Source organism: Aulonocara sp. 'chitande type north' Nkhata Bay, linkage group LG17, assembly GCF_057382095.1.
Source record: "Aulonocara sp. 'chitande type north' Nkhata Bay isolate Kocher_YH1m ecotype deep benthic linkage group LG17, A_spYH_male_GT1.1, whole genome shotgun sequence".
NCBI classification, from domain to species: Eukaryota; Metazoa; Chordata; class Actinopteri; order Cichliformes; family Cichlidae; genus Aulonocara; species Aulonocara sp. 'chitande type north' Nkhata Bay.
Window position 1 is genome coordinate 19,972,517 of NC_141360.1, and position 140,554 is coordinate 20,113,070.

At 40.9% G+C, this 140,554-nt stretch overlaps 10 protein-coding genes and 2 long non-coding RNA genes across 24 annotated transcripts; 4 read left to right on the plus strand and 8 right to left on the minus strand.

Moving 5' to 3' along the window:
• Positions 1-830: 830 nt before the first annotated feature.
• Positions 831-19,498, plus strand: LOC147309995 (CD9 antigen-like). Of its 2 annotated transcripts, none has more exons than XM_086270456.1 (8): positions 831-1,061; positions 12,688-12,790; positions 16,654-16,751; positions 17,362-17,436; positions 17,524-17,625; positions 17,736-17,825; positions 18,061-18,144; positions 18,885-19,498. In XM_086270456.1, the coding sequence occupies exons 1-8, from the start codon at positions 993-995 to the stop codon at positions 18,948-18,950; spliced, it is 687 nt and encodes a 228-aa protein (XP_086126582.1). In that variant the 5' UTR covers positions 831-992; the 3' UTR covers positions 18,951-19,498. The 2 variants fall into 2 exon arrangements, with proteins under 2 accessions (XP_086126582.1, XP_086126583.1); XM_086270457.1 differs by lacking the exon at positions 831-1,061 and adding an exon at positions 4,720-4,877.
• An 845-nt stretch (positions 19,499-20,343) lies between these two features.
• Positions 20,344-28,061, minus strand: cwf19l1 (CWF19 like cell cycle control factor 1). Of its 2 annotated transcripts, none has more exons than XM_086270430.1 (14): positions 27,692-28,061; positions 25,957-26,041; positions 24,852-24,936; positions 24,545-24,646; positions 24,247-24,461; positions 24,045-24,160; positions 23,764-23,848; positions 23,231-23,383; positions 22,961-23,105; positions 22,780-22,859; positions 22,475-22,684; positions 21,685-21,804; positions 21,496-21,593; positions 20,344-20,840 (listed from the first exon to the last, which is right to left on the minus strand). In XM_086270430.1, exons 1-14 carry the CDS (start codon positions 27,712-27,714, stop codon positions 20,696-20,698), a joined length of 1,662 nt encoding a protein of 553 aa, XP_086126556.1. In that variant the 5' UTR covers positions 27,715-28,061; the 3' UTR covers positions 20,344-20,695. The 2 variants fall into 2 exon arrangements, with proteins under 2 accessions (XP_086126556.1, XP_086126555.1); XM_086270429.1 differs by having other exon boundaries at positions 22,961-23,108.
• Positions 28,062-30,012: 1,951 nt separating this feature from the next.
• On the plus strand, positions 30,013-38,158 carry dmtf1 (cyclin D binding myb-like transcription factor 1). Of its 2 annotated transcripts, none has more exons than XM_086270424.1 (17): positions 30,013-30,113; positions 31,978-32,093; positions 33,026-33,160; positions 33,497-33,582; positions 33,805-33,916; positions 34,431-34,507; positions 34,590-34,747; positions 34,829-34,861; positions 34,948-35,057; positions 35,142-35,370; positions 35,448-35,599; positions 35,708-35,899; positions 36,170-36,252; positions 36,325-36,483; positions 36,558-36,779; positions 37,105-37,210; positions 37,667-38,158. In XM_086270424.1, the coding sequence occupies exons 2-17, from the start codon at positions 31,985-31,987 to the stop codon at positions 37,699-37,701; spliced, it is 1,998 nt and encodes a 665-aa protein (XP_086126550.1). In that variant the 5' UTR covers positions 30,013-30,113; positions 31,978-31,984; the 3' UTR covers positions 37,702-38,158. The 2 variants fall into 2 exon arrangements, with proteins under 2 accessions (XP_086126550.1, XP_086126551.1); XM_086270425.1 differs by lacking the exon at positions 30,013-30,113 and adding an exon at positions 30,127-30,336.
• Positions 31,291-32,509, minus strand: LOC147309998 (uncharacterized). The gene is made up of 2 exons (XR_015125908.1): positions 31,921-32,509; positions 31,291-31,738 (listed from the first exon to the last, which is right to left on the minus strand). It is a non-coding gene; the product is annotated as an uncharacterized LOC147309998 (long non-coding RNA).
• tmem243b (transmembrane protein 243, mitochondrial b) lies at positions 36,899-45,674 on the minus strand. 6 transcript variants are annotated; one of them, XM_086270469.1, is made up of 6 exons: positions 45,520-45,658; positions 44,875-44,971; positions 41,966-42,139; positions 41,689-41,739; positions 40,509-40,613; positions 36,899-40,425 (listed from the first exon to the last, which is right to left on the minus strand). In XM_086270469.1, the coding sequence occupies exons 3-6, from the start codon at positions 42,041-42,043 to the stop codon at positions 40,306-40,308; spliced, it is 354 nt and encodes a 117-aa protein (XP_086126595.1). In that variant the 5' UTR covers positions 42,044-42,139; positions 44,875-44,971; positions 45,520-45,658; the 3' UTR covers positions 36,899-40,305. The 6 variants fall into 6 exon arrangements, with proteins under 6 accessions (XP_086126595.1, XP_086126590.1, XP_086126594.1 ...); XM_086270464.1 differs by having other exon boundaries at positions 41,966-42,237; XM_086270468.1 differs by lacking the exon at positions 44,875-44,971 and having other exon boundaries at positions 45,520-45,674.
• Positions 45,675-49,712: 4,038 nt separating this feature from the next.
• dclre1c (DNA cross-link repair 1C, PSO2 homolog (S. cerevisiae)) lies at positions 49,713-56,021 on the plus strand. 2 transcript variants are annotated; one of them, XM_086269531.1, is made up of 15 exons: positions 49,713-50,233; positions 50,325-50,376; positions 50,695-50,779; positions 50,877-50,936; positions 51,063-51,118; positions 51,783-51,884; positions 52,051-52,123; positions 52,413-52,553; positions 52,897-52,998; positions 53,219-53,355; positions 53,439-53,493; positions 53,929-54,017; positions 54,180-54,277; positions 54,530-54,604; positions 54,838-56,021. In XM_086269531.1, the coding sequence occupies exons 1-15, from the start codon at positions 50,125-50,127 to the stop codon at positions 55,458-55,460; spliced, it is 1,857 nt and encodes a 618-aa protein (XP_086125657.1). In that variant the 5' UTR covers positions 49,713-50,124; the 3' UTR covers positions 55,461-56,021. The 2 variants fall into 2 exon arrangements, with proteins under 2 accessions (XP_086125657.1, XP_086125656.1); XM_086269530.1 differs by having other exon boundaries at positions 49,714-50,233; positions 54,835-56,021.
• Positions 56,022-57,126: 1,105 nt separating this feature from the next.
• LOC147310001 (overexpressed in colon carcinoma 1 protein-like) lies at positions 57,127-66,504 on the minus strand. Of its 3 annotated transcripts, XR_015125861.1 has the most exons (7): positions 66,359-66,504; positions 64,137-64,161; positions 63,984-64,019; positions 63,695-63,771; positions 62,882-62,959; positions 61,791-61,883; positions 57,127-60,094 (listed from the first exon to the last, which is right to left on the minus strand). XR_015125861.1 is itself a non-coding variant. In XM_086270039.1 (6 exons), the coding sequence occupies exons 1-5, from the start codon at positions 66,426-66,428 to the stop codon at positions 61,834-61,836; spliced, it is 258 nt and encodes an 85-aa protein (XP_086126165.1). In that variant the 5' UTR covers positions 66,429-66,504; the 3' UTR covers positions 57,127-60,094; positions 61,791-61,833. The 3 variants fall into 3 exon arrangements, 2 of the variants coding, with proteins under 2 accessions (XP_086126165.1, XP_086126166.1); XM_086270039.1 differs by lacking the exon at positions 62,882-62,959; XM_086270040.1 differs by lacking the exons at positions 61,791-61,883; positions 62,882-62,959.
• A 5,459-nt stretch (positions 66,505-71,963) lies between these two features.
• On the minus strand, positions 71,964-74,023 carry LOC147310002 (uncharacterized). The gene is made up of 4 exons (XR_015125887.1): positions 73,914-74,023; positions 73,424-73,505; positions 72,782-72,938; positions 71,964-72,546 (listed from the first exon to the last, which is right to left on the minus strand). It is a non-coding gene; the product is annotated as an uncharacterized LOC147310002 (long non-coding RNA).
• A 2,552-nt stretch (positions 74,024-76,575) lies between these two features.
• LOC147310003 (uncharacterized) lies at positions 76,576-80,259 on the plus strand. The gene is made up of 5 exons (XM_086268274.1): positions 76,576-76,779; positions 78,296-78,476; positions 78,660-78,810; positions 78,956-79,272; positions 79,481-80,259. The coding sequence occupies exons 1-5, from the start codon at positions 76,576-76,578 to the stop codon at positions 79,834-79,836; spliced, it is 1,209 nt and encodes a 402-aa protein (XP_086124400.1). The 3' UTR covers positions 79,837-80,259.
• A 776-nt stretch (positions 80,260-81,035) lies between these two features.
• Positions 81,036-110,689, minus strand: LOC147310004 (carboxypeptidase M-like). 2 transcript variants are annotated; one of them, XM_086269330.1, is made up of 10 exons: positions 110,589-110,689; positions 109,263-109,442; positions 104,183-104,280; positions 92,868-93,040; positions 88,905-89,001; positions 88,727-88,832; positions 87,485-87,655; positions 84,959-85,111; positions 84,726-84,874; positions 81,036-84,465 (listed from the first exon to the last, which is right to left on the minus strand). In XM_086269330.1, the coding sequence occupies exons 2-10, from the start codon at positions 109,426-109,428 to the stop codon at positions 84,196-84,198; spliced, it is 1,383 nt and encodes a 460-aa protein (XP_086125456.1). In that variant the 5' UTR covers positions 109,429-109,442; positions 110,589-110,689; the 3' UTR covers positions 81,036-84,195. The 2 variants fall into 2 exon arrangements, with proteins under 2 accessions (XP_086125456.1, XP_086125455.1); XM_086269329.1 differs by having other exon boundaries at positions 88,727-89,001.
• Positions 110,690-114,911: 4,222 nt separating this feature from the next.
• LOC147310005 (nuclear factor 7, ovary-like) lies at positions 114,912-124,339 on the minus strand. The gene is made up of 2 exons (XM_086269819.1): positions 124,235-124,339; positions 114,912-119,670 (listed from the first exon to the last, which is right to left on the minus strand). The coding sequence occupies exon 2, from the start codon at positions 119,659-119,661 to the stop codon at positions 117,985-117,987; it is 1,677 nt and encodes a 558-aa protein (XP_086125945.1). The 5' UTR covers positions 119,662-119,670; positions 124,235-124,339; the 3' UTR covers positions 114,912-117,984.
• Positions 124,340-134,988: 10,649 nt separating this feature from the next.
• LOC147310006 (nuclear factor 7, brain-like) lies at positions 134,989-139,891 on the minus strand. The gene has a single exon (XM_086269274.1). The coding sequence runs from the start codon at positions 139,889-139,891 to the stop codon at positions 138,215-138,217; it is 1,677 nt and encodes a 558-aa protein (XP_086125400.1). The 3' UTR covers positions 134,989-138,214.
• Positions 139,892-140,554: the final 663 nt, after the last annotated feature.

Here is a 140,554-nt window from a genome sequence, read left to right on the forward strand (position 1 = left end):
CGGATGATCTGCCTCCATCTCCTCCTATCCCAGCATCCTTCTTCTGCCCGGCAGTTCTATCTTCATCATCCTTCCTCCAGTATGTCTTCTCTCCCTCGTCTGCATATGTGCAAACCATCTCAGGCTCTCTGACTCCAAGCTGTCCCCCTGTCCTCCACTTGCTTCCAGTGAATATCTGAACATGTTCAGCTTGGCCTCCAAACCAACATCACAGCAGAGGGTTAAGGTTTAATTAATAACTACTAGTTAGCACCTCCACCCTGCCAGCAATCTCTTCTTCTTGTGCACTCTGTTGCTTTGGATGGTGACTTTCATTCCTCTTCTCTGCAGAGCATCCTTCCACTTCTCCAGGTTCTCCTCCACCTGCTCCTTACTCCGGCTGCAGATCAAAGTTTCATCTGCATCTGTATTCTCTAGATGTTTGCAGATCTCCAGTAAATTGCCCAAATTGCTCAGAAATGTAAATTTTTACAGTTGCAGCATTAACAGACACCCCAGAGTAGCTTTTCGAAAGGCAAGTGTAAACAGACTCACACGGCTTACAGTCAAACATTTGAATGTTTGAACTCTGATTCTGATTTTGATTTTAATAAATATGAGAGAGCACAGTGTTTATTTCTGACTGTGGTATTTCAGTTTCTGAGGCTGTTCTCTGTAGATTTGACGGAAACGGGATTTTTGTTAGACTTGTGGTTTCGTTTTTAATAAATCTGGAGAATTGTTTTATTCAGAAGTTTGATGTTCGGTCCTGTGATGAACAAAAGTCCAAACAAAAGACAAAGACGTACAGAGATCTCTCTCTCTCTCTGTGGGTGTCGAGCAGTCGATGGTCTGTTTCCTCCCAGCAGCAGCTGATCTGATCGGAGGCTGTCTGAGCAGAGCCGAGCAAACGGCGACAGGTCGACAGCAGGAACCACGAACATCACTGAGCGAGAAATAGGAGATAATTTCAAGACTGAATTAGTCCAAACACGGCTGAACACTCCGCAGGGATGACGGCTCTAACTAGCTGGGAGCTGTGCGTAAAGTACGCGCTCTTCATCTTCAACTTCGTCTTCTGGGTAAGTTTAAACACGCGGGATGAAATATTTAAAGCTCCAGCCGCCCGTGTTTATTCATTTGCGCACAGAAATAAGTCTTCATCTCTCAAATTTGAGCCTGGAAAGATGAAAATGTATTTTTGTGTGATGTGGTTTGTGTTTAACAGAGATGAACCGAGGAGCGTTTTGTTTTGATTTAGCCTATGGCATTTTGAACACTAGTGTGTTTTGTTTAAAGTCGTTCCGGTTTGTGTGTGCTCTTTTATATGAAGCTGATAATATTAATTTTGTGTTTGTGTAACTATCCACTAAAACCGCACTTCGCATTTTTCTGTTTTCTTGTTTCTGACATTCTGGGATGCTGTTGCAGCAGCTGTAGACAGCTGACAAATTAAAGGAAAACCCCACGGAAAGCGTCAATAAAGTGCAGACACACGACAAACCACCGGAACAGCTTCGGTGTTCCTCAGAGTACTAAACAGCCTGCTAGTTGATGGTGTTCATTTCTGGTGACTTTAAAGTTTCGTTGGTTTTGCAGTAGTTCAGAAATCCAGTAGGGGGCGTAGATGAGCCTAACACGTCATTCAAAGACAGAGCGGTTGCCTAATCAGTGCTTTCACCTCCTACTCAGGTGTCCTGTGCAGCGAGGAAGCTTAAGGCAGTCTGAAGGATGGCTCCTTAAAAGTCTGAATGATTTCTCAGGGCAGAGGTCAAAGGGTCGAAGGGCCAGCCTCGGGTCCACACCTCCACCTCAGGAATGTAAAACACTCCTTTACATGTTAAAAGTCCTGATGTACATTTTAAATTCATCCATCAGTTCAAAGAAATAACTTCTTTTTTATTATTAAAATGAAAAAACTCTCACAAATCTTATCGTTTTTTAAAACGTATTTTTACTACCACACTACAAACTCATATTGAAAATGAAAAAAGAAAAGGTTAAAAATCTGAAATAAATCAACCATCCATCAACCATCTTCTAATCTAGCTATCCATCTCAGGGTCTGAAAAGCAGGGTACACCCTGGACTATATGAACTGAGTTAAAGGGAATCAAATGTCTGATTTGTTCCATATGGGACATTAAAGTGGAATATTAAGTGCTTCCTTATTGACTCTGGTAAGCTATTGTTGATAAGCTTCATATCATTCAGCACAGGACAGATGGGGATTATTTTGAACTGTGAATCATCCAAAGCTCCTCTGATGGAGTCTACGAATAAAAACATGGAGCTGAAAATGAGCAGAACAAATCTTTTTAAGGATTAAATTATTTGTACCAGTTTTTTTCACTCATTTATGTCGAGCTGCTCACTCACTTTCTCTGATGAATGATCGAGTTCAGTCAAGCCATCAGAGTTTGAGCTCAACGAACAACAGCAGCTTATCACTAAAGACATCCTTAGAGAGAACGAGAGTGACGAACAAAAGACAGGCGGGGAGAGATAACGGAGGCCGACAACAAAGCCGGCGTTGTTGGTTTCACTGGGTCCACTGGGAGCCGATGCAGCGTTGAGTTACTGCAGCAAACAATGAGTCTCCCAAGAGGTGTGAGGATACACCTGTGGAGTTTTGGTTTGTGATTCCTCTGAAACAGCTCGTCTTTTTTTTAATTTATCTGTTTTTAAAGCCAAACGCAGGAGTATGGAGGTAAAACTGACAGCATGAGTCCAGCTGTGCAGCACAGAGGTTAAACTGGAAGAGTGTTTTTATCTTAAAAACAGCACTCAACATGTTTGTTTCTCTTTGTTTCTTTTCAATCAAAGAGCATACTTTTAAAATGCTTTATTCCAATTAGAATCAGTTACGGCTAAGCAAGTCCCAGAAACTGCAGTCCTCTAGCATCCACTGGAGGCCCTATAGAGTGAGGCAGTTTCCACAGACTCCAGTATTAAACTGCCCAACTTATCTGAGATCCCCATGTTGGCATTATTCCTGCATTGCAATAACGTGATTAAACTGCTGTGATATTATAGCTTTGAAATGTGAGGGACGAGAGAAAGAAGTGCCTTTGTTTACATAAACCTCTTCTGAAACAAACGCTAAGCATTTCAAGTGTTTCCTTTATTGATTTATATAATATAATAAATATATTATCAAGTTGGGTTTTTTGGGGGGTTTTTTGTTACTCATGTTGGTTTGCTAGAGATAGTTTTTAATAGCATGAGCCAAATTCTGGGCTAATTGTAATTGAACGCTGAGACAATGTGATTGGTTAGCTGCAGCGTCACCAACATTATTGTGATGATATAGTAGGATGACCAACTGTCCTCTTTTTTTGCACACGCTGACTTCTAAAAGCTTATATGACATATTTTTATTTCACCATTCATTAACCGCACAGAGAAGGCATAGTTTAAATATGTTAATGTTTTCTTTAAGCAAACTGTATTATTAAAGTTCTTTGTGACTGGCGCAAGTGTCCTCTTTTTTGGAAATCAAAATATGGTCGCTCTATGATATAGGGTTAACTTTAATGAGGCTTTGCAGACACTTGATGTTAACTTGGACACCTCGAGTCAAACGGACTTAGAGACCACGTGTCATGAGGGGAAACTGGGTTCCCTGACCAGTGGTTGCTGAGAATGTGATTGTTAAAGCTTCGGTTACACAGACCTAGAGACCAGTCAGTGACAACCACCCTGGCAGCCACCTGTTGCTTGGGAAAATTAAGTATTCCCCAACCTGTTGCCAAAAACCTTGTGGTTGCTTTGGAAGTTTGCATGTAGATTTCCTCTCCAGCTACTCTCTGAGCTGTAGTGAGACAGTGAAAAAAGGATTTCCCTTCAAATTAAAGGTTGTCCCCTTTGTAACACATTGGCTGCAGCGCTCAGACACAGCTTTTACTTTGAAGGCGAATCTTGTCCATTTCCAATTTTCCAACCTTTACTGCTTTAACTGCTTTAGTAGTTTAGAGTAATTGCAGACAAACTGCAGACAACCAAAGAAACCAGAAGGAGGTTTTTGGTGCAGCAGCTTCTTTAGAGAGAGGCAGAAACCTCCAGGAACTACTGCCACATTATTTCCCTAGCAACCGGCGGTTGTATCATGTCCAAATTGGCAGACTGCTCTTGAACAGTATTTGCATGATGTCACCTAAAAAAAAAAGCAGAAATAAACATGTTTACAGCCTCTGTGCTCTCTATGGATGGTTTAAACCTTTCTATGAATTGTACTGTGGGTAATAATTCATCCCCATGGAAAACTGACATTAGTGGTGTGGCCACTTTGATTTAAAGGCTGTTATTGAAGCCACATAAATGAAAGATAATCAAACTTTAAACTGAATCATTTGATATAAATCTTTGTTCTTCACACAGGAAGCAGATTTTCTCTCAGCCTCAAGTCTAGCAGCCAATCAAACTGGGAAACACAGTGTCGATTAACATTTATGAGCCACATGTGAGGTATATGAAGGTTTTTAATTAATGGTGGTCCACAGTGAGTTAGGAGTTGACATCTTGTTTCATAAAGGAAGTGTTAAAGGAGGTAATACAAGAAGTACTGAGGCACCTTTCATGAGTATTTAGAAAAGTCAAGAGGTGTTAAATGCCTTCACCTGTGTTAGACAAGCTGGGTTATGCAGCACACATCCGATTGGATGTGTGCCCCTCTAGCTCCTCCCTCAGCCAGGTGAGTGCTCAGCAGGGTGTGGCTCACAACAAAAGCTGCCTCTCTCTGTCACCTGTCTTCATTCTCCTTCTCCTCCTCACTGTGTGACACTCACGGCGCTTTTTCTTCCATTTTTCTGCGTAAGAAGATATAAACAGATCCGAGCACCATGAAGAGACAACAGTGCATCAAGTACCTGGTGTTTATCTTCAACTTTCTCTTCTGGGTACGTAGCCTGGTTTAGTGAGTGGACTGAAGTGGTTTGGTTGCTTTGGATTATGCTGCTTTGTTTGATGGTTTCTGTGACTAGATCAGATTTCAGGAAAGACTCACAATCTAAAACACAGGCAGAGTTTATGTTTGGCTGGAGCCACAAAATCTTTAATAATCTGACTATTTTTGATGTTTTGGGAGCTTCAAACCTCTAAAACCATCATTAAATTTGTGCTTTTGTCATCGAGGCTCTTTGAAAGAATCAAAGTGGCCTCACGCAAACCCACGTAGCACTTCCTTCTGGGGAGTTTCAGCTCACAAATCTTTGCTTTTAATTCGCTTCCAGTCTTTATTTTATGTCCCACACTAATCTCTGTAAATGCTGCAGTTTGTTGCTTCTGCAAACTAAATCATCAGTGCTGTGACAGTTTATCAACCTCACAGTCCATCACAAGACTGTCGAGAAGTTCTGGTGCCTTTGAAATGGTCACATGGCTTGTGAATTGTGGTCAGATGGATGGATGAGTGATTGATGACTCACTGTTGCAGGAGCTTAAGGAATTTTCTAGATGGAATTTCCTAAAAATGTTCCCCTTTATGGTCAGGTAGATGGTCAGGTGGAACTGACATGGAATGACATGGCACATCTGAGTTTTGACATATTTGCTAAAACTGATTCAAAAGTTAATGCAGTTTAAGGCGAAGGAATGAAGATGGGCAGGAGACCGAAGAATGTCATTTCCTTGACTGCAGACAGATGGACATGCTTGGAAAACGTGCAGAGCGACTCAAAATGAAAGAGCAAGATAAACGAGTGGCTAATTTGCTCAAGAACTGCAGTGACTGTAGGGCAGCATGAAATTACAGCCTGACTTGGTGGTTTGGTGCAGTGCATGCAGCATGCAGGACAGAACAAAGAGAACTGGCCGGGTAGCTTTGAGCCACTTTTATGTTAAGGTGACGTCACACACATACAGGTGAGAGAGTGAATGATCCCCAAGCCTCCTGATTCATCTCCAGGATGAGGGATTTTACAGAAATTACAGAATCAAGTCTAAAAATCACAGATTTTAAACAGACTGTGAATAAATGGCATTAACTATTTTAAGCAAAACTGCTTGCAAAGAAACAGTTCTCAAACTGTGGGTTGTGGACCACGAGGTGGGAAATATACAGGGACGGTAACAGAAGCTTCAACCACTACAGTTCAACTGGAATGCTTTTTAAATGGTTTTGATAAATGCAAATAAAAACCGGTTAGACATGAGGTAAAACCCGAGGTGTAAGTCTGACCTACTAAGTTTAAACGGTGTATATATTAAGAAAAGACATGATTTGCATATGACTCAGGTGTGCTGAAGCTGCGCTGCTAGGATGTCAGGTCATTATTTTACAATGTGCACCTGTCAGAAATTTATGCCAGCACTGATGAGAGGACTGGAGTGAGTGATAAACTTCCAGGCGACTGGAAAATGTGTATCTGTGTCTCTGCAGTGCGTCACCTCCGGCTGTTAAATGGTCTTTTGTCCTGTAGGACTCCATCTCATTGGTGGACCACCCTGCCCTCTAATTTAAGTTCGTCTATTGGCCCCCTCCTCCAAACACAAACGTGAGATTAGACTGATTTTACATTGAGTCGGCCTCGAGTGTTTCTGATTATTAACCTGAAGAAGTTTCCCACAGTGTGAAGAGCTGTAGGTTCAACAGCACCACTAATTTTTTTTTTTTTATCACACCTGGAATCAGTTTTGCTTCACCTGTCCTCACAAGCAGTTACAGTTACACTTCACCAGACTCCATTCACAAAAACTGCAGTTTTATTTTCCAAAACATGGGAGAAATTCTACTTTTGATTTGCTGTTAGGTGGTACCAGCCTGTGCATCGCCAGAACTCCCAAACTAACCTCGTCATGGTTATTGTTGTTTCTGCATGGCTAATAGTGCTGCAGAGCAGCTCTGTGGTTAATGAGAGCCAACATGAACCTCAGGGGAAAATGCTGTTTTCATCTCCTCCACACACAACAGTCGAGTCCCTAGAGTGTTTGTGGTTCACTAATACCAACATCCCCAGCATTCAGGATGCCAGACGTCCTTTCCTTTCTTTTTTCTATATCCCTTTTTTTTTTCTTTCTTTTTTTATTGTTACAAATTAATGACAAATGTTTATTTGGGTTAATTCATGTTAAATATTCTGCAAATGTTGGTAATGGTGCACTAGACAAGCGTGAGAGCGATGTGAGAAGGCTTCTCACATGAACTCTGCTATTGTTCATAACCAGCGATTTTCACTTTACTTTACTGAAACTGAAGTGGACTGTGCGTGCCCTACATGAAGCCGTATGATTTGTAAGATCATTCTTCTAAACTTGGCTGAAAATTGAGTTTACTCCCTCAGATTAGTGTCTAGGAGGCTCATGGTTCGTGATAAAGTTGCCACCTGCAGTTATGAAAGCTGAAACTACCCACAGAGACTAAAATAGTTTTCATAGCTGCCTGTAAACATGATTTTTTTTTTTTTTTTTTTAAAAAGTAAAGCGGGATGTTGTAACCTGAGTGTAGACAGGGATCGACTCAAGTGGACAAGAGGAACTGCAGTTAATGGTAGCGCATTGATGATGTCTCAATATTCATATACAGATACTGGAATTTAAATCTATTGATCTGTGAAGAGATTCATTTGAATATCTGCTGACTAGTCTGGACAATATACTATATATAATTAGATAGGGATGATTAAATGAAGAATGAGTGGAAAGTTATCCATCATACATTAACTAATACTTGCATTCAAACAGTAGCAGGTAAGATGTGGTACTTTAGTCAAAGGAGCTTGCAAAGAAAAGCGTCTGGACTTCTTTAAGTTGCTTGAAGACGTTTCACCTCTCATCCGAGAAGCTTCTTCAGTTCTAAGGTCAAATGGTGGAGAGTCCCAGATATAAACCTAGTGGGAGTGACCCCGCACAGAGGGACAAAAGGACCCCCTGATGATCCTCTAATCGCCTGAGCCAAGGTGTGAAACGTCTTCAAGTAACTTAAAGAAGTCCAGACGCTTTTCTTTGCAAGCTCCTTTGACTACGATGACCTGGATGACTGAGAACCTTCACAGACATGTGGTACTTTACTTTCACAACATGATGGGGTCATTTCTGACTTCTGCTGTCTATGACGGATATTTTAAAATGCTCTATTTTCATGTTAACATGGACTCCTGCTATTCTAGCCCTGTTTATTGCAACGCAGTGTAGAGATGAAGTGGAAAGTTGTGTTGAGGCTGAGTGACACTAGTGAAAGGTGCAGAGGCTTAAACCTCCATTCTTTACAGAGCGAGTGGTTGGATCAGACAACGACTGCAAGGCAAATAAAGCAAACTGATCCTGCGTTCTTTAAGCTCGAGGCTACGTTTGGAAAGATTTACTGATGATGATCATAAGGTGTGCCTGGCTGACTTAACGCTGACAAACCAGCGATGGGATGATGTCACATGCTGACAGTTACAGGTGTGGCTCTGATTGCTGGAAGATTTCTACTTTCAGTTTACTCACATTGAGGTCACACTAAGTCGAGCAGCCCAAGGCGTTATATAAAATGACCCTCCTTATGATGTTTCAGGCAAGTCTGTGCATCCCAGTTTGGATGACTGACTTACAGGTTAATCTGACATGGAGCCTGAAACGCACAGTTGTGTGATAAAAGTGAATGAAAGCAATGGTGTTTGCTTTTAGAGGTGTATGAATTATGCAGCTGATGCCTCTAATTCTCCTACATGTTTACAGCCTGATGCTGTTTTAGTCTCTGTAGGGAGTTTATCTTGCAATTGACTACAGGCCTCGCCTACGAGTATTCATCTTCATGTTTTATCTGTTGGAGCATTTATTTGATAACCTGGCACTACAGTGTTCACAGTACAGTACAGCCAGTCAACTTGTGCTGCGGGTTTAATGAACGTCTAGTATTTTACAGAAAACAATGGCGTGATGATCCTCCAACTCAGTTGGGAATTTACAGCTGTGCTTCAGCATGTTAGCTAATACTTTTTAATGAATTAAATATTTGCTACTTGAAACATTTTAACAGATTGTTATTTAACTCTAACCCTCTGTTGCCTCTAACGCCCATATTAAAGTGTTTCTTTGTTAAGGATTCTGGTTAACAACAATAAAAGGATGGTACACTAGCTAATGCTAGCATACAAAACTAACAATGAAAGGGAATTTTTCCCAATGACATTAAAAAACAAGGTAAGCTGCTACGCTCGTTGTCATATTATTTGTATGCCTTGGTGAGCTAACGCTGGCTAGAAAAATAAAGCTGTCCAACAGGGTAGAATTGTCAGACAGAAGTAATTTAAAATTTTGAGTTGATATCTCAATTTTTTTTTCTTATTTTATTTCTGCATTTAAATTAAACATAACATGCTTATACAAATCAACCGAGAACAATTACTGTCTTTAACATTTGTGAACTTATAAGCATGAAAGGAGAAAAAAAAAAGAGAAAAAAAGAAAAAGACCTTCAACTTTCAAAACCTTCCTATTCATTTGCCACTTAAATTTTTTAAGCAGCTTGATTCATTGATTCACTCATTCATTTGGGCAGGAAAACCCCCTTGGATATCCATGGCTCATCTTCAAAAAAACACTTCCTGCGGGGGGTTAGGTCTCCCTGTGTTTAGACATTATTATTGGGCAGCAAATTCAAGAGCTCTATTGTACTGGCAGTGGGGTTCGCCTATTGATTATTGTCATGACAAGCTTCCGATCTGGCTCCAGGTAGAGGCAACAACAGTATCTGAAGCCTCATTACCGGTCTTATTGTTTTCTAACACGGGTTCTTGTAATAATTCGCTCAGTCGTAATTTTGTTGTTAAACACTCCTTAAAGATATTAAGTCAAATGAGGAAATCTCTCAAACTACCTGATTTTTCAGTAGGAATGCCAATAATACATAACTACGTGTTTAAACCAGGTAAAATGGATAGGGTGTTTTTAGAATGGGGGGGAAAGGGATTGAAATACATTGAGGACTTGTATACAGATGACAAATTTATGTCCTTCCTTCAACTTCAAGAAAAGTTTCAGTTACCTCAATCACATTTTTTTCGTTATCTTCAAATAAGGAATTTTGTTCAACAAAACTTTTCAGACTTTCCACTGAAGCCACGAAGTTATACATACTTTGATATAATTCGGAAAGCAAATTTTAAACATTTGATATCTCAGTTTGTTAAGTGCTTTACAATCCCAGTTGATTCCGACCGAATTAGGAAAACATGGGCTGAAGACCTCGGGGTCTCTCTGTCTGAAGAGCAATGATCAAATTGTTTGTCCAATATTCAGAAAGGCTCAATAAATGCCAGATATAAACTAATCCAGTTTAAAGTCATTCATAGACTACACTTTTCTAAACTCAAACTTAACCGGATCTATAATTCTGTATCTCCCTTATGTGACAGATGTAAAGTTGGTGAAGGTTCCCTTGCACATTTATTTTGGCATTGCCCTGTTTTGAATGCTTTTTGGAGCCAGATTTTTATGTGGTTTTCAAACCAATTTAGGAAAAAAATACCACGTGATGGTACATTGGCTATACTTGGATCATTTGCATCAGTCGAATCGTTTTCCTTTTCACAAAAACAGATAATTACAATGGGTATGCTGGCTGCAAAGAAACTTATTCTTTTACAGTGGCGGTCTTCTTCGGCCCCGTGTTTTAACAGGTGGCTTAATGAGATGGTGTCTGTGGCCAGGGTGGAGCAGATAAGATTTGATAGAAAGGGGAAACTGGCGAGTTTTTGTATGATTTGGCAACCATTTCTAGAATTCCTAAAAGAATAACTGATCATAACTTATGCCTCACACTCCACGTGAATTATTATTATTTATTTATTTTTTAGTCTATTTCACTCTTTATTTAGTTAATATTGTTATAAATGTTTTTTTTGTTTTTTTTATCTCAAAATTTTAATTTGCCAAGTATTTTGGAATTGTATTTGGAGTTATATTTGAGTTAGTCAAACTTTCAAGAGAGAATTCAAGACCTTGATTTACAGATAGCACCCCCACCCCAAAAAACCAAAATCCTGAATCATGGTCAGCAGACCGTAGGAGGAACCAGACGGAGGACATGTTGGGGCAAAGTGTTGCCATTCGGCCTGAATGCTTTATGGTGTGCTTCATATACTCCCTGTTGCACAACAACAGACGTCAGCGTCATGCTGCAGGACATTATGGGAGTTATTTGGGTGGCAACAAAGAGTTGATGTAAACTGTTTTGTGGTTGCTGAGGTGATTCTGAGTCATGGTAGTGGGTAATTACTGTTTGAGACAAAGTATGGCTGTCATTTATTTATCTGTGGATGCCTTCATATCTAAGTCTCCGTTGTGCAGAGGCTCCACATGTACTGAAGTCATGTTTCCTGGATGGCTCCTCTGTGATTGGGTTGGTCTGGATTCAGGAGAATAAGCCGGGCAGCAAGTCGAACTTCATTCCTCAAACGTTAGCCTCATGTTCACCTTCAATGAAAGGGATTCTTATTCATCCACACTAACACTTTGATTTGAATATGAAACCATTGCATTCCATACTAGCTGCACATAGTTTTGCAACAGTGAAGCATCACATCATCATACCTTACAAAAGCCAGTTCTTTCATTTTGCTCTGAGCAGCTGTTTTTGAACACCTGTCTAAATGACTGTGATGGGTCCATAAGTTCAGGGATGAGTTCATGGTCTCCGTAGTTTTCTGTGTTTTTTTTTTTTTTTAACACAACCTCAGTTGTAAATCACTGCAAAGCAGGATTAATCTGGTTATTGTCTAAGGTAGGATGCTTTATACTCGATCAGCTGCCACTGTGTGGGTGTCCACCTCTTCATGTCTCTGCATGTTGTTTAACCCCCAATCTCTAAATAACGTTCACATCAAATACTCTCCTTGTTCCTGCACGTCTCAGATTATCGTGCTGTTATAGTCTGGTTCTTATGAGTTAACTCAGATGTTTAGGATAAAGTTGCCTCTGATGTACTGTACACTGCAGCATCTTTTCCTTTGTTCTTTTGTTGTGTGCTTTATTTTTTTCTACGGTCATTGTTCGAGTATACAGTGTAATGACAGTGGAGTGCTGTGAGGCAGGTCCAGGTGAGCCCTGTGGTTTCAGTCAGGTGATACTTCTCAAATCCAGCCTCATTCGGGCTTTTCACTTCTTCTCTCTGTATCTAACTGGTAATGTGTTGCCTGTGTCTTAGACCCCCGGAATTATCGACCCGCGCCTACAGCTGTTGTTGGATTTGATGAAAGTGTCTGTTAATGCGACAGACTTGAGCTGTATGTGCCTTCATTATTTTAAGAGTGGATAATAACTCAATAACAATTTGAAAAAGTGCTCCGGTGGTGCTGGCTCTGTTAACTTACCTTGTTGTGAGCACAGTGTTCTTCCAAACATCAGGAACAAGGTCACACGTGCTGCAATGCCTGCTTTAGAAGCATTTCTGCAGGTTCAGACCACAGACATGGACATAGCTTCTGCTTGTATGAAAAATGAAGTCTGCGTCAAACTGCCTTTACAGCTGCATTGGGGGTTTTTTATGCCCACCAGGGGGCGACCCTTGCGGTTGGATAAAAGTGTAGAGGCTCAGTTTCTCTCTGACTTCAGTCCTTTTCTTGGCTCAGTTGCTAGTTCTGTATCTTTTTGCTTAACATGAGTTTCTCTGTGGTTTATCTGTAAATGAGGACAAATGTGCAAAATGACACTAGTATTTGAATATAGTCTCACGGAGAGAACATTAAACCTCCTTCAGAGACAGTAAACATGTTTTTCGTCTTGCAGCTGGCAGGAACCGGCGTGCTCGCTGTGGGACTCTGGCTGCGTTTTGACTCCAGGACGGCAGGACTGTTCGAAGGGGAGGAGTCGCCCTCTGTCTTCTTTACGGGTAAGGCCCCTGCTGGTTAAACCCTGGATGCAAAACACTTACATGGAAACAAAAGACCATGAAGGAGAATAACCTTGAGGATGGCAAGAACCCTTTATAGAGCACAGGTGAAGCATCTTAATCGCAGCAGCTTCACTTTTACATTTTTGGATATCTCACAACCATAAACCACAAAATAACAAAAAGAACATACAAAGATTCAAACTGCACAGAAAGACGGGGAAATGATCAGCTCCTCCTCCACTATCATGGTCTTTGAACCTGCCATGGAGTGATGGTGGTGGGTGTTGTTGTAATTACAGCTGACGTGTCTGTAGTGTAGCTTTGACGCACATTATGAGTCTGTTCGTTTTATCATGCTGTCCTATCAATGTAAAGTCTGACACTGCTCATTTCACTCCAACCAGCAGAAACCGTGCCGAATAATCTGCAGCTGAAAATAGTCCCCAGTAACCACTTCGTCCTGTTTATTAACAACCACAGCGTTGTTTCTAGAATGAAATCTTTATATTTGTGGAGGAAGTCATAATTTCAAATTAAATGCACTACAGCTGCATTTAGCTCTGTCGGGCTCTGGACGTGGATATAACCTGACCTCAGAGAGGCGGGGCACTCGGAGGGCAGCTGAGGCCAAAGTTGGTCCACAGCGAGGCGGCTCGTCCAACCCAGCAGATCCCTCCACACATAGCGCTCATTCTTCCCGGCGCACAGGGACTCCTTTGTTCTCAGACTTCTGTATTCCCGGAGGAACTGTCCCACCCTCCCGTCTTTGTGCGTTGCATCCATCAAACTGATAAGAGAAGTGGGCAGAGAGGAGACGGAGGACGGGCCTGACATGACAAACATCTTAATAACGGCTTTGGAGGAGTATTTGTGTGTGTGGCTCATGCGCTCACTGTTGTTGTTATCCGACAGCCTGTTTATGATTCATCCTCATGAAGTCACCGTTGAAGTGTCGAATCATCGCTCTAAATCACCCTGCAGCTGATTCCCACTCACCAGATCGTGACTGAAGGTGTTTTTGATAAATAACTCCTCATTAAAAACAGCTTCTGGTGCCTCTCAGGCCTTCGTGTCTGTTCGAATCAGAGCGGCAGCAGCCCTATGAGCCAGAATGCAAATCACTGATGTACATTTACATTTTTAAAAGGCTTGAGCAGGTAAATCAGGGCTGATTTCCAATCGGCCTTCCACATGCACTTGTACACTCACTGACACTTTATTAGAAACAAAGCATGGGTTCTGTTAGAGTTGATGCTTTTGAGATTGTCATTTGTGCTAAGATATATAGACGTGGACAAAATTGTTGGTACTCTTTGGTCAATGAAAGAGAAACTCACAATGGTCACAGAAGTAACTTTAATCTGATAAAAGTAATAATAAATTAAAACCAATGAAAGTCAGACATTGCTTTTCAACAATGCTTCAATTGAATTATTAAAAAAAATGAATGCATGAAACTGGTCTGGAAAAAATTATGGTACCCCTAGAAAAGAATGAAAATAATGTGACCAAAGGGACATGTTAATCCAAGGTGTATACAATCTTGTAATCAGTCAGTGGTCCTATATATGGGACTCCAGGTAGTCACTGTGTTTGGTGACATGGTGTGTACCACACTCAACATGGACCAGAGAAAGCGAAGGAAAGAGTTGTCTCAGGAGATTAGAAATAAAATCATAGACAAGCATGTTAAAGGTAAAGGCTATAAGACCATCTCCAAGCAGCTAGATGTTCCTGTGACTACAGTTTAGGGCTGGGTATTGTCACTGATTTCTAAAATCGATTCGATTCCGATTCACAAGGTCCCGAATCGATTCTATTTGCCTCAGTCAGAAATATTAAAATTCTGATCACGTATCAAATATCCATATTTTTATATCCATAAAAAGAAAGCTGACACTTGAGACTTTATCAAAGGTGTAAGCATCACAGCAGATGCCTTTGTGTCAAAGTAACTGAGGATAAAACAGAAAAACATGAAGGTGATTTTCCTGGCCTGGGATTTTATAGCAGATAACCTTAAAAATATTCTGCAGTAGATCAAAAACAAAAGAAAGTCATTAGTCAACATATGAACATTACCTGATGCTGCTGAAGTGAAGCAAAGTTACAGAGGTTTTATTAGAGACACAGCTAAGCATTTTGCAATTTTGCATAATTTTAAAAAGTTTAAATTATCGTTATCCAAGCTAGAATTGATTTTAATTGATAAATCAATAATCAAAACCCAACCCTACTACAGTTGCACATGTTATTCAGAATTTAAGATCCATGGGACTGTAGCCAACCTCCCTGGACATGGCCGCAGGAGGAAAATTGATGACAGATCAAAGAGACGGATAATCCGAAAGGTAACAAAAGAGCCCAGAAAGACTTTTAAAGAGATCCAAGCTGAACTTCATGCTCAAGGAACATCGGTGTCAGATTGCACCATGCGTCGTTGTTTGAGCCAACGTGGACTCCATGGGAGACAACCAAGGAAGACCCCATTGTTGAAAACAAATCATAAAAAAGCCAGACTGGAATAAGCCAAACTACATGTTGACAAGCCACAAAGCTTCTGGGAGAATGTCCTGTGGACAGATAAGACAAAATTTGAACTTTTTGTCAAGGCACATCAGCTCTATGTTCACAGACAGAAAAATGAAGCATATCTAGAAGAGAACACTGTCCCTACTGTGAAACATGGAGGAGGCTTTGTTATGTTCTGGGGCTGCATCTGGTACAGAGTGTCTTGAATCTGTGCAGGGTGCAATGAAATCTCAAGACTATCAAGGATTATAGAGAGAAATGTGCTGGCCAGTGTCAGAAAGCTTGGTCTCGGTCACAGTCATGGGTCTTGCAACAGGACAATGACCCAAAACACACAGCTAAAAACACCCAAGAATGGCTAAGAGGAAAACATTGGACTATTTTAAAGTGGCCTTCTATGAGCTCTGACCTCCAATCCTATTGAGCATCTTTGGAAGGAGCTGAAACATGCTGTCTAGAAAAGGCGCCCTTCAAACCGGAAACAACTGGAGCAGTTTGCTCATGAGGAGTGGACCATAATACCTCCTGAGTGGTGCAGAAGTCTCATTGACAGTTACAGGAATCGTAACGAAAGGTTGTGCAACAAAATATTAATTTGTGGGTACCATCATTTTTGTCCAGGCCTGTTCCATGCATTTATTTTTTTTAAATAATTCTATTGAAGCATGGTTGAAATGCAATGTCTGACTTTCATTGGTTAACATTTATAGAATTTTTATTTATTATTACTTTTGTCTGTGACCATTGAGTTTTTCTTTCATTGACCGAAGGGTACCAACAATTTCTTTATGTGCTGATAAAATGTTTCTCGTTATTAGGTTTCATGCTTCTACGATGGAGTGAGCAGCCTCGTCACTTCTGCTTTTTACACGTTAGTCCGTTGAAAGGTCGCAAACTGTACGGGGTGTGACTGGTTGATAAGAAGTCCTGCCTTGTATGGTATGGCGAGGGGCCACACACACACAGACAGACACACTCGCTCAGATACGCTTGCATTACACTGTCACATGGATAACTGAACCTGTTCTTAATCCTTTAATTTTTTTAAAATCTGTGTCAACAACAAACCTAAGAATGGAGCATCAAGTTCTAATGTTAAACTGTTGAATTGAACATCAGAGTGAATTGCATCCCATTTAACAAAACAAAAAAATGTTTTGTTAAATGTTTTGAACAGTGTGGTGCTGATATCACTGAGGTTGAGATTATGTGCATAAATTTTAATTTAATCGTGTCTCCTTTGTTTGTAACTGGCCTTGGGAACTTAAAGGCACAGGTGACCCCCAGAATGCTTGTTTCCTCTGGCCCATCTGAATGTTTTGTTGCAGGCGTGTACATCCTGATCGCAGCAGGGGCTCTGATGATGGTGGTGGGTTTCCTGGGATGCTGCGGAGCCATCAAAGAGTCTCCTTGCATGTTGGGACTGGTGAGTGATTTCTTTTGTGTTTTAGTTCTCCACATTACATTAAAGACGGGTGACTTTGCTGTGAATCATGAATTCATGCTCAGATTTTTCAGTTGGCACATTTCAGAGATGTTTGGGCTGTAATCACACCGATCACCAGGAAAGACTCCTCAATTTCACCACAAGCGTGTTGGCTGCTGCAGCTCCGGTGTGATGTGACTGTTGGTGGCGATTCGCTGTTATGTTTTTACAAAATGTTTTTGTCCTGCGATTGAAATGGTCATATGAAATTGGTGGATGTGATCACATCCACCAATTTCAATCTACTCTGAGCCGTCATTTTAAATATTAAATGGCTTTAGTTTTAACTTACATTTCAGGTCATCTCTTCCTTAGTCATCTGTTATTTGAGCTCTGTGCACAGAAAAGGTGAACAGCAGAGCTGGTGCACAACAACTTAAAGTGTTGATGTTATGTTCACCACACATAAATCTATGGTTTTTTACCACTGGTTGAGGAAACTTTGGACAAAAGTGACAGATAAAAGTAAAAACCCACTCAGTTTCCTTTCAGGACTGATAACCAAACAAAATCATGTCTACACTCCAAATCTTCTTGTTTTCCGGTTTAGTTCTTCTTCTTCCTGCTTCTCATCTTCGCTGCAGAAGTGGCTGCCGGGATCTGGGGTCTTTCCAACAGCGACCGGGTAACTAACTCTCCCCTTCTGTCTCTCGCATGTATGCACACATTCTTTGTTGATTGACAGGAGTGTTAACTTTGTCTGTGTCTTCAGGTGGTGGAGGACATCACAGAGTTTTATAAACAGACTTACGCCAACTACAAGGACACCAAACAACCAGCGCTGAAGGAGACCCTCCGCCTCATCCACTTTGGAGTGAGAACACACACCTGGACACCTTTTATGCAACTTGTTTCCTTATTTTGAAACAGAACAGATGACTGCCTAACCTGTGTGGGCTATTCTCCCCCCCCCCCCCTTTGCAGCTCGACTGCTGCGGTCCAACAGGAACGGTGATCGATGCTGCCAGAGATATCTGCCCCAAGCAGGAGGGGCTGGAGATCCTCGTCACCAAGGTAAGGCAGACTGCAACAAAAGGGAGATGACCTCTCATGTCACATCATGTAAATTTTTACTTAAACATTTTAAGATCTAAGAGATTTGTACTAAAAAGTGCTACAGCTAACATTTTTCTCTAGGGTATTCTGGCTTTGTAGAAATCAAGCTCAGATTTGCATCAGACATTTGGTTTAAAATAAGATGTGGAGCTCACACCTGTTTTTGCTTCACGGTCCTGCTTCCCTCCTGCAGAGCTGTCCCGCTGCTATTGACGAGGTGTTTAACAACAAGCTGCACATCATTGGTGGAGTTGGCATCGGCATTGGAGTCATTATGGTGAGTCTGCCACTAATGCACATGTACTGAAACCTTAAGTAAAGCTATCATATGGTTGTTAAATTGGCACAAAGCCTAGAATGTGTCAGGTTTAGAAATGGTTTAGAAAAAGCCAAGTGTCTCATTGTTCTAGTAGTGGGTCTGGCTCGTGATTTATTTATTAAAAACAAAGCCAATTCACAAATGTTGTAAACCTGGCCCCAGTAGGGGCGACATCTGTGGTTGCAAAGACACTTTCATATGTGTAGAAATCTATGAAAAACGACATTACTACTTACTTCATATATGACATCAATAAACACTTTACTGGTGAGTTTATGGCTCAGTCATGAGTACAGAATGCTAAATATGAAGTCTGATGATGACTAGCTATGATTTTTATTGGCTAGCTACCAAACTGTGTGGTAGTTTCACACTAACTAGACATTCTACTTGGTTTGGCCCCTGAAATTTGACTGGCCTGCCCTGATGCCACCAAAGAAATCAATCCCCAAGGACTATTTTCTTTCATAGAAGAACAAGAAAAATATTAAATATTTACATTCAAGAAGGTGGAATTGGTAATATTTTTTTTTTTCAGGGTTGGTCCATTTTTATCATAGAAAATATTTAAAATGAACTTATCAAGATTATGAAACTTTAAATAACCAAAATACAAAATTATGGAAACTTTGACACTTTTGTAAACAGTGTGGTTTATTTCTTAATGCCACATTCCTGTGTCCTGTGACTCTCTGCAGATCTTCGGGATGATCTTCAGCATGATGCTCTGCTGTGCCATTAAAAGGTCTAGGGACTATGTGTAAAAACCCATGAAACGCCGTCCACCTTTAACTCTGCTGCTGCTTCAAATCATTTAAGAAAGAATAACAACATTTGTCCCTCTGTGTGCTGCTTGGGTCCGTACAGGATGGCTTCGTCGACCTGTGAGAGTATGGCTCCTTTTCAATGACGCCTCTTTAATTCCTCCACTCTGTGGGGTCTGCAGCGAGTTATTTATACCCAAAGTAACCTGATAAGTGATAACTGATACAATCTTTTAAATCAAAAACCTACTTTTCATAATAGGACAGGTTTGAGCATATGCAGGTGAAAGGAGACTTTTGCGACTCTGCTGCCCCCTGGTGGACGCCCCATTTTCTTTAAATCCTTTCCTTTAAGTTATGTTTACAAAATCTGCTAAACGTTTGAGCTAACAGGGTTTTTGCAGCTAAATGAATGTTAATGACCCATGTTTTGTTTTAAAGCTGCGTATTAAAAGCTTTGATTATTTTTTATTTTATAAGTTTTATGCAAATGATTTAATGATTGCAGTTCATGTCTTTAAGATGTCAAATAAATGAACTAAAACAAAGATTTGTCTTAAATGGAGTGCTTGCTGTGAGTGCTAAAGGGGTACAATACAGTCAAATGTACAAATGTTAGGAAAACATTTAATGCAATTTTAACATACTCTAAAAAATTAAAAATGAGCTTAATGGGTTATTCAATTTTTATTTATTTGTAATATAAGGTTTGGCTAACACTTGTGTACAATTGAATAAAAAATTACATTAAAAAAAATAACGAATAAAACTATCTGGACTTGAATTTTTGTATTTCTGTAGGGGCAATGCACAGTGGGAGGTGTGTTAAACTACATGGTAATACTGAAAATGTGACCATCAATCCAAAATTACATTTTAAATTTGATTATATTTACAAAAAAGAGGCATTAAAAGTAACTTTACCCATATGTGTGGTAGAAATAAAATATTTCTGAGCTGGTTCATAATTTTAAATATTTCATCAATCTCAAGATTTCTGCTCTTTTGTCAATTTTTTTTTTTTTTTTTCTCCCCTGGGGGGGGGGGGGGGGGGAAACCCAAACTACACTACAGATTGTTTTCGAAAACCATAACACGCGTGTTTATAAACGGGTGGCAACAAAAGGTTACTATTCACATTTTAGACGCTAGAAATCATTTTTTTTTTTTTTTTTTTTTTTTTTTTTCCTTTCCCAAACACCAATAAAAACAGACAGCCCAGCAGTGAGGTTTACAGTTATACTCCCATTTCCTCACTGTGACTATTAAAAAGAAATACACGCTTTGTAAAACAATCTGATTTAAAAAAAAAAAAAAAAAAAAAAAAAAAATTGTTTGAGATATGATGCAAATTTTTACTGAGCATTACACCAGAGAATTGAACCCAGTTAGCTTAGCATAAAGACTGGTCACAGCTTTATCCAAAGGTAACAACATCAACTAATGCTAACACACGGTACAAATGAGATGTTAATTAGTATCCAGTCTCCGTACCAAGTTAAACTTTTAACTCTATGCAATCTCATTCTACCTGAAACAGTGGATTGATATAGTTAAGATGACAGTGAATGTCATAAAAGTAGAAACAAAAGCAAGAAGACATTGTATTAAAAATGCTGTTTGACTCAATTTTCATGTTCAGGATAGATGAAGAGGAATGCATCATACCAACAACTGTCCTCACAATGCATTGCATCATCCATGGTCCCCACAAAGCAAACTGTACAAGTACGTGTGTGTGTAAATTATTCATCCCAGGTGAAGTCATATGGCTGGAAGTCATCTCTCAGCTGTTTGCAGCTCTCCTCCTCCTCCTCTTTGCTTTGTTTACACTCTTTCCAGTCGGCTCGAGTCGGGATGTTTAGCACCGCCTCACTGGCCAGAACCTCCCTACGCACGCACACAAAAACCCCCACACCGTTACTCTGTGACACTGACATTATTCTCCCACAGTGCAATTCTGACCTCCCATCAAGTTTTTTTCCCTAAAATTTCATGACTGACATTTTGGAAACAGCAATTTGTCATTTTTAGATCAGTGCATATTTATGTGAACAAAACACATTAACAGTGTGCAGAATTATTGGTAATAATTATTTACCAATATTACTGAATAACATGAGACTAAAAAATAATTTTCTGCAAACCAAAGCATCTTTTCCCTGACTTAAACAGGTTTGTAGGTATGTTTGTGTATACATAATGGGTAAGTCCTGACTGTCCAGCTCTCTGGAGCCCCCTGTGGAGGCTTTTGTTTTTACACTTTCTGATATAACGTAATTTTTCTGATGACGTTTTGATAATTCTGTTATTTTATAGAGAACACAGGTATAAACAGAATGACCTGCTTTCTCTTTTTATTTTAATAATCTAATCCAAATGTGATTAAAAACGCATCTGGACAACATTTGCATTTATACATAACATTTCATAAGAAACAGTTTTATTTTAGCTTTAAAAGATGACACTGACAGTGCTGAAATTTTGAGGCTCTTCTTTATATTTACAGGCAAACAAAGGGTGTTTAATGGGGACTGATGCTCACCTTCCAAACTGCAGAGGAAAATGTTTTTGAATGCGGTAGAAGAGCTTCTCCCCCGAGTCCAACTCTACATAGAAATATGGAGTCCCTGGAGGAGCAATCTGAACACACACGTTTAATTCAGCTTTTCAAATAGATGTTAAAAATCCCAGAATAGCCAAACCACTGTACTCCAGGTGTGTTTACGGGTACCTGCTTGAGGTCAGTGTGTTCAGGAATCTCCATCATCTCCATCTGTTGCTCCTGAGCCTGGACCATGAACGCCTCCTTGATGTCCTCTGTGGCACAGCGGTTCAACGGCACCGGCACAACCTGAATGACAATAATAACAAGAAGATGATAAATAAAGTGATCAGCAAATGTGGCAGTAAATAAAAAATCATTTTACGTTTCTCTTCCTGCGCTTGGATCACAGGAATCACACTCTAAATAAAGATACAAGGAGTTTAAACGTGCTAATTTATTGCCCAGGTGTGACTTACTTTGTGAATAACTGGCTTCTTGTATGTCAGCAATAGCAGACTTAAAAAAATATTTATCTAATTCTACGCTCAATCTCAAATTATTTTAGCAGCTTTGCATAAAGTGCACAAGTTTACCACATCTTTGTTGACCTTTTTGTTTTAGTTTGTGTTACTTCATCATTTATTACAGTGAAATATCTTGTGTACCTCCATAATCAAATTTAAAATACAAAAGCAAAAAACAATTTATTAAAAAATAGAATTATGAAGCTTTAGCTAGTTATTTTAGATTAAAAGTGGCACAAATGAAACGCTCAACTTTTATCATTCTTTTCTTCTCAAATTTTGAAACGATAAAACCAAATATGTAAAATTTTGCACTCTAAAGTGAAAAATATGACTTTTTACACTTCTACACACTGCATCTGTCAAAATTAGAAAATATTCACCCTACAGTATCATTAAAAACAATACGAATAACACTGAATTAAAACATGTTTTCTTGGTCGTGTTTCTACCTGCAGCTGCAGATGCTGGCTCCTGTAGTTCCTCTCAAACAGCACACAGCGCTCTCCTTTGCTCTTGTAGAACTTCCTCAGGGCTGACTTGTACTTCTCCATCTCCTCCACCACCTCCGAGCTCAAGTCCACCACCGACTGGTAGTGTCCGATGGGGAGGATCAGCACATGGCGAGGAGTCAAACCGCCTTTGGCCAGCGCGAGGTAACACTGCAGAACAAATCATCCTCACTCGGCTCTAACGCTTTTACGTGAAGTCTCGAAGGAGCTTCTGTGATGTAGATTTATGAACAGCATGAACTCACGTGTGTTCCTATGCTGATGACGAGGTGCTTCTCCACCTGAGGGCTGGCCAGACAGAACCAGCATGGACCCGAGGGCTGAGCTGCACACAGAAAAACAAATTATCTGTGTAACCTCACAAAACCACACTAACTAATGAGTTCTTTCTTAAACCAGATATAAACAGAGTGTGGCTGGACTCACGGTGCCGGCGGGGCTGCTTGGGCTGCCCCTGATGATGCTGCTGGTCTCGCCCTCGCCCATCTCCATCAGAGTGCCTCTTCCTGCCGTGGCCCCGAAAGCCTCCACCCTGCTTCTTGCTCAGGTCGAAGAAGTACTGATTGGCTGGCTCCTGGCACACATATAACAACATTTTGTACTTTAAAACCTCAAATACACATTCAAAGGTGATTTAGATAAGAGTCGAGGTGAATTCTAGTGACTATGAATCTCCACAGAGGACTCCAAACAAACCTCCTCCTCTGTGGCGCTGAAGGCCGTCTTTTGTGTGTCCATCTTGTCTTTCGTGGGGCATCTGTACGGGTTTTCTGTGACGTCTTGCGGTTGCTTCACAAGCTCTGCGGGGTCCATGGTCTTCATGGGGATTATGTTGAAGGCGTACAGATACTGCAGACAGAAGGTTTTCACTTGTCATGACACATCTGGAGAATTTTTCACAGCAGGAACCTTTTAGCACAGATCTGCTCTGTTACCTGCATTTCCTGCAGGAGAACCAGGGTCTAAATTAGAGTTTTAAAATAACAGGGAGAGTCTAAATTTAGTTCAGCTGAATTGGCTATTAGGGCTTCCTGTTTGCACTGGAAACATTGGTCAGTGAAGAAAACTTTAACTTCTCTGTGGTTTCTAAGCATTTTTTAAGGACTTTATTAATCACAGATTTTGATGTTTTCCTAACTTTTAAGAAAATCTTGACACAAAGTTTTAATAAATGCAGCTATGCACATAATCTCCATGTAACTGATTCTTTGTCTTGCAGGGAAACGCACCTTCTTCTTGGCGGGGTTGTTGACGGCCGCCAGAGCAATGAAGCGGCTGACGTGTTGAGCATTTTCTTGAAGAACAATGTGATTCCTGCCGATAGACACAGTGAAAGATGGGAGTAACATAAAACAAGAACCAAACAGTTGCTTCGAATCAATCTGACTTCTGCCAGGGGGGTCACCCCCTACTGGCCAATCAAAATAATGCAGGTTTAAGGCTCTTTGATATCCAGAAGAAATTAATTAACAGGGTCATCAGTGAGCTCCCTCACCACTCTGCAGCTTACCTGTATGGGAGTCTTTCATAGTGAGCGCCCTCTAGTGCTGCAAAGTGGTATCGTGGTTTCAGTTTGTCTGCGAGGCTGGCTATCGAGTTGCTTCCACAAAGTTTTGTGTTCACTTCCTGCCGAACAGAGTTCAGAAGAATCCATTCAGCATCTCGTGGGGTCAGAGGCAGTAAAATTAAAGCAGCATAGACATCTTCATTACCGGGTTGTTTGCGTAGTGCCACACTCCTCGGGGCCACTGCGATGTCAGCAGGATGTCAACACCTTTAAATTTCGAGCTGCTGGTCAGAGGAGTCATGAGGGCCACCAGATCTTTGGAGGTGAAGCAATGAGCCGGCGCTGGTTCCTGCCGGGCTTCCTGACCGCTGACATAGGCGATCTGCAGTCCCGACACGCCGGTAAACACACCACGCCGGCCTGTAACGCACAGATGAGAGCACTGTGTCACATTTTGGTTTCATGTTTTTATTAAAAGGTCATGAATATGTGTGATCGCTTACCGAGATATGTGATGTTTTCAGCAAGCTCACAGCCATCGGCGTTTGGGAAATTCTTTACCGTTTCCTGGCTTGCTGCTCCGAGGATGTAAGTGTGGATGGGAGCTGAGGAGGCGCAGAGAAAAAAAAAAAAAAAAAAAAAGAGGCTTTTGAGTTTCCTCAGAAAAAGCCAAAAAACATGCTTGCTTTCAGCATGAACATAGGAGGCGCTGTTGAGTTCTTATGCAATGCTATTAATGTAACAGCGCCCCCTGTGGTCAAAAGCAACAATAAAGATGAGCATCTGCCCAGATGTTCCAGATTTTTTCACCTTTCTTGGCTCCGGTTTTGTACAGCTGCCACTCGGCTTCAGCTTCCGGCGTCGTTCCAAAAAACTCTCCAACACACAGCAGCAACTGGTGGAAAACAGATGTGAAAATCACCACAACTTAAAGATGATTACAGGTGTTTTAATATGATAACTTAACACACAGTTCTATACAATGATCTACCAGGTCAATGAAGGTAACAAGAAAACATTTAAGGGGATGGATGGGGGAAAACTTAGATGGAAAAAAAAAGAATAAAAAGTTTTATGAGAAACAAAATGAGATATTTACCAGAAAAAGTCTGTAAGGACAAGTCTATAAACAAGTGTGTGTTGAAAATAAATAAACCGGTTGATTTAGAAGAAAAAACGCAAAATTGCCAGAAAAAAAGAGAAACAGCTGACAAATTCATGTAAAAGCAACTGACAAACTTACAGAGGAAAACTGGTAAAAGAATAGAAAATGGCAAATTTCTAAGAAAAAGCTTACTGTAAAAAAGGCAAGTCTATGTGGAAAAAGGAAAAACTAATTATGATAAAAATGTAATAAATTAAAATAATTTTAAAAAAAGAAAAACATCCATCCATCCATTCACTTCCGCTTATCCTTTTTAGGGTCGCGGGGGGCGCTGGAGCCTATCTCAGCTGTCATAGGGCGAGAGGCGGGGTACAACCTGGACAGGTCGCCAGTCTGTCGCAAGGCTAACACACAGGGACAAACAACCATTCGCACTCACATTCACTCACATTCATTCACACATTCACACCTAGTGACAATTTGGGTTATCCAATTAACCTATCCCCACAAGCTGCATGTCTTTGGACGGTGGGAGGAAGCCGGAGTACCCGGAGGGAACCCACGCAGACACGGGGAGAACATGCAAACTCCACACAGAAAGACCCCGGCCTGATGGTGGAATTGAACTCAGGACCTTCTTGCTGTGCGGCAACAGTGCTAACCACCGTGCCACCGTGCTAAAATCACAGCTAGTATAACAAGAAAAAACTGTCAAATTTACATTTAAAAAAAACTAAACAGATATAAAACCCCACAAATCATTTAAAAAAAATTAAATGATAACTGGATAATGTGACGCATCTGACTCACATCAAACTGCCCAGTCTTCTTCTGGATGGCCTGGACTCGGTTGAACAAAGCGTTCAGACGGCCTTCAACGTCCCCACACGCCAAACTAGAAACACGCATGTTTTAATATTTTAACAATCAAGGCAATTCATAGATGATTTCCTCTGGAAAACATCAGACAGTCTCCAAACATCTGTTGTGTTTTTGGGACTTGAATGATGCCTTACTCATTGGTAAAGTTGGACACTGAAACATCAATAGCACAAAGTGCCTCTTTTATTTTTATTTATTTATTTATTTTTAGAAAGAGGAACAATACATATTAATGAACATTTTAACAAATGTAAATATGCCAGATTATAGCCTTGGGCTAATTTCCATCTGCAGACCCTCTGGCAGGTTGGTGTTAAACACAAGTTAGTGTCTCTGTATGTTTTTACTATTTACAGGTCATGTGACAAGGACAAAAACAGTGATCACATTAAACTAGAACAAACAATGACAAGAAGAGTGGACACAGAGGACAGTATAGACAACAATAACGGAAACACATCAATTATATTGCACAAACCCCAGTATTGCACATGCCCTGACTGTCGTGATATCGCGTTCACCCATTGCACTAACAGTTGTTTTTACCTTTTTGTAATACACTAACTCTTTTTCCCATCCAATATAAAGCATGATTATTAAACATGATCACATGTTTGCGTGTCCCTCAGCCGCCCTTTTAAGTGACTCTTAAAGATGGGTAGACTTGTACTTTCCCTCACTGACAGTGGAAGACTATTCCAGAAGCTCACTCCCTGATCTGACAGAGCATTCTGTGAAAAGGTGGTCCGCCTGAATGCCAGTTCACAATCACCTCTAACAGTGGCTCGAGTCAGTCGAGACCTGCTAGACTTTCGTTTAATAAAATCACTCATTGGTGGAGGTGCCAGACCATGTATAACTTTGTATATTAGACAGGCAGATTTAAATAATTTGAAATTAGTAAAATTTAAAAACTTGTATTTTTCTAAAATTTGACAATGGTGATATGAAAAAGGTTTTTTATGCTCTTTTGTAGCATACTTCGATTGGACCAATAGCAGCAGAGTTCGTATTAAAATAACATTAAAATAAAATAAATCAACAGAACTCGTGGATATCATTCTGTTTAATTAAAATGACGTTAATATATTCTGGTAAAGTGCAGATTTTTCACCACAAACTGCAAATATCAAACATGCCTCTACGTCTGGAGACTGTTTAATGCAACCTTGAATCATGCAAGTTTTTAACGAGGTTCTGTATATTTCAGTGTAATACATTATGCCGAAATAAAAGTGATGACCTCGTATATTTAAACACATTTTACATTAGGCGGACGGCTTTAGAACCCATCCTGGGGGTGGATGAACACTGACGTTCAGCAGTGAAACGCGTATTTATAACATATAAATCTGAAGTTAATAAGAAACGCTTAAAATTTCTGAAATTTGTTTTAAGTCTGATGAGAGTGGTCACATTTTTGCATCTAAACAGTTCCGAAAAAGTCAACAATTACAAGACCCTGACCCGGTGAGGTTTACACGCCTGTTAACGGAAGGGTTTTCATATTTTTCTTTTACCAACGTGTTTGTATTAGAAACGGAGATCCTCTAACATCATAGCTGAAACAACATAATCAACATGGACAACATAAACAGCATCGATTTAACCAGAAGCTACATTTAACCGGACGCTGCGTCCTGTGTTCACTGAGCAGACTTACACTCTGAGCGGCTGCTCCTCCATGTCCCTGAGCAGATTTTTACTCTAAATCTTAAAATGTGGGATTTGGATTTTAGCAGCTTCCATTAACCGCCCGTCGCTAGTAACTGTCCGACTAAAACAAAGGCGGAACTATTTGTAATTTACGAAGCGGGAGTACACGCGGCTGCGCCAGACACACTAAGAAAGACAAACATTTATTAAATTAAAAATGATAATTTTAATTTCTAAAAACTACAAGAGAAGTAGCTCAAACAGTAAGAAATATTCCATGTGGCTACCCGGACAGATTTCAGTGCGGAAATAGTTGTTGCCAGGTTTGATTTGAGTGGTTTGAAGAAGCTGCCGTGTTTCAGTACGTTGTTTCTGTTTTTTCTGTAGTTTACACCTGTTCTTAAATCCACTCAGCTCTGTAATCCTGATTTTACTCTGTTTTAATTATTAAATCTGCAGTGTGTTTGTTTATTTTATTTATAATTCATATCAATAATGGGACAGAAGACTAACGAATGAATGAATTAAAGGACTTCACCAGGGAGGTAAAATCAAGCATTAACTAACAAAATAAGCAAATAAAAATAAAATTCCAAGACTTTAAATAGTTAAATTAACTGGAGTATGGGTCCTACTCGGGATACAAACTGAATGTACAAAAAACACAAGTTCTCAGTAGTTTCTATAGAAAGCCCTGATAGATACTGATAGATAGCAGAATGGGATAGGATCCTCTCCAGATTTATATGGGCGGGTAAAAAGCCAAGAGTTAAGTTTAAAACACTTCAGCTTCCCAAGGATAGAGGAGGACTGGGCCTCCCTTGCCTACATGACTTATTATAGGACAACCCAAATAAGGACTCTGGTGGGCTGGTGTAAACCTGGATATTGTTCAAGATGGAAGGAAGTGGAATTTTCCTTGGGAGGCAACTTCCCTATCGGGGCACTGATAGGAGATCCCTCAAAGTTACGTCTCCTGGGAGCCCCGGGCAACCATTGGATGGTAAGCTCAATACAGACATGGAAAAGAGTACTTAAAAAGTATCAATTAAATCACAGAGCTGGATTTCTTAGGTGGTGGGCTAATAAAGGTCTCACCACATACAGTACCTTGTTGAAAGACGGAAAAGTGATGAGTTTCCAGGACCTTAAGAATAAGTTTGGGTTGCAAAATCAAGACTTTTTTTAGATATTTGCAACTGAGGGACTTCCTGAATAAAAGCTAAAACATCACCAGTTATCGACTGGGAATGAAGAAATTATTTACATATTCGAGAATGCATTTAGAGATGCACCCTATCAACAAATTATTTCTATATTATATCGTTCACTGACCAACCTGGGGTCATGATACAAGATATGTTAAAGCAAGATGGGAACAGAGGGTAATCTATCCCTAACAGGAGAGGAATGGGATGGGATCTGTAGGCAGCAATGGTCGGTAACAAGCTCCGCCTCGTGGAGGGAATTCAGTTGGAAGAATGTAATTCATTATTTTAATACCCCGGCTCAAAAATCCAATTATTCCCATAAGACAACATGCTGGAGGCAGTGTGGACATGCAGCAGCAAATCATTTCCACATTTTTTGGGAATGTCCTTGTGTGGCTCCATTTTTGAAGGAAATACATAAGGTCCTGGAAACAATCTTCCAAAAGAAAATACAATTTAATTTTGCAGTATTGTACCTAGGTAACTTAGAGTCTTAAACTATGTAAAGCGGATAAATATTTGTTCAGTGTGCTGTTGGTAGCTTCCAAAAAGGCCATAACCCGTTGTTGGCTTAATGAGGATACTCCTACTATAAATGAGTGGACTGACGTGATATATACTATTTTTGTTATGGAAAGAATAACTTTTAGGCTAAAGTTGCAGGCGGACTCATTTGACGAATACTGCTCGAAATGGTTGAACTATGTACAAAATGGGAGGCCCGATTTTGTATAATCTCGTTGTATTTTGTGGTTTGTTTGTTTTTGTCTTGTTCCCCCCCGCCCAACACACACACTGTGATTAAGTTGTATTGTTGTACATGTTGTATAAATAAGAAAACCAATAAAACACAAATGAGAAAAAAAACTTGTTAAATTAAAAAAAAACAACAACAACTCATCACACATTTGCCAGAGAAAAATGCAAAATTCACGAGGGGAAAGACAACCTCATATTTTTTACTCTTACAACTTTCAGTTTTATTGATTTGTTACATGTTTTAATCAAACAAAAATGTGTTTTCCTTTTTACCTTTTTATGGCGCTTCAGTCGTAGATGTCGTTTATTAAAAACCATGAAATATAATTAACATAGGCATGAACAATTTACGGATACTGTACGGACCTGGCAGCCCGCTGGCCTTCGCGCAGCCGAGCCTCCATCCTGGCACTTACCTTCATCCTGGTAACTTGCAAGTTCCCGGACTAAAAACAGGAAGTAAGTAGCCAAATCAAAAGTAAAATTCACCGTCTGTTTGGTAGTCGAAGCCAGTGAGAGGTGCGGAGAAAACTCGGAGCCATAAAAACTGCACCAAAGCCGAGAATAAAGCGCAAAAACAGTGTCAAACTGCACAGACGCCATAAGCTGCAGCTTGTCGACTAACATGGCGCCGGAGAGTTTTCGTCTTTCATTCAGCTGCTTAGCTTTCAGCAGGCTAACGGTTAGCATGGAGTCAGCGTCACTGAGTGTTGGGAATGCCGGTCTTTGTTCGTATCACATTACAGCTTATGCGTTAGAACAGCGCTGGTCTCTTTTCTAATATTCATGTAAGCGTACCATTAAAGATGCGTTAGTCTGCGCAGAATTGATCTTTTCATCAGTGTAAATAACGATGCACAGCAGCGTCCGCCAAACTCCGTTTAAAAACCTCCAAATTTGATAGAGTTTTGATAATTAAATGCCAGTAAACATATCATTGATCGTAAATTGAAGGAAAACATTAAAGACTTAAATTCTGTGAACTCGCTGTCAAAGAAATGCGGAATATTTGAAAATAATTTACACCTTTCTTTGTTTGTTATATTTCCCCTCAAAACAGTGGGGGGCGGCAGCGAGCAGGGTAGAATTATTACATTTTATAAATCACGTAAAAAATGATAGGTACTCCCCTGAATTTACCGGCCGCATCTGATAATAACAAATGTTATTATACTTTATTGTTGGGGAAAAGAACTGTCTGTGAGCATTCAATTTTTCTTTTAATCCTTCTGTTTTTCAAAGCAGCTTGGCGTGTACACAATAAAAGTAACACATGTTAACTTGTATGGTTTACAGTATTTATTGTCTTCATAAACCGGTGTAAGATCACATGCATCACACATCTACAGTGACACTGCTGGAACTGAGTCACAGTGATGGCGCTTAGCTTAAAGTGTCAGATTTCAGAAGGGAGTTCTGACTGTGATTTTTAGTTTAGTTGCCTATCAGCTCTTTTTCATTATAAAAAACATCTGCTAAAACATTTGATACTTTCATTTTTGCAAACTCAGCATCATAACATGTCTTAAAAATTACAAAAGCAACACTTCTATACCTCACCTAAAATTAATAAATGATGTTTTATTTACCGTGTTGTGCTTCTTTTTATTAAGAGGGTGCTAACTGTGCCATGTGCATTGTTTTTATTATTATTATTGTTGTTGTTATTATTTTATCACTGTCAGTGAAATTTGAGTTTTAGGCAGTTAGTGTGATTTTTTTTCTATATATAATATATGTACATATTTAAAAAATATAATTATGTGATCAATCACCCAAATGACCCATTTGGAGCTAGAAAAACCCTGATGGTTGGACAGAAAAATGACTCACTTGGAAAGTGACATTTTATTACTATTTTTTTAAAGAAGCAAATAATTAACAATCTTAATCAGGACTGAGATTAGTCATTAGTCAGATCTAGTGTGTAGAAATCTTGATTTTCCCATCTTCAGGCACCCACAGAGTCGAAATCCGTCCCAGTCCTTGCAGATCTTTGCTGTAAATAGTTTTTCTTATGAAGGTTTCTAACTGATTGAGGTGACCCTGAGGTGTTTGATGCCAAAATAACAGCTGGTTGAACCCTGTAAATACCAAAGAAGCTGCTTCAGCACTTCTTCTATTATATCATTGAGTATAGCAGACGCTGATCGAGAAAAAAGAGAATAATCCTATATAGGGCGCCTCTAACCTACAAGCCGCTTTGCAGCCTACTATGAACACACCAAATTGTGATAATTTGGTGTGTTCGTAGAGAAATTAGTACCTGAGAACACCTGTGGCTGTGAAATCGCTCTGAGTTCGTCTTTGTGTCTCTCTGCAGCTGCAGGATGAGTTTAGCAGCAGAGGACGACGACGCCGGCGCTTTAGAAAACGTCAAATCTGTCACGCTCACTCAGGACAGTGATGGAAGCATCATACTGCACTGTCCTCCCTCTGGTGGGTCCACACACACGCACACACACACACACACACACACACACACACACACACACACACACACACACACACACACAAATCCCATCAGTAACTAATCAGTACACTTAAAGTATGTTCAGGGTTTTTAATTTTAACATTCTGTGTGGTGATTTTGATTAAATTAAAACACTTTTGTTTTTTTAATTGTCACATTTATTTATTTACTTTTTTGCTCCTGTGGGTTTGTTTCTCTTACACTGCACCTGAGTGGAAACAGAACAGCCAGGGTTCAAATTTGTGATGTTTTCTTGTCATTTTTCCTATAAATTTGAGCGTTTTCCTCATATTTTTCAGTTTTTAAGTTTTTTTGAATTTTTTAAATTCATGTAAATTGGTCATTTTTTCTGATAATTTGTCTTTTTTTCCTCATAAATGAATTTTTCTCCTGATAATTTTCCAAGTTTTGAAATTACCCAATTTAAAAAAAAAATTGTTGTTTTTTCTAATAAATGTGACACTTCTTAAAACGTATACGTAAGAAAAACCCCAATTAATATAAAAGTGAAACTAAAAATAACAACAAAAACTTTAGATGATGTTTTTGTCAGATTAAGGCTATAGAAATAATTGTGTGTGTAATGGATTGGATTTATATAGCGCTTTTCAAGGCACCCAAAGCGCTTTACAATACCACTATTCATTCACTCTCACTGGTGGAGGCAGCTACAGTTGTAGCCACAGCTGCCCTGGGGCAGACTGACAGAAGCGAGGCTGCCATATCGTGCCATCGGCCCCTCTGGCCAACACCAGTAGGCAAGTAGGGTAAAGTGTCTTGCCCAGGGACACAACGACCAGGACAGAGAGCCCAGGGATCGAACCGGCGACCTTCCGGTTACAGATGCGATTCCCAACCCCCTGAACCACGGTCGCCCTGTGTGTGTGTGCGTGTGCAGACGAGGACTCGGAGCCACTCCAGAAGAAGCTGCGACTCTCCACACACGAGCAGGAAAACTCGGACACGCCTCAGTTCTCCGTCGTCACGTTGCCAGGTCAGACGAGCTCTGGACCGTTCCCCGTTCATGACTACAGTGAGTCACACTGAAATCACCTCACACGGTTGCTGCTAACAGCTGCTGCAGCTGCATCCTGATCAGAGGGTTTTCATTTACTCAAACTCTAAATTTACTCAAATCCAGCAAAAATAACAGAAAATACAAGTGAGGTAACTCAGATTGTTCAGATCCTGGTCTCCTTAGCCAGAAAGTACCTGCTGGTGACGTCATCATCCTCATGCTGGTTTATGGTGTTTGCTGTTAATGTCTGCATTAAATGGCACAAATAAAGCTTCAGATATGTGAAGTTGTTTGGGTTTCTGGCGGGATAATAAGGTTCGAGGGTAAAAGATTTTCCGTGTCGTTTCTCAGTGTCGGACACTCAGGCGGAGACCTTTGAGGTGACGATGACGCCCACGGCGGACGAGCTCTCTGAGGACAGCGTCACTCAGATTCAGGTGGTGCTCAGGCTCCTTTTTTCTTATTCTAAGCGTTCTGTGTTTGCTCTGTATAGTTTCCTGTAAGGATGAGCCACCAGTTAAAAGTGAGCTGTTTCTGCTTTAATAAAAACAAAGTGACGGAAAACAAAAAGGAGTTTTATTTATATGAAATGGATTAAATGTAAGAGAACGGGGTGTGACTGAACAGAGGTTTTCATTTTGATCACTTTGTGTTTGCAGATCCTACAGGAAGATGAAGACTCCCTCTCAGCCAATCAGAAGACGGAGGTGTCGCCTGTCAGTCAGGCCTGGTTCACAACTAAAGAAGACAAAGACACGCTGGCTAATAAAGGTACCAACGAGGCCAGAACCTCTGTAGCAGACAGTGAATGCAGCTCACTGAGAGGCTTAGAGAAAACAGCACGGCCCAAAAGAAGTCAGACTGTTTGGAAGTCTGTGTGAAAATGAGCTCAGTGAACTCTTTCCTGATGACTTCATGGTGTCAGACTCTAGTTTAGAGTCCTGTTGAAGACAGCATGATGTTTATTTAGGACTCCTACTGCACACCTCGTAGTCCGCCTCGATGGATGTTGGAGTCCGTTAGCAGCAGCAAAGTACACAATAAAAAGTTCTAATAAAGCCAAACTTAACAAAGGGAAAAAAAGTCTGGTTAAAAGCTGATTTTTCTTCTCCTTTTTGACTTTAAATGAAACCAGAATGTATAAAATAAACATAATTTTTTACTCAAACCAGAGACTGGAACCATGAACTCCTCAGGAAAGACTTTCATATGGCTGGAGTCCAGACGAGTCACCCCCTGCTGTTCATTAGAAACAATGCAGGTTTTCATGTCTCTTCCTTTTCAGGTCATAAGTGGAAACAGGGCATGTGGTCTAAAGAGGAGATCGACATCCTCATGAGGAACATCGACCAGTACGTGAAGGTACGTGGGGTTGGTCCCTGACATAATTTCTGCCTCTGTGACGTCTGATGACGTTAAACTGTTCTTGTGGCCACGATCTCAGGGCCGCGGCATCGAGGACCCGGCAGAGATCATCTTTGAGATGTCCAAAGAGGAGAGGAAGGACTTCTACCGCTCCGTGGCGTTGGGATTGAACAGGCCGCTGTTTGCCGTCTACAGACGAGTCCTCCGGATGTACGACAACCGCAACCATGTCGGCAAGTGAGTGCACAGAGAAAAGATGGTGTAAGAAAGGCAGTGCAAGTTTGTTGGTTTTTGTTTAAGGAGTGGTTTGTGTCTTAGGTACACTCCTGATGAGATCGAGAAGCTGAAGGCGTAAGTACAACTTTGTTTTAACGAGCGCTTGATGACGGTGTAAAATGGATTTCACACTAACCCGTGTTTATATGTGATGCGTTTAGGTTGAGGGAGAAACACGGGAACGACTGGGCGACTATCGGTGCTGCACTAGGTCGCAGTGCATCCTCTGTGAAAGATCGCTGCCGGCTGATGAAGGACACGTGCAACACAGGTACTGCACAGCAGCCGTTTGTACTTGTAGAGATATTTAAATGCTTGCTTTTATTTTGAAATTCGCTCTGTTTTTAAAAACCAGGTAAATGGAGCGAGGACGAGGAGCGACGGCTTGCCGAGGTCGTATACGAGATGGCAGGGGTGTCACCGGGGTCGGCGGTCACAGGAGGCGTGTCATGGGCGACGGTGGCTGATCGAGTCCGCACACGCTCAGAAAAGCAGTGTCGGTCTAAATGGCTGAACTACCTGAACTGGAAGCACAGTGGAGGAACTGAGTGGACGAAGGAAGATGACTTGAATCTTGTACGCAGGTACGGCGGTGTGGGCGTGCACACGTGTGTGTGAGCGAGCATAGTGAACCATGTGTAAGCTTGATACCGTGTTTCAGGATATCAGAGCTTGACGTGGATGATGAGAATGAAATTAAGTGGGAGGATCTCGCCGGCGGATGGAGCAGCGTTCGATCACCCCAGTGGCTCCGATCAAAGTGGTGGAGCATCAAGAGACAAGTGGCCAATCACAAGGACATCCCCTTCAGTGGTATGGATACACACACACACACACAAATTAATACCGTCATTTATTTCCTCATGTTTCTGATTCTCTTCTTCTATTATTAAAATCTCGTGATGTGGTTTGCGTCGCTAGTCCTCCTGAAGGGCCTCCAGGAGCTCATGGCCTCCTCGCACTCGCAGTCAGCATCTGTTCCGGGCAGCCCCTCCTCCCTTCAGATCCGACTCACCCGATTAGACGAGAACAGCGGCGGAGCCAGCCCCGCCCCTAGCTCTGTGGCCGCACTGCAGATTCCCTTACAGATCCCGCTGCAGATCACACACCTGGGTGAGCCTCGCACGCCTGCACTACACCACCCACATGTTCACTTCCTCTGCGTGTGCTGCTGCTGTGGCCACACTATTTTTTTTTATGGAGATACTAAACCACCATAGAAGAAGAAGAATTAGAACCAGACTACGCTGATGAATCAGAGAAGAAGGTGACTGAGGTTTACCTGTTGGACAGCGTGTAACAGGTGTGCTGCCTGCAGCTGAAGATGTTCTTGTCCTGACAGCGAGACCTCTGACTGTTGCTCTGTTTGTGTTTCTGTGTTAGCGTCAGATTCAGCGGCAGCAGCTAGCGACAGCGAGACCATCACACTGAATGCTGGAGCGCTGCAGACCTTTGAGATCCTGCCGGTAAGCACCACGAGCGCCTTTCACAATAAAACACATGAATATGAATGAATTTAAAACCTTTTCTTTGTGCAGTCGTTCCACCTGCAGCCCACCGGCACCCCGGGAACCTACTACCTCCAGACGACACCCAATCAGGGCCTTCCATTGAGCTTAGCCAATAACAGCACCGTTACCCTGACGACGAGCTCCTCGCCCTCATCTCATGAACACATTATCCTCCACAGTCTGTCGGTCAGTTTATTGCCCTGCTGAGGGTAAACGTGTGTGTGTGCGTGTGCGTCTTTTCACATGCTTTCCATCTCCAGGCCGACAGTCTCTGCTCCAGCGATGGCGTCATCATCCAGACTGTCACCTCTGACCCCGCCTCCTCCTCCTCTGAAGCCCTCAGCCAGCAGCAGCTGGTGGTGGAGACTGAGACCCGGGGCCAGGACGATCGTCTCGACGCCGCAAGTCTGTTGGAGGGGTCGGAGAGTGTCGCCACGGAAACTCAGGAGCCAATGACGAATGGCTTCAGTGACACAGACAAAGTAGAAGCTTCAGTTTTTCCTCACACGTTGTTTGCGTGCTTTTAATTCGAAAAGCTTTCTGTTAGTATCGTTCTGTTTTTGTTGAGAAATAAAGGGGTGGACAAAATAATAGAAGCCAGTTTTGTGGATTAAAACTTTTTTATGACCAGAATATGTAAGAATTTTAACTTAAACAAAACAAATAAATATATTTGTACAGTGAGAAAAAACAAGGGGGGAGGGTGGGGTCACAACACAACCAAGTCAGCTGTGTTGTCCTTGTACCCAGAGGGAGCACACAATGATGACTGAACAATACAACAGTGTGTGTTTGTGTGTGTGTCAGGGCCTGCGTTCCCCCCCGATGGAGGCTCCAATGGTGCATTCTGGGATAACGTCTGGGAGTGCCGTGCTGATCGTGTCTCCTCCCAACATCAGTAGCACACTAACGGGTAACACGCACACACAGTTAAAGTAGAACGTAACTGCGAATCTATGCTCTGCCTCCTGTCAGTGAAACTATGGCAACCGTGACCCACGAGGCTCAGCATCTCCTTTACTGCTCAGAGACGAGTCCCTGTGTGCTGCGTGCGCTGCTTTAAATTCACACTGTTTGATTGGGTTTTCAAGCCTTCGTGTCTTTTAAATGATGAGGTTGTGCTTTAGTGTCTACGCCGCCCAGCTGTATGGCGGGGTGGTGAAAATACCCAGGCTTCCAAATCTGATGCCCTCTACCCCTGTGGTGCACTTGGAAATTCTGATGATTAAAAATAGAAAAATAAATTAAAGAAACAAGAATTGTTTAACATGAAAAATATAGCCTGAAGTTTCTCTCCAAGTGTGTAATCAGAGTATTCATACTGCTGCACGAATTTCACCTGAGCATCACTTCCTTTGTTTTTCATCAGATCCCATCTTGGAAAACCAGGAAGTCTCTGACTGAGTCGGACTTCCCGCTGCAGCTGTCGCTCAGGGCGACACCTCCACCCTTGGGCTTGACCCGGCATGTCAGACTGTGATACTCCCTCCTCTCCTGCTTCCCGTTTCCTCTTTAACGGATGCAAGCACTTTAAAACTAAACGGAACATTTTTGGAGTCCCTGAATGAAATGACCGCAGTGCCAAAGAGACTCTAAAGCCTGGACACTTTAATGTGAATGGACCCTTGGATCTGAAAAATCATCCTTTTTCATTTTACATGAAGTTGTTTTGTCGGGATGGTGACAATGATCAACAGAACTCAAAGGAATAGTTCAATGTTACACATTTTCCACCTGTTTTTTCATGACTTAAGTACACCTTTATTTATTTATGCTCATTTTTGAAGACTTTAAATCGTAAACTGCTGTTTTCAGCAGGAACTTATGTGAAATTTTAAAGTAAAAAAAACATAATCCTGAAGCTGTGGTCAGGTTGGCTTTTATTGTGAAAGGCTGGGCTTATTTGCCCTAAAGAGGTTTATCCTGTTCCTCTGTAACACACAGCTCTGTTTCCATTGTTTCATAGCTGGTAACGCCTGTAACACCCGCTGGATTTATCCGCAGCTGAAAATAGTCCCTCAGAGAGCATTCATTCCAACAGATGGCGCAGAGATGGGAGTGCTGCTGGTTTTGATGTTTTTTGTGAGTTTTGCTTGAACTAGTCAGAAGTCATAGCTGCCCACAGAGGCAGTGATTTCTTACGGTTGGTGTAAACATAAGCAGCCTTGCATGATTAATGCGGAATCCAGTTTATAGTCTGGTTTGGTAATTCTGGGCAAACTGGCCCTTTAAACAGGCCGGTTGGAGGATTTACTCCAAACTAATTAAGCACCAGGGTTCTTCTTGCCATTGTTCCCTGGTTGCTAATGCTGCCTCGTGCTGTGGACGTATCAGATTCTACCTGATCATCATTCAACCTACCAAACGTCGCTACTAGTTAGTTTTCTGTCTTCTTTCTGTTAGACTCAGGTTTATTATCTTTAGATGGAAAATAACCTCCCGCTCCTGTTTTTTTTTTTTTTTAAACTTTATTGAAAAGAGGATCTGAAGGCTTTTAAACCCTCGATGGTGTTTTTTGGAAAATTGGAAAACTGAAAACCTTATATGAATAACAGGTCATAAAGCAGGAGCAGCAGGAGGAATGGATGCTTGAGGACTGAATGGATCTGAAACAGCCAGATTAATAACAGTGACACAGCTTTATGGGTAAAGCCATTTACAAAGCTTTCATTCATTTCCACTGGTGCTACAGCTGGCCTGAGAGAGAAAAAGGGTAGAGAGAGAGTGTGTGTGATTTAGAAATGCTTAGTGCAAAGAATTGGCAGTCTGTGTAATTCGGCATTTAAATCCAACTTAAAATCCTCTCAGCCACATGTGGACAGTAATTATATACACTGTTATCAGAAGCCGACAGACGGAGAAAACACAGGTTTGCATATTTCCGATGTGCTGCTACAGCTGCCTGCTAACGTCTACAGTACTGAACTGCTGCTTCCCTCCATGCTCACAGCCTGCATCCAGGTTAAAGGAAAAGCCCACCTGGTTCTCACCTGAGCAGGTAACAGCAGCAGAATACATCTGAATTTGGGCTGAGGACAGAAAGCCCCCTGAATGCACCACTATGGGTTTTTATATTAGTTAATGGTAACAGACGACACACACCACCATTAGCTTCCGTTTTCTCTCCTGAGAAGGGGTGGTGGTGGCATGGCATACTATAATCCATAATTAGCAGATTCTCAGACTAACAGATAAGATGAGGTTATGGTATGACAGTGGCCTGGTCCTTTGTTCCCTTTGTGAGCTTGTCTATGTTTGAATTGTTCTGAAGAGTCCACTTTGGAAGTAGATTTAGGATAAAACATGTTTATGCCTTCATAATGTCCACAGTCTGTATATAAAAGATGGACATGGCCATTGTGACGTCTCAGGTTTGTTGGGCACCACCATGGTTCATCTCTGCTGCAGCTGTTAAAGGTTTGAACAGTGTATCAGGATAAAAATATGTTTATTTCTGTGTTTTAACAAGGGAGTCTACCGACTCACTGCTGGTGCCAGCCTCTAGTGGCCACTAGAGGAACTACAGGTTTTGTTTTTGGACACTTTCTCCCTGGGAAAAAACAGAGCGAAGCTGGTGAGTAAAGGAGCTCTCTGACATCCAGCCTGCATTCCTGCCTCCTGCTGTCCTGTTAATGGGACCTTTGATGGCGTTTTGTTGGAGTTTAATGATCAAAACTCATATCTTTAAAGAACTGCAGATCAAACGTGAGAGTGAAGGAAAGATAAATGTAAAAGACGTCAGATTTAAAGCGACTCTGAGAATCAGAGGTGGATTTTTTGTGCGTATAAACAGTCGACTGTGTGTTGTGCTCCAGCAGTTTGTCACCTCTTACAGTACATCATCATCCCACACTGAGTCAAGTCTCTGTGCACAGTTCCCACTGGTGCTGATTCCACATCAGGTTCAAGTTTATGTAACAGTTATTATTTTGGTCATGTGACTCCTTCACGCTGGTCCTGCTCATGAAGGCTACGTGTTCCCTTGTTCCCGCTTCCTTGGCCCTGCCTTTACCTGACGTCATGGAAGTAGAGGTTGGCACATATACACAGCAGCACGATGGACGCCAGCATGAAGTAGATCAGATTCCTGAATTTGGGCTCCAGGTTGCCCTGCCGGTACCAGAATATCTGCAAGACAGAGAACAGACGTTTAAAGGCTCCCTTCTGTGACCCGGCGACCTTTGCGTGAGCATTTGGCCATGTTTGTTTACCAGCACTAACGTAGAGCTGCAGGTCAGCAGGATGCACACGGCGAAGAAGATGTTCAGCGGCCGCGGAGGCATCGTGGGAAACACAAAGGAACAGATGACAGTCACCTGCAAAACAAATGCTCGTGAATAAAAATACATGCTAGTGAACATACGTCACTCTTCTGTACGTTCTTTTGAGCACAACCCGCATGAAGCGACAGTCGCAGCCAGAGATGGTAAAGACTTCTGATAGCTGTGGTTGCTAACACTTTTGGTCGTGCAACCGTTTTGCAGTCAGCTGACATGAACTTGTCCATTCTGGTCATGCGACACAAACTGAAAGCGTTGTCCTTCAAAGTAAGGGTTTCATCTCAGAGCTCATGTTTCAAAATGTGCAACTTTTACTTTGAAGGTGAATGTTCCATTTTCTGTTTGCCCCCCACTTTTTGGGGTTTTAATGCCGTTCCACTCAGTGAGTGTTTGCAGATATGCTGATGTCTCGTGTTCAGCCTACAGGAAACCATAGACAGCTGCGATTTCACCTAGCAACACCAGGTCTGGGAACAACATTCTCCCCTCACGACCTGTTTTTAATATCACATCCAATATGGCCGATAGCTCCAGGGCGAGATGTCGCTGACCCTCGGGAAACACTTTTCTGATAAACTTACTGGCTCAGTCCCACGTTTTTAGGCACACTGAAGAAAAGATAAAAGCTGGTGAACTTTGGTTTGGTTTGGTTGAAAGGAGGGTTACCTGAGGTATGCTCATTGGTTCACAGCTTGTGATTGACAAATCATTAGCCGTAAGGATATCCAGCTACCTGGTGGATAATTTAGCTGCACAAATATTAAATGATGCTGTTAACAGTTATGAAAATAATCCCAAGTTTGAGTTCCTTTATTCTACTCCTTACTCTGAGCTTCAGACAGACAGGCAAGGTCAGGCTTTGTAATTCTGTCTCAGGACACCAGCAGCATGGGTTTTAGATCAAAGAGGTCTCTGGCTGATGGACAGATGTGTTCAGGGACAAAAAAAAAAAGAAAAAAAAAAAGATTGAGACACTGCACTGAGAGGAGAAGAGCAGCAGCTGCTAGACTGGCTGGTTTCACCTCCGCCCACTCAGGAGCGGCTTCTTCCTGTGTGCCAGAGCAGGTGTGGTGACATTTTTTTAGGTCTGTATGAACGATGCGGAACTCACCAGAACCACCACAGACGTAAATCCCCCCACTGCCGTGTTGATGATTCGATCCTGCAAGAAACAGATCAGATGAGTGCATCACCCTGAGGATTACGCACTGCTGATCAGACCTGATCATTTTCAGCTAAAGTGACTCTAATGAATTACTTCAGTACAAGCAACAGTTAATAAATATTCAGATTAATCCGCTGCTGAAAGTAGTCCTCAGCAGCTTTTGCTCTTTATACACAGCCCAGTCGCTCTCCTGCAGAAACATCAGTAATGGCTGACATCATACCCGAGCGGACGTCTCTCCAAACAGCGGTCTGTTGTCCAGGCCACTCGTGCCATACGTCCTTGTAGTGAAGTCATCCATGGCGGCGCCGGCAGTACAGCCCCGACTGATCGTTTCTCAGCAGCGCCACTTCATGGAAAAGCTGCGACAGTTCTGCTGCATACTAGCCGTGTCTTTCTGCACGCCGGGGAGAAGACGGTCAGTGTGGGCGGAGCCGTGGGGACATTATAGAGGTGTGGGCTAAAGGGACCAGGTAGGCTGCTGCTCCTCCTTCACTTTAGTGACAGAAAACAGAGACTGTTAACAAGAGGCAGCGTGGGCAGCGCTCCCTGAAAAGCATTAAATATCAGAGTGTCAAAGTTTCTCTGAGGAACAACATGATTGTCTGTAAGTAGTGGTCAGCTGCTGCCGCCAATCAAAGGATACGTCAGAAAGATTTACACTGTAGTTCCTCTTGCTTCACTTCCTCTTCGTTTAGGATAGATAACAAACCACAGCTGCTGATATCGATACAGTGAATGGTACAGAAAGAGGAAGCTCAAATCAAAACCTCACAGACTCCTTTAAAGAGCTGTGAGCTACAACGTGTCGTTAGTCTGGCGGTTCACAGGCCGCTCAGTGAGATCATGAGCCTGTCGCTGCTTGCTCACACGCTGACCTCACTACTTTACAGTGTGACGGAAAACCGGGAGGAGAAGCAGAAAACATCGCTCTGCTTCTGCAGTGAAACTGAAACAAACACCTGCTGCTGCACAGTTCTTATGAACACCATTAATATTTCATACACAGCAGAATTCACTTTATATAGAAAACAAAGTGACAGCTGTGGCTGAGGCACAGAGAAGCCAGCCACATCTGGAAGAAGATTCCACCTGATCCCCCCAGAAGCAGCAATGCCTGTTCTCTATAACAGAAGCTTTGAAACCCCCGTGAGGGATGCAGTGATAAAAACAAAAAATAAAATAAATAAAATGGAACCTCGGGCCTCCCGACTTATAAACCCTCCTGCAGCCTCATTGCCCGTTCCATTTGATTTTCTGTTGTTATAAAAACACCAATAAGGACACATTTACCGCTAAATCTTTACACTGGTGACACAGCGGCCTCCTCCAGGCTCTCCCAGGCTGCAGATTTTCCTGTGTTGAACCTTAGTAAAGCCTTTAAAAACACTTAAAGTGTTTATTAGAGAATTCCATCTATAAAGCACGTAGCAGCTTGGCGTTTCGTGCTCGGATTTTAATTTTATCCTGTTTGTTTTTGTTATCTTTGATAACGTTACAAAAATAAAGAGTTTCATCTCAGGAGAGTTCCTGACTAAAGAAAAAACACAAATATAGTTCATGAGTGTTTAAGGATGAGCATATTAGGAAATTATTTGAACTCAGAGGTCGCAATACTTATTTATCGTATTGTTTTATTACTTGTTATTCTGTTTGTTAAAAAAACAAAAATAACAACAACTACTTATTTATTACTTCTTTTTTTTTAAAGAAATTCTGTTTCTTCATTATTTTGTTTCTTTTAGCTCCGGGACCGTGTGTACATAATTTCGTTCCACCTCATGTTAACATGTGATGGAAATGACAATAAAGCTCCTTGAATCCTGGAAGAGGAGTCTGGTGTCAAAGGTCGGCGGCACCAGCGCACGTTTCTGTCACAGATTTTATCCGGTGTAGTTTCTTCAGACACCGACATCAAAGCTGGTTTTAGAAAAATGAACAAAAGCCAGATGTGGACATTAGACTGTGGTGCCCACAGTGGCTGTCCCACTGATCACTGAGTCACTCCTCTGCAGTCTGAGGGCCTTAACAGGAAATACTGGCAATGTGGAGCTAAACTTTACTAAAGCTACAAAATGTGAGCCTGCAGGGTGACGACATCGCCACACGGGCACAGATGCATCCTCTCAGCAGATTCAAGCACCACTTTCATAAAGGCGGCTGCAGACATTTCTTCTTTTCTGGGTGAGAAGGCGGCAGGAAAGGAAATAAAACCCTCAGCAGAGCTTTCTCAGCAGAAAAAACAAGAGTGCAAAACAACAGCTCTTTTATCACCGAGCGTACGGTCGGCCCAAGGCGACATTCCTCCTAAGCCTTGTGATTCACTAGGCCGCTTAACAAGAAACCCTGAGTCTGAACAGAGGCACCGAAAAACAAAAATGACACCCCGATAAATCCAGATAAAGGAAGAACGCAAACACAGCAGCTTCATACCAACACAAATCAGAGGAAAATATCGAAATCTGCACTTTAAAAAACATGAAGACACACCAGGACTGATACAGGCAAAACTAAGGAGGAGAGAGAGGTTGTGTAGTCATAAAGCAGTGGTCATTCTCAGAGTACAGCGAGAATTTGCCAGGAAAAAGCATAAGGCTATAACATCAGATTTATGAGCAGAAAAACTGTAAAATCTTTGTCAAATGTGTGCTGCTTTAATATGTACGATTTTCTCACAAACCTCTGACTTTAGAACGTTTTTAAACTCATCAAACATGATTAAAACTGATTTTTAAACTCTATTCCACTGTAAACGCCACGTTTCTGAGATCACTTGTGTCGATCTCAGACAAAATGTGGCGCGACAGTTGAGTGCGCCTGCGTTTTCACGGTACAAACACACGGGTGTTATCTGATGTCCTTTCTTTGCTTGTGTCGTGCACACTTCAATCATCCCGCTCTTGTGCAACTGTGGCACCAGCAGAAAGGTTCCAAGGAGCACTCTCGATAGGAACCACGTTCCCACAGCTGTGATCGATCAGCTTTAACCTGGACAAATGTTTGTAGAGTGCCACACGTTTTACAGAGCTCAGAGCTTAATAAATGTAAACAGTGTGTTACTGTAATGAAAAAAGCATTAAGCACAAACAGCCTGACAGCGAAGTCCCATGTGATGAAGGTTTGATTATTTACCTCTGAAATGTTAGCAGGACCACAGTTTTGGTCAAAAACGTCTCTCTTGTCAGTAATGGTTGGTTTCAAGTTACAGGGACATAAAACCACAGACAAGCTGCATAAAAATAAAAACACGGGGAATTACTGAAAATAACTTGTTAGTAATTATTATTGTTTCAGTAAATACCAATTTCCAGAAATCTCAAAGTCTTTAGCATTGAACTGTCCTCCAACACAGAGAAATTAAAGAGCTTTAATCTGCTTTGAAAACATAGTCTGACTCAAATTGATGCTGTGCACTCTGCGGGCTCAGTATATAGCTTATCGTGTCTGTAATCGCTCAAGTTCACTCAAAACAGCTCAGTAGCTTCACCTGAGGGTTAACGACCATATGTTAGCACTACGAGGAGAAAACGCTGGAGAAGAGCTCGTATCTTATCCATTAATATTATTAAGCATGCATAGAAATGGAAAGAAGACGGTAACCTTAAAGCTGCCTTCAGTAGTGTAAGCTAACCTGAGATTTACCCGTGATAGGGCCAGCACCGAAGCGGGTGATCTGAGCTAAGCTAACTCCAAACAACTGCTCCCCGGCTGCTCGAGAAGTGCCCACAAATTTACCAAAAAATCTTCCTCTAATCTAAATCTTCCAGTGAAACATACCTGCCTCCCACTTCTGTGTTGACTCTACTGGAATCAACTTCAGAGCGATCAGGGTCACAGTTAAAGGGAATTAAAGCCCGGCAGGTCCGCATCGAGCTGTTATCACAGCCGATCTGTAAGATAGCCATTCCACTTCCTGTCGGTCCCACTGTACTCAAAATGGCTGCACTTCACCCTGGAGCGCAACAGGGGGCGCTCCTCAGTGAGCAGGAGTGAGTGTAGATACACGGCTAAAATAGTTACTTAGACTTGCTTATAGCTTTAAAAGGTCACATTTTATTGTATTATTCGCTAACACCGTATTTATTCTGCGTCTGAATTGAAATAAAACGGCACTACGTTTTAGTTTTTCACGCTGTGAAACAAATTTACCTATTCTGCCAATACTTGCTGAGTTGCCTGGTAAGGTATTTACGACAGTAGGCAACGCTTGATGGCACATATTTATGGACGATAAACATGCGTACATAAAACATAGTGGAAACGTTTAAGTGTTCGGAATATTTAGTTGACTGAGATGAGTGAACGTAATGGTACAAAGAGGTAGCTGCTACAAATTCTCTGATGCTGCCGCCTTCTTGCCTGAAATCAAAATGGCAGCTGCCGTAAAGTTGCTAATGGTGCTGTGACGTCCCTAATAAGCACAGAAATACTTTTTTAACTGCACTTGAAATCTGTGAAAAATTAAAGTAGAATGATGTTTGTCATTGTAAAAACATATTTGTTTAAAAATACGATGAAAATTTTTAGAAGATAATTGTAACAAGGCAACATTTACATTTTTGTGTCGCCGTCCATTGCGGACTAGCTCACGAGCGCCCTCTAAGAGACAGCAAACACAAAATGTCGGGAGTTCCAGTTTCCATTAAAAGCTCTCTGCTGTTAAAGGCGAGTGGAATTATTGTTGGGCCGACGCTTAGGCCGAACTCCATAAAAACCAACAAAACAAACAAACACACAAACAAAACTGGCCGTTTATAACCAAAAGCGCCGTGTCTAAAAAAAAGTAAGAGTAATGTAACAGTGGCCACTAATAGGCACGCTATTTTAACAAATTGTTTTTTAAATTAAGTTTTTTGCAGTTTAACCCGGTAAATATATTATTTTATACAAAACATTTCTTTAAAAAAAAACAACGATTTCAGGTAAACAAAAACGATTTTTTAAAAATTGGATATTTAAAAGCAAAATTTTCCCGTAATAATTTCAGCACCCTGCTAAGTTAAATCACTCAAACTCTGAATGGAGTTCGGTGTGAAGAATAAAAGACTTCTGTCATAGCAACTTAAAGCAGTCCTGTAATATGAGTAATGGTATTTCACTCACCTCCTGCCTGTAGCAAGGCCGGATCAACTTTCTTTAATTACAAGTTAATAAGCATAAACACACTCCAGGGGCAGCTAAATAACCACTGGGTTTGATTTGAGGTGGGGGAAGCCTGAGATCTGAGAAGCAGTGGGCCCATACATAATCTCACCCCTCATGTTAGCATCACATGAGGGCAGTGTGACAAGCCCTGAGATTAACCCCAGCAAAACAGACCCAAAGAAAGAGAAACTCATGCTTGCTTGAAATCTGTTCTAGAAAATAAATTCCTGCAATGACGTAACTGAAGCATTTTCTCAGAATACAACTTCACTTCAAGATAACGTGACTCACTTTCGGGCCTTGAGTCTCACTTCTTACACAAGCATTATTATCTATAAACCATCAGTAAAACTGATTGTTTGATAATTAAATCGGTTTTTCTAACTACTGTCTAACTCTCGTGGAAATAAAAACCCTATTATTTTCATATTATATCAGCTCAGGTGGTTTACAGGGTTAGAAAACTGTGTGCTCAGTGCTGAATTAATTCATCTGTTAAAGAATATGATTTTATATATATATATATATATATATATATATATATATATATATATATATATATATATATATATATATATATATATATATATATATATATATAAAATAATATGTATATATATGATTGAATTACTAAAATATCTGATCTGTATTCTTTGGTGCTCCGTTTTTCCAGATTTGCAGTCAGCGTCCTTCCGCTCTGCACATGGACTTTGGCTCAGTTATCAGTGAACACGACAGGTCACAGTAAGGCTCCGGCCTGATGTAAACAAAAGCACAAGGGCCCAGGTTTTAAGCCCATACAAACAGATCTCCCCGCTAGTTATCGGATTTTGCTGGAAGTAAGTCATGTCGATTTAATACCTACAAGCAGGATTTTAAATACTGTATTTTGTAAATTTAAGTTTGTATTATTTATGTAAGTGTGTATGTATGTATATACTAATGCTATAAAAAATATTCTGTTGGACTTTCTTGAAAACTGGTATCGGCTTAACAAAGTGGTTAAATATCATTTTAGTTCTTTTTAGATTTTATTAAAAAGTAGCTCCTTAGATACTGCAGAAGATGTTAAACGTATCATTCTGTTCCTCCGGTAATCGGCATTGAAATAATCCCAAAAGCTCCATTTTATTTTAAAAATATTTTAAATAATTTAAAACCCTTTGCCTCTCGGTCGTAGCTGGGATAGCCCCCCAAACTATTACATTTTTCTTTTTGTATTACAGTACGGAAGAGGATTAGGCCACCGGGGAAAAAAGTGGCCATATTGTTTTGTTCCTGCAGCATCTGGACTCCCCAGGAACCTATGCCAGGATCCTGTTTGTGGACTTCAGCTCTGCCTTCAACACCATCCTTCCAGACCATCTCCGAGACAAGCTTTCCCAGATGAATGTGCCTGATCCCATCTGCCGGTGGATCACTGACTTCCTGACGGACAGGAAGCAGCATGTGAGGCTGGGAAAGAATGTCTCGGACTCCCGGACCATCAGCACCGGCTCCCCTCAGGGCTGTGTTCTTTCTCCTCTGCTCTTCTCCCTGTACACCAACTGCTGCACCTCCACCCACCAGTCTGTCAAGCTAATCAAGTTTGCAGATGACACCACCGTTATTGGACTCATCTCGGACAGGGATGAGTCTGCCTACAGGAGGGAGGTTGAACGTCTGGTGTCCTGGTGCAGCCACAACAACCTGGTGCTGAATGCCCAGAAGACAGTGGAGATTATTGTGGACTTCAGGAAGCACACAGCCCCACTCCCCCCCATCATCCTGACTGACACCCCCATCACCTCTGTGGACTCATTCCGCTTCCTGGGTACCACCATCACCCAGGACCTGAAGTGGGAGCCCACCATCACCTCCGTCATTAAGAAAGCCCAGCAGAGGATGTACTTCCTGAGGCAGCTGAAGAAATTCAACCTGCCAACACGGACGATGATGCAATTCTACACTGCAATCATCGAGTCCATCCTCACCTCCTCCATCACCGTGTAGTACGCTGGAGCCACTATCAGGGACAAACAGAGACTGCAGCGTGTTGTGCGCTCTGCTGAGAAGGTGATTGGCTGCAGACTCCCATCTTTGCAGGACCTGTACACCTCCAGGACATTGCGGCGTGCAGCACGGATCTCAGCTGACCCTTCTCACCCTGGACACAGTCTGTTTGACCTGCTCCCCTCAGGCAGGAGGCTCCGGTCCATTCGCACCAGAACCTCTCGCCATAAGAACAGTTTCTTCCCCTCTGCTGTTGGACACATGAACAATAACCACATGACTGTACCCGCCACTAACACATGACCCTACGCTGTGTCACTGCATCATTCTATGTTTGGCACTGATCAGCACCTGCACTCATGTATATATCTTTCAACGTAGCACTCTTAATTCTTATTCTCATGTATATATCTCATGTATAGCTCATGCACATATCTTTCTACGTAGCACTTTTAATTCTTATCCCTACTTTTATTTTTTCATGTCTATTTAAGTGCTATTTATGACACTATGTTTGCACTGAAGCACCGCAGCAATTTCCTAATGTTGTAAACCTGCTCAACATTTGGCAATAAACCCCTTTCTGATTCTGATTCTGAGAATTCTGAGAAAAAACGTCATGTCCATATGTAAGCCATGCTGAAAGATCGAGACAAAAAACAACAACAAGTAAATAACAATATATAATTCATTTGCATTTAGAAAAATGTTATAATTTGGCTTTTTTAAATGGAGTTCTGCCAACAGACGCGCGACAGATACCAAAACGTTTTATTTGAAGTAAAAGATCTGTAGACGACTTTTGGACGGACCCTGCGCTTGTTGGTTACCTGGTAACCATTCTTCTTCTACGTTGGAGGGCAGCGGTCACAAAGTTTCATTAGATGGCCACAAACGACATGCCATCTCACTGGTGATAATAATATTAAGAAAAGAGAGTCTGGGATGGTGGCTGAAAAATTATATTAATGTTAAATGAGAAACTGGAACATCTTAAACTCACTCTGATGAAATACCAGAGGATAAGAGTTCGCTAGCTCGACAGGAATATAGGACTTCGAGTTGACACTGGGTGGCGGTAGTACTGGCTAAATGGTCTTAAAAATAAAGCGAAGAAGGGGAGCTCAGTTCCGTGGGCGGGACAAACAAACAAACCGGTATTGGGAATAAAAATATGTTGGTTTCGTTAAGTTAAGTACGCATGAACAATTAACAGGAAACTGAAATAAAATAGTCGCAGTGAAGATGAGTTCGTTTGCGGGTCGGATGAAGGAGTACCCCACCATCTCTCTGGACCGGTTCGACAGGGAGAACCTACATGCCCGGGCATATTTCCTCTCCCACTGTCACAAAGGTGAGCCTGGCACCTGCACAGTTGTTAGAAACGGTACATATTACATGTGTGGCCTCCTGATGGCGGGTGTCCTCTCTGTTTCACTGAACAGATCACATGAAAGGGCTGAAAGGACCTCTGCTGAAGAGGAAGCTGCAGTTCAGGTGAAGCCTGGGTGCTGTTAAACTGATATTTAATCCAGTGATGCTCAGATATTTGAGTCAAAGTTGAGATTTGTCTCAGACTTCGGGTGAAGAATTACAATTGTGACCTTTCTGCACTAATTTACCATCTTTTAAACTTACTGTGAAACGTTACTATGTCACACAGGGTGCAGTTCAGCTGCTTGTTGTGGGCGTTATGGGCATCAAGCAGCCCCATGGTTGATCGGAAAGATGAATTGTTCCTGCTGTGAAATTAAAACCTAACACTGCTTTAATGAGCGTGTAACTCAGGGCTGAATATAAATTTGTTGTTTGCAGTCGCACTGTGAGGCTTTACTGCTCCTTTGTAACCAAAGAGCTGCTGCTGAACAATCCAAAGTACGCTTTTTGGGAGGAATACATCGTGAGTACACATCTCTGCTTTTATCAGATTGTTTTTTAAATATTTAAACAGAAGATATATAACGTGAGTTATCTCTCCTGTTAAATCATCTGTTCAGGTTCCTCTTGAGCTCGAGAGCCCGACTCAGATTTCTCTCGTGGACGAAGCATCAGGAGAGGTACTGGGTGCTCATCGGTTTGAGTCTGGCTCTGTGTCGAATTTGAAACTACTAAAAGTCAGACATGTAGCTGTAGATGCAACCTGTCATCCATATGTGTGAGTTTGTTGTTTTTAACCCTGACAGAAAGAAGAGGTCGTGGTGACGTTGCTTCCAGCAGGTCACTGTCCCGGCTCCGTCATGTGAGTTTAATTTTCCACCAACATTTGTATGTTTGGAGGATTTCACTTTTCCCAAGCTTCATGCGGATCCTTTACAAAACACCCAAAACTTTAATCACAACTCAGAACACAACTCACACAGAGAAATCTATTGTTTAGATCTTCTGATCTTTTACTTATTGAGGTTTTGTTACAGCTGGTCAGGAAATATATGATATAAGGTGACTTCAGGGTCAAATGGTAAATGGCCTGTATTTGTATAGCGCTTTACTAGTCCCTAAGGACCCCAAAGCGCTTTACACAACCAGTCATCCACCCATTCACACACACACTCACACACTGGTGATGGCAAGCTACATTGTAGCCACAGCCACCCTGGGGCGCACTGACAGAGAAAGTATGTAACCTTGTGGGTTTGTTACAGAGTATAACAAACACCAGGAGACCCAGGAGAACTTAAACACATCTCTTCTACAAACAATTCAGTTTCACCTCCCCTCCCACCTGCTCAGTCTGAAGCTCCCGTTTTTGTTAATTTTTCCATAATCGGCTAAATAAACTTCACTCTTTAACATCTGTGACTTCGAGGAATTCAAAAATGCGTTCTGTGTACACTTTAAAGGGGTCACATGATCAGGTGAGAAAATCGGAGACCAAACAAATTGGTAGTTTGTTTGTATCGCAGGTTCCTGTTTGAGGGTTCCCATGGAAACGTGTTGTATACAGGAGACTTCAGGTTGCCTGTCGGAGACGTGTCCAGAATGGAGCACCTACACTCGGGCAGCAGGTCAGTCACCAAACATCGCCATCATCCTCGTTTCATCCTGAGTTTCTCTGATTCGCTGTGTCTGGAATGCGTTTTCTTCTTGAGCTGTGATTGGACAGCTCACGTAAGCTTCAGATGCGGATTGTTTTGGAGCACTAAGTTCACGCCGCTGTGTCGCGCTTCACAGGGTCAAAGACATTCAGAGCATCTATCTGGACTCCACCTTCTATGACCCGCGCTTCTACCAGATCCCATCGCGGGTACGTGCTGGTTTTCAGTCACTGCTGAGATATACAGTTAACACACAGGGACAGGTGCCAGTTCATTAAGTACACCTCGCTCAAACTTAATATTTAGTACATGAACCTTTTATTGTAAATAAGTCATAACCTCACTGACATTTCCTCCATTAAAAAATCTTGTTTGTTATAACTTGTGTTATAACTCAGGATGATTATGATGAATTAGAAGCAGTCAGTTTTCTATGATTTTAATCGGTATTTGAGCCTGTGTGTGTGTGTGTGGGTGTGTTCGTTTGTTTGTTCGTAGGAGGTCTGTTTATCCGGAATCTCTGAGTTGGTTGGAAACTGGATCAGTCAGAGTCCTCATCACGTTGTGTGGCTCAACTGTAAAGCTGCGTATGGATACGAGTACCTGTTTATCAACCTGGGAGAGGAGTTCAACACACAGGTCTCTTTTGTCAGCCTTCTTTCCTTCATCACCATACCATACCATACCAGCGTTATTTATAAAGCACTTTCACATAAAACAAGGGTTCACAAAGTGCTGTACATATACAAATAGCATAAGCAAAGTAAAATAAAAAATAAGATAAAATAAAATAAAACATGTTAAAACACACTTATGGAAGCTACATTGAGTATTTATTAATGAAAAGTTTAGAGGCATGGTGGGTAAAACTTCAGTAGCTGGTAAACCACAGACATCAAATATGGGGAGAAACTGATGCATGGATGGAAATATTAACCTCATAATCATCACTGTAACATGAAGTCCACTGTTTTTCCTGCAGATCCACGTCAACACTCTGGCGATGTTCAAGAAGATGCCGGAGATCCTAAGCTACGTGACAACCGACCGCAGGACTCAGATACACGCTTGTCGACACCCAAAGGTCCCGTTTTAGTCTCTCACAAACAAATTCGTGGTTCCTTTACTTCAGAAGTTTAGATTTGTTTTCCTGAACCTCAATATTTCTGAAAAACAACTTTGTGGTAGTTCTGCGTTTATGATAATGAACCATTTCCACTTCTGATACAAAACCTAAATCTTTTCTTCTTTCATTCTTTCTGTTCCTGCGACACTACGTTTTTATCTGGGATTTTTGTTTGTAGGATGAAGAGTTTTTCCAAGGAAATCGGCTGCCGTGTGGATGCACGGCTGCTGATGGGACGCCTCTTCGCATCATCAGCATCAAACCGTCCACGATGTGGTTTGGAGAAAGAACCAAGAAGACCAGCGTCATAATAAAGTATGAACAGCTCCAGCGTCATGCACTCACTAGAAATAAAGTCTGGTTTTGTGCTCCAAATGTATTTTTGTGTGTTTATGCAGGACAGGAGGCAGTTCATACCGAGCCTGTTTCAGCTTCCACTCCTCCTACTCCGAGGTAAACGCACTTCCACTCACACAGTATTGTATTTGGACCTTCTTGTTTGAAGTCATTAAAGATGTGTGCTAAACAATCACTCCATTCTGGTTCGGAAAACAGTTCGGAGAATTAAAAACCCAAAATTATCTCAATATTCCTTGCCCATGATGAGTAGATATATACTTGTGTCGCATCAGTGCTGATGTTTGAGGCCATGTTCATTTCTGTTTGGACAATGAAACCAAAGCCCCACCCATTTGCTGTTCAAACCTTTTGTTTATGAGGGGCAGCCAATCAGAAGAAGACTGCACTAAGAACTACTATGATATCAGTAAGAATTATTTTGAACTGTGAATCATGCAAAGCTGCTGTATCAGAGTCAAAGCTGGAAGAGTAGTCCACTTTAAAAGGACTTCATGTTGTTTCTGTTGCTATGCTTCTCCTGATTTTCAGATTAAGGACTTCCTGTCATACCTCCAGCCGGTGAACATCTACCCCAGTGTCATCCCCATTGGTCGAACACTGACTGAAGTCACACAGATGTGAGTCAACTTCATTTTAATTGTACAAATGTAAAAGTCTAAACTTACTTTTACTTGATTTATAATCAAATGTAACTTGTGGTAACTTTAAAAGGTTTTACTGCTGTCTTTATTCAACAATCTAACAGTTTAACACGACGCCATTTCTGCATGTCTGATCAGGTTGAAGCTGATGTGCAGGAAGCAGTCTGATGAGGCGGCGTTTGTTTACAAACCTCTGGGAGTCCTCAAACGCAGCAGGGTGCAGCGACCTACTTGTGGTAACACAAACACACTCGTAATGACAGGTGCTCTCCATAACAGCACGCGGGCCTGCCGCCACACGCTTGTTTACAGATCACTGCTTGGCCCCGTGTTTGCCTCTCACGCGTTGCCCTTCATTCAGCTTCTTCACACAAACACAGGAGGCGACGCTTTTATAAGCGTTTGAACAACAGGCAGGAATGTGTTGTGTTGCTTCAATAAGATAGACCAGTCATTAAAACAAGGCTGATGTGTGTTTGTGTGTTCAGACTCAGAGAGCGATGATGAGCTGTTTGATGGGCTCGATGTGGCACCAGTGAGGAAGAAGTTGGGAGTACAAAAAGGTAAGTCTGCAAGTTACTTGCTGTCACTTTGATTTGCACCAAAGCAGCTGAAATGGATTCACGGAGTCTGAGGAAGTTCAGCTGAGATGATCGAGTAGGCCCTTTAATTTTCCTGAGCGCTGTAGGATATGAATGTCACGACAGGAAGTGATGTCATGTTGCAGTATTTTTTTTGCCCTGAGTACTTCACTGTTACTGTTTGTTTGATTTTGTTTCTTTTGTTCTATAAGTAGAGGGAACTCTCGAAACAACAGCACTCCCTGTGTGTGTGGAGGAGTCTTTACCACTGACCATTACCGATGCCCAGCCTGCTGCTCATAACTACGTCGACTGCACTGAGTCCAACGGCGAGGAGGAGGAGGAGGAGGAGCAGCAAGGTGACGAGGAAAAGGTTGGAGCCGGACAGCCGGAGGACATTTCATCTCAGCCTCCGAGGTGGGAGGACTTCTTCACCACCGAGACTCTGACCGACAGCCAGAACAGCCTCAGGAGCCAACCACAGTCCTGCTGCTCTGAGATGACGGGCTCGCAGACACCCGATCTGTTCAGCGACGAAGAAACTGCCCCCGATGGCTTCAGCCTGACACTGTCCGGCTCGCAGTCCAATCATTCCTCTCAGAACATGGACTCGTGTTTACCCGACACCCTGATCATCCAACCAGAGCTGGATGGGCAGAAGCAGAGGGAGGAGGGGGATGATGGAATTATCCAATCGGAGTCTCAGCAGTCGTCAGACTTTGATATTCCCTGCACGCCGGAGTCGAAGGTGCCGCGGCGTGATGAGCTGTCTCAGTTGTACAGGAAGCTGGCTGCAGGAGAGGACATCAGGGCTCTGGACTACAGGACCGAACATTAATGGGGAGCTCCTAAAAAGACTGTGCAAACTAGAAAAGTAAAGCCTTAAAAAGCAGCCGGACGAGGCCAAAACAAGCAAACCACACAGCTACCTCCGTTTTAGTGACGAACCTCCAGCTCTGAGATCCCCCACTAGCACACTGGGGCAGGAGGAGAGGTTAACATGCATTCAGTACCTGCTTCCAGCATGAAGAGTTTCTCAGCCTAATTAGAGAGCATAAATAGACCAAACTTTAACGTAATTTTCTTCAGACCTGTCGTTCTCACTTAGACCCTTAAGCTGTCACATTCCTTCTGCAGGCTGAGCTGAAACGTCCTCTCCTCCAGCGTCAGTGTTGGCCTCCAAACCCCACAGACTTCAGTTTGTTAAACCACACACTCGTTCCTGCGCACTTTAAGCCTATTGGTGGATTCTTGCACCTGTGCAGGTCACAGCTGACACTCGTTCCCTCTCTGCTGGCAGTTTGTGGTTTGTTCTGCTTCAGCTGCTGACAACAGGAGGGGAATGTTTGCATTAAAGCTAAAGTTTTGTTCCAGAAACAAATAAAATATTTATTTTTAACTCAGGTGTTATGGCTGATTATTCAAATCAAAATGGTAAATGGCCTGTATTTATATAGCACTTTACTCGTCCCTAAAGACTCCAAAGCGCTTTACACATCCAGTCATCCACCCATTCACACACACATTCACACACCGGTGATGGCAAGCTACATTGTAACCACAGCCACCCTGGGGCGCACTGACAGAGGCAAATGTTGTGTTTGATGGGAAAAAGCAGTAAGAATGCCAGACATTGCGAGTTTTTTCCCCCAATAATTCCTAAAATAAGTGGAAGAACTGCTCGACCAAAGCTGTGGTTGTGTAATACACTGCAGCTCAAACTGAATCACTATCCATGATGACATCATCAAAAATTCCAAAACTACAAATATATTCTGTATAACAATAATAAAGCAAATCTTTACTCTATAGAAACTGAGTTGGAATCATTTAGCTTTAAACCAGGTTTTTCCAGCTGCATGTGAAACAGCTGCTAGCTATCTGCTCAGCTTCACTTCAGCTTACTGAAGTCCCAGAACTGGACGTCTGCACCTTGTTGGTGCTGTTGAAGGATTTTTAATGCAACTGTCTGACCAATGATTCTAGTTTCTAGGCTAATTTAGCAGGTAACCAAGTGAGGACTCTCACTCAAAGGACTTTTTTGCTACCAGCCTTATTCACTCAGTGTGTTCAAGTGCTTTTTTTTCTACGTTTCAGCACTTTTGCACAGTGCTGAGTACCGCTGCTGGAGTTTGAATCCAGCCTTTGTCCTGATGTGTGGAGTTGTGCTCCACCTATTATCTGGATGGATATCTCCAAGTACTCTGGCTTCTTTCCATGGTCCAAACACATACATGGATCAGATTAACTCCCTTATCTTTCCAGCCCTGGAGTTTTCCTCTGTTTCTCCAGAAGCCACAGTGGAAATAAAGGAAAGGAACCAACTTACCTGAAGCTTTTGTCCTTCGAAAATTACATGCTTCATAAAATCTACTTGGAACTCAGAAAAAATAATTATCGACTGTCAGAGCGACAGTCGGACAGTTATTGTCTGTATCGTGCTTCCAACATATAACACGGAGGGTTAAAAGTGAACTTAACTGCTGGTTTTCTCCTGATGGCTTTAGACACATGGTCGTCTGATTTATTTACAGACAGAAACAAAAAAGCTTTTTACAGTTGATCTAAAACTCAAAGGTAATTAACACCATAAATGAATGCAGTTCATAAGGTTTACAGTGAATGCTAGAAAATTTTTCATCACGACTACCACCACACTTTGCCCAACATCAAAGATTTGTGGCAGATTTTCACATTTTAGAAGCTGGAAGAGCTGCATTAGAAAATCAAAATAATAACTGCCGAATGTGGATCAAGATGTCGTCCACTGAAACTTTGAGGCGAAGGAGAGAGCCGGTGTTGTGCCAAAAACTGATTTCCGGTATTTGCCAAAAACTGATTGCTTGTATTTAAACTGCTATAAATAACTTGTTGGTGTATAATATGTGAAACATATGTCAAATGTATCCCTCATGAATGATATCACATTATCTTGAGCAACAAACAACATTCCTGTAACAAGGTAGAAGCCGCAATCACTTTTTGGCAGTGACTTTTATGTATCCTTTATGTATGCAGTTAAAAAAATATTGTTGACTTTAAAAATGTCTCTTTTAAGAGTAATCTGGCCAAGAGGACAGCTGAAATTGCAACAAATGTGAAAATAGTTCTGTAAATATATTTTAAGTGGACAAAAGGGAGCTGATTGATTATAATGTAAGTGCAGTAACACAGTCACAAAGATACTTGAGAAACAGGTAATTTTTTAAAATTTTATATATAACCCCTTTGTAATACCTGTTCACCAAAGTCTATTTAGCAACATACATAACGATATTACACATAAAAAAAACAACAAAAAAACACGCAAACATTGGAAATCAGTTTTTGGCAGGCAATCATTTTTTGGCACAACACCGGCACCACTGAAGCTGGATGACGGCAGGTTTCCTGCTCAGTTTCATTTATGTGTGAATACTCTGAGGAGGCGTATAAATTCCAGGGAATTTCCTTGAACTTGTATAGTATGGTTTTTAGGTAACTAAGGTATTATTCATGTAAGATAGACAGCAACTTCTTACTCACAGGTCGTAGACTGCACCATTTTTACCCCAAGCGGATCAAAACCTATATAAAATGAGCATCATGTTTTATTCAGTCAAACTTTAGGTTTGCACCTGAGACCATAAAATCATCAGCAGGTCATAAAGGAAGTGTGAAGTGGAGCAATTTCCCCTAAACTTCATTTTCCCCTACAAGATGGGTTGCCCCCTGCTGGCCATAAGAAAGAATGCAGGTATATTCCACTTCTTGTTCCTGGGGAGCCACGCCCATTCTTTATAGTTTACATCTGTGGTTACAACAACTGGAGAAGGCAACATTTACGTCATAGTATGCCAAAGTTTGGTTGGAGTCCACAGCAAGGCCAGCATTACTGTGGCCGTGTGCAGTGAACTTTAAAATGAAATCATGAAAATAAGATGGGCTGAAGTTGCCAATTACATGCAGTCTGTGCTGATAAGGCAGTTAACTGTAGTGAAGCATTAAAAATCTGTTGCCACATAGGCACTTCATAGACTTCAAACAGAAAATCTTCCACAAATAGTGACGTAGTTGCTGCAGGACGGCAATTTAACAGCAGAATGAAACAGGCGCTGAGCAACCTGGTATTAGGAACATAACCATTCTGCAACCAGCTGAGTCCTGTGCTGCTTTGAGATGCATTGCAGATGAATTGCACTAAGTGGTGCAAAATGACTGAATGATAGCATTGTATTGGCAATCGGTCAAATTATTTGCAAACCTTTGCCAATCAATCCAAGAGCAACTGCAGACAGTCTGAGTCAAACTGCAACTGTTTGTAGACAGTCGCCAAAAGTTGATTCTGTTCATCTGGACGTAGCGTTTTCAGTGGGAGAAACGTTTCGTCACTCATCCAAGTGACTGACTGCAGGTTTCTCCAACCTTATAGACAATACATTTGCATAATGACTGAAACTAGCACCACTGAAGTAACAATGGGCTGTGAGGTCAGTTCGTTAATCATTAATATGCAAATTCTCATGACAACAACCACTGATCAAAAATCACGATTGAAGACCACTGATCAATGGCCATGAGTACCATACTGTTTATAAGGTTGGGGAAACCTGCAGTCAGCTGAGACTGAAGAACTCACTTGGATGGGTAATGAAAAGTTTCTCCCACTGAAAACGCTACATCCAGAAAAACAGAATCAACTTTTGGGGATTTACTTATCTGGATGATTGAGCATACATCAAGATGTTTGCCGACAGGTTCCATCCCACAAGGCTACCTGTGCAAGTGCACTGGGATCAAATGTAATTGCCCAGAGGTTGAGAGTGTTGTATGCTTAACTTATGGGTAGTCTTTTAGTTTGCAACAAACAATTCAACTAACAAATTTCCCTATCTGCCAGAAGGTTGCCATCCTTTTTCCTCTAATGTGACTGAGCTGTAAGCTGCATATCGTGTTCTGTGAGCAGTTTAATCTCACGTGAATCATTCAAAAATCTTGAAGCCATTGGCTGACAATACAAAAACATATAAAGCATACCTAATGACTTAATTTTTCAATGACAAGAGGAGCTATGCCATAATATTCACAAAAACTGAACAAAAGTAATAGGGACAGATGACAGCTACCAATCACTCCAATGAGGCCAAATGCTGAGCTCCCACTGGTGCATCTGCCTGGAATAAAAAGCCTGCAGCGTTACGTCGCCTGAGCAGCAAACTGTGACCAATTTGAATGTCCAGGTCCAAATCTACGTCCGGACTCTCTAACCAGTTTGTCAGGGTCGCCGCAGTCAGCTGAATCAGGTGGAGTTGATCCCATTCAAGCCTCTGAGGGGACGCTGAGAGATGAAATTGGCTCTGCTGGGTGCTGCTGCTGCTCAGTGGAGACTCGGTGGGTTCCTGATGACAACACAGAGGAGCTGATGAACGCCTGCAGGGTTTCTTTTTCCTCACTCGACAAACTCTCTCACACTGTGTCATTCTTCCTCTGTACCTATCAGTTCACAGAGAAGCACAGACTGAAATAGGCTTCGATGGGCAGCATTCAATCTATACAGAGCTCTTAGTTTGGATGTCAGTGTGACCTAAAGGTCATTACTGGTATTTTCTTTCTTATTTTAGTCTGTTTGCCATGTCTTTATATTTCAAAGTGTGTTTTTCCATACTTTTCAGGTCTTTACTGGTGTCATTTTATTTTTATACCATACACATACAGTATAAAGTATAAAAAACAGTTTTTCTATATTTTATATATTAGGGATGGGTATTGTTTAGGTTTTATCCGATACCGGTGCCAAACCGGTACTTTTGAAACGGTGCCGGTGCTTAAACGGTGCTCAAACCGGTGCTTAAAGAATGGAGAACACAAAATTGGTCCAAAAACCTCTCATGTTCAGCTGTTTTTTTTGTAAAAAGATAACAATGTTAGACTTTTCTGCAGCTATGGGGCATATATGGTATCACTCTTGGTTGGAAGCAGTGCTTAGACAATGGAAAAAAACACAAACTTTATCCAAAAACTTCTCATGTTTAGCCGTTTCCCACTTTTTCTTTGGTCATTTTAGCCTTTTTGTCCAGGGTGAAGGGAGTATCTGCCATCAAACAAGAAGACAGCCGCATGTAGCTATGATGATGTTTGCTAGTTCACCTTACATGCGTTAATGTAATAACGTGGTTAGCCTACTCAACGTAACTTACACACAAACAACATTAAGCTACTCACGCAGAGAAGAACGGCTGCTGCTGCATCATCATCCGTCATCATTTCTGCTACACTGGCAGGGCTAGGGGCCAGGACTCTCCTCTTCGTATTTTTGGGGGATGTTGCAAACTCCGGTCGGGGGCACCACACCCCAGTAGATGTGCTCGGTGTGAGGTCTCGCAGCAAGCTATCAAATACGCACATTTCTCGGCTTTTAAAAAAAAACGCTATACGTCGCCAGGTGTTTCATCGGATTTGAGGTGTTACCTCCTTTGACAGTATCACAGTATCAGCTTAAAGCACTTGTTGCAGGCTGCTGAGTTTGCATCTTTTGCTGTGAAGTACAGCCAGACTTTTGACAGCTTCGCCTTGGGCATTTTTAATCTGTAGCTCTGCTCTAAAAGAACGTACGTACCTGGCCCCGCCTACTATCCTCGGAAACGTAAAATGATTGGCTAGAATCTAAAGTGTATCACAGCTCAGGAAAAAAAGCACCGAAAAAAAGCACCGAAATAAAGCACCGAAATGTGCGCTTCTTTTCAGTCTGGCTACTACCGTTTATGTCAGAACCGGTTCCATTATGGCACCGGATACCGGTACCCATCCCTATTATATATATGTTGTTATTTTTTTAAATATTTTTTTTAACACTACTCTTGAACAGTTCACCTCTTATACTTTGTTCACAAGTCTTTCACAGCTTACTGAGCTCAGCTGCGGTGTTACTGCCCTCTGATGGTGTTTTCATGCACTACAGTGCATAACACTGTGTCCATATCTGTTTTTTGGCTGCGTTAAAATGTTTTAAATACCCTAATGTATCATCATACTGCCCGAGCCTTGAATTGAGGATCCACATCACTCTTTAATGGTGCATGATGGAAAAACTGTACAATGCAAAGACACACTGGCCCTTTTACCACTGATGTAACATCTCAGCTCTCATTAATGAGACTGTGGAGAGGAACCAGGGGAGGTCGTCACTCACACAGTGAAGCATGCACAGGCTTGGCTCTTCATTAAAACCAGAGTCAGTCCCCCCACAGCGGTTTCCTGAGGGACAGCGAGTCTCTCGGAGGCTCTGCAGCAGAGGATGAGTTCATTAATTAACTTCCACACACACTCAAACAATATGTTAAATGCACTCGTAGCATCACTACATTATATAATACGGAGCTGACATCGCACACACACACAACAGACACACACATTAATAATAAAACGCTAACGAACACACAGCGTGCCCAGAGTTCTCTCTCTCCCAGGCTCTCGTGACCCTGAAGATCCAACAGGAAATTGAGGATGTGCTTGTTTACTTGTCATGAGTTCTGATCATATTTGGGATATAATGTGGGCAGAGACATTAGGTTTATGGCACTGTGGTTCCTCCTTGTTTATGTGTTCAGACTTTGCATTGCACTCATTTTCTTTGCTCCTACTCAAAACAGAACAATAGCTCCATCATAACCCCACAGCAAACAAACCAGGACGCAGAGCATGGTCAAAGGAGGTCAGACTTAGTCTGGTAATCATTTATGTCATTATATTCAATTGGTTTAGATCACCTGTATGTCACAGTTTATTGGATTTGAACACGCCTGGTTTTGAAACAGCTTCCATTATGTTCTGTTCAAAAGTCTTGAGCCACCACTCATTTCTTTATATATTCCTTCCAAGCAGTCAGACTTGGAAGGTGCCCTTTACCAGTAGTTCTCCAGGTTTTCTGCGAAAAATTCTTTCAAAATTTTTCTTTGGACATTGGCTTCTTTTTTCCTCATTTTCAGTCCACTTCTTGTACATGGACATTTTCAGAGGAATTGTTTTGTTTGTTAAGCCTCTGAAATCTGACCTATTAATCATTTAAGCATAAAAAGCCACCTAACTCATGAGACAACTTAGCAAGAAACCAATCTTTAGACACCTCGTTACTAGCAGCCTGTTACAGAGACACATTCATTTTCATTTATTTAGTTCAGTTTACAAAAAATGCCAAAGATAACACAATTTAACAGACATAAAATAATATTTTTACACCAACTAGGTGATTCCCAAAGAACTGATAGCTGAAGACTTGCATACCTCATCAGAAGTGCAGTTTGTCCTTAAACCAGAAGAATAAACTGTAGAGGTGTAGGACTACGTGAAACCATTTAAGACCTGATGGAGAGATGAACCCAAATCAGAAAGTTTTGATTCTAATCGTCATCAGTATGTACAGAGGAGGTCAGGAGAGAGGTGTAACAGTGATCAGCCACTGGTGTTGGAGTATGGTGGAATAATGAATACAGAAATGAATACAGACGATAAAATAAATAATTGCAGCCATTTTCCTATCAGAACAAATAAATGAGGGGTGGCTCAAAACGTTTGCACAGTACTGTATTTAGCAAGCACTTCAGCTGTAGACCATTGGAAACTAAGTCCAGGTGTAGAAAACCATTTAAGTTAATCCAATTTAAATGAATGAAATGCAATGTGACATTGCTGTGGGATAGATGAAACATGTCTATAAATGGGAGAATCAGCTTAGAGGTGTCTTTCTGCTTGAACATCCTTACTCAAATCCAAAAAATAGGAAATGAAAGAGGTCCCAAAGCAGATTCCCGTGGGAAAACATTAGCTTAGATCTGGATATCTTGAGGTTGCTAAACTGCAAAGACAAACTAGTTCTACAGTCTGAGTTCTCTACACGAATTTTATCCAGTTTAAAAAGAGTCCTTCCTCCTCACTTTCACCAGGTGCTGCTCATGGGTGAGATCATTGGAGTTCTCAATCTGATGTTGCAGAATCTACCCCTTATGAAAGTGTCTGGAGATCACTGCTGATGTGAAATGGTGCTGTATAAGTATAAAAAAATGAAATTGCTATCAGCTGATACTGTGGATGTGTTACCTCTGAGTGAGCCAATCTGGACTTGGGGTATGCTGCTCAGGTCTGTAGGCAACCCCACGTACACACCTCCATAGTTCCTGATCACACACACACACACACACACACACACACACACACACACACACACACCCACACACACACACACACACACACACACACACACACACACACACACACACACAGAGAGAGAGAGAGAGAGTCAGCTGCACAGATCAGCTCATTAGACATATATTGGATGGCTGTGATGAATGAGATAAAAAGATTTTATAATCAAAAATGAATGACTGACTTCCGTTTGTCATCTTCTGGCACTGACTCAACTGATCTGTCGACACACACACACACACAGAGTCAGCTGATTTACGTTAACAGACAACATGAGAGAAAGGTCAAACAACAGTGACATGTTTCAAGATGAAAATATGTTTGAAACTTTACTCACAGCTTTGATGAAAACTCAGCAGGATCTGAAGTCAGTGACAGAAACGAGATCAATCGAGAGTTAAATTCATTCCTGCTCACTGAAATCACTTTGTAAAAAAACAATTTTGACATTTTCACACACTGAAAATTCCGTATTTGTTTTATCTAGAGCAAAGAGCTACAGTGAGAAAGTAGACAGGCATGAAAACTTTACTTTGGGTATTTGTGGTGAAAACTTTGTAAAATTGGAAAAACTGATGATTTGTTTTTCAAAAGTCAGATTTAAACAGCTGTGACAGCTCAACAATCACCAATAATTTCCTCACCAGATAAATGATCTTTGACACTTTGACACATTCATCTTCCTGTCGTGTTTTATAAACTTTTCTCATTAAATCTTGATTATTAAAAGTTTCTCCCTCTCATTTCTCTCTGTCCGTCCTTTTCTTCCTTCCTTCCTTCCTTCCTTCCTTCCTTCCTTCCTTCCTTCCTTCCTTCCTTCCTTCCTTCCTTCCTTCCTTCCTTCCTTCCTTCCTTCTTCCCTTTATTTTTTTCTTTTTCTTCATTTGCTTCTTGCAATCCTTGTTTCCTTCCTTTTTCCTTTTCTTCCTTGTTCCTGTCCTTCCATGTTTCCTTTCTTTCTTTCCTTGTTCCCTTCCCCATTACCTTATTTTTTCCTTTCCAATGTTCTTATGTTCAAAATTTAGGGTATGAGGTTCCCATACTTAATCCTCAGATAATTCTAATATTTTATTGGGAATAAAAATGTGAAGCATTTCACATTAAACTGTTGTATAACATGTGCATCAGTAGCAAATATGCCCAACAGCAAAAAGGAGACACAACAAGATCACAAAAAAAAAAAAAAAACAACCAGGGGGAGACAAATTAGTTCAAAGACAACACCAACCCACCCCCACCTACCCACCCCACAAAGGTTATATCATAACTGTTTCATGACAACATCAGCCTGTTTTCTAAAAACCACACTGATGTCTGACCATTGACCTATGACCTTGACGCTCTATATACTTAAAAGGTAGATTTTTTATTATCTTTACCCAGATGACTGAGCAGAACTGGCTTCGAGATTTTAATCTATATTCATGCAGTGTGTGACTCTGTGAAAGTTTGACATCACTATGACATCATAGGATGTCTTATTAAAAAAATGAAAAAGTGTGTTGCACGGCTCCCACCATGCTCTTTAATATGATACATTACTCGATATTGTTTCTTGAATTCTTTTTTTCAAGGTCAACTTTGACCTTGGGCACTAACAATCAAGGTCAAATCCTTAGCCAACTTAACTACTCAAGTTCTCCAAGACCTCGTATAATGTTGTGAAGTTTGAAGACGATCTTTGAAAAATTGTGGGTAATATACAGTTGTTACAGATTTGTACATCTGGTGTGACCTCGACTAGATTTTCACCAAAATTAAATTAGCTCGAGCTGTTATTGGTATTGATCATCAGATAAAACCTGAACATAATATCTTGAAAACCACAGATGCTAGACTTCTAACAAACAGCCAGACAGACATAAACAAATGGAAATGATTCTCCCTCCCTTCAGAGAACAAACCAGGAGTTTCAAAAAATGCACAAGAAAAAAAAAAAAAACCCAACCCAAAATGAAATGGAAAATGAGGTAAGTGATAAAGACATATCAGTCCATCAGATAGTGACTCACATGACGCTTAAAAACAACCAACATGGGAGACGAATCAGCAGAAAGAGACCGAACACAAATAATAATAATAAAAAAAACCAGACACTAACAGAAAATTACTCACAAAACCATCCTGAAGACATGCACAATGACTAAAATCACACACTAAATTATTTTGAAACAACCCAAATGATAACAATAAAAAAGTACAATCAGTCAATCCTGATTGCTTTTAATTATAGTTAAGTAAAAGCACAAGTGAACTTTGAAACAGCAAAACACCACAAACTGCAACTGAAACCTTACAGATGAATTGCTTTCCAGCATTTCCAGGAGTGTCAGAAATCCCTGAAAACTTTAATTGATTTTGAGCAGACAGACGTGGACTCTGCTTTCACCTCCTACAGCTTCCAAAGTCAAAAACTCTACAGACTGGACCGCTAACACCTGCAGGACATAAAAAAGTTACTAAAGCACCTTTAGTAACTCTAAAAGCAAAATAAGACACCTTAAACCTGCCAGCTGCTCCATATGACTAACAGTATGTTCAGTTTTTCAGTGTCCTCACCTCTGCTGCGGTTGCTGCTGCTGTTGTTGTTAGTCATGTGTTTGGCTGGAGAGGAATTTCCACATCCCATTTCAGAAAGAAAAGGAAAAAACAGTAGCGAGAGGAGAAATGGAGCGAGAAGAGTGAGGACAAAAACGTCTCTTATCTCGCTCTTACTCTCAGCTGAAGCTCCCAGTATAGAGAGGATTAGATGATGGCAAGGGAGGGAGGGAGGGAGGGAGGAGAGACGGAGAGTGTGTTGACCCCTGCTGCTGAGGGAGTAGAACTTCAAGTGTGTGTTTCAGAGTGTGTGTGCTTTAAAATCTCTGCGCAGTTTTGGAGGAAGCAGATCAAAGTCAGCTAGAATTGATTTAATTGGTGCATTTCTGCTCAAATGGAGCTGAAACAGGATTAGAGGAAAGTGGTGACAGAAGAGTGTTTAGCGTTCCCTGAGCAGGTTGGATCTGTGGTGTCTGGCTCTTGACGTCAGCTGTTGTCGAGAAGAAAGCAGTCTGTTCGGAAGTACTTTTATTATTGTTCTTGGCCTCCAGCCTCCTTCCTCACTGCTCCTTCTGTGCTTAAACCTACAATGAGTCATGCCACCCACACTCTAACCTCACATCCAGCCTCGTTGCTGCTCTCACCTCAATTACAGGCGACAGCAAAGTGACTTTCAGGAAATAATTTATTGTTCCCGCCGTCTCCAGCAGGAAGTGGAAAATGACTTCTGGACTCGTGCTGAGAGTTTTTCATCTTCACCAAAAAGTTTCAGCGTGCCGAGTTTGGAAGATTTGATGATAAGATTTTGCTACTATAATAAAACAAGGATGACACGCTCCTTCAGCGGCTGCATTAGAGTGAACCAGAGAAACAGGTCAGAACAATTAAAAATTAAAGGAAGGAAGGATGTCTTAAGGGTGAATAATTTGGAATTACAAGCTCTATTGTATGTTCACTGATGAAAACACTCTTTCTCTGCAGGTCTGAAACAAACAACCTTCAGACCTGCAAAATGAAGCCAAAGCTGCAGTTCCTATAATGACCACTTGAGGGCTACAGCAGAATAAACAAACTGTTTTAACCTCTGTGGACAGTTCTCTTCATAACAGCTGTTCAGAGAGCAAATTTATTTTATAATGCATCTTTTTGGATTTTGTTTAAAATAATGTGCAGCTGCAGCTGAGCGCTGTCTGTAAGGCTTCTGCTTAAAAATTCAACATGGCCGACGCCATCAATGCTAACGCTCAGGCTGCAAATAGGACGTCATGCTGGCTACATCCACCAGGCTTTCATCCGACACATACATTTTTTATGTGATCTTTTATTTATACACGAACTGATGTCATGCATCATTCTTGGGCTTGTCTGCAAAACACATCCAATGCAAAAGACATTCAGGTATCGATACAAAGAGTTCAACATTGTTTAAGCAGAGAAATAATAATCAATCATAAAGCTTTCCAGCTGCACAAATCTGCCTAATTCCAGGAAACAGAGGCTGTAAATGAGAGCAGGGTGCAGAACAATCTGAGGTACAAAAGGAAAATTGACCAAACAATAGAAATTTTAGAGAAAGAACACATAACCCAAAGTGTAATTCCACATTAAGGACACAGGCGGGCAGTATTGTCATGAATGTGCTGCAGTGGGAAGTAGGAGTGAGTCAGAAAGAACCAGCATTTCCATCAACTGTTGAAAAAATAAATCAATACAAAGTTTTTTTTAAAAATTTCTATCTCTGCTCCATTTTCTTTTAGGGAAGAAAAAGTGCAAGAGCTGTCTGCTCTTTGGTCCCTCTACCATCTCACACTTCTGTTTAATCAGTTTTCTGTTTGACATTTATTCAGCTGTGTGAAAACTATAAGTTTAATCTCAGCCAAACCGATTTATTGGGGAACAAATAAAACACTGAAAAAACGCCAAACAATAACATTTTTAAGTTATCTAAGTGACTTATATATCATGTTTAACCTGAGTAGTGAAAGACCGTGGGGGGTTTAAAAACAATGTGCTGGGAGTTCGCTGTTCTTGCTGCTCTGGTGAGCCTTGACCGCCCGGTCTGCTATTGAGGTGGTGGGTAACAGATGTCTCTGAAAACGTTGGAGCACTTTTGCAAAAATGTGATATATTGATAAATCGAGCAGATATTTGAAGTTTACACAGATACATTCTCACCTGAAAATATCTTAAAAGTTTATTTTGTGACCCAGAAAGAGTAATATTAAAACTATGCAGCTGCTGGCATCGTTGTTTTCCCAAAGATTCCAAACTTACTTGAATTTTCTAAAAATGATATTATCTTTGGATCTCTAAGAAAAGAAAAGAAGCTTGAAAATGTTCTAAATGTAATAATTATTATGGGTAAATTCTTCATTCACAAATGTCGTTTTCTGAAAACAAAGCTGTCCTTTTATACTCTTCACAAAGAACTCTGCCTCTTCTTCTCATCTGTAAAGTTTATGGACAAAAAACAAGCTCTGGATCTGTATCATATGATTAATGAACTAGATCTGTTAGAAAACCCCTAAGGTAAACCCCTCTTTTATGTCTTTTAATTATCTTTTGTTTGTTTGTTTTGTTTTTTTGTTTGTTTTCTTTGCTTTTGTTTGGGATTTGTTTTTGTTTTATCTATTTATTTGCTGTTGTTTGTACTTCCTGTTCATTATCTATCTTCTGTATGTTGGAATACAGCCTGTTCTGATACTATTTCAAGTTGGGAAGAAAATCTTTGTAGAGATTGCCAGATTTGTTGCACCCCCCCCAACAATTAGTGTCAACACTGATTATTATGCACTATTGTTTTTGTTCAAGGAGAGCAAAAAATATAAAACTCTCTCTCAGGTTGTTTGTTGCCAAAAATGGCCACCTTTTGTGTTTGTTCACAAAATGCTATAAAATTTATATTTATTAAAACATTATCTACTTTTACCGCCTTGACTCTTTAAATTAGCACCAGTCCTTTTCATCAAAACCAAAATTTTATCTACAGTCTTTTTTTTTTTTTTTATCTTTAAATGCCAGTTAGGCTATATATTGGTTTCCGCCCCAGTCATAGCACAGAAACTGCTCTGTTAAGAATTACCAATGACCTTCTGATGGCAGCTGATTCTGGTCTCCTATCCATCCTCATCCTTCTTGATCTTAGTGCGGCGTTTGATACCATTTCTCTCCTGAACCGTGTAGCTTCCATTGGTCGTACCCCCCTTGCCTGGTTTACCTGCTATCTCTCAGACCGCACTCAGTTTATCCTTAAATATCCTTTAATTTAAATCCCATTCCTCAACTCTCTATCCTGTTTCTGCTGGTGTGCCCCAGGGTTCAGTATTAGGGCCTCTTTTATTCATTATTTATATGCTCCCTCTTGGTTATATATTCCGAAAATATAATATCAATTTTCACTGTTATGCCGATGACACCCAGCTCTACCTTTCTTCTAAACCCAATTCATCTCTCCCACCTACCTCCCTCTCAAACTGTCTTATTGAGATTAGATCCTGGTTCTCCTCCAATTTTCTCAAACTTAACAGTAATAAAACTGAAGTTTTACTTGTTGGTACACCATCTATCTTAACCAAATCCCACAGTTTTTCCATTAACATTGAAAATGCTCCTACCCTTCCCTCCCCTCAGGTAAAGAGTTTGGGTGTCATACTTGATAATACTCTTTCATTCCAGTCTCACATTAATTACATAACCCGGTCTGCTTACTTCCATTTACGTAATATTAACCGACTCTGTCCCTTCCTTACTCCTCATGCTGCTGCCATCCTTGTCCATAGTCTTATTACGTCCCGTATTGATTACTGTAATTCCCTCCTATTTGTTCTCCCTAAAAGGTCCCTTCATAAACTCCAGCTCCTTCAAAATTCTGTAGCTCGGGTCATAACTTGCACTCCGTTAAGTGCTCATATTACCCCAGTTCTTCAGCAGCTTCACTGGTTGCCCATAGAAGCCAGGATAAACTTTAAAATCTTACTCCTTACATACAAGTGTATCCATAAATCTGCGCCTTCATATTTGTGTGACCTGCTCCATATCACCACTGCATCCCCCCTTCTCAGATCATCATCTGCTATTCATCTTACTGTTTCGTCCTCACACCTTATCACTATGGGGAACAGAGCTTTCAGTCGCTCTGCTCCTCAGCTCTGGAACTCTCTTCCTCCTGCACTAAGAAATATTGACTCCCTCTCCGTATTTAAGACACAGCTCAAAACACATCTGTTTAAACCGGCTTATTCGCTTTAATGCTGATTTTATCTGTTTTCACGCTCTGTTTTGTAATTTTAACTTATTTTATGTATTTTATGACTACTGTTCCTTTTATTAATTTTGTTTTTTGTAAGGTGACATTGGGTTTCTGAAAGGCGCCCTCAAATAAAATGTATTATTATTATTATTATTATTATTATTATTATGTATTACCAGTAACCTTTCAGATAAAAAAAGTGAAGTCCTAATGGTTTCATAAATCTTCCTATTTATTTATTTATTTTTTCATATGAGCATCGGGGACAAGGCTGTCTTACAATTGTTGAGGTCACTAGCGTGCACCCTATTTCTTCCAGGATCACTCTTCATTTGTAGGTTTTAGTGAACTCCTACTACTGTGAAGTGGTTTTCATGGGACAAAGGCATTGTATTCCAAGATTTGGGAGATTGTAGAAATGAGCATTAATGCCCTTCTTGCCATCTTTACAGAAAAAAAGTGATCTGGAAGCTGTTAGGCTTACTTACAGCAGTAGCACTTTCTGCACCTGTATAAACTCCAGGACACATTTTCTAACAGTGTTTGTTGCTGAATGTGCTGCTGCTTTGAATTTTTTTGAGAGTTAATATTTTGGCTATGGTGTCTTGTTATGAAAAGTACCTGAGTAAAAGTGTTTTTAGCATGTGCTTCAAAGATAAATTTGACTGGGAAACCCAAAGCTCAATAGCCCGTATCAACAGAAATTGACTGCAGCCTGTGTAATATTTGATGCGTCATAATTTATTCCAGTCTATCTTGCAAATACATATTTGCGTTGCAATGTCATGCACAAACACACGCAACTATTAGATCCTTAAGATCAAACCTGTGTCCTCCTTTTGGTCCACTACAGTGTAGTAAGCCATCAAACGACCCTATTTGAAACTAAGAATATTACGTGAAATTGGTTGTTTGGCTAAAAATGGGCAAATGATGTCATTTGGTAAAAAAAAAAACAAAACCCCAAAGCAACAAGCATAATTTTTATGTGTTGAGTTTAGAATAAAAGCAATTATACCTAAATTGCATGATTTAGCACTGTCAATAACAAGGAATTAAAAAATGTCATAATGCTTTTCAAGTAGCCAAAAGCTGAAAACAATCTAGACCCTTTCATTCCATTTGCATCAACACAGCAAAAATGGTAAAAAAAAAAAAAAAAAGAAAAGAAAAAAAGAAGAAGAAGTGGCCACAAATGGCCAGGATAGAGCCCAGAGGGTTAATGTGTAAAATGTATAAAATATTACTGATTACAGGGTAATACATTAATGTTAATAGCAACTGTAAGCTTTTTATTTTGAAGTTACAATTATAAACAATGCTGTTACATTTACACTAAATTTTTTACTATAAGTATGGAAATGGAAACAAGTGAACAACATTTTATAATAAGTTTAATTGGAATTCTGTACACTAGAAAAAAACCCCCACCAACACATAAAAAACACAAACAAACAGCCAGTGCCTTCATCTGTCTGTTAAACGTCAAACATTGCATTGACCTGTATTCCCTGGTCGTCAGCTCATGCTTTTAAAAAGAGCTCCATGACCTCTGCAAACTGAAAAACAAAGAGGAAGATGTCCCTCTACACAAAAACACTGCAGATGACAGGCCAGGCAAACATCTACTGTATTGATCTGTTTGAATGTCTCCTCATCGTGTGAGCCTTGAATTCTTTTTTTTAAAGAAGACTAAGACCACAGTGAGGGCATTTCATTTTCATGGACTTTCCACAAGCCACAGTTCCATTTAGCACAGAGGGTAGAACACATGAATGCTCTACCGAAGATTCAGAAAATGGTTTAGATGCTGGAGACAAGACAACGAGAGGGAGATGGGGCTCCACGGAGAGTTCAGTGGGGAGCAGGCCTGAATGCCGACATGACAATAAATGCCTCATGCTGTATGACCGTCATGTTACAGACAGGGCAGTGAAAGTGAACTGGCATATCATTTTGTCTGTAAGAGAGAAAAAAGAAGAAAAAAAACGACATATAATTTAAATGTAGTTGTACAGAATGCAATCAGTTTATCTCACAATCAGTTTGTACATATTAACAAAAACATCCAAGCCATCCTCATAATGAAAGCAAAATGGTGTGGATCACAAGAGCGGTCAAGAAATGTGGTGAACAGGAAAATTTATATTTATATTTATAACTTTAACTATGAGGTATATTTAATACCAACATACCTTTGAAAGGCAAAGCATTTTTAATGTGTCCACTTATATGCTCCTTAATCTTTGCCCTGACAGTAGGGCTGACAGTGGGCAGAGAGGGCAGTGAAAAACATGTTGTGCATTCCTGCAATTCTGGCTTGGAGGCAGAATTCCAAATTGATATGTGCATCTAAAACAGAGAGAAAAACAGATAAACACCATATACACATTTAAGTTCAGGTTTTAGCAGAAATAACACGTTACAGTTAGCATGTAAGAGATTTTGGGAGAAAATTCTTTACAAAAACATAATTTACAAGACACTTTTATTTGTGACATATGTATCTATTGACATATAACAGACAATTTAACAAAGGCTTACTAAAATCTGGGCAATAAAAAAGCAGAACAGAATGGAATGGAAAATATTAGTATTTATAAATATATAAATCTCTTTGTGACAAACTTTACAATGTTGATGCAGGTGGAATGAGAGACATGAATAAAGTGCAATATGCAGTAAATGGAACAATGTGCATTGATGTTACAGATAGTGAAAAGTAGTGAAGTGAATTTGTTCAATAACAAGCAAAAAACAAATATGCTTGAAATTGATCACTAAATGCTAACCAGAGGTGTCAAAAGTACACACATTCCTTACTAAAGTTTAGATACCTCGTGTCAGCTATGAAATTAGTCATCGATGATTTTGACAGTCGTAGCCAGCAGGCAGCCCGTCAGCACAGTTCTTCAGCAGCTTAAAGCGATACAAATTCAACACAAAGAAATTTCACTTAATGTGAAAGAAGATCTGAGTGAACAGAGGTCCCGTCTCCACAAATATCATCACAGACAAAAACATAAATCATAAAACAAGAGGCTTCAGAAGTTGCTTGGAAATCATCACATTTCTAAGTTTTCTGCTGCTGGGGTCCACAGACAGCTGTCTATGCATGGGCGGATACACTGCAGGCTAATTTTGGCTAATTCAGCATATTTTAGTTTCAAAGAAGTAGCAGCAGAGCAGGAGAAGTTACTCCTGAATGTTCGTTTCATCTTTCAACCTAAAATATAGGTCAGATAAACCAGTGTGTTCACCAAGTTTAATGTTTTCTTTTTTTTATGTTTCAGTAAACTGTGTTCAAATATAGACGGCTAAACTCACCTGTGCCAGAGACGCCATATTGCTCCTCACCTGCCCACGCCCACCCTGTAGTTTTAATTAAAGCAGATTAAAAGAAGACTTTTGTTGAGTGGATTAAACTGAACATTTTTTGAACCAAAAATGAAGAAATGGACCTGAAATGTCTGAAATATTTAAATACATTTTAAAATTGTAACCACATAGTTAAACTTTTCTTAACTAAGTTAAATTATCATGCAGTTAAGTAAAATATAATTCTAAAATTATGTAATTTTATTTTTATTTTATTAGGCAATTTACATCAAAGTATTACCTCTTCTAACTATACAATAATAATAATAATTATATCTTTTAATTTTGTAATGAGGGCAACGTGATTTAAAATATATTAACCTTCTGTGTAGGGCTGGGCGATATGGCCTAAAATCAGGGCTGGACTGGGACAAATAATCGGCCCAGGCATTTTGACAAGAGACCGGCCCACCAAAAATGTGACGCCATTCAGGGGTAAAACCGCAAAGGATTCTGGGAACTTGTGGCAAGAGGTACTAGCGCATGCAGGCTTTCAATTGAACTCGGTTACACAGCGATAAAAAGAAACACAAAAAATAGCCGGTGTTGTGCCAAAAAGTGATTGTCTGCCAAAAACTGATTTCCGGTATTTGCCAAAAACTGATTGCTTGTATTTAAATTGCTATAAGTAACTTGTTGGGCTATGATATGTGAAACATATGTCAAATGCATCCCTCATGGATGACATAAAGTCATCTCTCCATCTCCATCTCTCTCTCCTGCTCTTTTATTTCTCTCTCTTGCTCCATCTCTCTTTCCTGCTCTTTTATTTCTCTCTCTTGCTCCATCTCTCTCTGCTGCTCTTCTGTCTCCTCTGTCACAGACTTCTCCACTTTTGATGATAAATCAGCCTGGTGCAACATGTAAGGATTGGCACAATTTGTTAAGATTTTGAGGAGTTTGAGAAACTAACCTTAAGCATAAAATAAAATTTACTATCAGTAACTTCATAGCACCCGCCCAGCAGTATATAAACATCGTCATGCTAGCTAGTATGCAGTACCAGTTATTCTAAGCGACTGTAAAAAGTCAGCACAACGAAAACAAACTACAACTAAACTTGGTTTATATCTGACACAGATAGACAGCAGGTCATAACTTCTTACCTGAAGTTCAGTTCCTCTGCCACTATGACCGGCGGCCGCCTCGGGTCTCTCCTCCTCTTGCCTCCCCTTTCCCTTATCCACCTGCTGGTCCACCACTTGCTGATGTTGCTAAATCTGTGGAAGCTATGCCATAGCTACCACCAAACACTTCAGTTATTTTTACACATTTGGCAGCGTCTGCCTGAAGGGCTTGTTTCTTTTTGGCCCTAATTTTTTCTGCACCTCCTTTCCTTTTTTTGTTCTCCATTTTCTTTAGTTCGTCTATAAGATTGCTAAACAAGGGGGAGGGTGCATCCGACCTCCTCGGCTGTAATTGGTCCAGCCCAGAGTCGATCATGAGCAATTGGCCAATCCAACACCTTTCATTATTTATACCCTTCCAAAAAAAAAAAAAAAAAAAAAAAAAATCGATCAGCCCATAAAAACAAAAAATCGCCAGAGGCCCACCGGGTATGCCCGATGGCCAGTCCAGCTATGCCTAAAATTCATATCGCGATATAATTTGAAGCACGTGCGGTAACGATATATATCACGATATATTATTTTCTTCTGTATAACGTATTTTCCACACTAGAAGGCACACTTAAAATCCTTTAATTTCCTCAAAAATTGAGAGTGTGCCTTATGTATGACTTCTGGTTGTGCTTACTGATCTCGAACTGATTTTGGCGTGCAGAAATCTGTTAAAAAATGTTTTAGTACAACTTTGGTAAGCCGCACTGCTTGATGGATTGTCAGAGCATTACGGCTGCTGTAGTGAGGAGCTTCGCGGAGTAATCTGGGTCCAAAACTCCATCCACTTCAGGTCCCAAAGTCAAACGAACACTGAGAGTTAAAAACGGTCTAAATTCTTTCATCTTTAATTAAATCATTGCTTTATCAGGTGTAACAATTAAGTTTTACATCCATGAAAACAGAATTTTTTAAATTTAACAGGAAGTTAGCTCGCTAATTTACACCTAAACATTTCATACCATGTTCTGAAAGAGATTTTTGAAACTAATTAAAACGTACAGCTCTGCTACCACTTTCAACATAAATGAAGACAGAAAACTAAACAGCAGTGGCGTTTGTAGGTTTACTGAAGTTGGACTACCTGGCAGGGGTGGAAGTAACGAATTACAAATACTCACGTTACTGTAATTAAGTACATTTTTTGGGTACTTGTACTTTTACGAGTAATTTTTCAAGTTTGTAATTTTACTCATACTTGAGTACAACTTACACCATGTAATCTACTTCGCTACTTATAAAATCAAAAGTCACTACTGAGTACGCCCACAATTTGAATTAATATTCAAACCTTTCGTCTGCATTTTTGCAGCCAATAACGCTTATGTCTTTGCTTACGTCTTAAATTGGCGCGGTCAATCGAGACCGCGCCAATTTAAGACGTAAGCAAAGAATAAACTCCGCTGCAGCAGCAGGCACAGGTGTCTGGAGGTGCTAAATGGTGGAGTATAAACTACTTTATAGACGGAAGATTTGGAGACAAAGAAGCCAAAATGGAGACAGAGGATAACACTGTCAACCATGAAAACGACGTAGAAAAGACGGAGGACGCGTGCCCGTGGCCATACCTGGAGGAATTTTTCGTGTACAGAGGGAGAAAAGGAGACAGCGTCCAGATGCAGTGCAAACTTTGTTTGACCTCTACAGTCATTTCAGCTTACAAGACTTCAGCATCTGATCTAAAAAAACACATTGAGGTAAGAGGTTTTACAACTATACGTGTATGATATTGCTTTCTTATTTTTCATGTGTTTTAAGGTTACTAGTTTGGCTAAGATATTGTCACCGCCATTGGTTAGCCTGATATTAAAATAAGACGGAGCTAGCTAATGTGCTTGTGTGTGCATGCATAATTGAGCTACAATTCGTAGGAATGTTTTAGCTTATTATTTGGATAACCACCGTCATTACAATAAATTAAACTTGTAGTCATTTAAAACTCACAGGCCTACAATCAGCTGCCCTATATATATATAAAAAAACAAAACAAAACAAAAAAAACAAAACTTGAACACAATGCTGAGCTGCATCTCAAATTAATCTTCCAGCTCTCAGCTGACATGTACCAGAGCCCGATTGATGGATCAGTTGATCAGTATCATTGGCCTGATATAGGTCTATCATAGTGACGTGGCTCTTAATCAGTAGGGTTATATGTTTCCCAATATGATATATTTTTTTAAAGAACATAATGTGGATTGTTTTTATTTGTTAGCTGTATGGGCAGCATTTTTGTGTATGTGATCCCCTTTCTTAAATTAGATTTGCTATATACACATATTTTGCTCTCTTAGTATTTTTAGGACCTGACTAATACTGAAAACTTTAGGGTGATACTGGTAAAAAGGAGTTAAAAATTTAGATACTGATACATTGGTCGATACTCTTTTTACAGATAGTATACATATTACAGAACTTAGAATGTATACAGAAATTCATGTTTTTTGCAATGATCGTTCAAAATTGGTTTACACTTGTAAATAAATACAGCAATATATCTGCAAAATTTGACCAATTCACCACTCTTTTATACTATGCTCAACAATCAAAGATTAGCTCAAGTCTAGTTGAATAATGTTTTAAAAATGTGTTTTCCTTTAGTGTTAATCACAGTGATGTTATGAAGTAATGTATGAACCTGACGTATGATAATATTTATCTCTACAGAGGAAACATCCATCGAAGATTGAGCAGTACAATATCACTGTGGCATCAACATCTCGACAGCGAAAGACCACAGCCACACCAAACAAGCGCTCAGCAAATACGCAAGCCAAGTTACCAGACCTGATGTTGAGAGCTGCAAACAAACATGTTCCACAAGCAACTGTTGACAAGCTTGTCATCAATTTCATATGTGAGGGTCTACAGCCATTTGCAGTGGTAGAACAGCCATCTTTCAAAGAATTGGTTACCACATTACAACCTCAAGCCAAAGTCATCTCCAGACCCACTGTCCGTGCCAGAATCTGTGAAGCTGCTGATCACATGAAGATGACTTTGGTTGCAGCATTGGATAAAGTCAAATTTGTTGCTACCACTACTGATTGTTGGTCAGCTCATCAGAAAAGTTACCTTGGAGTCACATGCCATTGGATAGAGGAAGAGTCCCTGGAAAGAAGATCTGCAGCACTAGCATGCAAAAGATTGAGAGGGTCTCACACATTTGACATGCTTGCTGGTGCGCTTGATGATATCCATTGCCAATACAAGATTAGAGGCAAAGTTGTAAGAACCACAACTGATAGTGGATCCAACTTTGTCAAGGCCTTCCACATGTTTGGGGCACAAAATGATGCAGATGAAGCTGAAGATGAAGCAGACCCAGAAACTCTTGACCTGACTGACCATATTGACTACCATGAGGCAAGTGCAATTCTTGATGAAGACTCTGGTTTGGAGTATCAACTTCCGCCTCATCAGCGATGTGCATGTCACCTGCTAAACCTTGTGGCAACATCTGATGCTGCCCTAGCAGAGAGCATGAATGACACCTACAAGAGGCTCTCCCGTGCAACCTTTGCAAAATGCCAGGCCATTTGGAACAAAACTGGCTGATCTCATTTGGCTAATGAAGTGGTAGAGGACAAGTGTGAGCTACAGATCATTCGTCCCAATGCAACGCGATGGAATTCAACCTACCTTGCCATTGAAAGGAAAATACGCATCATTGATGAGAAGGGGGAAGATGCCACCAGGAGCATTTGTGAGGAGTTCAAGGTGAAAATGTGAGTAAAATTGGACACCTACCAATATGGTTGCAAATTTTGTGAATTTTCCTTAATGTATGGTTAAAAACGTGAGCAGACTCTTAATATTAAATCAGAAGATCCCTATTATAGTCATGGTGGGTTTTGTTGTTGTGTCTTACAGGTTGAGTCCTGCAGAAGTTGCATTCCTAAGGGAGTACTGTACCACCATGAAGCCACTGGTGAAAGCTTCAAACATCCTTCAGTCTGAGTCCACTTCCTTTATGGGATGGCTCCTGCCAGTAATCCAACAACTACTGTCCAAACTTAGCAGGCTGGAGACATCAAGCAAGACATGCGTGCCACTCATCAGAGCCCTGCAAAATGGCCTTCAAAAGCATTTTGGAGCGATGATGGAGGATCCAGAGTTGGCTGCAGCTGCAGTCCTCTTACCCAAGTTCAAGACTTCCTGGACTGACAGAGCAGATGTAATAGAGGCTGGTAAGGATTCATGTGATCCCATTTTTGTGTATTTTTACATTTGAACACATGCTTAAGTGAGTATTTCACCTAATACATTGTAAGTTATTGATGGTCTGTCCTGAATACTAAACAATCCTTTTTGAGAATTTGCCGATTTTAAATTTGTGTTCAGGAATAATCACTGAAATTTAAATAACAAAATTGTGTTATCTACTTGCAATTACAGCCTTGACATACATCAAACAACATCTTGAAACGACAGAGCATGAGAGTGAGGATCAGCAAAGAGAGTCATCTGATGAAGATGAATTCTTCTCCAGACCAATCTCCAGAAGGATGCAAAGTGCAGTTGAGCTTGATGGTTATCTTGCTTGTGCCACAGACACCATGGAGCTGCTGCACTCCTTCTCAGCCATCAAAAACCTCTCTCTTAAACTGAACACAGCTCTGCCTGCTTCTGCTGCGTGTGAACGACTTTTTAGCTGTGCTGGTCTACTCTTCACTGCCAAACGAAGTCGGATTGCCTCTGTTAATTTAGAAAACCAGCTCTTGCTGAAACTGAACAAAAGGTTCAGAAAGTAAAGTGTGAAAGAAATGCTAAGAGTTTAAGACACTTACCTGCCTGTTGTTCAGTGTATGGGGAAAAGTTTAAATGGTTCTACGCATGTTCAGAAACATTTTTGTCATTGTTTTAACAAACAAAATTCCTTCTTTTATATCTACATTTATTTACAAAACAAGTTACCTTTCTATACCTTGTTCATCTGAAAAATGTGCTTTGAACATAAATATTTATACTGGTGAATCGAGTTGAATGCCTGCTATTGACAACAGAATAAAACATCAGTCTGTTAAAAAGTAATTAATACTCTGAGTAGTTTTTGAGAACAGTACTTTGTACTTTTACTCAAGTATTTTTTTAACACCAGTACTTTTACTTGTAATTGAGTACAATTTAACCAGTGTAACAGTACTTGTACTTGAGTACAAATTTTGAGTACTCTTTCCACCTCTGCTACCTGGTATATAATGTTGTGCTACGTGATTGCTAGCGACACAGCTATGTTAGCATAACATTGGCACAGTGAAGCTGGAAACTTTTTTTCCACTCGATAAAAGTTAACGTGAGGGATTCTGGTGGTCAGGGACAAATGCAATCGCATAGCAGGATGCTATACACGGGGCAAACTTCAGTCAGGAGAACAACTAAGATTATTCATCCACAATACGAGGTTAGTTATTAATATACTACAACGACATGGAAATAGAACAGCTGCGAGAGAATTCAACATTAATGAATCAATGTTACGGAAGTGGAGGAAGAGCAGGTTTTGGCTTTCCTCATATTTCAAAAGTGCTTCATCTCTTTGCTATGACTGTCGCCCGGCATAATTTGCAGATGATAATGGTTTTAGCCGCTGCAATGCTTTCGACCAAAACAGGCGCAGCTTGATGACATCATCAACATGCGCTATCGCGATAGAGTCAAAATCTCTATCGTTGGCCAAATTTATATCGTTTCTATCGTATATCGCTTATATCGCCCACCCCTACTTCTGTGTTAAAAAAACTTTAATAATCTCAAATGTTTTATATTTCAGTCTTACAGTTTTCATAAAATCATTAAAATATTTATTTAAGTTTATTTATTATCCACTTCCTGGCTTCCATACAGATTAAAAAAGAGAACGAAGATGATAAGAATAAAACTAGCAGATGACGTAAAAACCATTTCCATCAAGAACAAGTTTGAACAAGTTTGCTTCAGGTCGGCTTTGAGACAGAATTTACTTTTTAATTTTATTGAAACAGAAGAAAAAAAAAAAAAGTGACCGAAGCCTGCAGTCACAACACTCCCAACATGGCACAGAGGACTGTTATAAAGCATGTTTAATATAAAACAGTACAAAAGTGAGAAAAAAGAAGACATTTGGCAGGAATAATGTTTAAATCTGGGGGAAAAAAACTTGCAGAAGGATGCTGAGTTTGTGTCCTGAGGGTGGGTACAAGGACTCGGAGCTGCTCTGTGTGGAGTTTAAATCGATTTACAGTCTTTGTTGTGTCACAGACTGTATATAAATATATAAATTTAAACGGTGTACAGATACTGTATGTGCTGAGGCTGATGGTTCAGGTTTAAATCCTGGGGTTTTAGATAGAACTCTGGGTCCCAACCTTCTAATATTTATATTAGAAAGCAACATAATTTGGTTGCTTTAGGGATACAAACAGGAAGTGTAATGTTTGGGCTAAAGTCTGAGTCATGTTATGCTGTATTTTTTGAAATTTGGGCCATCAAAAATGTGCCAAATTAGCTTTTAACACTTCCTGTTTGCAGTGCTGTCATGGCTGTGAGCACAAGTATCTCGGGTTTACTCTGATCCAGAAGAAAATCTAAAATGTGGATTATTTTAAGGCAAATTCTGCATTTATAAGGAGTATCGTTTTTTCTTTCATTTGCTAGAGGATTTCTTCATTTTTGCTTACTGTGTGTTATGAGTCGGAGAAGGACAGCTTTATGGAAGCAGTGCTGCAAATATAATCGCCAACTGTGTCACTGAGCAGCCAAATCAGCATCACTAACCTCCTGTTGGTTTTCAAAGAGGACAACTGTTATAAGTCTTTATGTCTTTATGTAAAATAAACCTCATCATAACTGACACAGTAAGAGAATTTGAAGTTGACAGATTTGCTGCGCATTGGCTCCACCAGGTGGTGCTTTTGAATTGCTTGCACTTCAGGTTATACTTTGTACTTCGTCCACCTAACTCTTCATCTAATCTCTTAATCTAATATTAAAACAAATAAATAAATTAAATAATACACGATAAATAAAAGAAATAAAGAGGCCAGTGGAATAAGCATAAAACTAATAGAATTGAATTTGAATTGTTTTACATATATTATAAATCATCTTGTGACATCTTAATTTTGCTTTGGTAACAATGAATGGAATAAGCAGAAAAAAATGAAAACAGCCTGACCATCTGAGTAATGCGCAGCGTCACTGGAAACACTTCAGCACACAAAATCATCATTTCCACACTGCCATGTCCTGAACACTGCCCCCTTTCTAAAAACAGCATTTAGTCCCTGCAAGTGCTAATTTTAAAGTGCCCCTGCACCTCCTCGTATATAAAATTACAGTCACATACAAAATAAAAATCACATCTTACCAGAGAGGTTGAATCCTCCTGCTTTGTTCTGCTGTGTAAATGTTAATTGTTAAAAAAAAAAAACCCAGAAAGCTGCCATTTGAATAAATCTACATTTAAAAGCTGTTTATTCCTGTTGAAGTGCAGGAAATATTTTTTGCTACTCTGTCTTCTTTTCAAAATCTTAATAAAAACACCCATTTCTCTTTAATCCCATCTCACTGAACAATTAGCCTTCATAAGATTTTTTTTTACTATTTTCTCAATTATTATTAAGGCAATAAAAAAGATACTTACAGATATTTATTACTCGTTTAAAACATCCTTGAGGTGTGAAAACTGTGTAAATCTGTGCAAGTGCTTGCTTTGATATGAACAACAACATATGAACTGAAAGCTCAGCTGCATTACTCAAAGTAAGGCAACCGAAAGTATAAAACTGAAGAAACTATTGTGCCTTGTTAGCTGCATTTTAGAATCTTCCAAGATGAACCATAAACTGTTCCAAAAGGTCTAGTTATTTTTTATATTAAATGTGAAATGATTGTGTTTTTAATGACCAAGCTAAGTCAGCTATCTGAGGGGTGCATTCACTTCTGGCTAGACAGTTAGCTATTAGCTTTTAGGGTTGTAACAGTGGTGCAAACAGAGATGTTACTAATGGCATGGTGGTTAAAGTGCCAGTTAGCCATGAAATTGTTATTTTGGGATTTTTCATATATTAAATTTCCATATACCTGAAAGCTGTAGTCAATCTGATATGCCTTGAACAGTACTTCAAGATATCTACAAAAGCACTGAAAAGGAAAACACAAATAACAGTCAGCACTTTGAAACATAGCTTAGCACCCATATTCAAGTTTTGTGTGACATTTTTGATATGTGGTGTTTTTAGGGTTGAGTGAATAAGGCCTGTGTAAAGAGGTTTATGCTGCTGCACCAAAAACCTCCTTACAATTGCATTGGTCTTCCATAGCTTGCGTGAAAGATGACAATTTGTCTGCAAACAATTGCCAACTACTCTGTGAGCAAACTGTTAACAATGTGACACACACTTGGTAGTTGCTGAATGTTTGCAGACCATTTGGTGTCCTCCATGAAAAATACAGGTGACCATGTCAAATACAAATCAAAGCAATATCAAGGAGAGTTTTTTTTATACAGCCCTCTTTTTGGAACCAATGTGACTGCCAGCAACATGCAGAAACTGCTTGCCAGCCAATCATGGAATACACATTTTCCCTTTGCGTACAATAGCAGACAAGTTATGTGCGTATAATGCACGTGAATAGCTAAGTGATGATTCATGCCATTGTACACTTTGTAAGGAAAAGCTATGTATAATAAGGGGCCTTGAGGCACCACCCATTAGTGATCTTAACAAAGCAGCCATTTGGGTTGTTTGGGTCTTTGGTTAAAATTTGTGCTAGCATATAACATAAAGGCTCATATAAGTTTTTAACTTCTAGTCTGGTCCTCATTCTACTGCTACATGTGAAAATGTCTTTTGCAAATGTTTCCTGTTATCCATATCAGAAGTATGTAACTTCTATGCTTATGAACCTGGGTGCTCCACTTTAGCTCTGACCATCACAGTATTCTCCACTAAATTTCATCTCATGGTTTCATGGTCTCAGATTTGTTTGGGGCAACAAAGCTTGCAGGAATTGTCAAACTCCTGCTCCATGTGTCTCCTCAGAAGGCTGCAGTTGACATTGTGTCACAGTTTTGATGTACGTGTTTGGTTTGATGTCGATAGGAACTGAACCTGGCTGGCAATTTCACTTCAGTCGATCAGGGATCGCAGCACTGCCGCCATGCTGAGCCCTATAGCCAGGCTGCTCCACGTGGGCCTGTTCATGGCTCCGCCCGCCTTCTGTTGTAAAGTGTAGTTACAGGTAGGGGTGGCATCAGTTTGGGTAGTGCTACCCACAGTCCGTCTAGTCGTTCGGGCTATGCGTCGTAACAGGAAGTCGTGTTTAAGGGCAGAGTATTGATCCGGACCATACGGGACACTGAGAGTCTTTGTCAAAACCTCGTGACCTGGATATGTTACCTACAATAAAAGATATGGGAGAGCAGGACATACATTATGCATGCTTCCTTGGCAATATCATTAGAAACACAGTATACATTTTCATTGCTATGCAGATGATACCCAGCTTTATTTATGTATGCCCAACCTTAAGTACACCCTGCTTTATTGTGTTTTTAGTTTTTACTCTAACATGACCATAACTCACAAAACAAACATCATGTGGCAGTGAATGTTTATTTAGGTTGAAGAATAAGCTGCACTGGGCTGTAAAGTCTTACTGTGAATGTGTAGTTCCCAGGTAGCAGCAGACGGTAGTATTCCCCATGTTGATTGGTTCTGAATGGACATATATTCCTGCGACCTCTGACCTCCACCACTGCGTTCTCCACTGGCTCGCCTGAACCATCAAACACTTGACCTTTGACACCTGAACACCACATACCGGGTTATTATCAAGTACTGATACTGCTTCAATAGAGACAGGTGGACTCAAAGACAGAGACATACTGACCCAGGTGGACTTGCTGGACGTAGGCCAGCAGAGCCTTTTTATTGTCGTTCCACAAAGCAGGAAGCTCTCTGGCTGGAGGATACTTGCAGCAGGACAGTTCCAGAGTGATCTCCAAACACTGCCCCCACACATAGTTGTAATCCTGCATCCCACCTGATGCACACATTCAAACACATTCAGGTCCACACTGATGCTGAGACTAAGCTGCAGCAGCACAGATGGTCAGATGTTACTCTTACAAATATTTCACTGACCATTTTAAACATCAGTTAATACGTTTGGTCCATGAACTGTCAGAAGATTAAGGAAATTCAAAATCTTTTTAAATGTGATTCTAAAAGGCATTTGATCTTTATGTCTTAATTTTGAGTAACCTCAGATAAGCTGTCTATTGGAGTAGTCCTGATTGAATAACCAGGTTTTCATGACTGTAAAACAGGATCCCTGTCGGTTTCTAATGAATGTGCACAACAAGAGTCAAATCTCCATTGTGACCATCAAATGAACCCCTCGAGCCGTGCACAGTTCCCACATACGTGATAAGGTTACTGCGATCAGGTTTCTGCAGGATGACACCAGAGCGGGCTGCACGGGCGCTGAGCGCTCAGCAGCTCCTCATCGAGTTTCTGTCGTTAGAAACTCTCTCCAAATATGAGGAGATTATTTTTCAATGAAGATTATGTTTGAAAAATCGCAGGAAGTTCTTTTTTAGTTGTGAGAGATGCATTCTGGGTTGTTCCTAGTCTTAAAGCTGCTTAGCTAGGGGATTTTTCTTTTATTATATGGTGACTCGGCGTATTTGTTTGGTCTTGTTTAACCTGCAGTAGTTTCCAAAGGTTCTGGTAACGAGTTTCAAATTCATGACAATTAAAGAAAAAAAAAGTTTCTCTACTGCTGAAATTAAGCATGAAGTTTGTCACAGATTAAGAGCTCAAAAACAGTCTACCAAAAGTTTCATGTGAGGCAATATATGAGTTTATCCAAGATTTAAGAGGATTTATTTTAGAAGTGATTCTTTATGTGTCACTCAGAGATGTTAATGCCAGGGACTTTCTTCTCCTTTGAGGTATTAGAAAATTTTAGGGAAGCTAAAGTGATGAGTGTAAGAGTATTTCCTGTCCTGTAGTTTTGCTGGGATGCTTGTCCTCCACTTTCACAATAAACCTCACATTCCCACTATCTTGGAATATTTTTACAGCTTACACTGTAAAAATATTCCAAGATAGCATTTAAAGTTGAAATTCACCCAACTTTCCAAGCAACACAAGCAATGAATGTCTTGCTTTATTAAAACAGGAAAAAAGCTGCTTTGCTCAGGTTTTCAGTTTGATCAAACAACTGCAATAGAAAATTAAAGAAATTGGCTATTATTTCTTTTCAAGATAAGTCAAAGAGTGAAGTTGGAGAACCTGTAAAAGCTTTGTACAGTCATGACTTTTTGCACTGTGAAAAAACAAGTGCACTCTGTGATTCAGCAGCTTGTAAAGCTGTTTTGTGGCAAAAGTTTGAAGTAATGGTTCTCTGTATGACTTTATCAGACTCTGTCATTACTATAGATACATTTTGGTCCACACTTCTTTACAGCGTTGCTTAGGTTCATTCATTTGCAGCCTTCATGTGTGCATAGGTCTTTGAAGGCCCCACCACAGCACCTGAGTCAAGCTGAGGTCTGGACTTTGACTGGACCATTGCAGCACTTTGATTATTATCATTATTATCATTATTTTTTTGTCATTCTGATTGGAGATTTGCTGCTGTTCTTTGGATAATTATCCTGTTGATCCAATTTGGGGAAAAGTTGATGGTCGAGTCAGTGACTGCAAGGTGCCCAAACCATCATTCTTCCACCACTGCGCTGACAGCTGGTATGAGGTGTTCGGTTTGTGCATCATGGATAAACATTTCCACTTTGTTACAGTCTTGTGTCTTGTTCAGATGATACTTTCCAAACTTTAACCTTTATCATGCTAACTGAGGCCTGTAGGATCTGAGATGGCGTGGGTGGGTTTTACACGGTCTTAACTTCTTTACTTCTGAGAGGAATTAAAGAGTAAATACAAAAATATGGGGTAAATCTGATCAGACGTCCACTTCTGGGGAGAATGTGGTACTGAATTAACACAAACCTGAATTTTCCAGACCTGCAACCTGCAAAAACTTTAGCTCTTTGGTGCTTATTCGCAGATGATCAGGTAATAAAGTCGATTTGATTATCAGCACCTGGCTGCTACTTACAGTAATAATTCCTATTGGCGCAGTGAGGATGCACTTAATTTTTCACAGGACTGCACTTCAATATAAATAAATCATGGAGCAAAGGTAGTAGTGGTTATTGTAGTGGTTTTTCTACAATGCTAATCAGAAGCTAATCTTCTGTATGTTCTCTATAGTATCACAAATCCCTGTGTGATCATTTTGCTATCCTTCTCTAAACACTTCAGTAGTAAATGAACTATTTGACAGAACCAGATGAACGTTTCCTGTTTCCAGTCTCTCTGTAAGCTAAGCTTAGCCAAACTCACTGACCTTCCAGACGATACCACTGGAATCCGTTGGTGATGCCCTCCAGGAACGGCCTGCTGTCCATACAGAAGTTACCTCGGTACATGGAGGCGTGATTGTGGGAGTACTCCTTAGCCAGGTGAACAAACACGTCATTATCAGGAGCGATGCTAGCCCCGCCCACCAGTTCACTACCTGTTTAAATGATGAGAGCAAAAGCCTGTGATTGGTGGTGATTATTTGAGCTTTAGAATTATTTTGTTTCCAGTAGCACTTCCTGTTGCCTTTTCCTGAAGTTTTCCCCAAGTTTTTCTGTGTGTGAGTTTGCAGGCTGGTAAAGTTAAGGCAGTAACTCTGACTAAATGACTGTTTTTAATCGAATAGTTCTACTGAGCAGTTATAAATCTGATTATCTCGATTAACACACTTCCTTTTCTGCATTTTGAAGTCAAAACAACAAATTCAAACAATACAAATACAAAACAAACAGGCTTTAAGCCATAGCGTTATGTGTTCTCACATAAACATCTGAAGTACAGGACTTAAAGAGTTTTAGCCATTCAAATAAGAGATTATGAGAAGCTAGATTTATTCAAACTCAAAATCTCTTTTCTTTCTTTTTCAGAACAAGAGAATGAGCTTTTTATGAGCCGCACATTTTTTTTCTGCAGCTTATCCGAGTCCTGAAAGTATCCTAGTGCCTAAAATACCTCAACTGACTCCTCCAACAGGTTTTTAAAGCTCAGGTGTTTTATTAGATTTTTATTATTATTATTTCAGATAAAGGGAGAATGGCAAACAAATATTTTATTTCATGCTGAAAACTGGTGTTTAATATTCCTGTGAATATACCTTCTGGTCTAAGCCTTCCCTAATGATTGAGCGCTCCCTTTCTCTGCATTTGTAGTTTCTTTCTTTCTGTCAGTACCGTGAGCCCGTGGCCATGAGGTAACAAACTGTTAAATTAATATCTTTTCTTATTATTATTCCAGCTCTATTATCTTTGAAAATTATAAATATTCCACATCTAGCACATGACAGAAAGCTACGCTCTTCTGTAGAGGTGCACTCATCACACATTCTCTGTACTTGTATATTTGTCTGGTGGGTCTGAGGGCCTATTTCCTGCTTTGCACTTTCCATTTCACATGCTGATATGAAGCAAATAAGAAGCTCCAAAAACATTCTACAAAGATCCACAAAAACACGACTGTGGGACTGTTGTGGACGACCAGCTAAAGTCAGACTGCTGGATCTGCCGCTTACCGCCATTGCTGTTGTCATAGGGGTAACTGGCCACCACAGCGCCTCCATGAAGGTTTGCAGAGAGAACAAAACTCTCCGTCCTCAACCAGCCAATCACTGCTTGGACCTGAAACACATGATAGCATCCTGATGACAGAGGAAACTTAAAAACGCTGTCTCGTTCCAAAGCAAAACCAACCTCAGCTTCCCTTCTCTCCTCAAAGAGCTGCTGACTTTGGAGACCAGCGAAAGCATCCGGGAAGTCCCTGTTCAGATCAATGCCGTTGCCGTTGTACCTGATGGAGAAAAACGGTCACATCACGCATGAAAATGCTGTTTTCATTTCTGTATCAGGTCAGAGCACACAGCCTTCTTGGGTGGACTTCCCCCCTTGCCTGCGCAATTACAGTGAAATCAGGAGGGGTGTGACTTCACCTCTTAGTGCTAATCATAGTTTACCTCTTATATTTCTTGTCTATTTAAAAAACAAACTTTGAAAACTTTTTAAAACTTACAGTAAATTATAAGTCATTTAGTGCTGCTAAGGCTCCCTTGAGCAAGGCACACGTGTTAAAAATAGTTTCCATGATACTCTGAGTGTGCAGGATGAGAGTGTCTCTATTTAAAGAGCAGCTGCTGAGACACAAAATGATTTCTGTGCACAGACAGGCTGCCATCAGTTCCCTGTTAATTACTGACGATAAGAGATCACAAATATCTTTTTCATTGCGATCAGGCTGTTCTTGTCACTGCCATCTTATGCTGCTGTTTTCAGACATTTACAGAAGGATCTGATTTTGTCAAGTTTATTTGAACACTACACAAAGGAAATCCAAACTCACAAACATCCTGTGTTCTACTGGGATTTGTTATATTTCAGATCAGAGCGAGGGCCGTCGAGGGGATCTCGATCGCATGACCCAATGACATCACGAGTCATGATTGACCTCACAGGACTCTAACGGAACTCAGAGCACTGACTTATTTAGAATCACATTTCTCTCACATCACAATTTGTCATTGTGCTGTCCCTTATTTTCTGTCATATCAATGGTGGAAGTTCATATTAGACGGGGCGATCGTGGCTCAAGAGTTGGGCGTTCGTCTTGTAATCGGAAGGTTGCCGGTTCGAGCCTGGCTCCGACAGTCTCGGTTGTTGTGTCCTTGGGCAAGACACTTCACCCGTTGCCTACTGGTGGTGGTCAGAGGGCCCGGTGGCGCCAGTGTCTGGCAGCTCTGTCAGTGCGCCCCAGGGTGGCTGTGGCTACAATGTAGCTTCACCATCACCAGTGTGTGAATGGGTGAATGACTGAATGTCGTGTAAAGCACTTTGGGGTCCATAGGGACTAAGTAAAGCGCTATACAAATACAGGACATTTACCATGATAAGTCGGGGTTTGCATAATACATTTTTTTTTCTTTTGGCTCTGTATGATGTCGCATATTTATACTGAGGTTTGTGACAATAACTAGTTACTCTCGCCCGTCTTTCTCAAACCTAACTGCTTGCGGCCCCTCTCTAAACCTGTTTCTGCTTGAGGTTTCTTCCTGTTAAAAAAACGTTTTTCCTTCCCACTGTTGCCAAAGTAAGACAAATGTACAAATACATTATAGAGCCTCTAATTTGTCACTTAGCACTAATTAGCAGATATTAGCTGCTTTGTTTATATTGTTGATATTGCATCTGCACAGTTTAGTTTAGCTAGCATTAGTGATAGGTTAGCACTAAAACCCCAAATGGTCACTTCTCACAAAAACCAACATGGAAGCAACAAAAATGCCAAAGAGTCTGAAACCAGTCGGTGATGTCACTGTGGTCGTGCCGATCATTTATTTACTGACTATAGTTTCAGACCGTGGATGAGCGAAGTAGTTGCACTGAGGCTCAGTATGAGATAAATAAGGATTATTTTGATCTGTCAATCATGTAAAGCCGCTGTAGTGAAGTCCAAGAGTAGAAATATGTACCTTTTATCATAAAAGGCCTGCTCTGAGTGTCTTATGTCCAAATAATGATCCAATTCTTCTTTGAAATCTCAAAAGTGAACTTCTTCTCTCATCTACCTGAACTCTAGAAGAAAAGTAATTCATCCAATGGGACGACCCAAATCTTCTGGCACCTTTCTGTAGGAATTAGTGCCAGCATATTAAAACAAGACTTCACCATCTCATTTGTCATCTCACTCACTTTCATGTGCTTAAGTGAAATGTTTCCTTATAAGGTTTGGAAAGCAGTGACCCCAAAGAGACCACACACACACACACACGCACACGCACACGCACACACACACACACGCACACACACACACACGGACTAAACCTATATGGGAGGCAAGTCCACATAATGAGACTGTTCCCACAAGCAGTTACTGCAGACATGAGTCTACTGTAAACAGAATATACGAAGACGACGAAACAATCATAATTAGATGCTTACAGAGTATAATTGTGTGTGCATGTGTGTGATATAGACCTACAGTGTGTGTGTGTGTTTCTCTTGCCAATCAAAGTATTTTGGGTGCAGCAATGTAGCTTAGGCTTTACAAAACAAACAAGCTGCAAGATTATGTCTGTGTGTCAACTTGGCATTTAATCTCTCTCACTCACTCACACGCACACACACACACACACACACACACACACACACACACACACACACACACACACACACACACACGCACACACATGCAAAATTATTCTTTGCAAAAGTTAAAGTGTGAGAAATATTTTCCAGCGTTCATGTTTTGTTATCAACGTGTTTATGCTAACAGTGGATCCCGTGAAGAGGGCTGCTGATGGTGCGTAGCCTCACTAATCCAAGGAACTTTACAGCCAGTCAGCTGTAACTAAGTGGTTTAAGTCAAGTACTGCCCTTAAGCATGTTCCTCACAAATTTGAGGAATGTAAACTTTTAATACTACTTCATAGTTATTAAATGCTGCATAAATTTGTAGGTTTGCCTCTAAAAATATGAAATAAGACAGCCTCTCATAAGTCACCATAGTCACGGGCTATTTCAGTTTGGAATCTGGCATTATTCGTTTGGACTACAAACCTAATCAACTGGAGATGGTGCAGGAAAACAACAGGATGTCCTGAAACACAGTGCACATCGTGGTGACAGGTGGTGTTCCTGCACTCAATGCTCCGCTGCTGATTGAGGAAGAAAACTGCAACTGCAGATCTGTTGATACCAGACTTGGAATGTCTCCATGTGTCTGTGGATGAGACGACTCCCGGCTGTGGAAGTGCATATAAAAACAGACTGCCTTTCAAGATACGCTGTTACAGCTTCCCAGAATCACAGTGACAGAAGATGGCCAGAGGCCAGGTCAGTCGCTGGGCAGCCTTTACTTTACAGGGGACAGTATTATATTTCCTACATATTCATTTTGTTTTGTGCAGTAAAAACAAGTGCAAGCTGTGCCTTTTAAAATCTGAAATCCATTTTAATATATCTGACATGATTTTGGGTGCAGTTATTTTTGTTTATGTGGCATTAATTTTACTGTCTAGTAAAATTCTAAAATTTTTAATATTAAACTTTTTTTTTCTAACTTCAGTGATATTTCTTAATCTAAGCCCTTTTTAGCGTGCTGTCAGTACTTTAATTACAGAAGAGGATCTGTATACTTTGTCCAGCAATGCTTTTAGCCAGCAGCAATGTTTTTCCCGCAGCAGGCAGCGGCTTTCAGTTGTCGAGGCTCTAAAAAGCCACCGTACGTGACCTGCTGAGCAGCCAACAGCAGGGTACATCAAAGACGAGCAGGTGAACACAGCAGAGCATTTAGCAGCTACAGAAGCAGATATGTCCCTCAGGAGGGAGTCATGCATATTGCATGAGCATGCAGCAAATAAAGCTCTGAGTCCTCAACAACGGCTCATTTGTTCTCTTGTACAATTTCACTTCCTACTGTTTCACTTAAGAGGTTAGTTCATGCCTTTGAGTTCATCATTAGGGGTTTTTGCTAAAATACACACTGCACACAGAGAGCAACACAATCAACAGTGTTCAATCTCTCTTTTAGTTCTGTTTTTGGTCTCCACTTCCCAGTCAGGAAACGTCTGTTTGCCGTCTTAATGTTTTACTAGCTGCTGATGAGCACAGGGTGTGCCGCAGGTCTCTCAGAACTTAAAACAGAGGTAAAGCTGTTTGCGTTACCTGCCCTGGCTGTTGTAGCAGTCCTTGTCTGCTACGTCAAAGCCGTCTGGGTTCATCGTCGGCAGGATGTGGATGCGTGTGCTGTTCAGCAACCGCAAGGACCATGTTTCGTTGCTACGGTAACTGCGCACCAGCTCATCTATTAGTTGAAGGAGCAGCACTCGGCCAAGAACCTGAAAGCACACGAATACAAACACGCAGAAAGAAATTTAGGTAAAAACAAATGTTGTGATGGAATTTACGGCTTGTCCTCACACATAAGTCATAAGTGAACAGCACAAAGTTTAGATTATGCATTATGCAAGATTCATATTTAGGAAAATGGGTGAACAGATGTTAGTGCAGGTATGGTCAGCCAACTGTGAAGTAATCACTTCCACCTTCCGCCAATATAACATAATGTCTTTCCACCATAACGAAAGACATTATGTTATTCACCTCCCACATGCAGCTGGCCATTCCCATGGCTTATCGTAGAGCTAAAACACCCGTCAAGGTCAGTCCTCCTAAATACTCCACTGTGACTAACCTTTGACTAACACACGAAAAACATGACTACATATGAAAAAGAGTAGAAAAGATGATGTTTCCAGGGTTAATCTGAGTATCTGAATGGGTTAATGAATAGAATAGAATAGAATAGAATAATCCTTTAATTGTCCCACAAGGGGAAATTTGGTTGTATCAGCAGCAAAAACACACATATACAAACAGAACAGAACACATTTTTTTTACATATTTACATCATGGACAATAGTTACCAAAGCAGAGTACTGTACAGTTATTAAAAATAGAGTACAGATAAGTGGCAAACCCAGGTTGTAGTGTGCAAACAGAGCAGGATACTGAAAGATGTTTAAATAGTTAAGAATATTTAGAATAATTAGAAAAGTGCAGGTTGTGTATTGTACCTGTGCATTAAAAAGTAGACATGTAACTTCCAATAAGTTAGTGCATAGATAACATGAGAATAAGTAATATGCAAGTTATAACAGTAGAAGTTGTTACAGCACTGATGTAAACATCTATGTTTGTTGGGAGCAGTTCTGATTGTACAGTCTGACAGCTGCAGGGAGGAAGGACCTGCGGAAACGCTCCTTCATGCACCGAGGATGCAGCAGTCTGTCACTGAAGGAGCTCTGCAGCTCAGCAACATTTAAATGCATAGGGTGGGAGGCTCTGTCCATCAGAGAAGTTATTTTGGCCAGAGTCCTTCTATTTCCCACCACCTGCACTGGATCCAGGGTGGATCCCAGAACAGAGCTGGCCTTCTTAATGAGTTTATCCAACCTCTTCCTCTCAGCTGTCGATAAACTGCTGCTCCAACATACAACACTGTAAAAAATGACGGATACCACCACAGAGTCATAGAAGGTCTTTAAAAGCACTCCCTGGACTCCAAATGACCTCAGCCGCCTCAGCAGGTAGAGTCTACTCTGACCCTTCCTGTAAAGAGCATCAGTGTTGTGGCTCCAGCCCAGTTTATTATGAACGTCAAGTTTACGCCAAGTTTACGGCTGTCCAGGGTCCATTTTGGCTTAATGGATGGTTCTGTCATGGTCCCCGTGCCTGCCCAGCCGGCCTCACAAGGCTACACTTGTGTTTTTTCTCTCTTTCTCCCCCTATCTCTCTGCCTGGGCGGAGCTCACAGCTGGCTCCCGCCCTTGGCTCTCACAGCTGTTGGCGATCAGCTGATTATCCGTCTTCTATTTGAGGCTGGGTCACAGATCCTCTCATCGCGGGATGATTGCGCTACTGACGTTAGTCTACCTTTCCAGCTCCCGTGGTCTTACACCTTTATGCCTTCGTGATTTGTGATTGATGTCTCCCTTTCCCTGTTCCAGCTTATCTTCCCGGACCTGTGACCTCCCCGCGGTACGAACGTGTGTGAGGACGTGAGCGAGCGTGAGAGAGAGAGAGCCTTCCCCTAATCCCCTGGAACCCTGAATTTCCCGTCACTGTATATATTATTGCACGGGTGTGTAAATAAATCGTGTTCTGAGACATCAACCTGCTCTGCGCTTGAGTCCCTGCTTTCAGCTCGTGACAGGTTCGCAAAGTTTGCAGTGAAAACCGCAGTGAAGTCAATAAATATTCCAATCAGTTCAGCTTTCCTTTAGTGATATGTGTGGAAACTTTAAGTATTTCCAGGTGAGGACATTAAGTTTAGTTGCAAAATTGGAAATGTGCTTTCAGTATAGTGAAATATAGAAAAAAAAATTAAGACGGACTTTTGCGAGATCTCGCAAAACAAACTCAGGATCTCGCAAAACAAACTCGGGATCTCGCAAAAGTTTTAAAGTTTAAAAGTTTTAAACTGGTATCACATGGAAGTACAGGCAGACACAGTCTAAGTTATTTTCAGTTGTTAGCTCTTCAATAATTATATAAATTTCTTTAACACGAAGAAATGTTTATTTTCATTGTTTAACAGCTTTAGTTATTTTTTTTTATTTAGAGTGGTTTATTTTTCCTAAACTTTACAGTGCATTGCTTTCACTTTATTAGGCTAAAAGTTTAACATTTAATTTCACTCCACCATTCTTTGTTTTCTGTGTGTTGACCTTGCATGTTCCTGCCTGAAGAAAACAGCGGGGGAGGAAGTGATGTCGTGAGTCAGCGAGGAATTGAAATGGAATCCAGGGACGAGTCACGATGAGGCATTTTTTCCGGATACAGGCGGCTTATTGGATGATGAAAAACATCTTTGTGAATGAATGAGAGCCTTGGGAGTGGGAATGACAGAAGGCTGGGAAAGGTGTGTATCCACATCATCTCACACACACACACACACACACACACACACACACACACACACACACACACACACACACACACACACACACACACGTCAGGACTAGCGCTGCCTCCAGCCATCATATTGCTTTCCTTCATCAAACTCCCTCCATCTTTTGTCTCTGTTGCGATCACACGAAAACACACATTTTTATTTTTGCATTTTTATACTGTGATTTATCTTTTTACTTTATATCAGCTGAACATCACTGACACCCTCTGTTAGGTTAGGCAACTGTTCCTTCATCAGGGTCGGCGTGGAGCCAGTTTTCAGTGCGGGCAATTTCATCCACCAACACTTTTTTCATGGTCGAAGAAATTCGATATCTACTGTTAGCTCTGGCTTTACTGTGTTTTGTACAATCAACATGTTCCTTATCAGTCTCTACGGCACTCCTAACTCGGGGATAATTGGCCTTGGAAGAGCTGCTCTTTGCTGCTCTTCTTTCTGTGCTAAATGGCGCTAAAAAGTCAGAAAGCAGAAACCATCACATAGCAGCTGCTGATTCAAGCACTCAGGAGGCCCAAGTCAGTCTCCACAGAGAGGAGGGGACGCCCTGCAGCTGTGAGCAGCCACGCCTCAAACAGCAACTGTTGGTGCTATATAAATAAAACTGAACTGAACTGAACAACCAAATGGAAGAACGTCAGCAAGACCAAGGAGCTGGTGGTGGACTTCAGAAGGGGTCAGCACAGAGACTACAAGCCCATTATCATCAATGGAGCTCCAGTGGAGAGGGTGCAGTCCTTCAAGTATCTTGGTGTCCACATCTCCTCAGACCTGACATGGGCTGCCCACATTCAGGTCCAGACCAAAAAGGCTAGGCAGCGCCTGTATCACCTACGACAACTGAAGAAGTTCAGGGTCTCTCCAAAGATCCTCAGGATTTTCTATACAGGCGCTGTGGAGAGCATCCTCACACAGAACATGACATCGTGGTTTGGGAACAGCTGTGTGAAGGACCAAAAAGCTCTCCAGAGAGTGATCCGTACAGCAGAACGCTGCTGCAGGATTGCTCTCCCCCCGCTTCAGGACACCTACACCAGGAGATGCCGGACTAGAGCAGCGCAGATACTGAAGGACCCGTCCCATCCTGGCAACAAACTGTTCCAACTTCTGCAATCTGGTAGAAGGTTCCGCATCTTCCGGGCAAGGACAGAGAGACTCAAGAGGAGCTTCTATCCCCAAGCCATCCGGGCCCTAAACACACACACCCGCCCTCTCACATCATCTATAATTGACTGAGACAGGACTCTTCCAGACACTAAACCAAGGCACAATGTACATTTCAATTCCTTTAATTTTAAATATGTTTATATTGTCTATCCTGTAAAATAGTCAGATATCTATTCATATTAATGTACAGAATTCACCTGCTTGCTGCTACTACTGCACATTCACCCAGTGTGTGTGTGTGTGTGTGTGTGTGTGTATATATATATATATATATATATATATATATATATATACACACACACGATGGATGGGTGGCAAACCTGGAGGATCTTGTGCCTGGCGGGACTGTCTATCGAGGACGCTGAGGATATTTACCTATTCGGAACCATGATAACAGGGTTCTTGCTGATCGGAGCTGGCTTGGCCCTGACTTATCGGAGAAATAAGAGAGTGGAACCAGCTGTTCAAACCCCCCCTAAGCTGACCGCTGGAATTGAAGCGATGGGACGAGGCGCGGCCTCCCACACCGAACGCAGCATGGTTAACACCTTGGAGACGCTTACAGCTGCCATGAAGACTCAAACTAACACCATTGAGCGTATGATGGGATACATCAGAGAGGGGCCTGCTCACAATAACACCCTTGAGCGAAAGTTGGATAACATCGCAGAACGGCTCACTGCAGCTGTGGGGTCTCAGAACCAAAAGAATGACAACACCACGGAACAGAAGCTTGATACCATCATGGGGAGGCTCGCAGCGCTCCAACGGGAAATCGAGGCCCCAGTGTCAGAGTGCTAAATTCGCTGCTCGCATAAAGGAGAAATCAACAATATTCTACATTTGGACACCACGGCGCCAGCTGCTCAGGCCCAAGGCTGGAGCCCACCAAAACAACTCCCTGATAACGACTGTGTGATGACTATTCTTCCCATCCCATGAAGGACACCTGGATCGGCTGGAGGACTGTTTACTTAGCCTGATACAGCGAAGGACACTGTCTCAGCTGAACTATGGACACGCACACACATACACTTACACTGATAAGCACGCACTCATCCCCCTCCCTTCCAAACGCCTTCGATGCTTGTTCCTGCGGGGGAAGGCAGCGGGTCTGCGTGCCGCGCTGAAATGGTAGCATGGTGCAGGACGACTGCTGTGTTCCTTCGAATCACCCCCCACCCCCCTATCCATCCCCTGTGGCTTGTCATGTGCTCTGATGTTGTGATGTGGACATTAATGTGCTCTCTGTGCAGAGGAGTTTTTTTTTGTTTCCTGTTCTCATGCTGTCCTCCCATAGGTTGCCCAGCGTGTGAAGAGGTCTCTTTTTTTTTCCTCTTGTACTTTTCCCAATGTTGTGTAATTTTTTCAGTGTTATTCTCCCAACGCTGCCGATCTCCGACTGTATTCCCTTGTGTTGTCTTGTTGTTGTGTGTGTAAGTCGGGGGGGGGGGGTCCTATTCCTCTGTGGGGCAACCTGCATATGGCCAATAAAGCATTCATTCATTCATTCATTCATATATATATATATATATATATATATATATATATATATATATATATATATATAATGTTCTTCCTCTACAACCCCCCCCCCCCCCCCCCCCCATTTTTGCACATGTCGAGGAGCGTGTCAGACTACATTTCACTGTGTGTTATACTTGTATAACTATGCATGTGACAAATAATAAAGAACCTTGAACCTGAATCGGCAGTTGACAGCGGATCTACTCTAGATTGTGTTTCTTGGGCTTCACTTGAGCAGTTTTGCATGTTTCACAGTTCCCTTCACATTCTGTCTTAAATAGGCTGTGTTTAAATGAACGCCCCTTGAAGTTTTATTCTCTCCCTATGACATCATCCAGATCCATGAGTAGAAAAAACATCTGAAATGAAGCAGTGTGAGGCTTGAGCTTTTGGCTTACACACACTGACCTCATTATTTGAAACTCTGCCCCCCCATATCTCTGCAGTTTAGAAAATGGGAAATAAGGGCAGTGATTTACTGAACTAGGTAAATGTAAAGGAAAATATCCCAAGTAAGTATATGCTTTAAAAAAGTCAAAGGTAGGTCCAATCTAATTACTGATATCTTCAAATCCAGCAGCCATTACTGGATAAAACCAAAACATATGGTGGTGTTTGCCACCCATACAGTCCATGTGTCACTGAACAATTCCTCCAACAAGTTTAGATAACAAGATTAAAGCCGTCCAGCCGTGTTTATGTGACCTAATGTTGAGTGAAGCTGAGGTGAACCGCAGTGTTTGTCTACAACTTGCAGCTGAGCTTCCCTGGAAGACAAGAGGAACATGAACACCTGAGGCAAATTCATCAGGATTCATCCTTCAGGGAACAGAAATGTCCAAAATCACACAGACATCGATTCAAGAGTAGAAATCACATTTGAGGAAAGAAACGTGAACTCTCAGTGACACTTTAGGAAAATACTTTCACTTTAAAATCAGGATCTATCCCCTGGGGAACATGAACATCTGTGCAAAAGCTGTTGAGTCATTTAGGATACGACAGATATTGTCATTAAAAGAGTCAAAAAATAGAATTAGAATAACAAACAGGCTTCCAAGTGAATCCAAAGAAAGGTCAGTGCAGCACACTCAGTGTACGAGGTTAATGTGTGAAAGGAGGAAGTGCCTCCTGTTTAAATTTTTATTATTGTCCTTCAGGCAAAGTTTAAAGACGCTGAAAGTTCTCTGTTTGATTTAGTGTTACTAAACATTTCTAACACGCAAGACTGCATTCCTGCTGCTGACATGATTCTGCCATGCCATGATGGCTGTTTGTATTTTGCACATCTGAGCATCGATGACAGAAACATCCTCTGACCTCTTGCTCGCTCACTCAGAGTTTCTGTCATGCGGTGGATATACGATGGATGTTCTTTGCTTCCTGCACTGCAAACTGTACTAAACAACTGTTTCCAACTTAAAGCACACTTAAAATACGTGAAAAAGAAAGTACACCCTCTTTCACTTTAAGCCCTCGGTTAATAGTGATTGAAAATGTGACGTCACTCAGGGGTAAAACCGCAAAGAATTCTGGGAACTCGTGGCAAGAGGTACTAGCGCACGCAGGCTTTCAATTGAAATCAGTTATACAGCGATAAAAAGAAACACAAAAAATGTCAAGAAGCTGTTGTATTATTAACTGCAATAGCCGGTCGCATGACAGCCACGGGAAGCCGACGGGTAAAGAGATCGGTTGTTATCGGATTACGTCGTTGAAGAGAAATTGTTCGAGCCATGTTTCCGAAGTAACAAAGAGGCGACGGGTGGCCTGGATTGCAGCCATTCAAAGACTAAATATAACGTCTCAGAACACTCCAGCTCACAGGTTAGTCTGCTCCAAGCATTTACACGAAGGTCAGTCTGCTGTAGTAGTTAATGCGTCATTTTTCTTAACATAATTGGTGATATAGGTTACAAGCAAGTCTGGCGCTGAGCAGAAATTGTCGAGCTATGCTCCTTTGTTTATTGTGCATAAGTAGTGAATTGTCCTGACACAATATTGTGTTTCGCTTCTGTTATTATGGTACATTGACAAAAACATATACTTTTATTCACAGGATAAAACAGTTGTTTTGTATCACTAATTGCCCAGTACGATTACAGCATACAATATTATTGTCACTGCTACATTTCTGTAATGCTACCAGAAATTATTTCCACTACTAATTAATTACTGCTGAGCTCAAAGGTTATATTAATAAACGGTTAACGAATGTGTATTTATGAAGACGATTTGTGAGACTGGTAAACTTACCTTTGTTCGTACGATGGTCTTTACTTTCTACACGGTGCATTTCAAGGTCCTGTACCCATCCGTCGGTAAACTGTACCTGGGCTTGTTGCAGTGACCTGAAGTTACTAAACTTCACGAGTGTATGCACTCACACCAAGAACCGTATAATTATAAATATGAGCGTGGTGAAGTTGGGCAGCACGCTAACGTATTTTGTCCCTCTGTGTGCTCGTAAGGGTCTGACCCTTTCACTGGTTAGATTTTTTTCCTCGTATCTTTTCTTTGACTTTTCATTAAGTCTGTCTTTGTACAGACCGGCATTGTTCTCCTTCGTTTTGTACACACCTTTTTGGGGGGCAAAGAAAAAGCAAGAATTTATTGGAACCGAAGAATGAACGTTTTGCGGTGCTGCAAATGCTTGCATTTGATGCAGGTACTTGGATTGTTTTGCCATGAGTTACCGGCATGCAATGCGCGAAAGTCACGTCACGTGGTCTGTCAATCTCTATAAAAACAGTCATCTGGTCCTTAAGTCTATCATTCTACACCTCAAAGATCAGACAGTGCAACGCTCAGAGATACTGCAACAAACTCCAAGAGCTCCACCTCAGACTCTAAAGGCCTCAGTTAGCATGCTAAATGCTAAAGTTCATGATAACACAAGTTAGAAACAAACTGAGCAAGTATGTTTTGTTTGGAAGGGTTGCAGAAGAAAGCCTCTTCTCTCTAAAACAAACATGAAAGCACGGCTTTGGTGTGGAAAAACACATCAGGACAAACTGCAACACTTCTAAGTGGAAATCTTTGTCCATGATGCAAATCACCCGAGGAAGCAAAACACCTCATACCAGTTCTCAGCACGGTAGTGTGGGGATGATTTGGGCACCTTACAGTCATTGAGTGGACCGTAAACTCGTATAGCAAAGTATTCTAGAGTCAGTGTGAGACCCACAGCAGTCAGCAGTTATTATTGCTAAAAGCGTCTCAACAAGGTGCAGGATGTAATTTGTTTCTCACACACTGATTCTGCATTGTAGTTTAGTTTTGTTGAATAAATGATGACTCAATGTAAAATGTTGGGTTGTTGCTAATCTGAGGTTGCTTTTAAATAACTTCATATTTACACTTTTAATATAATTTTCTCCTCCTGTGCGTTTAACGTGTTTTTGTTGTTGTTGTTGTTGTTGTTGTTTTTGTACACATTTTGCATCAAATACACTAAATATGTAATAATAAATATGTTTCATTTTCAGAAAGCTTCAACCTGCCCCTGTGCTATGTGATACAGAAATTAGCTGGAAGTCAGTGTGGGGAAAATAAAGATGCGATAAAATGAAGATACAATAAAATTTGTCTGTCTGCCTGATCAAGCAAGTCAGAGTTTCTCAATGTTAATCAGTAGAAGCTGTGGCAGAAAGCATGGGAGCCTCACAGGAAATATACTCTAGTCAGAAACTCCTGAGTACTCACAGACAGTGCACGCTACACGACACCTTTTCAGCATTCCCATTCGCCACCCTGCTGTTTCCATGTGTATGTATGGGGCCGTATTCCTCTGAGCCGATATACTCCACTGGTTCTGTTTGTGCGTGTGTGTCCAGGCGTAACGTGTCTATTTAAGGACACTTCCATTGACTTTCACACACATTTGCAGTGTGATCAGCTGTCCACTGTCACCATGGCAACCTGACACTGGTCAAACGTTTTAGTCTGGTTTTTAAGGACATTCATGCAGACTCAATTTGTCTCATCCCAATGGAATTATTAGACTATTAAATGATGGTTGTAATTACATTGTGTTATTAGAATAACCTTTGTGTTAACAGTTTGAATGTCTTCTGTGTTCTGTTCAGTCAGAACAAGTTCAGAACAAAACTTGTTCTGACTGGAATAAACAGAGCTTGTCTATTTGTTGATTAGTGGTGCCACAGATGTCATCACACTGATGACCTAACTCTGGCTGAATGTGCTGTGTAACACCGCAGATCAAGCAAATCAGTTTCCTCTAAGAACAAAAGTTTGAAACTTTTGCACAAAATCTGAGAATTGTCAGGTTAAAAATGCAGATAAGGTGTTTTAGTTTGTAAAAATGTCTCTCAAAGGTCAAACACTCAAATACTGCATACTGTCAATAAGAATAAAAGCTAACTGAATTACCTGTGTACTCTTGCGAAGAAGCAAATAAAATAAAAAGTCAACTGTAATTTTTTTTATCTGCAGAACTGCACAGATTAAAGGTCTCAGTGCCCTGCTGAGCTTTTCATCTGTACACTTCTACATGGGAGCAGCAAGGCAAGGCAAGTTTATTTCACAATTCAACAACAAGGTGATTCAAAGTGCTTTACATAGACATTAAAAACAAAAACAAATAAAAAGCATGATTTAAAATTGATTAAAAAAAACAAAAAAAACCCAGCGTCAACTCTTCTCAGTTTTTAGGTGGTAGAATCTGGTATTAGGTACTGTTTTAGCACTACTGGGGTTCCAAGTGAGCTGAGTTGGGCCAAAGATGTGATGTCAACACACCACTGATGAGCCAAAGAGTGACATCACTGGATGATCATGAAAGTGACTCCTTCACGTCATGGCACAATTTTCATTTTGAACCATTCCTTGATCGTGACTAGATGTCAAAAAAGACTACCAGGTCAATGTCAAAGTGTTTGCTGGGTTTAATAAGAAACGTTTAAAGAAATATAAAATATTATATTAAAGTTTCCTTAAACCACTTCTGTCTGTGCTCAAAGAGCTGTGCGACCAAAAATCCTGCATAATGCTGTTTTCCTGTTTAGGTTGTTGCTAGACTGAATCACCTGAGGGATGCTGTGCTGTGATTAGCTTAGATGTTGTTTGCTGCACTTCACTCTCTCCTGATTCGAGTTTGGTGTGATCAATCCACCTGTGCATACAGTTGTAATTATGAGTGTTGCTTTGTGATGTGGTTAAAAGGAGGTTGTTCATGCTTGTTTTGTGGTCAGAAGAAGTGAAGCATCATATAGGGTTTTTTTTTCCTCTAAACATCCACCAGGTCATTGAGACGCCGACTAAGGGTGGAGTTGGGTTTTGGCCTCATCCTAAATGAGCAAATCTTCAAAAACTTGAAAATGCCATCTTTTAGATCATGTGTGTTACATGGCGTGACAGACACAAGCCACACCTCCAATCCATTTCTGTTATAAAACGGATGAGTGAGGCATTCAAAGTCAACTAACTGTCAAATCCTTATGTTCTCTATACTATGAGCTTCATTCAGATGTACAATAGCCATTCATATACATATAATAAGAGACACTTTTTTCCATTACAGCTATTCCCAGTTACTAACTGACCTGCCTAAGTATACAAAGAACCTGAGATTAGTGTTTCTTGATTCGGTTGATTCGGCACACTGTCCATTTCTATCTGAGAATTATGCAGGTCATCACACACTCTGTTGTCCACACACAAAGGAATCCACGGGCTCTGGACTCTGAATGGCTTTTGTTGATCTCTATTGTCCTCCTTTAGTCCTGCTTCCTGTTAAAAGGGAGTGGCACTCTTCTGTGTGTGTGTGCGTGTGCATGTGTGTGTATTGTCTTACCTCATTTCCATGCATGTTACCCACATATTTGAACTCTGGGATGCCAACTGTGTGCTGGTGAGGACTGACACCCAAAGCCAACACCCACAGCTGCTGACCTGAGAGACACGCAGAGCAAACAGAGCCTTCAGGAGCTAAGAGTTACAGTTTGTGCTGCTCACATCTGCTTAATTGAACATGATGTGCACTGGGAGATAAAAAATATGTAATTAGGTAACGGTTCATTGTCACCTGGGTTAGTTAAGAATGCTAAGAAACGCACACCAGCATGCACAAAAATATTTGCTACAGCAAAGCTTTTCACAGTGACAACGTGCAATAAAAGCAAGTACACACAAAATATGACAGAAACCAACAATAAAAACAACAAAACAAATAAAACTCTGAATGTCCACCCGGTCTCCAGAGACCTGCTTCTCTAAATTTGCTGTGAGCGTTCACAGCTGACAGACTGACTGAGGAGAAAAATGAATTACAATATTCAATATGGTCAACATTCAGTACTAAGAAAGTAAGCAGCAATTCAAAACATGTGAACGTAAAAGTGCTCTCTCTCTTCACATCCAGTGACTCTGTTCTGTCCACATAAGTATCCCATGATGCCTTTCTGCCTGCATCCTGTGAATTACTGCTATCTGTTGTCTTTGGAGGTCAGTTTGATGATAAGCCACCAGAATCCATCCTTGCAGGGCCCTCCCTGTGTCCTTAACAAATTCTGGAGCCTTCAGATTAGTATGCACTACTGTGTAAAAGTCCACTCCTTATTTCTTTATATTATTAATTGTCTAGTTATGTATTAAAAATTACAAGGTCCACAGTCCAATTAAGTAAACAGTAGAAAATTAATTATCACTCCACCAGATCTGTTTCACTGACTTTCAGTCAAGTTTTTTATATTTTAACAATTTTTATATCAGGCTATAAGCTTGATTATTTCTGCTGTAAAGTTGTTCATTTTAAGAGTCTATGGGAACTAGAGAAACTGCAGCTGCACATTTATTCCCCTGTTCACTTCCATTTTATTTCTGGAAACATCTGGAATACCATTTTACTTTAAGATCAGTTTCAGATACGTTGAAGGGAGAGGAACACTAAATGTTCAGCTTGTCCATCACCACGTGTCCATGCCAAACAGCACTCTGCTTTATCACACATTTGACCTTATATGGAGACAAAATTTACAAAATGAGGGTTGTGATTTGTTAAAAACCGTGAAACTGAGGCTCATAATGAGATATGAGGAAGTGGGAATCGGGCTCATTTTCTCATGTTTCAAAATATATATATGTTTTTTTCTTGTTTTGAAACCAGAGGAGTCGCCCCCTGCTGGTTAGAAAGAATCATATCAATGCATCTTTCACGTGTTTTACGTGAAACTTTTTTAATGTTTGCAGTAAACTAAAGGTCAATAAATAATCTTTATCTGCTGTATTAGAAGAAACTAAAATAAGTTAATATTTTTAATCAAAGGCTTTAATTCCTCTTTGCTCTTTCAGTGTCTTTGAACTCTGTGCTTTGGTTTGGCAGCCTGCAGTTTTGAGGTTTAAATTTTAACTCTCAGTTAGTCAGTTTCCTCACAGGCACACACACCCACCCACCCACACACACTTCTGTAACTGTACTGCCAGTACTACTGGTTATTCAATGAATGAAACTACAAGTCTCAACAAGCCAGGAACACACACTCACGTAAATCACGGCAAAGTGTGACTCAGTCATCAGAGCAGCAGCCTGAGGGAAAAACTGATTCGTTGCACAAAGACAAGATGAGACTGAAAAATGCATAAACACACTCGGGCTGGACGGAGGCCAGCTGGTGTCCCAGATTAGCTCAGATTAGCTCTGTGTGTGTGTCAGATTAAGCAGTCTGGGATTAAATTAGAAACTATTTACTGTCCAGTCATGCGATCCACCAACAGATAGATCCAGGTCAGTCAGTCATTGGTGGTGGGTATAGAGGCGGATGCCCGATGCTTCATCAATTATCCATCATTCCTATTGTGGCGTCTACATGTAAGGGAATCAGTCTAAGAACAGGTTGTGTTTCAAAGCTTTATGATCACCTAAATCTACATCTGCTGTACTGTATTTCCTGCAGTCGCCTCAAACGGAATTCATTGTTACTCACTTTTTGTCAGACATTTAATGTTAAATGGATGAAATTGTCATTTTCTTTTTCCAAACCAATAAGAATTGCACAAATCGTGGTCTGGGATAATTGTCCTGCTGAAAAAATGAAGGTGCTGGCAATCAGATGCTCTCCAGATGGTATTGAAAGCTGGATCAAAATCTGGTGGTACTGCATTTGTAATTTCATTAAATTTGAGAAGATCAACATCACTGGTTGAAATGAAGCCCCAAACTGAGTCACACAGTGTCCATTGTTTTGTACAGATGGCTGTAGACTCACACTGTTGGATCTCTACTCCTGACCTCCTCTGTACATACTCACATGTGCAGATCACCTGAATAAAATTAGTAGGTCATTAGCAAGACTCTATAGAACTTGACTGCATGCTGAGGTGGCAACCCGTAACCCTACCTACTCAAATAAATGTAAGTAAATGTAACTGTTTGGAAATTTGTACTTCTAAAAGTACTGTTGTTGCAACATGTTAATTCACTCATGAGCTGCTGTAACACAAATCAAATGGCTAAACTGCCACCTCAGCATGCAGTCAAGATCTATAGACTTGCTAATGACCTATTAATTTTATTCAGGGGTGTTGTAGCAGGGACACATGTTAAAATTTAAGGACACCGGCCCTGGAGGACTGGAGTTTGACCCGTGTGCTTTAGAGCAAGTCTGGCTTTTTAGCAGCAAGTCCAAGACTTGCACAGCACAATATATGATACGCACACAAGAGAAAATTGTTAAGAGGGTGTTGTGTTGCAGGATTGTGAAAGGTTGTCTTCTAATATTTGGAAAGTAGGAAGTCCCATTATGACCTAATGTCTCATCTCAGAATGTAAAAAAACCAGAATTTGTTTCAGAAGTGAAAGTTTAGTAGATGAAGATTTAAAGTATTCAAGTTTCAAATGTTCAAATGCAGATGACTGTGATTAGACAGTGGCCAGCTTCACACAGACTGATTTTGCTCATACTTTTAGAAATATAAAGCCAGCCAGCGATATTCATTTATGAGGCATGTTTCACAGACAGGAGGATAAGAAGCAATTAATAATAAACAGGAGAAATATATACAAAACAAAAGAAAAGGCTACGGAGCCCCGCAAGGGACATTGGAGGAAAAAAAATTAAGATGAACTTTTGCGAGATCCTGCAAAAATTTTGCGAGATCCAGAGTTAATTTGGTGAAATCCTGCAAAAGATTTTGCGAGATCTCGCAAAAGTAACTCAGGAGCTATGTCCCAATCCCTAGGCTGCATCCTTCGGAGGCCGCATTTGAAGGCCGATTACGTCACAGCCAGTCGATGAAGGCTGTCCCAATTCAAAGTCTCCTCCAAATGCGGTTCATTTCCCCGAATTTGAAGGATGGGTCGAATATATCTTTCGTGGCCCAACCTATCCCAGAATTCATAGCGCGGCCCATCCAATTCCAGTTACCAACAATTGGGGGCAGCTCCGTAGTTTTAATATTACTCTTTCTGGGTCACAAAATAAACTTTCAAGATATTTGAAAATGTGTGTGAATGTGTTTGTGAATGGGTGGATGACTGGATATGTAAAGCGCTTTGGGGTCCTTAGGGACTAGTAAAGCGCTATATAAATACAGGCCATTTACCATGTAGGTGTGTAACTTCAAATATCTGCTTGATTTATCAAGACATCACATATTTGCAAAAGTGCTCCAATGTTTTTTGAGATGTCTGTTACCCACTAGCTCGATAGCTAGTTGGGGGGTTCAAGGCTTACTAAAGCCGGCGAGAACAGTGGACTTCCAGCACACCATTTTCAAAACCCCTGCAACCTTTCGCTACTCAGATTATGATATATAAGTCACTTAGGCAACTTAAAAATGTTATTGTTTGGCTTTTTTCAGTTTTTTATTTGTTCCTCAGTAAAACAGTTTGGCTGAGATTAAAGTTATAGTTTTCACACAGCTAAATAAACGTCAAACAGAAAACTGATTAAACAGAAGTGTGAGATGGTAGCGAATTTACTCCAGTGTCCCGTTATATTTTAGATAGCAAGGAGCAGATAACTGACACAGGTGGTGGCGCAAATCTGAAGGCTAGACCATCCCATTTCACAGCCTTGCACTTCCAGCCTTGTCAGTCTTCGGAGGACCAGGCCTTCGCGGTCTACGTGGGCCGTGTCCTTCGAAGGATGCGGCCGGGATCTTGCTCCTGAGTAAAAGTTTTGCGGGATCTTGCAAAACTTCATCTTCATTTTTTTTCTCCAATTGTCCCTTGTGGGGCTCCGTAAAAGGCACACAGGAGAGGACAGGTGCGAAGTGTTTGGAAGTAGTGCAAAAGGACTCCATGTGTGGTTGTGCAAGTCATTAATGCAAGACATTAATGTATGCAGTTTTGTATATCAAATGCAATGAAATATAGAGAAAGTTAGAAACATTTCTTGATCTTGACAAACTGAATCATGAAGAGAACAAAAAAGATTATTGCAGCAGAAATAAAATATCCCGGTCTGTCAGTCGAGCTGAGAAAGCTGAAACGGTTCACTTTTTAACCAGATTCGGTTCATTTTCATTTCTGCAGCACCGGCTTATAGCAGCAGCTGCCTCAGCCTCAAACCTCAACACTGTTTACACATTTGGCAAAATTACCTTTTTAGATTCTTTCACTGAGCTGCTGCTGGGTGGATATCCCTTAAATAAGAGCTCCTGATCTCAAAAAAGCCCCAAGACATTGGCGCAGGAACAATAACCTCCTTTATTCTTTTTTCACCGTATCTGATAATGGCTATCAAAACAAAAAGACTTTAATAAAAAAAGCTAAACACATGGCTGTGTGGGAAGTCTTCACGAGGAACACATCCGCCCAGGAAATCTTGTTATTGTGATCATCACAAATTGTCATTTCACACCTTTTGTCATTTCAACTCCCAACTAAGTCTCAGAATTACAGGTGGGACAGGAAGCAGCAGGAGCAGGGTTACCTTTTGAAGACTGGCCGATGCTGTACAGGTGTGTGATGTCAGGATTCGAGGTGCTGACCTGCTTGAGGTACTGCTCAATCTCATGGTTGTTGTGATACCGAAACTCCAATGTCCAGGCGGGTGTGAAGAGGAAGAAGGGAGGAAGGAGGAAGAGGAGTGATAACATCACTGCAGTAAGACCTGTGGAGGGAAACAAAAATATTTTTAAAGTCAATGAAATAATTTAAACATCTTCACTGACATTCTACTCATTTTTATAAGTTTTTATAACTCTACATAAACAGATAATCAATGATGTTCATGCACAGAGTCCTTCTTGAAACAAGTCTCACCACCTTTAAATGTCTCTGGGCAATTATTTGGGCAGTTAAGTTTAAGCTTTCTGTAAATTAACTGTAATTTCAGTGGTTACCTCCACATAAAAATGCATGTATATAATCATAATACGGTTTGACTTTGCCAAAAAATTAGCTTTTGAAATTTTTTCCTCCTGGATGTTGTACTTCCAGAAGAAAAAACAGCTTTGCTGCTGCATAATCCTCCTGTTCCTCGAGAGCCATACCTCCCACTTATAAAGGCTTTGCTTGAAAATAAAGGACTCCGACTTGAAAATAAAGGACTCCGACATCCTGAATTTTAAGGGATTTTGTTAGCATCACATCACTGTTCAGTATTAATTCTCAATCTCATGAGAAAGAAGCAGGTAAGTCTTCATCTAGTTAAACCAGTCATATAAAACACTGGTAATGTTTTATCTCAGTAGAGCATTAATCCAGTGAGGAGACAGTTTGTAGGATTACATTAGATGACTCTGTATATTTCTTGTTGACTAAGTTGTGCCATTTAAAGATTTTTGGTTGAATTAAGTTTGAGTTTAAATGCAACAAAACACTGAAACCTACCAAATAAAACACTTAATAAGACAATATCAGGGAGCAACAATAATAATTGTTATTATTATTATTATTATTATTATTATTATTAATAACAACAATAATAATAATACATATTATCGGATGATTAGCGAGACACAGTGAAGTTAAACTGCAATTTATACATTTTATAAATGTCCTTATTAATCTAATAAACATAGGAGAAACAAATATTAAAAAAATATTTTTGTGAAAATAATAGCAACAAAACAAGTAAGAAATAAACAATTTAAAATATTAATATATTTAAAAATACATTCTAGTCAAATTCTGAAGGTACTGTTAGTTGTAAACATCACCACCGTGAAAGTGCTGTTTAAAGGAGAAGTAACACAGAGCGGGAACGCGTTTGAGGTCAAGTCTGGGACTGTCAGGTGAGCAGAGACGGTCTTACCTGTCCCCGCGGCTCCGAACAACACCGGCAGAAAGACGAACAGATAGCCGCTGTCTGTCGCTCCTCTCAATGAGTGTTACTCATTCACCATCGGGTCTTCGTCTCACTCCGCGGGAGGGGCGGAGCTTGGAGAAGTGTGCGTGTATGTGTGTTGGGCGCAGGCGCAGGTTGTCGGCAGGTTTGTGAATGAAACAGAGCGATGATTCATGCAATCTGCTCAAAGAGGCTCACATGAGTAGATCTGAAAGTGTGGTTGACAGCGACGGAAGCAAAACATATCCAAATGCATTCAAATGAAGAGGAAATGACAGAGGAAGTAGGCGTCCAGCAAAGAGAGAGCAGGCAAAGAAAAAGGCTTCTAGTGAGCTGTGTGTTAGGATGGACACTGAAGAAGGAGAAAAGGAATTGTATCTATTGGCTCAGCAGAGTGAGCTGGAAAGGATGTGCAGCAGGTTAGAGTGATTAAGGATGGAGAAGAAAATGTAAGGAGTGAAGAGACTGTGCTGAGAAGATGGAAGAAGACTAATAAGAAAGAGAAGAGGACAGATTGAGGAGTGACAGTAGTAGCTTTATATTGTAAGGCAAAGACCCTACAATAATGGTATGTTACCAGTAGGGTGAGATGGAGGCAGATGACCCCTAAAGAAAGCAGCAGAAAGAAGAAGAATTTATTATTTTAAGAAAATGTGATGGTGATTTAAGGTAGAAAAAGTTGTATTTTGATCTGGTTGAAATTTTAGGTGGGAGATGATGCTGTAAAGGCCCATTAATGTTTTCTCTGAGTCTTTGTTCTTTTTGCTGAGGAGGCTGAATGAGTCTTGGAAGAGTTAAAAGGGTCCTTAAAATAGCTGTAGGAGTCTTAAACAAATTGAGTTGTTGAAGGGGTTGTAAAGATGTTGAGGAGATTGTAGGGACTTCAAAGAGGTTGTATAGGGGCATGCTCTTCTTATAAGGGGTCTTGAGAAAGGTGTTGGTATTGCTGCTGAGATTGTAGTTCTAAATGTTCATAAAATTTTTTTGCTGTGGAAATTTTGTTGGTAGGTGTTGGTATTGCTGCTGAGATTGTAGTTCTAAATGTTCATAAAATTTTTTTGCTGTGGAAATTTTGGGAGGCATTCAGCAACTCATGCACGCTTCTCAAGAGTTGGTGAAAGGTTTGGACTGCAGACAGGCCAGTTGGTTCTGGGTCTGGTGACCCAGTGTCCATGTGTTTTTGTGCATGATTGGTATTCCTTGGTTTTGCGTAATTTTTTTTTCTTTTCAAACCACGAAACGGTTTCATAATACTGTCCGATACCACAATAAATAATTTTCTGTTGTAACCCTCAAATGGTAAGGTAACGACAATCATTTTTCACTTTCTCACAAAACTAAAACATCTCTGCTTCCACATCCAATTGTCTGTAATGGAGGTGGAGTAAATTAAACTGGATCCGCATTCTGTGCCCAACTAATGCTTGCTATGCAGGGGGAACAAATTTTGTTTGGGATGCCCACCTTGGCACAACTCCTGGTTTGGCCGCATGTAGCGAGGCTCCAGATGCTTTCAGTGTGAACTCCAGATCGCCAACAGGTCTCATACACAACAGCCGCCTTTCACGTGCGGCTCCGACGTGCTAAGGTCACTACCTGAGTTACACCATGTCGCAAGTTTTGTGAGATACTGTATATTGGATTGATCCATCCCTAGTCTTGTGTTTTGTGAGTCTTGCAAAAAAAAGTTCAGCACTCCAACTCTCATTAAAGCCATAGAGCTATAATAGATGCAGTATGTGGTTCAGCATTGTCCTGCAGAAATATGCAAGGCATTCTCTGAAAAAGACCTCATCTGGATGGGAGCGTGCGTTCCTCTAAACCCTATTAACCATTCAGCACTGATGGTGACTTTCCTGATGTGGCAGCTGATAATTCCTTTAACACTAATGCACCCTGATCATGTTCATGAGTAGGTCCTTCTCTGCACGATGGAGCAGAGCATGTCTTTGTCCTGTCGTCATCCACTCGCACCAAACCAGCTGCCGCAGATGGCCGCCCCTTCCTGAGCCTGGTTCCGCTGGTGGTTTCTTCCTGTTAAAAGGGAGGTTTCCCTTCCCACTGTCACCAATAGGGGGTCATATAATTGTTGGGTTTCTCTCTCTATGTATTATTGTAGTGTCTGCCTTACATTATAAAGTGCCTTGAGGTGACTGTGGTTGTGATTTGGCACTTTATAAATAAAATTGAACTGAATTTTATTAATGTGAATCTGAACTCTCTGATATTCATGTCTTTGATGTTCCAGTATCTCTAATGTGGTGTCACACAGTGATTTTTTATTCCTGTCAACAGTAAAAATGGAAATAACTGTGTGATGGTAGGAAGAGGCTTCATAATAAAATCAGACAGGAGCCTGAAGTTATGCTAGATTGCTTTGTGGTAATTTGGCGCCATCTGCTGGTTAAAGTTCTAAACTATAGTTCAACTGTTTCCATTATAGCTCAAAAAGAACCGAGAAATTATAGACTTAAAACATAGAATCAATTAAAACTTAGTAGAAAAAAAAATCTAATATTTTTCACTAGTCATCAGTGATGACTGGTGTCCACCCTCAATCTCTTTGTATGTATCTCAGGGCTCGTGGTCTACTTTAGGATCAAGAGATAAAGATCAAGGGAAAAGCTTTCACATAAATTTAACTCATATAAAATGAATTCACATAAAAGGAAAAACAAACAAACACACACATTAAGTAATTATTCCCCAAACATTACATATAAGGAAAAAACTGACTTTGTACAATTCAAACGAGCTTAAAAGTCGATATTTGGTATATTTTGATATGACTGCCTTTCACCTTTATTCTTAAGCAGTCTGAACTCTCTGAGGCAACTTTCTTTAACTTCTTTAAGTATCTTCAGGCATTGTTCTCCAGGCTTCTTGAAGGACATTTAAAACTCTTCTGTGGATGTTTCTGCCTTTAGGTCTCTCCTCTGTTAGGATGATCCCACACTTCTTCAACAATCCTGAGGTCTGAGAGAGGCCAATCCATAACTTACAGTGTTCCATTGTGTGTTGTTTCAATCCAGCCAAGGTTACGCTGAAAAATGAAGCTGTTGCCAATCAGGTGGTTTCCATTTGATATTGCATGGTGGATCAGAATCTGATGGTACTTTTCTTTGTTCATAATTCCAATTCCAAACAGCACTGCATCCTATCTGATTCACTGAAGTCCAGTTCTTGTGCAATTTTCATAGCTTAGCCTCTTCTCTCTGTTTACCTTCCTCAAGAATGGCTTCTTACCCTTCCAGGGAGACCATATCTGTTGAGGCTTCAGTGAACAGTAGCTGGATCAATGGAAAGTCCAGATGCATCTCTTGGGTTCAGGTCTTTGCTGGATTTCTTCCTGTTTTTAAAGGACATGACTTTCATATACTGATCATCTGCTGTAGATTTGAGGGGGATTGTTTTAGGGCTGAGACTTTATCCGTCAATTTTTTAAGGACATGCTGCAAACCATGCTCAGTTGTTGGTGCAAAAATAAAAATTTATGGCTGAAAAATCGTTGCTATTTTTCATAGATCCATCTAAAGAACATATGTTTTTGTGAGAGGTTGCTAGTAATGAAGTGGATAATGGAAAAACCTAGGAGTTTTTTTATATACTTGAATGATTCATAAACATTCTTCTAAGAATGGACAGATACAAGAACTGGACTGAAAACGAGTGCAAAAGCAGCCAGAGTCCAATGGACAACTTTTCCTTCCCACTCCTTCAGGAAGAGTGAAGAACTATTGCTCAAGGACACTTTACAAAATTACAAGAAAGTCTGGCTACTTGGAGGCAAAACATAAAGTAGTGAGGGGATGCTGTACGGTACATTAATTATTAGGAGCATCTAAGTAGTGTTCAGACACGAGCAGCCCATTCAGTTTGTTCCTTGAGCTTCCAGTCAGATGTGAAGAAAAAATACATTTTGTTTTTCTTCAGCTAAAAGGAAAAAAAAGAAAAAGATCGGATTGTGATCAGAGGTATGAATTGACAGTGGCTGGAAGAAGATCGCTGTCTCTTTTAAAACACTCAAAGACATGCAACTATGAACTCAGAGCAAAGCAACATGTGAAATACACACATCTGTTTTAATATATATGTTTAACATACACGTTATAGCTCAAAGTGCTGTACTCAACTTGCCTTATTCTCCCAAGCACTTTTTTCTGTCGGTCATTCACACACATGTACTCACACTCGATGGATGCATGTTGGTACTTTAGTTCTGTCATAAAGCTTACATTTCTGTGAGCAGCTTTTGTTGGGGAGAAGTTGTGATGCTCACTCTCTCGATTAAGTCTATTGCAGATCATTTCTGGCGTGTTCTAATTGGAAAAACTAAATCCATCATAGATTTTTGCTAATTTGCATATTTTTGACTGACTGCATTGCACCGCAAGCCTAAATCTTATTATATAATGAGCACTATCATTATTACAGAGATGTAAATGTTTATTTTCTGTGGATATTAAGTTTAGTCATTAATATTTTTGTTGTGCATGGGTTATTAATGGCAAGTATTTGACACATAAATACACACACTTTGTTAGGGAGCAGCAGCACCCCACCCGGTGCTGCTGCAGGGGGGCAGTGGAGCATTAAGTGGGGCCCTTTCGTGCCGTGCAGGTGTCACAGCAGTGCACATGAAGGCCAGTAGAACCATCCCCTGAGATGACGGAGAGTTTTGGCATTCCCATAGTGGCCGGGCCCCCTAAGCCGTGGACAAGCTCGAACATCTGTGACCGCAGCGACCGAGGCACCAACAGCTGCAGGAGACCCTTGCCCTGACCGGCTGCCCACCATCTCCGGTATAGGAGGCCGTCGTGGGTCTCCAGATTATTGTACTGGGAGTAGTAGGCCTTCACTTTGGGCCCCTGTCCTGATACCCATGTCTAGCCTGGGCGTCGTGCCGCCTCCAGCCAGGCCCCCACTTAAACCAACCTCGCATCAGCCTCCTGCTCCCGCTTCAGCTGCTGCATGGTCAACGAGAGCCATCCCTCTCCGCTTGTTGTGGCCCGATCAGTAGCCACGCCCAGTGCCTCCTGGGCCCACTCCCCCAGTCATTTCAAGAAGGGCAGTTGGTGTGGGCGCAGACAGATGGGTTGAGCAGAGCCGGTGTCGATGGTGTGCTGAACCAGCCGCATCTGCCTGAAGTCTCTGTCACTAGCGGCAATGATGTCCACATTCTTGTCCAGGAGGCACCTCAACCGCTGGCGCGGCCACAGGTCATCAACAGCTTGGGTTGTCTTGGTCGAAGGAGGTTTGTCGGGCCTAGAGACTGGGGCTGAGGTGAGTAGAGATGGTCCAGAGCCACCGGCGTCCGAAGTCTGTTGAGTGGCAGCTGCCTGAAGCCCGGCTTGTCTGTCTCTGGTTCCCTCTGTTCCCTGCTTTTGACTGCACTGGAGGGCCAGAGTCTCTGTACCAAGAGTGATCGCCAGCTTCGCGGTGTCAATGCAGGCCCCCCAGCAGGTCAGCAGATCAAGGCCGATGATGCACTGGTCTTGGATGTCAGCAAGCCAGAAGTCATGCACCACCTCCACATCCTTCACTCGGATCCGCAACGTTTCTTCCCCTGCATGTCAGTCCTCTCCCCCGTCACTGTCATCAGCTGGGTGTCAGTGGGTGACCAACCCATCACAAGCGGCCCGGACGTCCCAGGGAGCACCCCAGGTCGTATTAGGGAAATGGTAGACCCCGCATCCACCAGGGCCCGGCAGGGCTGATCCTCAACACAGCAGCTCAGGTAGAGTCCCTTGATGTGGCCAACTAGGCCCACCACCGTGCATCGTTCTTGGAGGGGGGCAGGAAGCTGGAGCAGTGGTCCCCTCGCTACACCGCTCCCCCTCTCGTTTCCCTGAGGCCACGTAGTTCTGGTCTTCGGGGTGGGCGCCAGGCAGTCACGCGCCAGGTGGCCAGGCTCATCGCACCGGTAGCAGCGGCCGGTCGATCAACGGGGATGCCTCTGGGGCACCGAGGGCTGCAGCTGGAATATCTCCGCAGCCTATCCCTCCCTGCCGCAGTCTGTGGCTCTGATTTGGGGGGTAGTTTGGGGGGGTCACCTGCTGGTTAGGTCACGAGGCGAGCACCAGCTCAGCCCTTTCAGCCTCAAGGAGCGCCTCACAGAGAGTTCGAGGCATGGCCAGGCGGACGTGTTGGCGCAGTCGCTCTGGAAAGAGTCCTCGCAGAAAAGCATGCAGGCTAAGCTGCTGCTGGGAACTCCGGGTAGCCACGACGAGCATATAGCAACACATCAGCTGCAAAGGTGCCCAGGCTCTCCCCTGTCCAGCGGCTCCAGTTGGTCAGCTGCTCCCTGCTCTGATCAGTGGAGTGCCGCTGCCCAAATCACCTCTCGAGTGCCATGGTGAGGGCCTGGAGCTCATGCTGATCTGCCGGGCTAGGTCAAGGAGTACCTGCAGTGCATCTCCTTCCAACGCTAGCGCTAGGTGTGTAGCAGCCTCTTCATCGCTCCAGCCACTATGCCTCGCAGCTAGCCATACTTGTGAGAGGTAGGGCTCTAGCGGAGTTAGCCCATTGTATTTCGGTACCTTAGCTGGCGTTGTAGGCATCACTGCTTGCTGTCGGGGGCTTGGCCTATTGGTCGCCAGAGGCAGCCCACGAAGCATTGTCCTAGCGTTTGTTGCAGCGGGCTGCTGCTCCTCGACGGCTTGCTCCAGCCTCTGAATATCTCTCTCCATTCTGGCGAGGGTGAACTATCCCACTTCTGACACCAATGTGGCGAGCTCAGACAAGGAGGAGACAGAGGTAATGTCCAGTCTGGCATCCCGCAGTGTTAGCCAGGGAGCACAGCCGTTTAGCATTCAACAGACTAACACTAACACAACCACTTGGCGCAGCTCTAGCATAACAACAAAAAAAGAGCGTCACCTGTAACCATGACAACATAATGCTGCAAACCTGGAACAACAGAACATAGCTGTCAAAATCCCAAACAGCCCTGACCAGCTACAAAATTAAGCAATATTAAATAATAAGAAATTTTAGTGTATTTCGTGTACATGTTATTTTATGGTATGATATTTACAATATAGCACAAATCCATAATAATAAAGTTTAATTTCAATGTAAACAGGGGGCGTTAAGATGCTCATTAAAGTTTAATTATACAGTTTTAATTTCTTCCAAAATACTCCTACTCCTATACTCCTTTCTAAAATAAACCGAAAATAAATACATTTACCTGAATAAAAAATTCCTTTGAAATAATTTCTTTCTAAATGTCAGCTTTTCTAAGTGAAACATTGATGTTAGTGAGCCTCCTTTAAACCTAAAACCAAGAGTATACCCTCAAGAACCACCAACTAAAACAAAATTACATCCAAACAACCAAATAGTTAAAAAAAATAAAAAATTAGTCCGATCTTTGCTGTTTGACAGGAGTGATGATTAGGGGGGCAGTGTTTGTGCCACTGTCACTACTACCAGGACTGAAAAATGGATAAAGTTTCTCTGTGAAGGTTTGGCCAGTATATGAGTGAAGAAGAACTGCAGCATTTACATCATAAAAGGAAACCAAACCCTCCTCATAATCCACAAAAACTCTCACCTTCTCTGGGTGATCATTCACAGAGAGAGGGACAGGATCGGCAGCAAGTGCAAAGTACTCATTTCTGTCCCTCAGACATATAGCCCAGTAGCCGTTCTCTGGGTTAAGTTTAATTTCTCCCTTCCTATTGACCGACCCTTTGGCCACTCCTAACGTCCACCCAGTCTTTCCTTTAACCTGGACGTCATAGTAAAGTCTTCCACAGGAGAAGCCTCGTGTCCCTAAAACAGAAATTGCAGGTTCAAATCTTTTTGAGCTGTCTGGCAGTTCCTTCCATTCATAATCACAATGAACTTGCTTCCCATCATTGGACAGGATGAGAGCAGGATGTGCCGTATTGGGATCCAAAGTAACATCCACCGCATTCTGCCGAATGTTGTTGAACTGAGCGTCCCGTATCATCTTCACCTCATTTTTGATGGTCTCTGTCAGCTCATCCACAGCTTTCACCAAAGCTGTCCTTGTGATTCCCTCGTATATTGCTGGACAGATGCTGACATCTGTCCAGTCTTTGGTGGGTGGAGCAGCATTCAGGGACGGGAAGCTCTGGAGGAAACGAAGACGGTCTTTAGAGTGTGAGAGTTCCTCCATCTCATCACGTCTCCTTGTCAGCTCAAAGGCCTCCTGCTCCAGCTCTGTGATATAAACTTTGGTCTGTTTCTCTGTCCTTTTCTGGTTCTCTTCAGTCATCTCGATTAGCTCTGCCTGAGCTCTTTCCAGAGACTTAATCAGAGCCGAGAAGACCCGAACACCATTTGCTGTCTCTCTGTCTGCAGCTTCTGTGCTGAGCTTTAAAGATTGTTTGAGCTCGTGGACTTTTCTTTGTCTCTCTTGGATCATGTGGAGAATTTTAGCCTCTGTTATCCCAAGTTGTGTTTTTTTTGCTTCATATTCCTCTTTCAGGGGAACTACCCGGTGAAATCTGTGATCTGCGTCCACACATGACTGACATATGATCATTTGTTCATTCTTGCAATAGAAGTCCAAAGGTTTGCCATGCTCAGCACACATCCTGTCTTCTTCTTTCTCCACAGAATTAAACAGCTTGTGAGATTTTAAGATGGACACTGTTTGATGAAAATGTAGATTAGCTACAAAGAAGAGTGTAAGAAAGGTTAAGCTAAGAATTATGAACAGGCAGGACTTCAGCGATGTCCGTTTAGGTGCAGCAGGAGCATCATAAGAACCTTTCTCTTGTATGGCATTGTGTTGTTCTGAGCTATCATCAGCTTTCTTTCCAACAGTTTTTCTAAACTGAACAGCCATCTCAGATATGAAAGTATTCACACCAAGCTTATATTTCCTATCCACCTGCTCTTTGCACATGGGACACTTGCGCTGGGAATTAAAATTTAAATGTTCCGTGATGCAGTCTTTGCAGAAGTTGTGTCCACATGGGAGTGTGACGGGATCCCTGAACACGTCCAGACAGATGCAGCACAAAAGCTGCTCTTCAGTCAGAAGATAGCTGGCAGCCGTCATGTTGATGATCTGCAGCCAAAAGAGAGAATGAATGGAGCCAAAACTTTTCTTAAAAACATAAAAAAACTCATATATTTTAAATATGTTCAATAACACTGTGTGTGTGAAATTGTAGGTTTCAGAAATTTTCTGCATGCCTAAAATTATTATTTTTTTGTGTGAAGTGAAGTAAACATTGGCAATAAAAAGCATCTAATACATGAAGATAGCTATTGTACCCACTGTTGGTCAAGTTACATGAAAAAAGTAATTAGTAACTAATTACTTCTCCAAAATAGTAATCACGTCACTTTACTGATTACTTATTTTCAAAAGTAATTAGTTACTTAGTTATTAAAAACATGATATACAACCTGAATAGGTAATAAAGCAATGGACCTTTCAGCCCAATTCCATTTTTTATGCACAATTGATCATGTAAAATGTAATCAAATGATAAAGTCTCTTTAAAACTTGTATTATTTGTTTTAATCTTTTAACTTTATGCACATTGCATCAAGCAAAAATTAAACAATACAGGGAGTGCAGAATTATTAGGCAAATGAGTATTTTGTCCACATCATCCTCTTCATGCATGTTGTCTTACTCCAAGCTTTATAGGCTCGAAAGCCTACTACCAATTAAGCATATTAGGTGATGTGCATCTCTGTAATGAGAAGGGGTGTGGTCTAATGACATCAACACCCTATATCAGGTGTGCATAATTATTAGGCAACGTCCTTTCCTTTGGCAAAATGGGTCAAAAGAAGGACTTGACAGGCTCAGAAAAGTCAAAAATAGTGAGATATCTTGCAGAGGGATGCAGCAGTCTCAAAATTGCAAAGCTTCTGCAGCGTGGTCATCGAACAATCAAGCGTTTCATTCAAAATAGTCAACAGGGTCGCAAGAAGCGTGTCGAAAAACCAAGGCGCAAAATAACTACCCATGAACTGAGAAAAGTCAAGCGTGCAGCTGCCAAGATGCCACTTGCCACCAGTTTGGCCATATTTCAGAGCTGCAACATCACTGGAGTGCCCAAAAGCACAAGGTGTGCAATACTCAGAGACATGGCCAAGGTAAGGGCCAAGAAATATCTCAAGACTGGTTTTTCTAAGGTTTTATGGACTGATGAAATGAGAGTGAGTCTTGATGGGCCAGATGGATGGGCCCGTGGCTGGATTGGTAAAGGGCAGAGAGCTCCAGTCCGACTCAGACGCCAGCAAGGTGGAGGTGGAGTACTGGTTTGGGCTGGTATCATCAAAGATGAGCTTGTGGGGCCTTTTCGGGTTGAGGATGGAGTCAAGCTCAACTCCCAGTCCTACTGCCAGTTTCTGGAAGACACCTTCTTCAAGCAGTGGTACAGGAAGAAGTCTGCATCCTTCAAGAAAAACATGATTTTCATGCAGGACAATGCTCCATCACACGCGTCCAAGTACTCCACAGCGTGGCTGGCAAGAAAGGGTATAAAAGAAGAAAAACGAATGACATGGCCACCTTGTTCACCTGATCTGAACCCCATTGAGAACCTGTGGTCCATCATCAAATGTGAGATTTACAAGGAGGGAAAACAGTACACCTCTCTGAACAGTGTCTGGGAGGCTGTGGTTGCTGCTGCACGCAATGTTGATGGTGAACAGATCAAAACACTGACAGAATCCATGGATGGCAGGCTTTTGAGTGTCCTTGCAAAGAAAGGTGGCTATATTGGTCGCTGATTTGTTTTTGTTTTGTTTTTGAATGTCAGAAATGTATATTTGTGAATGTGGAGATGTTATATTGGTTTCACTGGTAAAAATAAATAATTGAAATGGGTATATATTTGTTTTTTGTTAAGTTGCCTAATAATTATGCACAGTAATAGTCACCTGCACACACAGATATCCCCCTAAAATAGCTAAAACTAAAAACAAACTAAAAACTACTTCCAAAAACATTCAGCTTTGATATTAATGAGTTTTTTGGGTTCATTGAGAACATGGTTCGGAGTCTTCTCTCACCCCCGTTCTCTGCGACCTGCTGGAGCAGGGGGGCTAGGACTAGGAGGAGGAGTTGGCCGTCCGACTGCGGTCTGGAGTGTGGAGCCTTCCTGCTGCTGCGGAGTCGGGGCGGTCTGCCTCCCCCCACCGCAGGGAAAAGGGAAACACCACCTGGGTCTGGGTGCAGTTCCCCCCTCCAGGGGCGGGGGCACCTAGACCCGGTTTGTAGAGTACGCTTGGGGAGTGTGATCGTGTGTACAACGTCTCTTTATGTCTGTCTCCACGTTGGTTGAGTGTGGAGTAAGTGCATATGAGAGCATGAGGGTGGGAATGGATGTTTGTATCTGTGTGTGCCTGTATGTCTGTGTCTATATGTCAGGTTGGGTGTCAGGCGCCACCTCTCTGGGGACATCTCAGGCCCTCCAAGGTTTGGAGGCCTATCTCCCCCTACCACCACTTCCCCTGCCAGTGGCGGACCCCCTCAGACATCGGTGCATTGGTGGTTCTTTGTGTCCGGGGATGGGCGTCCAGGTACACACCGGCTCACTCCTTGGCGGCCGCTTATCGGGGCCTGGAGCCTGGGGCTCGCTCGGGCCACTTCGGAGGTGGGGTGCCCCCGGCCTCTCGGCCTGGGGCTCGGTCACTCAGGCGCAGCTGGCTGCCGGCGAAGCTCACGGGCGCGTCACTGCAACTCCCCCTGGCTTCTGCTCCGCGGCTGCTGAGTGAGCCCTCATCTGGGACTCTCCTCAGCTCTTTCCGGGACAGTGGCGCAGCTGCCCCTCTGTTGGTCTTCCTTGGTCTCTTGTGTTCTGGGGGCCTCTGGATGTCTGGAGTTTTGATCTCCTCCACACCTGCTTCACGCCCTGGAGGACGGGGCTGTGGCCCCCCCACACCCTCTAGCAGATTATTACATGAAGGGACCTTTTAAAAAAACAAAAAACAAGCGCGTCCATGCTCACAGGTGTACACACGGGTGATCACACCCACAAACTACACCCTTTTTGGCTCCTACCTCAAAGCACACTGTGTTCTGTTGATCTTATGTGCTGCACAATAATGTTTAACATTTAGTATTTACTGTCATATTCCCATATATCATTGTGATGTTGTTTATTCTATTACTCTTGTTCTCTTCTGCTTGCTTTCTTTTTTCTTTCTCAGCAGGTGATCCAGGTGATTGATATATGCATTTTTTTTTCTCTGCCCGTTCTGTTGGTTTTTGTTTTTTGCCCTTCTCCCCCGTCCCTCTTCTCAGCTGTTTCTCTTTCCCTCTTTCTTTCTCCCCTTCTTTCCCCCAGTCAAGTCTGTCCCGTATTCAGTAAGTGAAAATAAAATAAACAATAAAAGGTGAATCAAATGGACCATTACGGCAAGGCTGGGATGGTCAGTTTGGTAAAGTAAATCCGTTGGGCATCTTTCTTTGCCTTTAGACAACAATTCTGATGGCAAAAGAGCCAAACGGGACAGGCCAAAAAAAAAAAGGAAAAAAAAAAAAAAAAAAAAAAAAAGAGAACATGGTTGTTGTTCAATAATAAAATTATTCCTCAAAAATACAACTTGCCTAATAATTCTGCACTCCCTGTATGCAACACCTCTCTGACATGAAGAAATTGTTTAATATTTAAACCAATTTTCTGCATATTTCAACATGTTTTTAGTAGAAGTGGAACAGCCGGAGCTTTGCCCAGTGCTGCAGCGGTCATGTCAGTGGGGAGATCCAGGGGTTTCTCTGTGAATTTCACATTCCCGTGGCAGCGTGCTAGATACTTGCTCTGTAGATTAGGGGTTTTTTTACGCTGTAAAAAGAAGTTTACTTCTCACACAGTGTGCAGCGGATGCTAATGTTTTTGTCACTTTTTACAGAATCAAACTCAAACTAAGGTCAGTACTTCCATGCTTTAAATGCTGCACGGTCGTACTCTCTCCTGCCCTCTATATATTATCCATTGTTGCTCTGCCCATGTCTGTTACCATGAACGTCGCACTTGCTTATGTCATTGTCATGAGACACTCACAAACCAAATCACAGTGTAGTAACGCAGTAATGCAGCATGCTTGCGGGAAAGTAAGGGTAATCTAATTACTTTTTGCAATAGTAATCCCTTACTTTACTCATTACTTGATAAAAGTAATCTGATTACAAGTGTTACTGCCCATCTCTGATTGTACCCATGTTTGGCTTGACAAAAAATGAGCTCAGGAGTTAGAGTAGATCATCTACTCACTGGAAGGTTTAAAAACTGCCTGCTCCTGTCTGCATGCCAAAGTGTACTTAGATGTTGAACCCTGATCTCACTGGAATATTACTGTTAGATAAAAATAACATGCAAATGTAGAAAAGAAGTGCGGTGATTAACCAGTCACACATTACAGAACTCGTTCCTGTGTGCTAGTGTTAAAATAGACACACTGCCAGTTAAATAGTGCCACACTTCTGACAAATTTAAAAGTAATAAACATAAAAGGCAAAAATATATGAGCTTTACTATAATTATGTAAAATCAACACAAAAACTGCATCTGAATATCTGAAGCAGTTACAATAATCATTGATTATGATAATTGATTATTTCATCTCATAATCTGCTGCCATTTTAAGGTAACTGAAATTGTACTAACCTGTGTGTCTAAGAGTCCTCTGCTGTGCCGCTGGAAGAATGAATTTATTTAATGTTACTCTTCCTTGTTATGGAAATACACTGAAACCTTTTCAGGCAAGCGTGCACACACCCATGACTGCGAGCAACCAATAAATTCTTTTGCTCACCTGAGCTTGTTTGCGTAAGAGCACATCCGTAAATCTATAGGATGTAAGATGCAAGCTGGGACAAAGTACACTGAGAGGCACTAATTGTCTGTCTTGACTTTAAACAGGCTATTCAGGCTTGAAAGCAATATCAAACCACGGTAACACTGACTGTATAAACGTGTTGTAGCATGTGTGAGATTATTATTCTATCATATGTTATCCTATGCCTGTAATCGAAATGAGTGAATCATTATACTGCTGTAAGCCACATCATATCTATTATGGAGAGTATGATCAGTATGTAGTTTTAGTTTGCATTATACTTCTGAATTAAGAAAAATGTGAAAATCATTAGATTTCTTAGATAGGTTTATATTATCCTATACTGTTGATTTACTGTGAATGAATGACACTGTTTCATGACATTTCATACTGCTGAGTTAAGAAGAGGATATTGTGTGCAGAGGGCCTTGTTGTCTGATAACGGAGGAGACGGACCACATTCCACAGGAGTTTCACCCCCATTGTTGCAGTAAAAGCAGTAAAACAGGGAGCCGAGGCCATAAGTCAGGCTCAGCCAGGAGTTAGAAAACATGTGAATGTTAGGATTTTACGACTAGGTGGGGGCCATCAGAGGCTATAAGAGTTTGAGTAACCCTCCACCATTTTGAGATTTGCTGTGACCCTCTCCATCCAGATGGTTTGTGCTCAAAAGTGTTGAATTGTATGTAATAAAGTAATTGTTGATTGAGCATTTATACACCGAGTATTGTCCTTCCTTCAGCCCAAAGATCGAAAGAATTGGGAGGATTTAACACATGGCAGTTAGGGATGGGTATCGAAAACCGGTTCTTGTTGAGAACTGGTTCCCACTGTTTCAATTCCTTGGAATTGTTTGCCATTTTTGAAAACGATTCCCTTATCGATTCCAGTTGCCCCGAATGACATCACCACGTTGCGGAGCGTCATTTACCTGGCAGGAAACGCGGCAGCGGCTCAAACGCTCAAAACTTTGGTTACTTTACGAGAATGGATGACAACAGGGCAACTTGCAATACTTGCAAAGTAGATATTTCATTTAAGGGAGGAAACACTACAAATATGCAAAAGCATTTGCTCACAAAACACACGATGACCTTAAATGAATGTTGTGTTTTTAATTCCACTCTGGACTCGTGAATCTCAACCCAGCAGCAGCGGTAACGTTTGCACGTCCTCTCCCGTTAATGCAGCAGGTAAATAATCAACTAACAGTGCATATTATGTTAGCGCAATCTGCCTTATTACAAAACCTGCCATTACTGTGCATTTAGGTGACCATGATGAGAGAGACAGACAGAGTCTGGCTGGCGCTCGCTGGCAGTTCTCGCTGCAGTCTACCAGTAGCGTCTCCTTTCAGGCCAGGATAGACGAATGTCACCGAGCAGTGACTAAGTTTGTGGTCAAAGGCTTGCACCCATTTGCCACAGCAGAATCCCCTTATTTTCAGTAAGTGAATGTGTTTAATTGTAGGCAGGGACATTACAGGATATTCTTGTGTAATTGCTACAGAATAATTTATGTTATACTTTGTTATTGCTACAGAAGAACACTTATTTTATTATTTTACATTTATATTTCTTTTCCTGGGGACCCTGTGACACCCTATTGAAGAGCCGTAGGCTGGATCTCTTAAGATCTCACTGTTGGGTTTGTAAGGCCATGCTACTCCTAAATTTCTATCTTGTTCAAAGAGAAGATATAAAACAAAGTTCTAAGCTAATCGACCTCAGTGTTCTCCTTTTTTTAAAAAGAATCGAGAAAGAATCGAATCGTTAAACAGAATCAAAAATGGAATCAGTATCGTGAAAATCTTATCAATACCCATCCCTAATGGCAGTTATCAACTTCATAATGTGTGGCCATCACACAGATGTAATACAGTGTCTGCTGGAATTAGCATAAAATCAAATCACTTTTATTGTCACATCACACGTGCAGGTACATGGGTACAGCCAACCCGTTCTCACTCCCAAAGCGTAATATTTTACGCTAGGTGACAAATCGTCACCATATTACGCACATGCGAGTGAAATTCTTGTGTGCAAACTTCACAAGCAACAGAGGTGTGCAAAATGCAATACAATAACATAAGAACAAGCAAAATATAAGAATCAGTAATCTGAGGATTATAACAATAAATATATGTACAAATATAAGAGTGTATACGCATTAGTGAATATGTATACTAAATATATATATCTACACACGTGTGTGTGTATACATATATATAAATTTAAATAAAGTAAAATAAAATATACAGAGGTCAGCAATTGGAAATGTGCAAAACAAGTGGCATTTATGTACCGTATGGAGTGCATAATGTTCTGGTGAGTGAAGGTGAGGTGTCTGTGAAGTGTTCAGCAGTCTGATGGCCTGATGGAAAAAGATGACTCTCAGTCTGCTGGTTCGGGACTGGATATTGCAGAACCTCCTTCCTGATGGAAGTATTCTGAACAGTTTATGGCTGGGGTGACTGGAGTCTTTGATGATCCTTCCCGCTTTCCTCAGGCACCGCTTCCTGTAGATGTCATGGAGGGAGGGAAGCTCACCTCCAATTATCCTTTCCACACACCACACCACTCTCTGGAGAGCTTTGTGGTTGTAAGTGGTGGTGTTGCCGTACCAGGTGGTGATGCATCCAGTGAGGATGCTCTCAATGGCACAGCGGTAGAAGGTCCTGAGGATGCGGGGGCTCATGCCGAATTTGGCCAGTGGCGGAGCGGGGGGTGGCTTACTGGGCTTAAGCCCTGGTTGTTTTTTCAGAAGCCCGGGGTCTTTTGGAGTGTCATTTGTTTCATAGTTAGATGCCTGACTGACAACTGTATAAAACAAAAAAACAAAAACTACACACAATAAGCACATAGTGCACACTGTGGGAATTTACGACTGTGCGTAAATTCCCCCTAATTATGATCCGAGCTCAGGCACTAAGCAACTGAGCGAGGGGCCGGGGGGAGCTGCTGCCTGTGAGTTTGTTGTTGGAGAAGCACAGAGAGGCAGACAGAGGAGAACTGAAGTTTGACCAGGTACCAAAGCAAATCATCCGTACTGTACAAATGATGTAAATATGATGGTGTATCACAAAAGATTGATGTCAAATTGATCACTTGACCCATATTACATTACTTGCTCTTCGAGTGAATCAACAAATGGCGAAATGAAAAGCTGAACAACAACAATGCTGTTTTTTCAGTCCTAGGAGAGAGAGAGAGAGGAACAGAGAGAGAGAGAGAGAGGAACAAGAGCAGGTGAGACACACATGTTAGTCAAATGGTTTTTTTGCCAAAACTCATCAGAACATGTATCTCGTACCTAGTGTTTCTTTTTAGGTTTAAGATATCCTGCATATGTGATATATATTTTTTCCTATATGAAGCTATTCTTTTTTGAAAAAACTGAAAGCACAGCCTAATAAATCCCCCTCTTCGCAAAGTCCACTTGTTGATGGGATTTCGAATGCACTGACTTGAGATGTGTTTGATTGAAATCTCCAGCAATAAACAGCACCATAAAAAAAACCCCTAAAATAACAGTAATATTCCGGCAGCTGGGGTGCCAAAATAATACCAGAAAATAACAGAAAATAACTTTCCCTTGAAAATGCAGTTATTTTCAGTAATGACAACACAGTTTGTTGCCCTAATTTTACATGGGATTTTGGCTTTTTCAAGTGCTTTTAAACATTAAATTAGGAACAATTTAACATGATTAAACAATGAAATTACCTATAAACAAGGTCAATGAATGCGTCAATATGAATAATAATACTTCAATTTACAGAAATATACAGTTAACAGTTGGTTTTAAATAATAATGGATTGCATCCATATAGCGCTTTATGAGACCCTCAAAGTGCTTTACAATTCCACTTTATAATTCCCCTCTGGCCATCACCAGTAGGCGCTAGGTGAAGTGTCTTGCCCAAGGACACAACAACCGAGAGTGTCTGAGCCAGGGTTCGAACCAGCAACCTTCTGATTACAAGTCGAACTGCCAACTCTTGAGCCACTATCGCCCTAATAATAATAATAATTATTTGATGTAAAAAAAGTTTATACCAATCATTTTATATAGTTTTCCATAGCATTACATTTGAATTTGACAGTTCAATCTTTCAAATGACAGACAAATATTTGTGGAATTATGATGCATTTGTGAATGTATTTTAACAATCTAAATATGCATATGTACAGACAAATACATTTAAAAAACAAGAATATTTTGTTTTATTACAGTGATTTTACGTTAATTTACATTTGAAATGTAAAATCACAGTCTATTTATGTAAATTTAATGATATTCTAGAAGAACAGTACAAAACTGTAAAATACACAGTAAAATACTTTTATATTACAATTTTTTTTACAGTAAGTTCATCGGGGTGTTGGCCTGGTTTCCTTCATCAGGCCACTCCCACATCGACATACTTTTTAGACAAGTATTTTCTTGGCACTGCCTATTTTGCTGCCTGCCTATAATGTGTGCTTTTGTCTTATTATTATTTGTATATATGTGTCTCCTGTTTACTACTTATACCATGTGTCATCTATTATATTGTTATTCTGGCAAAGCTGGTGTGTAGCACATACGTCTTGTACATGTACAATTACAATAAGGGCTATTTTATTCTATTCTATTTTATATAGGTTGGATGATAGTGCTTTAACCAAGATAAACCACAATCTTGCTTTACCTCCAGAGCAGAAATGTGGTTGTGTTGGAAAGATTTTTATCATCATTTTATTTTCAACTCATTATAGTACAATATACTGAATTAATATTTTTTTAACTGTCCTAAGGTTCACTGCTAATGCCAGACTGGTTTGTGGTAATTTCTGCTGCCTAAAGCTCTCAACTGCAGGACAACAAATGATCTTATATATTATCAAAGAGAACTTTGAAAATATAAATTTACAAAAATGTGACATTTTTGCCTTTCATATATTGCAATTAGAGGTAGGAGATTTTATGCAATGTTATAGTGTCCATTCTTTATATATCCTATAACACATTATTTTGTGTTATCTTTTACATGATACAAGCCGAACATCAAACCTTAGTATATTTTTTCTTTTAGTTGTGTCAAGGTTAAAATTAAGATTCTAATACTTTCATCAGACTAGCAAGTGTGGTTTTGGGGGGTTTTCAGCTTATGATTGCACTAAAGTGAACTGACAGCACTAAAAGTGATTTTAAAACTGTTGTCTTGTATGCTGAGGTATTAATGTTGGAGTAATTGTGGCTCTGGAGCTCCAGCTGCCTGATTGGCAGCTCATTTAAACAAACACTGTGAAGGAGATGAGAGATGAGGTTTAGAAACGGGAAGTTTATGAGATAAGCGACAGTTACAACATCACTGATACACTCCTCCTTCTCGCTGTAATTGAGACCTCATTTAGTGAACATGATGCTGATTCTTTAGTTTTGTCTGAAACAAAGGTGGCCGAAAGAAAAAGAACCTGGATTTACCTGAAACCAGCAGAGGAAGGTCTTTTTAAAAAACTGACTCATAAGATGGACACAAGCAAAATGAGTCTTGTTAGAAATTTTAAAGAACCTCACAGATGATTCAGTGTGATTGAAGGGTTTGTACTAATGCTTTTCTCAGAATACCATGAATTTCTGCTAGATTAATTCTGTCAGTTTGATCTCCATGCTGTCACGTGGACATGTTTTATTGTTGAAAATACTGAAACTAGTGTGTGATAGTGGGAAGTGATTTCAAAATAAAACCAAACAAGACTGGCATCCCCGTTGTAATTTGGCTCCATCTGCTGCCAAAAGCTCTCAACTGCAGCACAACAAATTCCATTACAGTTCAAAGAGAACTTTGAAAATACAGATTCAACATAAAAATAATTAGAAGTTAGAAGAAGTGCTGATTCTTCATTTCGAGTATTTGAAAGGCAATGCTAGGCACTTCTCAGAGGATTAAGCTTAAGTACTTGACCTTTCATCAGGTTTTTCTGATCTCTAAACTTATGGACATAAAAAATATTTTAAGGTTCAAAATGGGGTCCAGTTTTGTGTTTAACCTCAAAATCACAACCAACTCGACTTCTTAGGTCGAGTCATGTTCTAGGTCATGTTCTGTTTGAGTCTGAACTTTAGAGAGTTTCTAGAAACTCTATATGGGGCTCTTTGTGAAGATTATGATGATATTAAAACTTTAGGGGTCCTTAAAGGATTTCCAACTGTCCTGACAGGGTTTAAATCATTAAAAAGTTCTTAAAACCCAGAGGCAGATTTAAGGAGGATATGGAAACCGCTCGTAATGGTCTGCTCCCCCCCCCACACACACACACCTCAGAGCTAATACAACTATATACACCCACCCGTTAGGTCAGCCAATCAGCAGCTCCTTAGGGTACCAAAAAGTTTCCTTAAAGGAGTGTTAGCGGTTAGTCAAGAAGCTTGAGATCACACTGTGGTTGCAGGGCCCTTGAAGAGGTTGTTCAAGGGCCCTGCAGGGCCTTGAACAACCAAGAACCTGCTAAACTACAACATTTATGTCATTAAGGAGACTGTAATATGTGATGCAAGCTGAACATCAAACTTTAGTATATTTTTTTCTTTTGGTTGTATTAAGGTTAAAATTAAGATTCCAGTACTTCTTTCAGTCTAGCAAGTGTATTTTGGGGGGTTTTCAGCTTATGCTTGCACTAAAGTGAACTGACAGCACTAAAAGTGTTTTTAGAACTGTTGTCTTGTATGTTGAGGTATTAATGTTGGAGTAATTGTGGCTCTGGAGCTCCAGCTGCCAGATTGGCAGCTCATTTAAACAAACATGGTCAAGGAAATGAGAGACGAGGTTTAGAAACAGGAAGTTAATGAAGGTGGAGAGATGAGCGACAGTTACAACATCACTGATACACTCATCCTTCTCGCTGTAATTGAAACCTCATTTAGTGAACACAATGCTGATTCTCTACTTTTGTTTGAAACCAAAGGCGACAGAAAGAAAAACCAGCAGAGGAAAATCTCTAAAAGAGCTGACTCATAAGATGGACACGAGCAAAATGAGTCTTGTTAGAAGTTTTAAAGAACCTCACAGAGGATTCAGTGCGATTGAAGGGGTTGTACTAATACTATCCTCAGAGTACCATGAATGTCTGCCAGATTAATGCCATGTCACTTTCACTCAGCCCATTTTATTATTGTTTTTTTCCAGGCAGACTGAAGAGAACCTTTTGAATCTTTCAGAGAATCTTTCTCTGAAGGTGCTCAAGAACATCTACTCATGCTCCATCCAGAGCATATGATGGGAAATATCTGCACCTGGTGTGGGAACAGCACCAAGCAGGACAGACAAGCTCTTCAAGGAGTTGTGGGCCTTGCTGAGAACATCATTTGCTGAGAGCTTCCTGCCCTGCATTCCATTTACATTAAGCGGTGCAGTACCAAAGCCGGGAAGATTATGAAAGACCTTTCTCATCCCGATAATGAACTCTTCTCACTGTCGAGGTCAGGGAAATACATCTGCTACCTTAAGGCCAACACAGAGAGAATAAGGAGGAGTTTCTTCCCCCAGGCTATTCAGGAGTGTCCAGGTGCTGGACTGGACTCTTTACACATTTCTACAAATCACTGCGCGTGCACCTTAATAACAACAACAATAATGTACTTCTGATCTGGTCTCATACCACATCATTGTACATGCACTTAACTCTGCACACCTTAACTTTGACTTTAATTTTATACTTGATTTTTAATTTCACTTTATTCTTGTATTTTTAATGGTCAGAAATTGCAATTGCAATAAGCATTTCACTGCATGTCATACTGTGTATGATTGTGACAAATAGGATTTGAATTTGATTTGAGTGGTACAGACACTGATGACTGAAGCATTAATGATTACTAATTTAGTTTATTATACAATACATAACATTAATGGGCATCACTGTGGTTAGCACTATGTCCTCATGCATGTCTGGAGGAAGCTTCAGTTTCTGGGGGAAACCAACATGGGCACAAGGAGAAAATGCAAACCCCAAACAGAAGGCCCCGTCTGGGATTCAAACCAGGAATCTTAATGTCCTAATGTCTTGAGGCAACAGTCCTAACTACTCTGTGCACCACTGCATGATGTAAACACAATGCAACAAGGATGAGATACTGAGACATGAATGTTTCATGCAACTGAAGTAGAGTTGAGCAGATTTCCTACACTGTAAGGCTATTACAGGTCTCTGTGTTTGAATACACTCAGGGCCTTTGCCACTGCTCTCTTCTAGCTATCACAAAAACTAAAAATGGAGAGAATAAATTTAGGCATGCCCATCATAATCTTGTGATCCATTCAAGCATGGAGTGAAACAGGTCAGTTTAGCCTGCTTTATTTATTTATTTATTTTTAAAACAGTCTGTCTGAATTACAGCTCTAACCTCAAACCCAGAGGTTCACTTGTGACCTGCTGGACGTTACAAGGCTGAATCAATATATTGATTTTTGTGTTATAAAGTGGCTTTAAGAAAGTTTAGTGGCCTATATCAAAATAATGATTTTTATTTTATTTAGAGAACAAAATGTATACAAAGGAATGATAAAAGAGATGAAAAATGACAAAAGGAAATACTTGAAGGGACACAATGCTGACCAAAATACATGGAACTGCCACAAAATCTGTAAAAGGAGAGGTTAAAATTAAGAACTGATTCCAGATTTTGATATAAAACAAAAAAAGAGGACCACGATGAAAAGGGGAAAAAAGATCAACAGAAAATGACCAAAACGAGAAACACCAACATTACAGGTGTAAATATCAAATATTGTATTGTACAAACATCCATCCAGTGTTATGTGGTGTAAATATATAAACCCATTAGTGACTCTTACTAGTTGGCACAGAGTTGTATGAACAAAACAAGCTTGGTAGATTTGGTGAATCAAAGATGAATATGCATATTAGTGTTTGGAGCATCAGTGTAAGTGTAATAATAAAGTGTGAGTAAATGATATTTGAACAGCATTATTTTGCATATAGCTGCACTGCAGGCAGATATCATTGTCTTTTATAATGATAAAGAGTGTAGAATAATTTATGTGGATAAATCTAGTGAATGCAAGCAAGTAATTAATTGTAACCTGTTATTTTAGATTCTTTCCCTTCTAATATAGATAGTTACATTTTGTAAGTTTGTGGTTATTCTCAGTAGAATGTTACAATTCAGAGTGACAGTTCTCTCTATAAGCACGCAACTGTCATAAAACAAGTTCGTTTTAGTCATGAACCGGTCCTGAAGTCATCATTGAACTATCTAGACAATATCTAAACAGCCAACATCTGTCAACATGTATGCTACTGATTCAACCCTAAGCCATTTTGTACTTGTCTTCCGGGTATTATGAGAATTAAAATGCTAAAACTAAAATCGCGCCAGTTTTGACACACCCGTCAAAGCCTTGTGATCTAGCCAAGTTCTCAGTGAAACAGGTAGTTTACTCTGAGTGTTTAGTTAGTGTTGGCAAATACTCACTTCTAAAGTGAATATTTGCTTGAAAGCATAACATAAATCTGTCCCCTCACCCCAAACCCATCAAAGCAGATAGCTGCCCCTGCCTGAGCCTTGTTCTGCCAGAAGATTCTTATTTTTTAAATTAATTAATTTAAATTTTAAAAAGAATGTTTAAAAAGTTCTTCCTTCCCAGTGTTGCCAAGTAGTTTGCTCATAGGGGTCAATTTGATTGCTGGGATTTTCTCTCCATTAAAGTAGTCTTTACCTTAAAATGTAAAGTGCCTTGAGGTGGCTGTTATTGTGATTTGGGGCAATATAAATATGAATGGGACAAAAAACCTTCCAACAACCAATATTGTCAGAGAAAGGGTTAATGACAGTATTATAAGAAATTCTTCATGTAGCACTTAAAAAACCCAAACCAAACCAAAACAAACCAAAACTGCATAGTAAAAAAAACCACACAATTAAAGAAGCTTCTCGGATGAGAGGTGAAACGTCTTCAAGCAACTTAAAGAAGTCCAGACGCTTTTCTTTGCAAGCTCCTTTGACTGTCTGGAAGTAAGTTGATTTAACAGCACAATACGCTGCTGAACTACTTCCATTTTACTTCCATTTGCTGAGGCTCATGTACTGGTGACAAAGGAGAACGGTTGAGTTTCATCTCATAAAACTGATACCACTTCACCTTTAGGGTGAAGTCGAAGGCTGTATCAGTAAACCACTCTGAAGTCACGCGTGCCAGTGACGGCCCAGCAAAATCTTTGAAAATGGGAAATAAACAAGAAAAATTAACACCTGATGAGAAATTTTTAGAAAAACAACAAGCCGGAGCAGGACTAATCCAAAAGAAAGGGAGAGGAATGCAAGAGGTAGAGGCAGGCCTACACACACACCAAACAGTGGCTTTAGCACTACATGCTGGAGGTGTGGAAAAGAGGGACATTTTGTATGTGACTGTAAGAAACAAAGAAGACAGTGACTCAGAATAGGATAGCAGCTCAGGTGAAGAGAGAAGTTCAGACTAGGAAGAATATAATAATATATATATATATATATATATATATATATATATATATATATATATATATATATATATATATATATATATAATAATCCCTCACCAAGTGAAAATTAGAGATCAAAGTAGTTTAAAGTAGTTTAAAAAGGGTTGGAAACAGACCCGACTGAATAGATATAAATACAAGATGAATAAAGTAAAATAAACAAAAGGCTAAATTACATTAGAGCTTATCTTTAATGTATTCAAACTAATAATAGCAAGGATAACAACCTGTAAACTGGTATTAACAATGAAACATAGTTGGGATGAAGATCATGCCCAGAATGAATAGAATGAAAGAAAATACACGATTCACACAAACACATATTAAATGAAATAGAGAGATGCATAAGGTACATTAAGGCTGTGTCATTGTTCAGCCAAGGAAAGTTTGTGAAAAGGAAAATGTCTCCAGCTTGGGAAAGGGTGAAACTGCAGATCACCTGCAGCCGTTGGTGGATACAAAATAAAATATAAATAAAATATTGTAATATACCATTGCTGTTATATAAAAAGATAATAGCATTAATAACGAGATAATATTAATATGAAGGGGCACCTCAGTCAGTTATGATGTGAGGTGGATAACTATTAAAAGCAGTCTGCATTAAGCTTAAGGTTTGCTCAAATTCAGTACAATAATATATGAGATGAAGAAAATAAAGAAAGTACCTAAACTAAATAAGTGCATAGAGGCACTTGACCTGCTTGAAAACCTGTCATCCTAGATGAGACATTGCTGAAATATAGAGCACACTTATACAAACAACTAATAAGCTAAACCCTTTATATAACGGCTAACGCTACAAAATTGAGAAGCTGAATTAAATATGTGGTCACTGCTAAGCTGATGAGCAAGTAACACGTTTTTTAGAGCAGGAGCTGCATGAGAGCTCAAACATGCAGCTGTCTGTGAGCTCAGTTTTTTCCCCTCATATTTCTGATTTGCCTTTGGCAGCAGCTTTTTTTGCACCCTGACTCATGTGTGTAAAGCGTTTATGCCATCAGCAATTTGTTTTTTGTTTTGTTTTGTTTTTAAAAATAAGTACATTTGTGATCACACTTGTGGATCACAGTGACATATAATGATTAGGTATATGATTTACTAATGCAGATGAAGTTTATTCTAAAGTTCAAGGAGAACAAAGAAGAAAAGCATCTTCAGTTGTGTCTTGGCTATTGTTCTCTGTGTAGTGTGCTGAGTTTTTGTTTTTTGTTTTTTTGTTTTTGACGTGTTGCTTGAGTGAGGAGTACTGTGACTTCTGAAGTAGCTCTCACCATGCGACCTTGATGATGATAAGTTCAGAGCCAGCTGAGAGCTGGGTTGTTTGCTTTGTTTTAGGTGACAAATCAGAAAAGTTAAATCTTAGTTTCTTGTCTTGAAAAAAAAAGGAAGGGGTTTTTGTGTTTCTCAGCAAAGAACAACTACAACTTCATTTTCTGTTTTTGAGAAAGGAGAATTTAAAATAATAATAATAATAATAATAATAATAATAATAATAATAATAATAATAATAATAATAATAATAATAAAGCAAACAAAGAGTGATGTTTTGTTTAAGTGGTGAAGAAAGCTAATACTGCAAAATACCGTCTAGTGCATGATCTGTGAGCAATAAATGAAATCACTGAAATGATGCCACCAGTAGTATCAAATCCCCACACTATACTGAATCAAGTCACTCCAAAAGAACAATGGTTCTCAGTGATAGACTTATCAAACCATCTACTCTAACGTAGATGACATTTTAGTGACTGGCCACACAGAGGAAGGGTCACTTGGCTGAGTTAAGGCCACAAGGTATCTTTAAATAAACTCTAATTATGGAGACCTGAAGTCACATGCTCAGGGTACATCCTCTCAGGTGAAGGCAGAAAGCTACTAAACAAAAGAAAAGAAGCCATACAAAATGCGCCACAGCCACAAACTAAGCATTTACATTCTTTCTAACTCCCAGTGAGCCTGAGTTATGACCCTTTCTCCCTGTTTTTCTACTTCCAACAAAGGTAGAGGTGAAGAATGTGTTCTGTTGTCTCTACTATCAGAAAACAGTGTAACACACTCACAGTAAGTCAGCAGTATAGGATAATACAAACCTATCTAATGAATCTAATGATTCTCACATTATTTTAACTCAGAAGTATGATGCAAACTAAAACTACATACTGATTACATAAGAAGTTTGATGTGGCCTACAGCAGTATCAGTACTCATTTTGATTACAGGTATAATGTAATATATAACAGCATAATAATCTCACAACTGCTACAAGCACATTTGCCTTTCTTAACACACGTGAGAGAAAGGCAGCTGTTAAGAAAATGCCCTTTTGTGGTGAGACAGGCCCTGCATGCAAGCGTACTAACACACATACATGCATGGAAGAACAGCTTACACTATAGCACACACTATAGATGCATCTGAACGCACACATACATATAAACATCCACATTCCAATGTAAGGAACAAACACCCACCGATGTATAAAATAAAGGCCAGGGCAGTCTCAGAGCTGCGAGTCTCTGAGCCCTCACTCTCATGTGGCTTCCCTTGCTAGCAAGAAAACCTGTGTGTTTCTCCTCTCTGATTCTCTGCTGAAGATGTCATGGTCCTGGGCCATGTTGGCCCAGTATTCTTAGTTTTCTTGTATGTTTGTATTTTGTTCCCTATTTAGGCCATGTTTCCTGAGTTGCCCTGTTGTGTTGTTCCCTAAGTGTTTTCCCTTCGTGGCTTTTACCCCCTGTGTGCCCCTCTGTGTATCTGTGAGCCCTCGTCTCTCCTTATGTTTTATTCCATGTTTTCCCCAGCCCGTTATGTCTGTGTTTTCCCCGCGCTCTCTCTCCTCCTGTCTGAACCTCTGTACTTCCTGTTTGACTCTGCCCGTCTCCCGTCAGTGTTATGTTCACCCCGCCCTGTCTCATTATGGTTATCTGTGTCAGCTGTGTTCCCCGTGTGTTCCCACTTTCCTCGTTAACCCTCTGTGTATTTCTGTCTGCGTCTCCCTCTGTTCGGCGTCGCGTTCTCCCTCATGCTGTGTGTGGTTCTCCCCGTGTCTTCTGGTATATGTTACAATTAGCTTTTCCCAGTGTAGTTTAGTTTTGTATTGCTTTGGTATCACTGCTTTCGTTTGTCACCTGTCAGCAATAAAGCTGCATTTTGAGTTTATCCCCTGAGTCCGTGAGTTTGCATTTTGGGTCCTCATCCTGCCTGCCACACAGCGACCATGACAGAAGAAGTGTTTTAGAATACATCTCTTGACAAACAACATCAACAAAAAGAAAAAAATTAGTCCGATCTTTGCTGTTTGACAGGAGTGATGATTAGGGGGGCAGTGTTTGTGCCACTGTCACTACTACCAGGACTGAAAAATGGATAAAGTTTCTCTGTGAAGGTTTGGCCAGTATATGAGTGAAGAAGAACTGCAGCATTTACATCATAAAAGGAAACCAAACCCTCCTCATAATCCACAAAAACTCTCACCTTCTCTGGGTGATCATTCACAGAGAGAGGGACAGGATCGGCAGCAAGTGCAAAGTACTCATTTCTGTCCCTCAGACATATAGCCCAGTAGCCGTTCTCTGGGTTAAGTTTAATTTCTCCCTTCCTATTGACCGACCCTTTGGCCACTCCTAACGTCCACCCAGTCTTTCCTTTAACCTGGACGTCATAGTAAAGTCTTCCACAGGAGAAGCCTCGTGTCCCTAAAACAGAAATTGCAGGTTCAAATCTTTTTGAGCTGTCTGGCAGTTCCTTCCATTCATAATCACAATGAACTTGCTTCCCATCATTGGACAGGATGAGAGCAGGATGTGCCGTATCGGGATCCAAAGTAACATCCACCGCATTCTGCCGAATGTTGTTGAACTGAGCGTCCCGTATCATCTTCACCTCATTTTTGATGGTCTCTGTCAGCTCATCCACAGCTTTCACCAAAGCTGTCCTTGTGATTCCCTCGTATATTGCTGGACAGATGCTGACATCTGTCCAGTCTTTGGTGGGTGGAGCAGCATTCAGGGACGGGAAGCTCTGGAGGAAACGAAGACGGTCTTTAGAGCGTGAGAGTTCCTCCATCTCATCACGTCTCCTTGTCAGCTCAAAGGCCTCCTGCTCCAGCTCTGTGATATAAACTTTGGTCTGTTTCTCTGTCCTTTTCTGGTTCTCTTCAGTCATCTCGATTAGCTCTGCCTGAGCTCTTTCCAGAGACTTAATCAGAGCCGAGAAGACCCGAACACCATTTGCTGTCTCTCTGTCTGCAGCTTCTGTGCTGAGCTTTAAAGATTGTTTGAGCTCGTGGACTTTTCTTTGTCTCTCTTGGATCATGTGGAGAATTTTAGCCTCTGTTATCCCAAGTTGTGTTTTTTTTGCTTCATATTCCTCTTTCAGGGGAACTACCCGGTGAAATCTGTGATCTGCGTCCACACATGACTGACATATGATCATTTGTTCATTCTTGCAATAGAAGTCCAAAGGTTTGCCATGCTCAGCACACATCCTGTCTTCTTCTTTCTCCACAGAATTAAACAGCTTGTGAGTTTTTAAGATGGACACTGTTTGATGAAAATGTAGATTAGCTACAAAGAAGAGTGTAAGAAAGGTTAAGCTAAGAATTATGAACAGGCAGGACTTCAGCGATGTCCGTTTAGGTGCAGCAGGAGCATCATAAGAACCTTTTTCTTGTATGGCATTGTGTTGTTCTGAGCTATCATCAGCTTTCTTTCCAACAATTTTTCTAAACTGAACAGCCATCTCAGATATGAAAGTATTCACACCAAGCTTATATTTCCTATCCACCTGCTCTTTGCACATGGGACACTTGCGCTGGGAATTAAAATTTAAATGTTCCGTGATGCAGTCTTTGCAGAAGTTGTGTCCACATGGGAGTGTGACGGGATCCCTGAACACGTCCAGACAGATGCAGCACAAAAGCTGCTCTTCAGTCAGAAGATAGCTGGCAGCCGTCATGTTGATGATCTGCAGCCAAAAGAGAGAATGAATGGAGCCAAAACTTTTCTTAAAAACATAAAAAAACTCATATATTTTAAATATGTTCAATAACACTGTGTGTGTGAAATTGTAGGTTTCAGAAATTTTCTGCATGCCTAAAATTATTATTTTTTTGTGTGAAGTGAAGTAAAACATTGGCAATAAAAAGCATCTAATACATGAAGATAGCTATTGTACCCACTGTTGGTCAAGTTACATGAAAAAAGTAATTAGTAAATAATTACTTCTCCAAAATAGTAATCACGTCACTTTACTGATTACTTTTTTTCAAAAGTAATTAGTTACTTAGTTATTAAAAACATGATATACAACCTGAATAGGTAATAAAGCAATGGACCTTTCAGCCCAATTCCATTTTTTATGCACAATTGATCATGTAAAATGTAATCAAATGATAAAGTCTCTTTAAAACTTGTATTATTTGTTTTAATCTTTTAACTTTATGCACATTGCATCAAGCAAAAATTAAACAATACAGGTAGTGCAGAATTATTAGGCAAATGAGTATTTTGTCCACATCATCCTCTTCATGCATGTTGTCTTACTCCAAGCTTTATAGGCTCGAAAGCCTACTACCAATTAAGCATATTAGGTGATGTGCATCTCTGTAATGAGAAGGGG

Bases quoted from the DNA above. Each gene is read 5' to 3' on its own strand.
- LOC147309995 (XM_086270456.1), top strand. From the start codon at position 993: ATGACGGCTCTAACTAGCTGGGAGCTGTGCGTAAAGTACGCGCTCTTC. The intron at 16,752-17,361 runs GTGAGTGATTTC...TTTCCGGTTTAG, and splicing joins CTCCTTGCATGTTGGGACTG to TTCTTCTTCTTCCTGCTTCT. The intron at 17,826-18,060 runs GTAAGGCAGACT...TCCCTCCTGCAG, and splicing joins TGGAGATCCTCGTCACCAAG to AGCTGTCCCGCTGCTATTGA.
- LOC147310005 (XM_086269819.1), bottom strand. From the start codon at position 119,661: ATGACGGCTGCCAGCTATCTTCTGACTGAAGAGCAGCTTTTGTGCTGC.
- LOC147310001 (XM_086270039.1), bottom strand. From the start codon at position 66,428: ATGGGATGTGGAAATTCCTCTCCAGCCAAACACATGACTAACAACAAC. The intron at 64,020-64,136 runs GTGAGTAAAGTT...GTGTGTCGACAG, and splicing joins GCTGAGTTTTCATCAAAGCT to ATCAGTTGAGTCAGTGCCAG. The intron at 63,772-63,983 runs GTCAGTCATTCA...GTGTGTGATCAG, and splicing joins CCAGAAGATGACAAACGGAA to GAACTATGGAGGTGTGTACG.
- tmem243b (XM_086270468.1), bottom strand. From the start codon at position 42,043: ATGGATGACTTCACTACAAGGACGTATGGCACGAGTGGCCTGGACAAC. The intron at 41,740-41,965 runs GTATGATGTCAG...TGTTTCTTGCAG, and splicing joins TTGGAGAGACGTCCGCTCGG to GATCGAATCATCAACACGGC. The intron at 40,614-41,688 runs GTGAGTTCCGCA...TTTGTTTTGCAG, and splicing joins TTACGTCTGTGGTGGTTCTG to GTGACTGTCATCTGTTCCTT.
- LOC147310003 (XM_086268274.1), top strand. From the start codon at position 76,576: ATGGAGACAGAGGATAACACTGTCAACCATGAAAACGACGTAGAAAAG. The intron at 78,477-78,659 runs GTTTGGAGTATC...TGGCTAATGAAG, and splicing joins AATTCTTGATGAAGACTCTG to TGGTAGAGGACAAGTGTGAG. The intron at 78,811-78,955 runs GTGAGTAAAATT...TGTGTCTTACAG, and splicing joins GAGGAGTTCAAGGTGAAAAT to GTTGAGTCCTGCAGAAGTTG.
- LOC147310004 (XM_086269329.1), bottom strand. From the start codon at position 109,428: ATGTTATCACTCCTCTTCCTCCTTCCTCCCTTCTTCCTCTTCACACCC. The intron at 93,041-104,182 runs GTAAGACAATAC...GTGTGCTTTCAG, and splicing joins GTAACATGCATGGAAATGAG to GTTCTTGGCCGAGTGCTGCT. The intron at 87,656-88,726 runs GTAAGCGGCAGA...TCATTTAAACAG, and splicing joins CTATGACAACAGCAATGGCG to GTAGTGAACTGGTGGGCGGG.
- cwf19l1 (XM_086270429.1), bottom strand. From the start codon at position 27,714: ATGGAGGAGCAGCCGCTCAGAGT. The intron at 24,161-24,246 runs GTAATGAAGATG...TCTGTTCGGCAG, and splicing joins GGCACTACGCAAACAACCCG to GAAGTGAACACAAAACTTTG. The intron at 22,860-22,960 runs GTGAGTCCAGCC...TTCTGTGTGCAG, and splicing joins CAAGCAGCCCCGCCGGCACC to CTCAGCCCTCGGGTCCATGC.
- dmtf1 (XM_086270424.1), top strand. From the start codon at position 31,985: ATGAGTTTAGCAGCAGAGGACGACGACGCCGGCGCTTTAGAAAACGTC. The intron at 33,583-33,804 runs GTGGTGCTCAGG...TTGTGTTTGCAG, and splicing joins ACAGCGTCACTCAGATTCAG to ATCCTACAGGAAGATGAAGA. The intron at 36,253-36,324 runs GTAAGCACCACG...TTCTTTGTGCAG, and splicing joins AGACCTTTGAGATCCTGCCG to TCGTTCCACCTGCAGCCCAC.
- LOC147310006 (XM_086269274.1), bottom strand. From the start codon at position 139,891: ATGACGGCTGCCAGCTATCTTCTGACTGAAGAGCAGCTTTTGTGCTGC.
- dclre1c (XM_086269530.1), top strand. From the start codon at position 50,125: ATGAGTTCGTTTGCGGGTCGGATGAAGGAGTACCCCACCATCTCTCTG. The intron at 50,780-50,876 runs GTGAGTACACAT...TCATCTGTTCAG, and splicing joins CTTTTTGGGAGGAATACATC to GTTCCTCTTGAGCTCGAGAG. The intron at 52,124-52,412 runs GTACGTGCTGGT...GTTTGTTCGTAG, and splicing joins TCTACCAGATCCCATCGCGG to GAGGTCTGTTTATCCGGAAT.